This window comes from Magnolia sinica, chromosome 15 (assembly GCF_029962835.1).
Source record: "Magnolia sinica isolate HGM2019 chromosome 15, MsV1, whole genome shotgun sequence".
Classification (NCBI taxonomy): domain Eukaryota; kingdom Viridiplantae; phylum Streptophyta; class Magnoliopsida; order Magnoliales; family Magnoliaceae; genus Magnolia; species Magnolia sinica.
Window position 1 is genome coordinate 75852758 of NC_080587.1, and position 121758 is coordinate 75974515.

At 41.0% G+C, this 121758-nt stretch overlaps 4 long non-coding RNA genes across 5 annotated transcripts; all 4 read left to right on the forward strand.

Moving 5' to 3' along the window:
- The first annotated feature begins 32317 nt into the window (after nucleotides 1-32317).
- Nucleotides 32318-92348, forward strand: LOC131227224 (uncharacterized). Its single transcript, XR_009162118.1, has 2 exons — nucleotides 32318-32356; nucleotides 91369-92348. It is a non-coding gene; the product is annotated as an uncharacterized LOC131227224 (long non-coding RNA).
- Nucleotides 75437-80916, forward strand: LOC131227226 (uncharacterized). The gene is made up of 2 exons (XR_009162120.1): nucleotides 75437-75942; nucleotides 80658-80916. It is a non-coding gene; the product is annotated as an uncharacterized LOC131227226 (long non-coding RNA).
- Nucleotides 77365-79323, forward strand: LOC131227225 (uncharacterized). The gene is made up of 2 exons (XR_009162119.1): nucleotides 77365-77520; nucleotides 78947-79323. It is a non-coding gene; the product is annotated as an uncharacterized LOC131227225 (long non-coding RNA).
- On the forward strand, nucleotides 85797-91357 carry LOC131227223 (uncharacterized). 2 transcript variants are annotated; one of them, XR_009162117.1, is made up of 6 exons: nucleotides 85797-86502; nucleotides 86995-87118; nucleotides 88117-88235; nucleotides 88643-88795; nucleotides 90568-90657; nucleotides 91145-91357. It is a non-coding gene; the product is annotated as an uncharacterized LOC131227223 (long non-coding RNA). The 2 variants fall into 2 exon arrangements; XR_009162116.1 differs by having other exon boundaries at nucleotides 87025-87118.
- Nucleotides 92349-121758: the final 29410 nt, after the last annotated feature.

The following is a 121758-nucleotide window of genomic DNA, read 5'->3' on the forward strand; positions in this document are numbered from 1 at the left end:
ACAATTGTTTCCTATGGTGTAGCCCACACAACCGTTGAATCGTTACGATCTTTGGCTATCAATCCAAATATAAGGTGAGGCATCTAACAGACGGTGTGGATCCTATCACATAAAATTAGAAAGTACAAGTTCTAACAAGTAACGTTACCATCTCTATCAAAGTTACCTTGCCTTTTCGAATATATATTTACTATGCGAGCAGTAAATACAGGCTTTCACAGACGACCACAGAAGTAATAGGCTTTCACGGACTTTCCAAATCTTCTTCTTTAACAGGCAATCGTACACCTGTTTAAGGTAGGTTTGCAGTACTGCCTGAGGTATCACGTGATCTGGTTGCTGCTGGGACAGGAACCCTCTCCAACATCTCTTGTATATGTAACCATACCTCCTGAGATCTGTAGAGCCTACCGTTTTGTGCGTGTAAAATCCACTCCGTCGACGGGATGCACCTTCATGCGTTCACGGTTAGACCTGAAAACAAGCCCTGATCCAGATTCAGGTGGGCCACATTGTTCAAAACAATGTAAAATCTTGGCTAAAACCACTAAATTCATACAGTATGAGCTGTCCTGGTCTTGGATCGGTCTATTTTTAGGAATGTCGGTTCATCCTGGCAAGACACTCCTGATGAACGGGTTGGATACAATATACACACCATGGTGGGATCCACACGCAAACCTATTGTTGGTGTCCCCACCCCATCGTTCCCTATGGTGGGTCTCACCTGAGTTTGGAATCGTGATTACTTTTACTTTTTGTTTTTTCCCTCGTTCCAACCATTGCCTTGAGATCCACCGGTCGGATGGTTAGGATTATCCGGCCCATGTATGTTTTGAACCATTTTCCATCCACGTCAGGAATAACTAGATGGACCACCCCGATTATTGCATCTCCTGCTTTTTCCGATTCTTCCTTTTCCACCGTACGGTCTCCCTTCAATGTAAAAGATAAAATTTGATCTGCTTGTACGGTCTCCTTCCGTACATTGAACATCGGACAGCTGGTCATTTTCTTTAAACCGTCCATTCCTTTCAAAGGCCTATGCCTGTTCAATTACTTAACTGCCCTTATTTATGAGCCAGGACATGTTGGTGGAGAAATGATCTGGTGATTTATAGGTGTATGGAAATTTTTCCATGAACGTAGTTGCTTTTGTTCTTTGTGGAACCTGTATCACCAATAAGAACTGTAAATCTTAACAAATCCTTTCATAAAATGCTTCTTTTAAAATACGATATTGATTGGATGATCCAAACCGTCAAAAGAGTGGCAAGAAAACATGGATTAAAATGATTGTAAATGGAAGATAGGCCTGATAAAAGGTAGTTAGAACCATCTGATTGTTGTGAGTTTTTCACGGTAGTATAATAAGAGTGGAATAAACCTATTGGACAGTTTGGATAGGTGACATGAATGCTAAAAAAATCCAAATCAACAATGTGCATGGAATAATTCGATACACTTGGATGCACCGATCATAACTCTGGTTGATGTGGATAGAGAAATTTGCGACTGTAGACTCACCTTTTATCCAGCAGTTTTTATGAAGCAATATAAACTTAGCTTGCGAACTCACACCTGCTCGTACGGACAGCGAATTTGAGGACGAAAATACCCCTCCTTTTACGGAAACGGATTGGGTACTCCGCCCGCGACCAGCCAATGGCGGATGGTCGGTGGTACGTGGGCCCCACCATGATGTATGATTTTCATCCATGCCGTTCATATATTTTTACACATCATGTTATGGTAAAAGACCAACAAAGAGTATATCCAAATCTCAAGCGTACCACATTACAGGAAACAGTGTTGAATGAGCGTCACCATTAGAAACCTTTAGGGGGCCCATTGTGTTGTTTGTGAGAAATCCTCCCGTCCAAGTTCATTCATAAGGTCACAAAGACCTGGATGAAGAGGAAAAACAAATTTCATAATGATCCAAAACTTCTATAACCCCTAAAAGGGTTTCAATGGTAGACATTCAATTCCCCACTCCCTTTTACAGTGTGGTCCACTTGATCATTAGATATATATTATTTTTCGTCTCAAGACTTATTATGATCTCTATAAATATATGGACGGTTTGGATATAATATAGACCTTATGATGGGACCCACAAAAGCAACACTGTAAAAAAAAAAAAGCAGAGTGCTGCGGCAGGGCCTCTTATGGCAGTCTAGCTACGGTTATAATTCGTAGCCATAGTGGATCGAAAATTACAAGATTGTGAGGACAAACTCACTAGCTTTTTTTTTTCTTTTTCTTTTTCCATTATAATGGAAGCAGATTGCGTACCAAGTAAACTCTAGGAGGTAGACCTTGATTTATGTATTGATCCACTTCATCCATCCATTTTATCGGATAATTTTAAGACTTGAGCCTAAAGATTAAGCATATCCAATACACAAATGGATCACACAACAAAAAACAGTATGAATTGAATATCTACCATTAAAAAATTCTTAGGGCCACATAAGTTTTGGATCAAGCTTATTTTTATGTTTTCCATTCATCTATGTCTGTATGATCTTATTAACTATTTGGATGACAAATAATCATCACCGTGGAGCCTAGAAAGGTTTCAACGGTGGAAATCATTATTCCCACCGTTTCCTGTGGTATGATATGCTTGATCTTTGGATATGCTTCAATATTGGGATCAATCCCTTAAATTATTTGAAAGAACGGATAGACAGTATAGATAGAATACATACATTCAGGCTAGGCCTAACTACATTTACTCAGTACGATAAGAGCGTAGTGCGTTACTTAATACGCAATCTAATATTCTCTATAATTCTAAGGCATTTTGTGGGTCTTAGGATTTTGTTGTTTTTGCTGACCCTAACTCACTAGCTACGGATTATAACCGTTGCTCTAAGTTTTCCACATATCCTCCTAAACGTATATATAAAACAATATTATCAAAAAAATATATAATTGTCGGTAGCCTTGCTACTCAACCTGTCAGTGGCTAATCCGCACCCACTCACAAGAAAACGGATTGGCTGCTACTCCTGCCACAAGCCAGGTGGCTGATGGTCGGTGCTACATCAGCCCACCCTGTCATGTATGTGTTTCATTCATGCTTTTCATCCAGTTTTACAGATAATTTTAGGATTTGATCCCAAAACTGAGAGATATAAATCTTATATGAACTACACCGCAGGAAAACAATATTGATTGGATATCCACAATTAAAATCCTCCAAAGGCCCACTATACTGTTTATTTGAAATCCAATTTGTTGATTAGTCATAGAGACTTAGATGAATGGAAAAAACAAAGATTAGTATGATCCAAAACTTTTATTGCCCCCAAAAAGTTTTTAATGGTCTATGTTCATTGAACATTGTTTCCTTTCATGTGGTGCACTTGAGATTAGGATATACTTAATTTTTGTTCTCATATCATAAAATGATTAAAAAAAACAGATAAATGACACGGATGTAACACATACATCATGATGGGCTCATAAAGCCCTATTTCATGTGGATGCACGTAATCATCCGCGACCACGTGCAACGGGTAATGCCACGGGATTCAAACCCACCCCTGCAAGGAGCAAACCCAAGGTGCTGCTGCTGCTTTCGTCGTAGCTTGTCAATGAATGAAACCATGCATGTGTTCATGCCAAACCATTTTCAATACAAAGGTAATCTAAAGAAAGTGTCCCTACGTGGATTTTGCCCGACTCTGATACCTTTTTGTTATAAAATAATAATTTTATTAAATATATTTATAATATAATAGAATATAATATAATATATTAAAAAGTTTCGTAAAAAGCTTTTTTTACTGCTTGCATCAACATTAAATAGTTCTCTGCAGGCCCATCATGATATATATGTTACATCCATGCTGTTCGTCTATTTTTCTAAATCATTTAATGGTATAAGAACAAAAATTAGGTATATCCTAATCTCAAGGGCACCCCATGACAGGAAGCAATGTTCATTAAACAATGTTCAATGAACGTGGGCCATTAAAAACTTTTTGGGGGCCATAAAAGTTCTGAATCAAGCTGATCTTTGTTTTTTCCATTCATCTAAGTCTCTATGACTTAATTAACAGATTGGATTTCAAATAAACAGTACAGTGGGCCTTTGGAGGATTCTAATTGTGGATATCCAATCAATATTGTTTTCCTATGGTGTGGTCCAATGAGATTTATATCCGTCTCAGTTTTGGGATCAAGCCCTAAAATTATCTGTAAAAGTAGATGAACAGCATGAATGAAACACATATATCATGGTGGGCCCACAGAGCACCGACCATCAACCACCGGGCTTGTGGGAGAGGGAGATCCGTTTCCTCCTGTCAGTGGGCGCGGATTAGCTACTGACCGGTTGAGTAGCGAGACTACTGAACTTACGTCACCAAGTTCCGTGGGCCCACTATAATGTATGTTTTGTATCCACACCGTCCATCCATTTGGAGAGATCATTTTAAGGCAAGATAGAAAGAATGAGTTAAATCCAAAGCGCGAGGGGACCTAGAACAGAAAACAGTGGGGATATTGACGCCCACCATTAAAAACTTCGATTGGCCACAAAAGTTTTAGATCAAAGCTGATATTTGTGTTTTCCCTTCCTTAGTCTTTTTAAACTTTTTAATAGGTTAGATTTCAAATAAACATCACGGTGGGCTTTAGTATAGTTTCAATGATGGGAATTACTCTCCTCACTATTTTCTGTTGTGGGGTCCACTACAAATTTTTATCTGCCTCATTTTTTGGCTCACACCCTAAAATGATATCTCAAAATGGATGAACGCTGTGATACAACAAATACATTATAGTGAGCTTGGTGACATCACTTGCGGGTCTTGCTACTCAACCTGTAAGTAGCTAATTCGCGTTCCCCGTGAGTACGCAGCACGGGTTACCAATCGCGGCTCGCACCGGGAGTAGCGGATTAGGTGTTAGTGTTACCTTGACCCATCGCGCCAACCTTTTATATATATATATATATATTTCATCCATTTTTCAACCCATTTTAGGCTGGAGTGCCAAAAATTAAGCTGATCTAAATCTTAGGTAGACCACATCACAGGAAACGGTCGTAATTGTACTCCAACCATTAAAAACTTTCTAGTGCCTACCATGTATGAAAGGAAAATTCAAGGATGAGCTTTTTTCTAAAACTTATGTCACCACAAAATATGTTTAATTATCGTTCCTTCACCACTGTTTCCAGTGGTGTGGTCTGCCTAAGACTCGAATCTTCTTATATTTTGGTATTACAATCTAGAATAGTCTTTAAAAACGGTTGAACGGCCTAGATATATGATATATTCATTGAGGTTAGCCTCACACGGTGCGGATAACACCTAATCCTCTCCCTACCTACAGCTAAGGCTACCTATACTATCCATACGAAACAATTACCAGAGTTATGAGCATCGAATTGTTCCATACCTACCCATGCTATCCACACCTACCAGAGTTATGTTCCGTGCATCCAAGTGTATCAAATTGTTCCATGCATATTGTTGATTTGGAATTTTTAGCATCCATGTCTCCTATTCAAACTGTCCAATAGGTTTAGTCCACTCTTATTATACTACTTTGAAAAAATCACAACAATCAGATGGTTCTAACTGCCTTTGATCGGGCCTATCTTCTATTTACAATCATTTCCATCCATGTTTTCTTGCCACTTTGTAGACGGTTTGGATCATCCAATCAATATCGTCTTTTAAAAGAAGCATTTTATGAAAGGATTTGTCATGATGTACAGTTCTGATCGGTGACGCAGGTTCCAAAAAGAACAAACGCAACTACGTTCAAAAATTTCAATACACCTATAGACCACCAGATCATTTCTCCCCCTAACATTTTAGACCGAGTCCTCTTCATAAATACGGCCTCCAGTCTTACTTCTGTGGTCTCCTGTGAAAGCCTGCGTTTTCTGCTCCCAGTAGTAAATTTATATTCGTAAAAGGCAGGATAACTTTGGTAAAGATGGAAACGTTACTTTTTGTAACTTTGTACTTTATAATTTTCTGCAGATAAGATCCACACCGTCTGTTAGATGCCCCACCTTATATTGGGATTGATACCCAAAGATCAGAACAATTCAACGGTCAGGTGGGCTGTACCATGGGAAACAATTGAGATTGGAAATCTTACCATTAAAATCTTCTAAATTTTATACAGGTGTGTTACAAATATGCCATCTTCCACGTCATCCATGTATTTTTAACATTACTAAGGGTCTGTTTGGGCGGTGGGATCAGAAGGAATTAGGTGCGATGGGATTCATCTGGTCCTATGCCAATTCCACTCCATGTTTGGGCGGTGGGATCAGAAGGAATTAGGTGGGATGGGATTCATCTGGTCCTGTGCCAATTCCACCCCATGTTGGAAAGAATGGAAAAGCTTGGAATTACATTAAATAGAATTGCATGGGTCCTATGCCAATTTCACTCAATGTTAGCAAGTTGCTGTAGGTCCCACCACAATGTGTGGGCTATATCCACCCCGTCCACCCATTTATCGAGATTATTTTAGAGCATGGGCCAAAAAATCAGATAAATCAAATGCTCAAGTGGACCCCACCATAGAAAGCAACAGGAATTGAATACTTATCGTTGAAAATTTCTTTGGGCCACATAAGTTTTGGATCTACTTCATTTTTAGGCTCATGCCATAAAATGAGGTTACAAAACAAATGAACAGTTTAGATATAGCACATATATGTTATTCTCAATAATTTCAAATGATGGTGGGTATATCCATTCAATGTACCATCGTATTATCAACAAAGTAGGGCATTAATCTTATCCCACTGCGGACAATCCCTGCCATGGGTAATAATTATGTTTTTTGAATCCCATCCTAACCTAATCCCTTCTAAAATGAGGTTACAAAACAAATGAACAGCTTAGATATAACACATGTGTTATTCTCAATAATTTCAAATGATGGTGGGAATATCCATTCAATGTATACCACCGTATTATCAACAAAGTAGGGCATTAATCTTATCCCATGGCGACGGGGAACAATCCCAGCCATGGGTAATAATTATGTTTTTTGAATCCCATCCCACCTAATCCCTTCTAATCCCCAAATAGACCCTAAGGGCGTGTTTGGTTGGGCGCTGGATATGGGATAAAGACATTTTACGAGGGTTATACTGTTTACATCCCATCCCTTTTTCTGTTTGGGACGGCAGGATAAAAACTATTCCACCGCACCCTTGTAAACAGTGCTGGATTCTGCCAATCCCGAGATATTGGTTTTCACCACTGTGTAGGGCCCACCAAGATATCAATGAGATATCTACTCCCTCCATCATTTTCACTTGCCTACATTTAGCCATGAAGTTGTTTTGAGGCATCTATAACGCAGTGAGTGGGGCACACCATGAGAAACAGTGGAGATGCAAACCCATCCATTTGTGACCATCCAAACACCCTACTGGATATCCCATGGGCTATCCCAAACCCATGGGATCAACAAACAAACACTGACACCACCATCATTACCTTAAAAACCATTCCATCCCACCTAATCCCATGGGATCGGTCCGGCCAAACATGCCCTAACAGTTTAGATGGGAAATAAACGTTACGGTGGGCCATGTAACTTTGATCTTATTTGAACCGTTCGTACAACTTGGAGATCGAGGCCTGTACACGCTTGTCTTCACACGAAACGCATCCACAACCGCCTGTCACGTACTTACGTGTAGCTTGCGTGGGATGTGGATTAGCTACTGATAGGTTGAGCAGGTAGACCCTACTAAAGTGACATGACAATAGGACCCGCCATGATATGTGTTGTATCCGCACGGTCCATTCATTTGGACATATCAATTTAGGGTAGGAGCGAAAGAATGAGTCAGATCCAAAGCTCAAATGGACCGCACTATAGAAAACTTTGGAGAGAGTGATGTCCACCATTAAAATTTTCTAAGGCCCACAAAAGTTTTCGATCAAACTTAAATTTGTGTTTTCCCTTCTTTCATGTCTGTCTTAAGTTGTGAACATGTTCGATCTCACATAAACATCATAGTGGACGTTTGGCAGGTTTCAACAGTAGGAGTCACTCTTCTCACTATTTTCTGTGGTGGGGTCCACTCCAAATCTAGATCCTACTCATTCTCTGTCTCATGGCTTAAAATGATCTCTACAAATTGATGAACAGTGTGGATACAACACATACATCATACCGAGTCCCATGGAACCTGTTGACGTCACTTCATTAAGTAGGGTCGCTGGCTACTCAACCTGTCACTTGTCAACCAGTAGCTTGCGTGTGACAAGAGCCATTAATTTGAAGTTTATCCAGCCACAAGCGCCAGCACAGTTGGCGTGTGACAGAGCTTGAATGAACGTGGGCCCACTGTGAATGTATGTGGTTGATCCACACCATCATTTGTTTTTTAAGATCATTTTAGGGGTTGAACCCAAAATTTATGCATATCTAAGGCTCAAGTGGACCATACCATCGAAAAAAGTAGTACTGATGATGTAAACATCCAATGGCTCTATTTTAACCTCAACCCTTTATTTTTCAACAGCTAAAGATGCAAACATCTAATGACTCTATTTTAACTTCATACTATATGATTGGATCAGATCGGATTCGTCTAGATTGGCATTGATCTGAACTCGATACGATGAACGGTAAGAACAAACTGACCCTACTCAGACTGCACTGATCCAGGCCGTCGGTTCGGTTCGAATCGGGTCGGATTGGGCCGGATCCACCGGGTCAAGTCAGACATGCCCAGCTGTAGGCTGACCTGAATCCGATCTGGACCGAGTCCGGGACATCTGACTCGAACCGATCCAATACATGGTTGTCCTTACTCGAAATGAGATATGATGTAACAACCCTAAATTTTGGTACATTATTAAAAAATTAAATTAAATATTTAAAGATTTTATTTTTAAATAAAAAATAAAAACAAGTCAATAGTCGAGTTGGTTGCGAAATTCTTAGTTGAGAGAGAGGTTTAGGGATCGATTCTTGAAGTGGTAATAATAATTTTTTTATTAAATATCATAAAAAAATTCAAATTCAGAATAAGGGAGGATGTGCTCATCCTATTTTATAAGAATTTTCTTTAAAAGGGATACGGAAGGTTTCTGCTATAAAAAAAAAAAAAAAGAGATAGGAAGCCTAAAGTAAAAGGAAGAGGAAATTCTAAGAAGGCTCGATCAGGTAAGTTCTAATCGTTAGATCTTTTTAACTTTTTATTATGTTGTTAATTTCTTCTTGATCTATACAATGGATGACGTGGATCATCCACACCATCATTGTATAGGTGTGTAGAGTCAATTTTAATAAAGTGATGTTTTTATGATTTTGGTCTAATTAGTAATATTTTACGAATAAATTAAATGGATGGAATCTGATTGTGCTAAGATAGATCTATACGGATCATATGATCCTTAAGGCCAAAATATACAAGAGCCATAATTTTTATATCAATCTAACAATCAGATAGGCCACATTAGTCAGATCTAAGAGTGTTTAATAAAGGAATCTTAGATTTTTGAGCAAGTGTTGGTATCACTTGGCGTAGAAGGTCGAGATGGGCTATCGGTGTATGTGTGGTTAGATCCACACCATCCATCTAATGTGTAGAGGCAAAACATGATAATACCTCAAGAATCTGAATAATCTGACCATCCGATGGACCACCCCGATCAAGTAATTATCATTCAATTTTATAATCTTAAAAAGAAGGAAATAATAGAATAGAAATTTTAATTATTTGATTATTTTGGATCTGGCCACCTAGGATGTTAATTAGAGATGGGCCCCATCATATAATAAAAACATATGAATAATAATGTTGTTGATATAACTGATAGGATTTCTGAATTCAAACCAATATAATTACCCTATGGATTCTACACTACCAGACTCAGGTGAATAACCCAACTTGTCTCATAATTCATTAAAATTAAAATAAATCATTGTGATTGTTTGATTGATTTACTAGTTTGAATATTTTGATATGATAATTGTATGATAAATTTATATGTGAATATTTTAATCGAGACAACTATGCCAAATATGAAAAATATGTATTTACATATCATCCCTCATTCATTGCATTGCATAATGCATGGTCGATCCTAGGGGCCCTCCCTAGAAGAAATGTCGATCCTGGTAGAGCGTTACCAGATGCGGGCTATGCCCAAGCCTACCGAAAGGTGGAAGCCTACCCAACAGGTGGATGCGGGTTGACGACTTCCAACCCAAGTAGATGGACGATCACCCCATCTGATGCATTCATACCCCATTTTACATCATTGTACATGTATTTTTGTATTATTTTAATTGATATGATTATGAACCATGCTAGGTTATATCACTAAGCCTGGCCAGGTTATATTTTTTATTGATGGAAAAATCATACAGATGTTAATGAGGGTGGGCCGGTGGCTCAAAAATAGGAATATGTGGTCAAGTCAGAAAAGACTTAAAGGACACGTGACCCTACTTGACAAAAAAAGAAGTTGCAGCCTTAGACTAGTTATGATATTTTTACTTTAATTATATTTAATTTTCTTAGATTGTAAATTAATTCTTTCATGTTGTTGGACACGTTTATTTCATTTTATAAGATCTCAATTGAGAGGGTCCTTAGTTATGTTTATGATTAATTATTGGAATAAATGATCGTTTCTTATTTTTGAGATGTTATTGAGTATGAATGGAATGTGAATCTAGGGTAGAGCTAGTAGGTAAATGAATAATTATATAATTGAATGAAATTAGTACACTCAGTGTACGTGTCATGGGCCGAAACTTGGGTCTGAGGGTGCACACTCTGTACTCGAATTTCGGGGCGTGACATATGATGTGAGTGAAAATCATTATCCTGGTTACTATTTTCAGTGTGGTCTAATTGAGCTTTAGATATGATTTATTTATTTTTCAAATGCTCTAAAATGATCACGAAAAATGGATATGCAAGATGGATATAATAAATACATCACTGTGGCCCATGTAATGTTGATCTCAATAAATACATCATTGTGGCTGTGTAATATTCATCTCATTTGAGTCGTTTGTACAACTCAGATCTCGAGGTGTGTAAAGCTGTGTTTACATGTGTGTTGTGCACGAAAGTGTGACTCAGTATCCAGGGTTTGTCACTGTCTACTGAGATCCACATGGAACCGTCCATGGAATCTTATATTATATGGGCCGCTGTGAGAAGATTATGATGAACGGATGTACTTTTGATGATGCTTAGATTAGAAATTTTTGGATGGTTCTGATTCAATTGTAGAAATCAATGGCTGGTATCATCACTAAAACGTGATTGTGTGAAGATGGGTTGTTTATGTTAGTAAAGAGAATAATATGGACGGCTGAAATCATCAGACCATCGAATCATGTGGGCCTCAAGCCATTGCCCCTGCCTCACCTAACCCGTGCCATCTTATTAATGCTGGATTCCTGCCCGCTTTACTGTTACTAACATGTGAGAAACGCCTTGTTTCATACACATGGTTGTATTTGGAATTTTTTGGTACCAACATCACTTCTCTGGACTGTCCAATAAGTCCCGTCTACTGTTCTTGCACTACTGTGAAAAAAATCATAGAAATCAGGTAGTGATAACTTCCTTTATTAGTCCCACTTCTATTTAAAATATTTTCCATCCATTTTTGCTTGCCACTAAGTTGAACGGATTAACAACCATTGTGGACCCTACTTTTGGAGTCGCGAGTATACAAGGGGGCATGCACCAGCTATGCACTGGATTAAAGAAACTGATCAAATTGAATTTGTCCGAAAATTTCCAAAAGAAGGAAGTTTCTTCTTCCTTTTTCACTCCAGCGCTCAGGGCGTTTTGAACGGGCAAACAACCGTTCATCTATGCAAGTTGTGGCCCACCTTGACTACCCACCGTCATAATCCAAACCGTCCATCGGGATGGGACGACAAATCTGACCAGAACCATGGTGATTTCACATGTGGAAACTCACACACGTGAGCACACTTCTCAGCACAACAGAGGGGTGTGCAGTTGCTTCACTCCGAAAATGAAAATTTCTGCTGTGCCCTCTGTTTGCCAGGTTGGCGATCCGAGTGAGGAGGATTCCTCTGATCTCTGTCGTTGTAACACCCTGAAAATCGGGGGTCACGCATACACTCGACTCCCGAGTTCCCGGGTGTCACTTATAACCGATTTTTCTTAATATGCATTTAATTGGGTTTAAATGCGAAGCCTGGAGTTCCTGGAACATGAAGCACAAATACACTTGTCGGCTGAAATGAAAGAGAACTAGCATATATATATATATATACACACATATACATGACCAAGAAAAAAATAATAAAGGGTCACACATGGTGTCACCCAACAAAATTACAAAAGAATAATATGTTCAAAAAGAATATACCTGAGCCCTCTGCGCAACAATCCAACGTGCTATCTACAGGTCCGATGAGGGCCCGTTCATCAGCTGAAAGTAAGAGAACTTGTCCTCCTCCTCGAGGCTCGCATCACCAGGCTCCACGAAATCTGTATCACCTACATCTATGAACGGGTCTGGTTGGTGTTTTAAAACACCGTCCCAGAGTGGGAGTGGGTGATCAACTCAGTGGGTGCTATTAGCCATGAGTTGTAACAAGCATCAATTATAATCAGAATTTAATGAAAAATAATCAATCATAAACAACTATCTAGTCTTGTTAATGCGCATGCATGCAGGATAATATGATGTATGCCCTCGCCACAATACTCCCTCGAGCGACTCCATCTAACCATCGCTTATGACAACACTCCCTCAGTGCGACCTCGACTGCCGAGTCGCCAACTTAGCTAATGTCATGCAATGATGATGTTAACCAGATTCTTAGTTAAGTCCATTCATCCAACAGATTTGGGAATCTGATACACCCCACGTATCAAATGTCCTGAACTAGTTGCGAGGCCAAGACCCCCCAATGTGTGAGGCCGAGACCCTGCGATCCTTGACCCCATCGGGTTTCCCTCATCCCTGACTTCAAGCATATGGGGGGTGCTGAATGTGGGGTCGCTCACGGTCACTACGGGGAGGCGCGTCACCCCAGCGTAGGCCGACAGCTTAGACATAGTGTTCCATTCCACCATGCCCGGCTCACGTTCCATTCAGTATCGATGGGCTACAACGGTGGTGGGGTGTTTCAGTTTCCATACATATGTGAGCAAACAAGGTTAACAAACTAGGTGGGTCAGCCAATGGACTAAACTGCAGGGGCCCAGGCAAGTATGTGGCGGAACGTCATCGGGTATAAGCGACCCATGTAGCCTAACTACTACCGCCCACACGTACTCGTCCAAACCCATGGGTTTAGCCTCAAGGTGGTCCTACCAACGGAACCACCTTCGCTCTTCTCATGTTCCTGACCAACCCAAAGGTAGGAATAGTGACTCATAGCATGCCAACTACCAATGTAACATTAAACATATTCAACACCATATTCTCATGTTGCTGAACATACAATTCAAATTTCTCTAGCAAACAAACTATTAATATCATGAATAAGGTGTATGTGTGTGGTATGGGTTGGTGAGGAAGTTAAACACTTCCTACACCTCAAGGGATCAAATACATAAGAGCAAATGAATCATACACAATATGAAGCAATACATATGAGAAAAAGAAATCAACCAAACATGAGCATGTAATCATCCATACGCTAGATCATGAGAGAGGCAAGATTAACATCAAAGAGAAATAAACATGCAATTCATACAATTCCAATAATATGTCATCCCTAGGTTCCTCTAGATTCTTCCATACAACATACCAAGCAAACAAAATCATTAAACTCCAGCTATAGTTGGTGCTAGGCCACCTAAGGATAATAGTCTGCACCTTAAGAGGAGATTTCCATTCTTTGAGGTCTTAGAGTTTGGGGATTTGGGTAAAACCACCATTTCCTAAATCAAAATCAAGAAAGACAACATTAATGCCTAAAAATCTACACTAGGTTACTCTATTGAAGGAAAATATACCATTCTTACCTCCGCTTCTTGGCATGGGTGGGTTTGGTGGAGGTTTCCTTGGAGAATGGGTAGAGAGTTGCAAGGTTGAGCTTCCTTGGGCCCTACCTCCTACCACATACTCCTTTCCTTTCTTCTTCCTCTCTCTTTCTCCTCCTTTCTCCTCTTTCTCTTCTCCCTTTTCTCTCTTCTCTCGTTCCTTCTCTCTAGGGCAAATTCGTATGGGGAGAGGGGTGCCCCAAATGAGGCCCTTTTATAATGCCAGATTTGGTGCAAATGGCCCCAAGTGCTAGGTTTTTACTATACTAGACCTATGAGAGAGTCTTTCTAAGCTGTAGGGCCCACTATGGGGCGTAGGAGTCGACACCCATCATTGGATAATTGGTCCTAATGATGATCTACGTATGTATATGATCGGCCTGCCATTTTGACGCGTCGATCGACATATATGATTAAAAGTCTGTTCAACGGTCACCGGTAGTCGATCAGGGCCGCGACTATACGGATATGAGCAGGGAAATATCCTTACTCCACGGGTAAAGTTTGGTCGCAAACCGACGGTCCGAAATTCTCAACTTTGCATAAGAGTGGACGACTCAATTCACTTAAGTTCCAACTCCTTCCTTTAGGGTATTTGCACTTCTCATGCACTCGTCCTTTGACTCAAGTTGACCGGTTCTGGGCAGTACCCAGGTCCGACTCTCGCGATGGACGTCAAGCCCAATGAGATGGACATTATTCTATAGTTTTTGAACTAGAGGCCCACCAACGAGCGGTGTAGAACTTGTTTGGAGAATCGGGGCAGTTCTGATGGCCTTCTGGTCGTGCAACTTATAGGATAGGTGCTCCATGGCCCGATGACGGGCCATGTAAAATTTGGAGACGATCAGATAAGGGGTTTGGTCGCACGAGTCCGATTCACGATCAACGGTCACCGTGCCACGATCGGGACCCAGATTTTGTGGGTAGGCGTAGAAAAATACATTAGACCCTCATCGTAAATTATGAAGAAATCTGACGTCTGAAATGTCTTACATCTCAGTTTTATTTACCCGTGTCAGATTCCAATTCTGGCATTGGTGGGGCGCATCTGGCAAGTGCCAGATTCCACTTTTGGGTGTCCATTGGGTCCATGGTCCGCGATGGTCCCCAAGCCCAGTGAGATCTATGCTCCCCTAAATTTTTATAATTTTCTGACATTCCCGTGTCGCGGTATAGCCTGCACGAGCTGTCGCTAGGTGTTACCGGTCATCTGGCTTAGAGGCCCGCACCAGGTTCTATCAGGACCCGTCTGACCTATTCAATTGGGCTAATTTTTGTCTAATTTATTTATGATACCTCACTACGAGTGACTTAAACGAACGGTCCTGTGGTAAATCCTACGTGGACGCCCAAGACACTGTTCTGGTTGGGCGGGACGTTACACTACACCTGATGTTCAAGTGATCGGGCATATTCATTGGCTTCCTACGGCTAATTAATCGAACTGGTGCGGCTCTTTACTGGTACCACCCCTGTATACACTGACATTGAGTGCTAATGGTTATTAAGTAATATTTAGGTTAATTAAATAAAATAAAATAAAAAAATAAAAATTGATGGATTTTTGAAAATCCAAAACAGCAAAAATCGAGGATGTTACAGTCGTCCATTTAACAGATCTCAGCCATCAAACAACCCTTCACGTGGATTAGGTTTTCCTTAGCAAACCGAAAACGAAAAACAAAAAACCAACCAACCTTCTATAAATATGAATCTTGACAGATAATAATGCACCCCTGCATAATAGGGAGAGGGAAAGAAACCTTGCTGTGAAGGTAGTGTGTTATTTGTGGTGCTTCATCCTTAGCCGTATGTGGGAACAATTTAATGTCTCCTTCACAAGGTATGGATTTCAAGGAGTGGTAACAGATGAGTTGGCCATTTGAATATCATTGGGTCTATCCATGTCGGGCTGGACCAGTAATATAAGACCGTGCTTAGTTCCTGCAAAAATTTCTAAGTGAGAAGAAGCCCGTTTATATTATTTTAATGGGCGGTCTCGTTCTTACAACAAAAAAACCGGTCCAAAATCCAAAACCATGTTGAGCCTTTTACTTATTTGGATCGGCTTCGACAGGTCCAGACCCTGCCCATTACCACCCAAACCATTTAAAAAAATAAAAAAATAAAAAATCTTTCGATAATCCTAATATGCTTATTGGAAAATACTCTAATACTTTGGGAGCACTACTGAAAGTCATAATGCTCTTAGTTGGAACTGATTGTTTGCTTAGATTGTAATATCAATCGAGTTGAACTGTTGATAGAGTCCCGAACACATCGGTGATACCATTCAAAAATCACATTCATCACAGCCATTGCTTATGATGGTCAGTGACAAGTAGATTGGTCAAATTGTTTGTTGGACTTATTTTTATGTTAATGATCATGACCCTCTATATTTTTAGAGGCTAAAGATTTGATTATTATGATTGTCAGAATGGTGGGATGAGTACCTAGTATCATATGATATTTGTGTTGGAACAAATGGACAGTCTAGATTGATAGGCTGGATTATCCAAAGTGTGCCGTTGTAAGTGTTTTATCCACGCAGTTCAAAGATTTTCTCATACCATTTTAAGATATGAGCAAAATAAAAAGAGGCAGGTCCAAACTCCAGTGGACCACACTAAAGGAAGCTGCACTGGTAATATCACCCACCATTGAACCTTTCTAAGGGTCCACGTGATGTTTTTTTACCATCCAACCTATTCATAAGGTCATGTAGACATGGATGAAGTGAAAAAAATAAATACCAGCTTGATCCGGAACGTCTCCAGCTCCCTATAAGTTTTTAATGGTGGACGTTTAATCCCCACTTTATGGTCCACTTAAGTCGTGGACCTGCCTCATTTTTTGGTTTATATTTTAAAATGATATGAGAAATGTGTTGGATGGTGTGGATAAAACGGTTACTGAGTGCTCCGTGGCCCTACATGATATATATGTGTTTGATCAAAACCGTCCATCTATTTTCTTAGATCATTATAGAATTAGAGCCTAAAAATGAGGGATATCCAAGTCTCGAGTGGACCACATCACAAGAAAAAAGTGGTGATTGAATGCCCATCATTAAATACTTTCTAGGGCTCACTGTAATGTTTATTTGTTGATTGGATCATGCACAACTGAATGAATGAAGAGAACAAATATCAGCTTACTCCAAAACTTTTGTAGCCCTTAAGAAGTTTTTAATGGTGAATATTCAATCACCACTCTTTTCTATGGTTTGGTTTATATGAGATTTGGATATGCTTCATTTTTTGGCCCATGCCATAAAATAGTCGGGAATAATGGATGGAAGGTGTTGATAGCATAGATAGATCATATTGGGGCTCACATAGCTCTGTCTCTAGCCACCTCGCTACTGAAGCTCTCAGTACGCAATCCACGTCCATCACCGGTACTCGTGTTCTCCATTCGTGGGTGTTATCCTTAAAGTGGGGCCCACCTTGATGATGTGTTGTATGTCTATGCTGTCCATTTTTATTTTTTTTAAAGCCCATTATGGGTTGTGGTCCAAAAAATTAAGTAGATCCAAATCCTAGGTGGACCACACTTAAGGAAACGTAGTGACTGACGAGCTCATATTTCTACTCTTTACATCCGTTTGAGAGCTCATTTTAAGATACGTCGGGGATACAAAATTCAAGTGGGCCATAGGAGAGTAAAAACCGAGGAAAGAAATGTCCACCGTTGAAACCTTCTTAGGCAGGCTCCACCTTGTTTATATGCTATCCCAACCCTTTATAAGGTCATTCTCACCTAGGATGATATGAGAAAACAAGAAAACTTAGCTTGATAAAAACATTTGTGGCCATTTGAATATTTCAACGGTCATTGCTCATTCCCTGCTGTTTTGAATTGAATGGTCCAGTTGAGTTTAGGATCCACATCATTTCTGGAAGCATGTACTAAAATGGAAGCAGATTGGCTGGTGTACCACACACCAACTATATGGCCGGGTAGATATGTGTCGCGCAAAGACAAATTTGTAGGGCCCGCCGTGACGTTTATTTTCCATCTAATCTGTTCATAAGGTCACAAATACATCACAAATACCTGGATGAAGAGGAAAAACAAATTTCATATTGATCCTAAACTTCTGTGACCCCCAAAAGGGTTTCAATGGTTGATGTTTAATCCCTATTGCTTTTTGTAGTGTGGTCTGCTTTATCTTTAGATCTATCTTATTTTTCGGCTCAAGCCTTAGGACAAGGTCCCAAAATGTATGGACAGTTTGGATATAACACATACCTCATGATGGGCCCCACGGAACTTGCTGACATTAATACACCAGCTAGGTGGTTTGTGGTATACCAGCCAATCCGCTTCCTCCTAAAATGACCTCTAGAATGAATGGACAGGATGAGTTTCTAAAAAGCATAAGAGTACTTGATCAAACCTGTTTGTCAAGTGTCCAATCTACATGCGCTGCAGCATTTTTGCACGCCCGGCAACAGGGGAGTAGATTAGGTGTTACCCTGTTGTAACTTAATAGATATTCATATATCCATGCTATCCATATGTTTTTATAACTCATTTTAATAATGGGTTTCAAAATTTAAGCAGATACAAGTCTCAGATGGACCACACTACAGGAAACAATCGTGTGATTGAACTATTGTTAAAATTTTCCTAGGGCCTATAGTAATGTTTATTTTCCATCTAACCCCTTGATAAGGTCAATCAAACCTGGATAGAGGGGAAATACAAAGATATGCTTGATCTAAATCCTTTTGTAGCCCACAGTAAATATTTAATGGTCATTCATCACCTCGATATGCTAAACTTATGAGATCACTTCCTAAAATGAACTATTAGTAAACAGGCCGGCCTAAGCCTATTAGTAAACAGGCCGCCCAGGCCTCGGTCTTGCAGAACTTTCTGCCTGAAAACAAGCTTATTTATATTATTTTAATGAGCAGCCTCGGACCTACAACTGAAGTTCCGGTCCGGACCCAGCAGGGTGCAGGCCTAGACTTTGGGGTATGTATTTTATATCCATCTCATCCATTTGTTTTGTATGCTCTTTCCGGACAAACAAAAATTTATTCAAATTCAAATCTCAGCTAGACCAAACCATAGGAAACAATGTTGATTGAATGCCGTCCATTAAAATCTTCATAGGGCCCAACATAATATTTATTTGCCATCCAGACTATTTATAAGGACATAGAGACCTGAATGAATGAAGGTAAAATAAGAAAAAAAAGAAAAGAAAAAAAAAAGAAAAAAAAAGAAACGCATGATCCAAAACATTTGGATCTTCCTCACTCATCGACTCACGCACTCAGATCATCTTGCAAATTGGATGGACGGCCCGGATGAAAAAGGCTTTCAGAATTATGTGAAGCCTCACCCAACATGGTGTGGCCAGGGGCCACTTAATTTAGAGCATGAACCCAAACACCGGGTCGATCCATATCTGAGATGGACTATACCAAAAGTATGGGAAACTGTACTCAATGAGGAAATGGATTGGCTACTCCCCTGCAACCGGGTGGTCGGTGCTATGTGGCCCCACTATGATGTATGTGTTTCATCCATTCCGTTCATACATTTTTACGGTTCATTTTAGGTTCGATCCCAAAAAATGAGATGGATATAAATCTCAGGTGGACCACATCAACGGAAAACAATAGTGATTGGATAGCCACCATTAAAATCCTCCTAAGGCCCACTGTACTGTTTATTTGACATTCAATATGTTGATTGGGTCATACAGGCCCATATGATCCAAAACTTTTATAGCCCCCGAAAAGTTTTTAATGGTCTACGCCCATTCAACACTGTTTCCTGTAATGCGGTCCACTCCACTAAGCGAACCCTGACTATTAAAAACATCCTAAGCCGCTAAATAGTGGTCATTGTAATTTTTATTTACCATCCAACCCCTTGATAAGTACACTAAGGTCTTGATGAAGAGAAAAGAAATAAATTACCTTGATCTAAAACTTTTGTTAACCACAAAAAAAGTTTTTAATTGTCAATAACCATTATTTCCTCTTGTATTGTCTACTTGAGATTTGGATCTATTTCATATTAAAACTCATGCTCTAAAATAAACTGAAATTGACGGTTTTGATGTATAATATATACATCAAAGTAGGCCCCACAGGCAGGGCTGCACCGTGTTGGGTGAACCCGAGGGGGCACTTGATCCTGAAGCCTTGACAGACATCGGATTGTTTGTGCTCTGGGGACTCTAATGGTCCACAGAGATTATCGTGACGTCAGTTTTTCAAGGCAACGAAGTGATGGGACTCTAAAGTCATGCTGATAAAAAAAAACATGTGGGCCAAACCACATTAAAATCAGGTTTTGAACGCCCACCATTGAAATCTGTGTGGGGCCGAAGAAGTTTTGCATCATGATGATGCTTGCAGTTTATCTGAATGGTAATAACGCTGGGAACGGTTTGGATAGCCTATAAAAACATCATGATCGGCTTGGAGAAGGTTTCAATGGTCGAGGTTACCTTTCCCACCATTTTTGTGTGGTGTGGCCCACATGAGTTTTGATCTACTTGATATTTCATTGTCCGGCAAAACTGATGCACGAAGTGGATTTGCGATGGGCATCTTTGTGGCCCCAACAGGCTATAGGAACTTCCCCTGCCCTCTGCTCCCTGCAAACACACCAAAGCGTGTGACATACGGTGCACTGTGGGCCCTACCATGATTTGTGTTTAATCCACACCGTTTATGCATTTTTTCAAATCATTTTAATCATACACCTTAAAAATAAGGCAGATCTAATTCTAAGGTGGACCACACTAAAGAGAACAGTGGTGATGAACACCTACCACTGAAAACTTTATGTTGGCTATTTGCTGTTTTCCCTTCATCTAAGACTACCTAACCTAACGGATAGGCTGGATGAAAAATAAACATTATGGTAGGTATTACGGTGGGCCTAGGAAGCTTTTAATAATAGGCATACCATCATCACTCTTCTCTATGGTGTGGTCCACCTCACACTTGGATCTACCTCATTTTTTAAGCTTACGTGGATAAAACACATGCTTTATGGTGGGTCTAAGGATTAGGAACCAGTGGCCACATTGCTACCATGCAATCCCATGTGGAAAACTCCTCGTCTGTGGGCATTTTTATCATTTTAGGAAAAAATAATATCAGGTTTAGAGGAAACCATCGGAAGGTACTTTTGACAATATATTGATTAATCAAGTAGTGCAGTGAAAACTTGATTTAAAAGGTTACTAGAATGTAAATAACATATTAATGAGGTATTATTTTGTATATATTTGTTTCCTTTTTCATCCATCACACCTAGCGTAGACATGGACCTACCCACGCCGGTCTCTAGCCCTAACCACTAGGGGTGCATATCGAACCGGTGGAACCGTGTAACCGAATCAGAACTGTTGGATCGGTCAAATTTGGTCTAGTTCTAAGGTGTTAACGGTCCGGTTCCGGTTCCAAAATTTTCAAAATATTACGGATCGTTTCCGGTTTAAGGTTCTGTAGAATTGAACCGAACCGTTGATCCAAACCGTATATCCGAACCATGACACGAATCCTGGATCCCAACCATCGATCCGAGCTTTAGTTTAAAACATTAAAAAAAAAAAAAAACCAAACTCCTTTAGCGCCCTACCCCTGCCCTCTCGCCGACTGCGGACTGCCGCCCTCCCTCTACCCTCTCTCCCTCTCTGTCTCGCTCTCTTCCAATGGCTTTCCATCTCTAAGAAATAGAAGAGAAAGGAAGGAACGGTGATGGAATCCCAATACCTTAAACCCCGATCGTACGACACCAATGGAAAGATGTCGATTGCTCGGGCCCAGCAATCGGACAACGATCGCAGCAGTAGCGAATTGTGGGCCCTTGATTGCAACCTCACCTCCCTCTGCGAACACATCTAGACTGAGGGCTTCAACTCCGGCTTGTTCTCCGACATTGTCGTTCATGCCATGTGCTCCTCCTATCATCTCCACCGTCTGATCGTCTCCCGCAGATCCTACTTCAGGTCAGATTTCAAAATCCAGACCGTTCTCCCTTTTCTTTTTAAAGCAATTCATTATCGTTTGTTTTCTTTCGTTGATTGTCCTGGGAAATTTCTTTTATGTTCATTCTCCGGCCCAGAACCATGGAACCGATCCTGAACCGAATCGTTTTTCACGGTTCGGTTCCGGTTCCAAAAACCGTAGAACCGTTAGGAACGGTTCGGTTCCGGTTTCACCCCAGAACCGGACCGAACCGACCCATGTGCAGGCCCACTGTTATGTGTCCATTTATCCATGTTGTCCATGCCTTCTCTCGTATCATTTCAAGGTATGTGTATAAAAATGAGGCATATCCACTTGAATGTTGGATCTACCTCACCTTGTTCACATACCTTAAAAAGATCTAAGAGAAGGATCAAACAGCACATGTGCAATGTTACCTTTATCAAAAATAGGACTATCTTCTGAAACTGCCCTTGTCCTGAAATTAGGCGCTAGGATGTTAAGCTTCACTTATGCAATGGCATGTCTAAGAGTGACACATGTTCATTAAGCTGGTCTATGCACAAATACCATAACTCTACCATGCAGTGTTACATGCCATATTGGTATCTTTTCTTTTCTATGTAAAAAAAATAATTAAAAAAAATCCAATTCTATTACTAATTGTAATTATTTTAAATATTTACTATTATTATTAGTTTTATATTTACCATAATTAAGTATGAAGCCTGACCTGTCCCTTGAGTGGACATGACCCAAGGTCATTGTGCTGCGTTTTGACAATTAGATACATTAAAAAGAGGTGTTCAGGCTTAAAGAGGTAGTTCGCAAGAGTTTCAAGGTCATGCGTTCAAGTGACCGTTGGGGTGAACTCCCACAATGGTATAGTGTGAGTGCGTGGGGGTGTGAATGCATCTATTAAAAACGAAAGAAAGCAGTACACATGTGTTTGTCTCGATTTATAGGTTTTGTCCACCTAATTATTGTGTTTGTTTGATTTCATGGATTGTTATTTATTTTTAGATTCTAATCAAATTATATTTAAGAATATGATTTTCTTAAGATTTAATAACTCACGTGTTTATATTATTTTCATTTAAAAGGTTTATAATATATTTACTTTTCTTGTGTAGGAGTTTTCATGGAATGTGAAGTATTTGGAATTGGTGAGGTTGGAAAAAGTGAGTTTATGTTTTTAATTATTTATTGTTATTGTTAATAAAAAAATTATTTTAGAGCTTTTTCCTACTGTACGACTCACTTATGAGCCACACACCTTACTAAGCCCTCCCAATCTTACCTTCCAAGAATACTCCTCTCATGTATGGACAACTTTTCACATGTCCAAAATGCCCCTGCTCCAAGAGACGCACCTTCGAAAGTTGCAGGCCGCATCTCCTTCAAAAATTTCACTGATTCTTCTTTCCTCTTCCTGATCCTTCACCCTAGCAAGAAAGGTGGCACTCACGCAAATAGCGGTTTGGATCTTTCTACAGGGATGGGCGGAGCAGGAGGTGCCTACCTCGGCCTAATCGGGGCGTCTCGTGGTGGAAGGCAGAAGCGAATGGTGCGCTCGAAATCTCTCTCTAGTCGCATCGCCTTGTCACCAGTTTTGAGAAGTCTACGAAATCTTAGGTGCACAATTAAGATTGTATCTCAGGCTTTAGCTCCTAATTGAATTTCTCCAACTTGTACTCCTCGTCTTTAAGGGCTTTGGGTACGAACCGAGATAGCTCGTTGAATTTCGTCTCATACTAGGCAACCGTGAGGTTTCCTTGCTCTAGCTTTATGGAACAGCGTGATCTTTTCACTTTGGTAAGACCGCGAAAAATATTTCACTAGGAATTTCGTCCTGAAGCTAGCCCACGTCCAGGTGTACCCAGTCGGCATGCTTCTCTGTACGCCATTCCACCAATTTTCTGCCTCCCCCTCGAGCAGATATGTGGCCAAGGTGACCATCTGGGGGTCCGTGCACTCTAGCGGCCCCATCATTTTGGCGATCCTTGCCAACTAGTGCTCGGCCTAAGCTGGGTCAAGCGCTCTTCTAAAGGTTGGCGGTCGTAAGTCTCAGGAATCGATCGAAGATGTCTGCGCCCCTGGCTTCCCTGTCTCGGGATGCTGCTCTATGATTTCTATCTCGCAGGGTTTGCATTATCAGGGCGTGCATGTCCTGCTATTGTCTGGCGAACGTATCTTATTGTTGTTGCATGGTGGCGGCCATTTGCGCGAAGGCCGTAAAGGCAGCTGCTCCCAAGGGCATATCTGCATATGTGTTGGCTGAAGGTTCAGCCGAAGGTGTCCGCCGCTCAAAGTATTGTGAGGGTAGTCCTGACGGGATGACTTGAGGGGAAGGAGAATCCCCTACACCGTCCATCTATTTTTTCCTATCATTTTACAATATAAGCTAAAAAATGAGGCAGATCCAAGTCTCAAGTGGACCACACCACAGGAAGCATCGGTGATAATGATTCTCACCGTTGAAACTTTCATAGGCCCACCGTGATGTTTATTTGCCATCCTCTAAGTTTTCAACTGTAAGAATTTAACGCCATTGTGTAGTCCACTTGAACCTTGGATCTGACTCATTTTTGGACTTATGCCATGTAATGATATGAAAAAAATGGATGAATGGTGTGGATAAGACTCATACATCATGGTGTCCGCTTTGATTGAACGACTGCCATTGAAAACTTATCAGGGCCACTGAAGTTGTGGATCAAGCTGATATTTAGGGCGTGTTTGGATTCACGGTTTCGAGTGTATAGTATCGTATTAGTGGGGTTGATGGGACATGTCCCTCGGTTGGAAACGAATGGCGGGCGACGCATTCAACGCGCGCTAATACGCCCGAAAATCACTTTGCATCATTGATGAGATTGTACCGCGCAACCAGCCGGACGTTCAGTCAGACGTAAACAGGAAGAAAGCATTTTCTTCTTTCACTGTATTGTTGGTAATGCCCAGTATGGCCGTATTTTGACAAATCCACACCATCCATCATCTTCCTCTCGAGATTTAAACCATAAATGATCAGCTTTGATCATCCGATGATGTGGCCTACTGAGACAATCAAGCTGAAACAACAGCCGAACGGTCTTCTTTTGATCATTGTAGCAATCATGAGAAAGTACATGGGCATGAAAGGTCAACATGTTTTTTATGGATTTTTCTCCCTCTACCTGATGAATGGTTCAGATCTACCTTTCACTGCATGATGGTGGCCCACAACGAAAAGACGGAACCTCTGTTTCGTAACAGAGTCGACGTACGTCGACTCTGTGAAGTTTGGTGGCCCACTTATTGAAGCTTCTTGAAAAATCCACTCCGTCCATTGGATTTAGGACGAAAAACCATCCGGAAGGAAGTGCTTTTGGAGTGAAATCAGCGTCGCCCATGAGGGTGTTTACTCTGCCGTCCATTTCATGTTTAACGGTTGAGATTCTGTAATAGTTTGCATAGAAACGAAAGGACACCTAGGCAAGGGTAATGCCCACCCTCTGAAGTGAATGAATGACTCGGATCATTCAATGGAACAGTGAGTGGGCCCCACTACACGCACGTATATACATCGTGTGGCCTATATCCGATCGTTTCCAAACATTGATCTGACATGAAATTATATACATGCTAGAATAATACGTCCTATCCAAACATCGATTAGTAGCACGTTTCCGCTGGATGTATTCTGAATATCGTCCAACGTATACGTGAACAGTACCGAATACAATACAATACAACTAAAACGTGAATCCAAACACGCCCTTAGGTTTTCCCTTAGACGAGGTCGTGTGAACTTTTGATGAGTTTTAATCAAATAAACATCCGTAGGTCCTAAGAAGGTTTCAAGGGTAAGCTTCATTGTCATCATTGCTTCCTTGTGGTCCACTCAAAACTTAAACATGTTTAATTTTGTGCTCATGCCTTAAAATGGTTTATGGTTTACCGAAATAAATAGAGATACAGCTTGGAAGAAATTTCAGGATTAAACTACAACTGAATGGCAAATAAATATTATGTTGGGCCCTATGAAGATTTTAATGGTGGGCGTTCAATCAACACTGTTTCCTATGGTAGGGTCTAACTGAGATTTGAATTTGAATAAATTTTTGGTTTGTCCAAAAAGAGCATGAAAAACAAATGGATGAGATGGATATAAAATACATAACCCAGTGTCAAGGCCTGCACCCTGCAGGGTCCGGACCAGGACTTCAGTTGTAGGTCCGAGGCTGCTCATTAAAATAATATAAATAAGCTTGTTATCAGCCAGAAAGTTCTGCAAGACCGAGGCTTGGGCTGGCCTGTTTACTAATAGTCTTCAAGTGCAGCTCATTTTACCAAGTGATCTCATAAGTTTAGCAGATCCAGGTGGTGAATGACCATTAAATATTTATTGTGGGCTACAAAGGGATTTAGATCAAGCATATCTTTGTATTTCCCCTCTATCCAGGTCTGATTGACCTTATCAAGGGGTTGGATGGAAAATAAACATTACTATAGGCCCTAGGAAAATTTTAATAATAGTTCAATCACACGACCGTTTCTTGTAGTGTGGTCCATCTGGGATTTGTATCTACTTAAATTTTGAAACCCATTATTAAAATGAGTTGTAAAAATATATGGATAGCATGGATATATGAATATCTATTAAGTTACCACTGGGTAACACCGAATCTATTTCCCCGTTGCCGTGCTTGCAAAAATCTTGCTGCCCGTGTAGATGGGACACTTGACAAACAGGTTTGATCCGGTACTCTTATGCTTTTCAGAAACTCATCCTGTCCATTCATTCTGGAGGTCATTTTAGGAGGAAGCGGATTGGCTGGTGTACCACAAACCACCTAGTTGGTGTATTAATGTCAGCAAGTTCTGTGGGGCCTATCATGAGGTATGTGTTATATCCAAACCGTCTATACATTTTGGGACCTCGTCCTAAGGCTTGAGCTGAAAAATAAGCCTATCATGAGGTATGTGTTATATCCAAACCGTCTATACATTTTAGGACCTCGTCCTAAGGCTTGAGCTGAAAAATAAGATAGATCTAAAGATAGTAGACCACACTACAAAAAGCAGTAGATTGAACATCTACCATTGAAACCCTTTTGGGGGTCACAGAAGTTTCGGATCAATATGAAATTCGCTTTATCTCTTCATCCAGGTATTTGTGACGTATTTGTGACCTTATGAACAGATTAGATGGAAAATAAACGTTATGGTGGGCCCCACGAATTTATCTTTATGCCACACGTATCTACTCCAGCTATATAGTTAGTGTGTGGTACACCAGCCAATCCGCTTCCATTTTAGGACATGCTTCCTGAGATGATGCGGATCTAAACTCAACTGTGCCACTCGATTCAAAACAGCAGGGAGTGAGCATTGATCAAATGGTCACAAATGTTTTTATCAAGTTAAGTTTTTGGTTTTCTCGGATTATCGTAGGTGAGAATGACCTTATAAAGGGTTTGGATGGCATATAAACAAGGTGGAGCCTACCTACGAAGGTTTCAACGGTAGACATTTCTTTCCTCAGTTTTTACTCTCCAATGGCACACTTGAATTTTGTACCGTAGCGTATCTTAAAATGAGCTCTCAAACGGATGTAAAGAGTAGAAGTATGAGCCCGTCGCTCACTACTGTTTCCTTAGGTGTGGTCCTCTTGGGATTTGGATCTACTTAATACTTTGGACCACAGCCCATGATGGGCTGAAAAAAAGAAATGGACTGCGTAGACGTACAACACATCATCAAGTGGGCCCCACTTTAAGGATAACACCTACTAATGGATAACACCAGTACTGGTGATGGACGCGGATTGCGTACGGCGAGGTTAGCGAGGTGGCTACAAACAGAGCTATGTGGGCCCCATTATGATGTATCTATGCTATCAACACCTTCCATCCATTATTCCAGACTTTTTATGGCATGGACCGAAAAATGAAGCATATCCAAATCTCATATAAACCACACCATAGGAAAGAGTGGCGATTGAATATTCACCATTTAAAACTTCTTTAAGGCTACAAAAGTTTTGGATTAAGCTGATAATTGTTCTCTTCATCCAGTTGTGCGTGATCCAATCAACAAATAAACATTACTGTGAGCCTTAGGAAGTTTTTAATGGTGGGCATTTAATCACCATTGTTTTCTTGTAATGTGGTCCACTCGAGACTTGGATATCCCTCATTTTTAGGCTCTAATTCTATAATGATCTAAGAAAATAGATAGACGGTTTTGATCAAACACATATATATCATGTAGGGCCACAGAGCAGTCAGTAGCCACCAACGCGGTGAGTACGCAATCCGCGTACTTAGAAATTTAAATAATAAATAAATAAAAATGGGCATAGAATCTCAGCAAATCTCTTGGATGCAAGTTAGGGCGTAATCCGTTCCGGCAGGAATCTGTGGAGGCCACCGTGATGTAACTGTTTTATCCACGCCGTCCAACACATTTCTCGGATCATTTTAAAATATAAACCCAAAAGTGAGGCAGGTCAAAGACTTAAGTGGACCATAAAGTAGGGATTAAACGTCCACCATTAAGAACTTATAGAGAACTGAAGATGTTTTAGATCAAGCTGATATTTATTTTTTTCACTTCATCCACGTCTACGTGCCCTTATCAATAGGTTGAATGGTAAAAAAATGTCACGTTGGCCCTTACAAAGGTTTCAATGGTGGGTGATATTATCTTCAGCATCCTTTAGTTTGGTCCACTGGAGCTTTGGACCCGCCTCAATGTTTTGTTCGCATCTTAAAATGGTTAATCCAGCCTATCAATCTAGACTGTACATTTGTTCCAACACAGATATCATATGATACCAGGTACACGTCCCACCATTCTGACGATCATAACAATCCAATCTTTAGACTCTAAAAATATGAAGGGTCATGATCATTAATACAAAAATAAGTCCAACAAACAATTTAACCAATCTACTTGTCACTGACCATCATCAGCAATGGCTGTGGTGAATGTGATTTTTGCATGGTATCACCGATGTGTTTGGGACTCTATCAACAGTTCAACTTGATTGACAATACAGTCTAAGCAAACAATGCAACTGAGGGCATTATGACTTTCATTACTACTCTCAAAGTATTAGACCATTTTCCACTAAGTATATTAGGATTATCAAAAGATTTTATTAAACAAAAAAAATGCTTTGGGTGGCAATGGGCAGGGTCTGGACCTGTCGGAGCCGATCCCAACAGGTAAAAGGCTCAACTTGGTTTTGGATTTTGGACAGGTTCTCTTACAAGACAGCCCATTAAAATATTATACATAGGCTCCTTCCCACTTAGAAATTTTGCAAGAACTTGGCACGGTCTTATATTACTGGTCTCGCCCGACATGGACGGACCCGATGATGTCCAAATGGCCAGCCCGTCCGTTACCACTCCTTGAAATCCATACCATGTGAAGGAGACGTCACATTGTTCCTACGGACGGCTGAGGATGAAGCACCACGAATAATATACTACCTTCACAGCAAGGTCTCTCTCTCCCTCCCTGTCAAGCATCGTATTTATAGAAGGTCGGTTGGTTTTTCGTTTTTCGTTTTTCGTTTTCGATTTGTTAAGGAAAACCTAATTCACCTGAAGGGTTGTTGGATGGCTGAGATCTCGTTAAATGGACAACTGAGATTAGAGGAATCCTCCTCACTCGAATCGCCAGCCTGGCAAACAGAGGGCGCAGCAGAATTTTCCGTTTTCGGAGTAAAGCAATCGCACAACTCTCTGTTATGCTAAGACGTATGCTTACGTGTATAAGTTTTCACATGTGAAATCACCATGGTTCTTGTCAAATTTATCGTTCCATCCTGATGGACGGTTTGGATCATGAAGGTGGGTAGTAGAGGTGGGCCACAACTTAATTAGATGAACGGTTGCTTGCCCGTTCAAAACGCGCCGAGCACGGGTGAAGTGTAAAAGGAAGAAGAAACTTCCTTCTTTTGGAAATTTTCGGTCATTCTTTAGTCCAGTGCACAGCTGGTGTACGTCCCCTAGTATACTCGCGACTCCAAAAGTGGGGTCCACAATGATTTTAAATGGATGGTCTAGAGAGGTGATGTTGGTACCAAGCAAAAATGAATGGAAAATATTTTAAATAAACTTGGGACTAATAAAGGAAGTTATCACTATTTGATTTACATGATTTTTTTTTCACAGTAGTGCAGAAACAGTAGACGCGGGACTTAGTGGACGGTCCAGAGATGATGTTGGTACCAAAATATTTCAAATACAACGGTGTGCATAAAACGAAGTGTTCCTTGGTAAAAGTCAAGCGGGCAGGAATCCAGCATTAATAAGAAGGCGCGGGTTTGGTTGGGTTAACTGAGGCAAGGGTAACGGCTCGGGGACCACATGATTCGATGGTCCGATGATTTCAGCCGTCCATACCATTCTCTTTACTAACATAAGCAACTCATCTTCATGCAATCACGTTTTAGTGATGATACCAGCCATTGATTTCTACGGTTGAATCAGAACCATCCAAAAATTTCTAATATAAGCATCATCAAATGTACATCCGTTCATCATAATCTTTCCGTAGCGGCCCATATAATATAAGATTCCATGGACGGTTCCACGTAGATCTCAGTAGACGGCGACACACCCTGGATACGAGCCGCAACAGAGGCAAAAGAGAGATCGCATCTCTATAATCACACTCCAACCGAAGTGCACTGTACCAACTTTCATAGCTGCACGCCTACACTTCCGTGCACACGTAAACACAACTTTATGCACCTCGATATCCGAGTTGTACGAACGGCTCAAATGATGTTTTTATTGAGATCAATATTACATGTGGCATATTCATTTTTCTTGATCACTTTAGAGCATTTAAAAAATAAATAAATTATATTTAAAATTCAAATTAACCACCCCAAAAGAGTAGCGAAGGTAATGATTTCCACCGTTAAAAAAATCGATCACATTATGCCCCGCTTTGGGTCAGGAAAACCGTGCATTAGATAGGATTCAAATTAGGTTCGGGTGGGTTCGGGTCGGCATGCAGCTAGGCATATCTGAGCCTGCCGGTCGATCCGGACCAATCCAACTCAATTTGAACCGACGGCCTGTATCGTTGCAGTCCAAGTAGGGTCAATCTGTTCCTACCTATTATTATATCGAGATTCGATCAATGCCAGTTCGGACAAATCCAATCCAATCAGATCCAATTCGATCCGGTTATGTTTTGCATCTTTAGCAGTTGAGAAATAAATAGCTGTGGTTAAAATAGAGCCATTAGATGTTTGCATCATTAGTACTATTTTTTTCGATGGTATAGTCCACTTGGGCTTTGGATTTTCATAAATTTTAAGTTTAACCCTTAAAATAATGTGAAAAAACAAATGAATGGTGTGGATCAACCACATACATTCACGGTGGGCCTACGTTCATTCAAGCTCTATCACGCGCTAACTATACTGACGCGTGGCTGGATAAACTTCAAATTGAAGGCAACTGTCACACGCAAGCTGCTCGTTGATAAGTAACAGGTTGAGTACCCAGCGACAGTACTTAATGAAGTGACGTCACTAGGTTTTGTGGGACGCAGTATGATGGTGCATGTGTTCTATCCACACCGTCCATCAATATGTGGTGATCATTTTAAGCCATGAGTCAAAAAATGTGTCGGATAGATTTGGAATGGAGTCATCACAGAAAACAGTGGAAGAGTGACTCTTACCATTCAAACATTCCTAAGGTCCATTATCTTGTTTACGTGAGATCCAACATGTTTAGGAGTTAGGACAGACATGAAAGAAGGAAAAACACAAATTTAAATTTGAACGAAAACTTTCGTGGGCCTTAGAAATTTTTAACGGTGAACGTCACTTTCTCCAAAGTTTTCTGTGGTGCGGTCCAGTTGAGCTTTGGATCTGACTCATTCTTTCGTTGCTACCCTAAATTGATATCTCTAGATGAATGGACGGTGCGGATACAACACATATTGCTACCCTAAATTGATATCTCTAGATGAATGGACGGTGCGGATACAACACATATATCATGGCGGGTCCTACGGAACATGGTAACGTCACTTTAGTAGGAGGTCTGCGATGCGTGTCGTGCGAAGACGAGCGCGTACGGGCCTCGATCTTTAGGTTGTACGAACGGTTCAAATGCGATCAAAGTTACGTGGTCCCACCGTAACGTTTATTTTCCATCTAAACGGTCGGTAATGTTAAAAATACATGGATGACGTGAAAGATGGCATATTTGTACAACACCAACCTGTATAAAATTTAAAAGATTTTAATAGTAAGATTTTCAATCACAATTGTTTCCCCTAGTGTAGCCCACACAACCGTTGAATCGTTACGATCTTTGGCTATCAATCCAAATATAAGGTGGGGCATCTAACAGACGGTGTAGGTCTTATCACATAAAATTATAAAGTACAAGTTCCAACGAGTAACGTTCCCACCTTTGCCAAACTTACCCTGGCTTTTCGAATATAAATTTACTGTGGGAGCAGTACATACAGGCTTTCAAAGACGACCCCAGAAGCAAGAGGCTTTCACAGACTTTCCAAATCTTCTTCTGTAACAGCCAATCGTACATCTGTTTAAGGTAGGTTGGCAGTACTGCCTGAGATATCACGTGATCTGGTTGCTGATGGGACAGGAACCCTCCCCAACATCTCTTGTATATGTAACCATACCTCCTGAGTTCTGTAGAGCCCACCGTTTTGTGCGTGTAAAATCCACTCCGTCGACGGGATGCACCTTCATGCGTTCACAGTTAGACCTGAAAATAAGTCCTGATTCAGATTGATGTGGGCCACATTGTTCGAAACAATGTAAAATCTTGGCTAAAACCACTAAATTCATACCGTATGAACTGTCCTAGTCTTGGATCGGTCTATTTTTAGGAATGTCGGTTCATCCTGGCGAGACACTCCTGATGAACGGGTTGGATACAATATACACACCATGGTGAGATCCGCACACAAACCTATTGTTGGTGTCCCCTCCCCATCGTTCCCTATGGTGGGTCCCACCTGAGTTGGGTATCGTGATTACTTTTGCTTTTTTTCCCTTGTTCCTACCATTGCCTTGAGATCCACCGGTCGGATGGTTAGGATTATCCGGCCCATGTGTGTTTTGAACCATTTTTCATCCACATCAGGAATAACTAGATGGACCACCCCGATTGTTGCATCACCCCGCCGCGTGTTCCATTAAGAGATATCTCCTGCTTTTTCCGATTCTTCCTTATCCACCGTACGGTCTCCCTTCAATGTAAAAGATAAAATTTGATCTGCTTGTACGGTCTCCTTCCATACGTTGGACATCGGACCGCTGGTCATTTTCTTTAAACCGTCCATTTCTCCCCAAGGCATGTGCCCTGTTCAATTACTTAACCGGCCTTATTTATGAGAGAAATGATCTGGTGGTCTATAGGTGTATGGAAAGTTTTCCATGAACGTATTTGCGTTTGTTCTTTTTGGAAGCTGCATCACCGATCAGAACTGTACATCTTGACAAATCCTTTCATAAAATGCTTCTTTTAATAGTTGATATTGATTGGATGATCCAAACCGTCTACAGAGTGGCAAGAAAACATGGATGGAAATTATTGTAAATAGAAGATAGGCCTAATCAAAGGTAGTTAGAACCATCTGATTGTTTTGATTTTTTCACGGTAGTACAATAAGAGTGGACTAAATCTATTGGACAGTTTGGATAGGTGACATGGATGCTAAAAAATTCCAAACCAATAATGTGCATGGAACAATTCGATACACTTGGATGCACGGATCATAACTCTGGTTGGTAAGGATAGAGAAATTTGCGACCGTCGACCTCACCTTTTATCCAGCAGTTTTTATGTAGCAATACAAGCTTAGCTTGGGAACTTATACCTGCTTGTACGGACAGCGAATATGAGGACGAAAATACCCCTCCTTTCACGGAAATGGATTGGGTACTCCGCCTGCCACCAGCCAATGGCGGATGTTCGGTGGTGGTCTGTGGGCCCCACCATGATGTATGATTTTCATCCATGCCGTCCATATATTTTTCCACATCATTTTATGGTGTAAGACAAAAAACGAGTATATCCAAATCTCAAGCGTACAAAATTACAGGAAACAGTGTTGAATAAGCGTCAATCATTAGAAACATTTAGGGGGCCCACTGTGATGTTTCTGAGAAATCCTCCCCGTCCAAGTTCATCATAGGGTCACAAAGACCTGGATGAAGAGGAAAAACAAATTTCGTAATGATCCAAAACTTCTGTAACCCCTAAAAGGTTTTCAATGGTAGACGTTCAATTCCCCACTGTCTTTTACAGTGTGGTCCACTTGATAGTTAGATCTACATTATTTTTCGTCTGAAGCCTTAATATGATATCTTCAAATACATGGACGGTTTGGATATAACACCGGCCTTATGATGGGACCCACAAAAGCAACATAGCAAAAGAAAAGAGGTGGTGCCTGCGGTAGTCTAGCTACGGTTATAATCCGTAGCTATAATGTATCGAAAATTGCCGATTTTCTTGAGCAAACTCGCTAGTTTTGTTTTTTTTTTTTTTTTCCGTTGTAATCCCCCAAGGCATTTTGTGAGTATCACTGACCGTAACTCACTATCTACGGATTATAACCGTAGCTACTACTTTCCCACATCTTCACACTTACCCTCTGAAGGTCTATTATCGAAAAAGTCCAAAACCGCCGGTAGTCTCGCTACTCAACCTGTCAGTAACTAATCCGCACCCACTCAAAAGAAAACGGATTGGCTGCTACTCCTGCCACAAGCCCAATGGCTGATGGTCGGTGCTTCGTCAGCCCACCAATGAATATGTTTCATTCATGCTGTTCATCCATTTTTTACAGATAATTTTAGAGTTTTGATCCCAAAACTGGGAGAAATATAAATCTCATGTGAACTGTACCGCAGGAAAAGAATATTGATTGGATATCTACAATTAAAATCCTCCAAAGGCTCACTCTACTGTTTATTTGAAATCCAATTTGTTGAGTAGGTCATAGAGAATTAGATGAATGGAAAAAATAAAGAACAGCATGATCCAAAACTTTTATTGCCCCAAAAAGTTTTTAATGGTCTGCGTTCATTAAACATTGTTTCCTTTCATGTGGTGCACTTGAGATTAGGATATACCTAATTTTTGTTCTCATACTATAAAATGATTCAGAAAAATAGATAAATAGCATGGATGTAACACATACATCATGATGGGCTTACAGGGCACTATTTCATATGGACGCAGGCAATCGTCCGCGACCAAATGCATCGGGTAATGCTAGGGCAGGGGAGTCAAACCCACCCCTACAAGGAGCAAACCCAAGGTGCTGCTGCTGCTGCTTCCGTCGTAGCTTGTCAATGAATGAAACCATGCATGTGTTCATCCAGGCCTAACCGTTTTCAATATAAAGGTAATCTAAGAATGTGTCCGAACATGAATTTTGCTGATACCTTTTTGTTATAAATTAATGAGTTTATTAAACTTATTTATAATATAATATATTAAAAAGTTTTGTAAAAAGCTTTTTTGACTGTGTGCATCCACGTGAAATAGTTCACTGCAGGCCCATCATGATATATGTGTTACATCCATGATGTTCGTCATTTTTTCTAAATCATTTTATGGCACGAGAACAAAGTTTAGGTATATCCTAATCTCAAGTGCACCACATGACAGGAAACAATGTTCAATGGACGTGGACCATAAAAAACTTTTTGGGGGCCATAAAAGTTCTGAATCAAGCTGATCTTTGTTTTTTCCGTTCATCTAAGTCTCCATGACCTAATCAACGGATTGGATTTCAAATAAACAGTTCAGTGAGCCTTTGGAGGATTTTAATTATGGATATCCAATCAATATTGTTTTCCTTGTAGTGTGGTCCACATAAGATTTATATCCCTCTCTATTTTGGGATCAAGCCCTAAAATTATTCGTAAAAATGGATGAACAACGTGAATGAAACAGATACATCATGGTGGGCCCACAGAGCACCGATTATCAACCACGGGGCTGGTGACAGAGGGAGATCCGTTTCCTCCCGTGAGTGGGCACGGATTAGCTACTTACAGGTTGAGTAGCGAGACTACTGAAGTTACGTCACCAAGTTCCGTGGGCTCACCAAAATGTATGTTTTGTATCCACGCCATCCATCTATTTGGAGAGATCATTTTAAGGCAAGATAAAAAGAATGAGTTACATCCAAAGCTCCAATGACCCAGAATAGAAAACAGGGGGGACATTGACGCCCACCGTTAAAAACTTCGATTGGCCACAAAAGTTTTAGATCAAAGCTGATGTTTGTGTTTTCCCTTCCTTTTCCTTTGTCTTTTTAAACTGTTTAACAGGTTAGATTTCAAATAAACATCACGGTGGGCTTTAGTATAGTTTCAATGATAGGAATCACTCTCCCCACTATTTTTTGTGGAGATTTTTATTTGCCTCAATTTTTGGCTCACGCCATAAAATGATATCTCAAAATGGATGGACGGTGTGGATACAACAAATACATTATAATGGGCCCACAAAACTTGGTGACATCACTTGCGGGTCTCGCTACTTAACCGGTAAGTAGCTAATTCGCGTCCCCTGTGAGTACGCAGCACGGGTTACCAATCGCGGCTCATACCGGAGTAGCAGATTAAGTGTTAGTGTTACCTTGACCCATCGGGCCCACCTTATATATATATATATATATATATATATATATATATATACACACACACACACCGTTCATCCATTTTTCAACCCATTTTAAGCTGGAGTGCCAAAAATTAAGCTGATCTAAACCTTAGGTGGACACATCACAGGAAACGGTCGTAATTGTACTCCAACTATTAAAAACCTTCTAGTGCCTACCATGGATGAAAGGAAAATACAACGATGGGCTTTTTTCCAAAACTTATGTCACCACAAAATATTTTTAATTATCGTTCCTTCACCACTGTTTCCAGTGGTGTGGTTTGCCTAAGACTTGAATCTTCTTATATTTTGGTATCACAATCTAGAATACTCTTTAAAAAGGGATGAACGGCCTAGATATATGATATATTCATTGAGGTTAGCCTCACACGGTGCGGATAACACCTAATCCTCTCCCTACCTACACCTAAGGCTACTTATACTATCCATACGAAACAATTACCAGAGTTATGAGTATCGAATTGTTCCATACCTACCCATACTATCCACACCAACCAGAGTTATGTTCCGTACATCTAAGTGTATCGAATTGTTCCATGCACATTGTTGATTTGGAATTTTTTTAGCGTCCGTGTTACCTACCGAAACTGTCCAATAGGTTTAGTCCACTCTTATTATACTACTTTGAAAAAATCACAACAATCAGATGGTTTTAACTACCTTTGATCGGGCCTATCTTCTATTTACAATCATTTCCATCCATGTTTTCTTGCCACTCTGTAGACAGTTTGGATCATCCAATCAATACCGTCTTTTAAAAGAAGCATTTTATGAAAGGATTTGTAATGATGTACAGTTCTGATAGGTGACACAGTTCCAAAAAGAACAAACGCAACTACGTTCATGAAAAAATTCCCATACACCTATGGACCACCAGATCATTTCTCCCACGAAGTCCTTAGACCGAGTCCTCTATATAAATACATCACTCCACTGTTACTTCTGTGATCTCCTGTGAAAGCCTGCGTTTTCTGCTCCCAGTAGTAAATTTATATTCGAAAAAGGCAGGGTGACTATGGTGAAGATAGGAACGTTACTTTTTGTAACTTTGTACTTTATAATTTTATGTGTATAAGATTCACACCGTCTGTTAGATGCCCCACCTTATATTTGGATTGATATCCAAAGATCAGAACGATTCAACGGTCAGGTGGGGTGCACCATGGGAAACAATTGAGATTGGAAATCTTACCATTAAAATCTTCTAAATTTTGTACAGGTAAGTGTGTTACAAATATGCCATCTTCCATGTCATCCATGCATTTTAAACATTACTAAGGGTCTATTTGGGCGATGGGATTAGAAGGAATTAGGTGGGATGAGATTCATCTGCGCCAATTCCACTCCATGTTTGGAAAGAATGGAAAAGCTTGGAATTACATTAAATAGAATTGCATTGGGTCCTTTGCCAATTTCACTCAATGTTAGCAAGTTGTTGTAGGTCCTACCATAATGTGTGGGCTATATCCACACAGTCCACCCATTTATTGAGATTATTTTAGAGCATGGACCAAAAAATCAGGTAAATCTAATGCTCAAGTGGACCCCACCATAGAAAGCAACAGGATTGAATACTTACCGTTGAAAACTCCTTTGCGGCCACATAAGTTTTGGATCTACTTCATTTTTAGGCCAATGCCATAAAATGAGGTTATAAAACAAATGAACAGTTTAGATACAACACGTGTGTTATTCTCAGTAATTTCAAATGATGGTGGGCATATCCATTCAATGTACCACCGTATTACCAACCAAGCATGACATTAATGTTATCCCATGGCAACGGGGGTTTGGGCGGTGGGATTAGAAGGAATTGGGCGGGATGGGATTCAAAAAACATAATTATTACCCATGGCAGGGAGCCGGTGGGATTAGAAGGGATTGGGTGGGATGGGATTCAAAAAACATAATTATTACCCATGGCAGGGATTGTCCCCCTGTTGCCATGGGATAAGATTAATGCCATGCTTGGTTGGTAAGACGGTGGTACATTGAATGGATATACCCACAATCATTTGAAATTATTGAGAATAACACACGTGTTATATCTAAGCCGTTCATTTGTTTTGTAAGCTCATTTTATGGCATGGGCCTAAAAATGAGGTAGATCCAAAACTTATGTGGCCCCAAAGAAGCTTTCAACGGTAAGTATTTAATCCTCATTGCTTTCTATGGTGGGATCCACTTGAGCTTTAGATTTACCTGATTTTTTGGCCCATGTTCTAAAATAATCTCGAAAAATGGGTGGACAGTGTAGATATAGCCCACACATCAGGGTGGGACCTACACAACTTGCTAACATTGAGTGAAATTAGCATTGGACCTAATGCAATTCCATCTAATCTAATTCCAAGCTTTTCCATTCTTCCCAAACATGGAGTGGAATTGGCATAAGACCAGATGAATCCCATCCCACATAATCCCTTCTAATCCCACTGCCCAAACACGCCCTAACAGTTTAGATGGAAAATAAATGTTACGGTGGGCCATGTAACTTTGATCTTATTTGAACTGTTCGTACAAGTCGAGATCGAGGCCCATACACACTTGTCTTCGCGCGAAACGCATCCACAATCGCCTATCATGTATTTACGTGTAGCTTGCCTGGGATGCGGATTAGCTACTGACAGGTTGAGCAGGTAGACCCTACTAAAGTGACATGACAAGTTTCGTAGGACCTGCCATGATATATGTGCTGTATCCACAGGGTCCATTCATTTGGACATATCAATTTAGGGCAGGAGCAAAAGAATGAGTCAGATCCAAAGCTCAAATGGACTGCACCACAGAAAACTTTGGAGAGAGTGATGTCTACTATTAAAATTTTCCAAGGCCCACAAAAGTTTTCGATCAAACTTAAATTTGTGTTTTCCCTTCTTTCATGTCTATCTTAAGTTGTGAACATGTTTGATCTCACATAAACATCATAGTGGACGTTTGGCAGGTTTCAACAGTAGGAGTCACTCTTCTCACTGTTTTTTTATGGTGGGGTCCACTCCAAATCTAGATCCTACTCATTCTTTGTCTTATGGCTTAAAATTATCCCTACAAATTGATGGACGGTGTGGATACAACACATACATCATACTGAGTCCCATAGAACCTGGTGATGTCACTTCATTAAGTAGGGTCGCTGGCTACTCAACCTGTCACTTGTCAACGAGTAGCTTACGTGTGATAGGAGCCATCAATTTGAAGTTTATCCAGCCACAGGCGCCATTATAGTTGGCGTGTGACAGAGCTTGAATGAACGTGGGCCCACTGTGAATGTAACGCCGTGAAAATTGGGGGTTGTGCATATTCTCGACTCCCAAGTTCCCGGGTATCACTTATAATCAATTTTATTGTTTTATAATTAATCAGGTTTAAATGCGCAGCATGAAATTTCTTGAAGCGTGAAACACAACCACAACCAGTCTACTGAAATGAAATGGGCTAAATATATATACACGTCCAAAAGAATGCAAAAGGGTCGCACAAGGCGTTGCCCAACAAAATCATAAAAATATATCCAAAAGGAATGATGAGCTGAGTCCAACACTCAGCGATCCAAGTCCACTCGCGAACTCTGTGGCAAACCACCCATCAACTGGAAATAGGACAACTTGTCCTCCACATCCAAGCTCGCGCCACAAGGCTCCTCGTACTCAGTGTCACCTGCAACTACTGAAGAGTCTGGTTGGTGTTTTAAAACACCATCCCAGAGTAGGGGTGAGTGATCAACTCAGTGGGTGCTATTAATCTTAAGTTGTAACAAGCATCAATTACATTATAAACTTAATGAAAAGAAAACATTCATAAATACCTAACTAATCTTGTTAATGTATATGCATGATAAATGATATGATGTGCGCCCTCGCCACAACACTCCCTCGAGCGACTCCATCTAATGATCGCGTATGACCAACACTCCCTCAGAGCGACCTCGACTGCCGAGTTGCCAACTTAGATAGTGCGATGCGATGATAATGTTAGCCAAGTTCTTAGTTAATTTCATTCATCCAGCAGGTTGGGGAAACTGATACACCCTACGTATCAATGCCCTCAATTAGTTGCGATGCTAAGGCCCCTTAACTCACGAGGCTTAAGCACCGCGATCCTTGATCCCGTTGGGTTCCCCATCCCTAACTTCAAGCACATGGGGAGTGATGAGAACTGGGATTGCTCGTGGTCACTACGTGGAGGTTCATCACCCTAGCGTTGGCCGACAACTCGGACACAGTATTCTATTCCACCATGCCCAGCTCACGAGTCGGTGGATCAGCTTCAATTTGGTTATCGATGGGCTACAACGGTGGTAGGGTGTTTCGGATTCCATACATAAGTGAGCAATAGGGTTAACAAACAAGGTTAGATAGGAAATGGGCTAGACCGCATGAGTCCAGGCAAGCACGTGACCGACGACATTGAGTACGAGCGACCCATGTAGTCTAACTACTGCCGCCCACGCGCACTCGCCGAAATCTATGGGTTTAGCCTCAGGATAGTCCTACCAACGGGGCCACCTTCACTCTCCTCATTTTCCTGACCAACCCAAGGGTTGAGGGTAATTTCATAACATGCCACAAGCAGGGTTATCATCCAATACAAGTAAAAGCATACGTTCATATCTTCCAACATAGAATCTCAATTTCTCTACCAAGCAAGGCTAATCATGATGTGAACTAAGGGTGCAAGTGCGTTGTGTGGGTTAGTGAGGAAGTTAAGCACTTCTTACACTTCATAGAACTAAATAGCACAAGAATTAAAGAATTATACATGTTATAAAGCAATACCTTATGAGAAAATCACAAAAGACATGAACATGTAATCAACCATTGTAGTAAATCATGTGAGAGGCAAGAACAACATCATGTGAGAACTAAACAAAACGTACCATTTCGTGTAATTCCAAGCAAGACATACAATTCCTACGTTTCTCTAAAATTTTCAAATACATCATTCAAGCAATCAAAATCATTAGGCTCATGGTATAATTGGTGCTAGACCACCTAAGGATAATAGTCCGCACCTATGGATCGTTGAAGACTTGGAAAACGACCTAGGAGCGTGGATTTGGGGTCGATCGGCCGGAATCCCTAAAGCAAACACTTGCATGTTAGAACTTCATGCAAAACCCTTCTCATCATAAGGGTTTCAAGGAAAGGGATGAGGGATCATACCTAGACGATCAACGGAGCGATTCTTGTGGTTGTGGTGTAGGATTTTTCTTTGGAGAAGGGATAGGGAGTTGCAAGATTGGGTTCCCTTGGGCCCACCTCGATCTATGGTTCACCCTTGCTCTCACCTTCACTCTCTTTCTTCACTCTCCCTAGCTCTCTCTTCTCTCTTTACTCTCTCCCTCTTTCTCTCTTTCCCCCCTTTGAAAATGAAAAATCGTATGGGAAGAGGGGTGCCCCAAATGCGGCCCCTTTATAATGCTAGAATTGGTGTCAATGACCTCAAGTGTTGGGTTTTTACTATACTAACCCTATGGAAGGGTTTTTCTAGCCTCTAGGGCCCACTGTAGGGTGTAGGAGTTGATACTCACCGTTGGATTGTTGGCCCGAGTGATGATCTACCTATGGATATGATCGGTCTGTCATTTGGATGCACCGACCAACAGATATGATTATAAGTCTATTCAACGGTCATCGATAGTCGATCGGGGCCGCGGTTATACGGATATGAGTAAGAAAATATCCTTACTCCACGTGTGAATTTTGGTCGCAAATCGATCGTCCGAAATCCTCAACTTTGCATAGGAGTGAACGATCCAATTCACGTAAGTCTCAGTTTCTTCTTTTAGGGTATTTGCACTTCTCATACACTCGTCCTTTAGCTCAAGTTGAGAGGTTCTGGACAGTACCCCGGTTTGACTCCCGCGATGGATGTTGAGCCCAGTAAGACGGACATTACTCTATAATTTTGGAACTAGTAGCCCACTAACGAGCGGTCTAAAACTTGTTTGGAAAATCGGGGCATTTCTGGAATGAATTTGGTAGTAAGATTTCTCGTGGGCAATGATTAGAGTTTGGATTAACTATGTTCATAGTGTGGCCTATTTATATCCAGGAAAGTAGAGATTTGGTCATGATCACTCTAAACCGTCGATTTTAGGCCAAATGAGTAAGGGGGCTGATTTGGTCTATTAGTTAAGATCCGAACCTTATCTGACTCGGCTTCAGTTAGATTTTTAATTTAGTTATACTTGTCTTGATTAGTTAGCGATGGGTTGGTTAGATTTGGGCCCTATGCAAGAAAATCATGAGACTAAACTTGTTGGTCAAATGATCGGCGGATCCGTTAGCTTCCCATGGTTGATTAAACGGACCGGTGCAGTTCTTTACTGGTTCCACCAATGTTTAAACTATCATTGAGTACTAATGGTCATTAAGTGATATTATAAGTTAATTAATAAATAAATAAATAAATAAATTTTAAGGATTTTTAGAAATCTAAAATAGTGAAAATCTATGATGTTACAGTGATTGTATGTGGTTGATCCACACCGTCATTTGTTTTTTCAAATCATTTTAGGGGTTGAACCCAAAATTTATGCATATCCAAGGCTCATGTGGACCATACCATCGAAAAAAGTAGTACTGATGATGCCAACATCCAGTGGCTCTGTTTTAACCTCAGCCCTTTATTTCTCAACAGCTAAAGATGCAAACATCCAATGACTCTATTTTAACTTCACACTATATGATTGGATCGGATCGGATCGGATTCGTCTGGATTGGCATTGATCTGAACTCGATACGATGAACGGTCAGAACGGACTGACCCTACTCAGACTACACTGATCCAGGCCGTCGGTTCGATTCGAATCGGGTTGGATTGGGCCAGATCCATCGGGTCGAGTCAAACATGCCTAGCTATAGGCTGACCCGAATCCAGGACATCTAACTCGAGCCAATCTAATGCACGGTTGTCCTTACTCGAAATGAGATATGATGCGAGTGAAAATCATTATCCACGTTACTATTTTCGATGTGGTCCATTTGAGCTTTAGATATGATTTATTTATTTTTCAAATGCTCTAAAATGATCACAAAAAATGGATATAATAAATACATCACTGTGGCCCATGTAATGTTGATCTCAATAAATACATCATTGTGGCTGTGTAATATTAATCTCATTTGAGCTGTTCGTACAACTCGGATCTTGAGGTGCGTAAAGCTATATTTACGTGTTGTGCACGAAAGTGCCACTCAGTATCCAGGGTGTGTTGCCGTCTATTGAGATCCACATGGAACCGTCCATGGAATCTTATATCATATGGGCCGCTGTGAGAAGATTATGATGAACGGATGTACTTTTGATGATGCATAGATTAGAAATGTAACAGCCCGACCAATCAGTACAGTGTCCTGGGGCATCCACGTAGGATTTTCCGCAGGACCGAACGTTTAAGACATTCGTAGCAAGGGTACCGTAAGCTAATTAACTTAGGATTAGCCTGTTTGAATAAACTAGATGGGCCATGGCAAGACCAAGTGCGGGCTGCCAAACTGGATAACCATTTACACTGAGCAACAGCCCGTACGGGCTGTACCACGACGCCAAAGGGTCAGAAAAATCTAAAAATTTAGGGAACCATAGGGCTCACTGGGCTTATGGACCATCGCGGACCGCGGACCCAGCAGACACTCAGAAGTGGGATCTGGCACTGACTAAATGCACCCCACCCATGCCAGGACCAAATCTGGCACTTGCATATGGAACCGAGATTCCAGGCTATCCGACCATCGGATCTCTTCCATATTTACCGTGGAGGTCTAATGGATTTTCCTACACCCGTCCACCAACTCTGGGACCCGATCGTGGGTCGGTGACCGTCGATCACAAATTGGACCCGTACGATCAAACCCCAGGTCCGATCGTCTCCAAATTTTGCATGACCCTTCATCGGGCCATAAAGCATCCATCCTAAAAATTTTATAGCCAGAAGACCACCAGAATTACTTAAATTACTAGAATGGACCCCACAGGGCCGTTTAAAGATCAAAACCGTTGACTCAAACCCCACTATCGTCCATCCGTTTGTTCCCAAAATTTTCACGGGCCCTAATCGGGCCGTAGGGCACTTACCCACCGAATTTGGTGGCCAAAGGAGTGTCAGGGCCACTCCAACTCAAAAAAGAGACCTTGTAGGCTATTTTGGAAATTTGAGGGAACTTAAGGCCAAAGGACCCAAGCCTAGGGAATAAACCCTATCTCTCATTACTCTCTCTCCCATTTGCTACAACCACCAAGGGAGAAGGAGAGTAAAGGAGAGTAAAGAGGAGAAAGAGAGAAGAAAGAGATCTAAGGTGGACCTTTGAACAAGTGGGTTTCCCAAGAGAGCCAACCCTTCCAACTCCCTACCTCTCTTGCAAGGAGAAAAACTCCTTTCCTTAGCTTTAACGACCGTCCGTGGGTTGCCTAGGTGAGGTTTTCACCCATTCTTCTTGAGATCCATGTAGAAAGGTGGGTTTGTTTGGAATTCTAACATACAATAACTTGGTTTAGGGATTCCGACCATTCGCCCCGGAAGCCCTCTTTCCTAGGGCGTTTTCCCAAATCTCCAACAAGCCATAGGTGCGGACTATTACTCCTAGGTGGCCTAGCACCAATTTCAATATGAGTTTAATGATTATGATTGCTTGGTTGATGCCTTTAGAGAGTATAGAGAAAACCTAGGAATTTATGTCTATTTTAATGGCATGGAATTGTATGTTTTATTTGATTTCCTCACATGATGTCATTCTTGCTTCTTACATGACCTGTTGAAATTTGACGATCGCTTGTTGATGACTTGTTGGATTGCTCATACGGTGATGCCCTATAGTATGCGTGCCTTATTAATCCCTATGTAATTGTTTCTGTGAGTTGTAGGAAGTGAGCAACTTCCTCACCAACACACACAACACACATGTACCATTTTTCATGAATTATGTTAGCTTGCTTATTAGACGAACATGAATTATATGATTGAGGTGTGTGAACATGATTATGATTCTGCTAGTTGATAGCTCTGTCCGTTGACATGTTGTGGACTACCATCCAAACCCTGGGGTTGGTCAAGAAAATGAAGAGAGTTAAGGCAGTCTCGTTGGTAGGACCGCCCTGAGGCTAAGCCCATGGATTTGGGCGAGTGCGTGTGGGCGACTATAGTTAGACTACATGGGTTGCTTGCACCCGATGTCGTTTCGCCATGCCCTTGCCTGAGCTCATGCGGTCTAGCCTACTATCTGACCAACCTTGCTTGTTAACCCTGTTTGCTCACACTTGTATGGAACCTGGGACACCCTACAACCATTGCAGCTCATCTATAACCCACTTGAAATTGGTCCACAGCCTCGTGAGCCGGGCTTGGTGGAATGGGACACTGTGTGCGAGCTGTCGGCCTACGCTGGGGTACCGCGCCTCTCAGTAGTGACCGCGAGCGATCCCTTTCTCTGGGCACTCCTCATGTGCTTGAAGTCGGGGATGAGGAACCCGACGGGATCACTAACCGCGGGGCCTCGGCCTCACGCATTGAGGGGTCTTGGTCTTGCAACCAGTTTAGGGCGTTGATACGTAGGGTGTACCAGAATCCCCAATCTGCTGGATGAATGGACCTAACTAATAACTCGGCTAACACGAATGCATTTCATCGCATTAGTTAGGTTGCGACTCGGCAGTCGAGGTCGCACTGACTGAGTGTTGGCATTGGCGATCGTTAGATGTTGTCGCACGAGGGAGCGTTGTTGTGAGGGCATGCATCATTATCATGCTGCATACATGCGCATTAATAAGATTAGATAGACTTACGTGATTGTCTGCTTTTCATTTAAATCGTATTAAAATTGTTGCCTATGATAACTTGAGATTAATAGCACCCACTGAGTTGATCACTCACTCCCACTCTGGGACGGTGTTTTAAAACACCAACCAGACCCTTTCATAGATGCAGGTGACTCGGGATTGGAGGAGCCTAGCGAGGAGTACCTGGACGAGGAGGTAGATCTGTCATACTTCCAGCTGATGGAGGGCTCGCCGCCTGCTTGAGGGGCGGGATTGGATGGCTGGGCAATGGGCTCAGTCTCATTCTTTTGGACATCATATTCTTTGTTGTTTTGGTTGGGCAACGCCATGCGCGACCCATTTACATTTTTTGGACTTGTATAATTGTATATATGTCAGATCCCTCTCACTTCAGCATTCTTGCGTATTCATGTTTCATGTTCAGAGAATCTCAGGCTACGCAACTTAAACAGATTAAAAACACATTAAGAAAAATCTTTTAACAGTGACTCTCGGGAACTCGGGAGTTGAGCGGATACACGACCCCCGATTTTCAGGGCGTTACAAGTTGGTATCAGAGCATGGTTTAGGATTAGTTGGGCTATGGGTCATGAACTCACAACGCGTCCGCTGAATTGAGAGGGTGCACGTTAGATAGCGCAACAGGGGCGTAGAACGCTAGGAACCACCCTAAGCCTTGAACGAACGATCATAGATGGAACATAGATCCCTCAACGAGTTAAGATCGGGGAGTGAGGGCAAGGGGAAATGCAGGGAGCCGTGTCCAGAGGTCTTGTAGTGCTCTGGCGTGTCGACGGAATGCAAACCAAAGGTCTAAGAATTTAACGGTCGGAGAGCGAATCCAAGACCAAAAGAGCTAGGTCCTGATCAGTTGCCGAAAAAAAAGAGAGAAATGTAGGAAAGGGGAGGATTTTGGCCCCCAACTAGGAGGATTCTCGTGAAACCACTAGGCCCGTTGCATAGATCGGCTCCTCCTACCCCAAAATCATATATGGCACTTGTCGAGGGGGATTTTTTCGACGCCCGGAAATGACAGGAAAGGCGGGACTTGCAAAACGGCGTGGCCCCCGCCGCTCGCCCGCGTGGCCCCCGCCGATTTCACAGTGGGCCGTGTGGCCCCCGTCGCATGCAACCCGTCCGCGTGGCCCCCGCCATTTGCACAGCGGTGCGCGTGGCCCCCGCCGACCGTCTGCGTGGCCCCCGCCGGACCACCTCTTGTTGGCTCACCTTAAAATCCGAAATGGGAATGGGTCCCACGGCTGGCACTTGCAAAAAACTCCATCTCTCTCTCTCTCCCATTCCACTCCAAGCCCCTCTAAGAGAAAGCCCTCCCCTCCAAACCTCAAAAGGAGCCATCCCTATCTCTCAAATCCCTTAACCCCATCCTTTTGCCCCCTTTCTTCAACAAGAACTTCCTTCCCTCAACCCATTTCCTCTTCCTCCCCTCCTATCCTTCTTCCCCAACCCCATTCTCCAAACTCCACTCCACCATTTTCAAGGACCCCTCCATAAGACAAGCTCCAAACCCATCCCACGGTGCATTTCCAACACCCATTCTCAAAACCCTTACCTTCCATCACCCACTTCCACCTTCTTCCACACCCTAAACCTAAACTCTTTTCCAAGCTCCATTCTCAAGCCCTTTTCAACGCCCATCTCAAAATCCATACCCAACCCAAGCTATAACCCCTTTCAAAGGACCCGCTAGCTATCAACCGAGTAGGATGGCGTTCCTTGCCACCATAGCCTCATTCCTTGCTATCCCGGTATTCCTATCCCTCATGGGAAAGAAAAGGGCGGCTCCCGAGAAGGCAGGGCCGAGCCAAGAGCGGCGTAGTAAGAAGAAGGCCGATCGGAAGGAGAAGGCAAATTCGGAAATCTGATCCAAGAAGCGGAACGACTCCCAAAAGGATGAGGCGATCATTGAAGACTTAGCAAATTTTCGCGTGCGCCAAGTCGCCTTCGAGGCCTCCGTAGAGGAGCATCTGCTAGGTAATAACCCCCTACTCAACCGACTTATGGAGAAGGATTGGGGCCCCATGTTTTATGTAAGCGGGCAAGCCGATGTGGGACAGGCTAGGATGTTTTATACAGGAATTAGAAACCCTCAATTCGAGCCCCTTGGATTCGATATCATAGTGCGGGGCAGGGAGGTCCACTTGGGAGTTGAGGATTTTGCTGAAATACTAGGAGTACCATTGGGAGAGGTGCAAGTCAATGAGACGAATCTCGAATCGAGGGAAGCCCGCGACGAATGGACTCGCTTTTTGTGCGGTCGCATTGCTCCCTGGATGCGAGAGGTCGGGTTATACGCGACATCTCTGTCTCCAGAATATCGGGTACTCCACCGCATTGCGACTTTCAACATATACCCGAGATTGAAGAACCGCACCGAGTGCTCCCGCTACATGGTGGAGTTTATGTATCAGGTGGGTCGAGGAGTAAATATGTGCGCCCCTAGCACCGTGCTTTACCAAATTGTGAAGGCCACAAGGGCGGTACGAAAGGATATAGCTCTCCCTTTTGGCCGTTTGGCCTGTCACATAGCCGAACAGTATGGGATAGGCGGGTCGGACGGAAATCCCGTACCCACGGAGATCGTGGGGGATAAGATGCTGAACTCGTGGGGTTAAGACCCAAACAGAAACAGGCCCACATCGACAAGTACAGGGATGCAGACGAAGGGGAGGAAGAGGGCGACGAGAGTAACGAAGAAGAAGACAAGGATGAGGGTGAGGAAGAAGCCGAAGGGGCTGAAGGAGCTGACAAGATCGAGGAGGTTGGTAGGGAGCCACCTATCACTCCCGACATGCTTGCACGTTTAGACGCACTCGACGCTAGGATGGCCAGGATTGAAGAGAACCAGGCGAAGCAAGAGAAATGGAACAAGAAAATGTATCGAGCCATAAAGGCCTTGATCTGTTGCAACAAAGGGGAAGAAGCACCGCCACTCTCGCCCGACTCAGATGAGTAGCGTCACTGCCTTGCCGATAAGTAGTAGATCGTTTCAAGTTACTTAGGACTAAATCCCTTGTACTAAGAGAACTTAGGACCTTTGCTTGAGTAGCTAGTATTTTCTTTTATGTTCAGTATGTATAGGAGTTATTGTAATCCATGCAGTATCCTGTAATTGGCCGTATTAACGGCATTTTGAAATTTGTGTGAATGAATGGATTACATTGCAAAAATTTTCTTGTTTACCATGAGGATCTTTGTGCATTCGTTTGTCTATATTATGATTATGATGCTTGTGGCTTCTGTAAATTTATCCATGGCCTTGTAACACCAATGCTCAAAACATAACCCATCTCAGGGCATTCTTCTAGGAAATGCCTCCACGACCAGAGGGCCGATTCATCCGCCTACCTCACAGCGGTTTGGTCGAGAGGGACTAAATCCCCGACGATCAACAAGGCACGCACGGGGCTAGCGGTTCCCAAAATACGGGTAGTACCACTCAAGAGCCGGCCCCAAATGCACCGCCACCGCAAGCTGAGTCACCAGTACCTCCCCCGCCCCCGGCCATGGATCGAATGGACCAGATGTTGCCCCTTATGCAACAACAACAACAAATGATGGCCACTAATATGCAGCAACAACAGCAAATAATGGCCACTATGATGGGGGCCATGGCCCAAAACTTGGGCATGTCGCAACCCGGAGCGCTCGGCCCAGCCGCGCCCGTGACCAATCCGAATAACCTCTATGAGCGGTTCCAGAGACATAGGCTGCCTACATTTTCCGGCACTCACCACCCAGAGGAAGCGGAATATTGGCTCAACCGAGTCATCAAGTTACTGCGTCCTCTCCACTGTTCTGAGGTAGAAAATGTAGAGCTCGTCTCATATCTCTTTGAGAAGGAGGCGGACCTATGGTGGGAGAGTGTCCTCCGATCCATCCCCGAGAACCATCTATGGACATGGGAAGCATTCGAAGCCCGCTTTAAGGAGAAGTATATCCCTCAGTCGTACCAGCACGAGAGGGAGAATGAATTTCTCCGCCTCCAACAAGGGGGGATGGGCGTGGCCCAATATGAGAACCGCTTTACCGAACTCTCCCGCTATGCTTCTGAAATGATTGCCAATGAAGCGATCAAAATGAGACGGTTCACGGCAGGGCTGCGGAGCAGTATTCGCTCCAAGATATGTTGCGTTAACATCAAGACATATGCCGAGCTTGTCGAGATGTCCATCAGAGCAGAGCAGGATGAGGAGCGGGTCGCCCGAAACCGTTCACAGTTAGGGCCGCGGGTCAGGGTGGAAGGACCGTCCACCTCTTTTACAGGAAAAAGGGCGCGCACTAGCTAGCCACCCCGACTAGCCGCCGCACCGGCTCCTTCTGCATGACCGGCCCAGATTTATACTTATTGTAGGAGGACAGGACACTCTGAGCCCTATTATTTTACGAGGATGAGAGACCTCGGATTCACACTGCCGCAGCGCAACATTAGGCCTCCACAGCTGGCCTTACAGATTCTGCCCCTACGGGCAATGGGGCCAAATCAGCAGTTTCGGCGCCACCACCACCTCAGGTTAGACCGTCACAACGGCCCATTCAGCGGCCGAATTATCCACAGCAGGATCGGGTGCATGCCCTAGCGGTTGAGGGCCAAGATGCGGCAATCCCTACTCCTACGGCCTTTGAGGTGACTGCCCACATTCAAGGTACTCCCATATTCCTCTTAGTGGACACTGGGTCCACTGCTTCTCTCATATCTCATGCAACTGTTAAGCAGTTGGGGCTACGCCCTAGCCCCTTCGTGGGGGTAAAGATCATTGCTGCCGCCGACACTTTTACAGAGGTGAGAAAGATATGTTATGATTGCCCCATCGACTTGGAATGCAAGGTTGCCCACGTGGATTTGATGATGACCAAAATCTTCCACTACGACGTCATCCTGGGCATGGACTGGTTGACAATGATGAAAGTAAAAATTGATTGTGATGCGAAGACAGTGAAGATATATGAGGACGACGGCTCTTCGCTCACGTTTCCGGTCCAGGTCAGCTATGAACGCAAGATTATGTGTTACGCTTCATTGGAGGACGGATACTCTGGACCCTCGATAACGGACACACCCGTGGTCCAGGATTTTTGGGACGTATTCAAAAACATACCTGGACTAACCCCTCGACGTGAGATAGACTTCACGATTGATTTGGTCCCTGGAGCCAAGCCCATCTCCTTGCCTACCCACCGCATGCCCCCATGCGAGATGGAAGAATTGCTAACTCAAATCGACGACTTGTTAGAGTCAGGCTTTATCAGACCCAACGTGTCGCCATGGGGAGCCCCGGTCCTATTCGTAAAGAAGAAGGATGGCTTTTTGCAGCTATGTGTGGATTACAGAAGGCCGAACTAAATGACGGTTCGGAACAAATACCTATTGCCTATAATCGATGATTTGTTCGACCAGTTGAGGGGTGCTCAATATTTCTCCAAGATCGATCTAAAATCAGGGTACCATCAGTTGCGAGTTAGGGATGAGGATATTTAGAAAACGGCCTTCAGAACCTGTTTTAGCCATTACGAGTTTCAAGTTATGCCGTTTGGACTCACCAACGCTCCAGCGGTCTTCATGGACCTCATGAACAAAGTCCTTAGGCCCTTCTTATACAGATTCGTCATCGTGTTTATCGACGACATATTAATCTATTCAAAGAGCCGTGAAGAACATGGAGAGCATTTAAGGGCAGTCTTTGAAACCCTAGAGAAAAATTGATTGTTTGCGCAATTTAGGAAATGCGCCTTCTGGAAGGAGGAGGTCAAGTTTCTGGGACATGTAGTGTCTAAGGAAGGGATATCTGTGGATCTCGCCAAGGTGGCGGCGGTACAGAATTGGAAGCAACCGAAGTCAGTTACGGAAGTACGAAGCTTCCTTGGTCTTGCAGGCTATTATCGCAGATTCATTAGAGACTTCTCGAAGATAGCCCGGCCGCTATCCCAGCTAACTCGGAAGGACCTCAAATTTGCCTGGAATGAAAGGGCGAAGGCGGCTTTCCAAGAGTTGAAGGATAAGTTGACGTCAGCGCCTGTACTTGTGCTACTCGAGCAAGGGGTCAAGTACACCGTATATACTGACGCCTCTCATGTGGGTTTGGGTTGTGTGCTCATGCAAAAAGATAGGGCAATTGCATATGCGTCTCGACAGTTAAGGAAGCATGAGGAGAACTACCCTACTCATGACCTCGAGCTTGCGGCGGTAGTTTTCGCATTGAAAATATTGAGGCACTATCTCTATGGTGAGGAGTTTGAACTCTTCTCTGATCATAAGAACCTCAAATACATTTTCACCCAAAAGGACCTGAATATGAGACAGCGTCGCTGGATGGAGACGTTGAAAGACTTCAAGTTTGATGTCTCATATCATCCTGGCAAGGCCAACTTGGTGGCAGACGCCTTAAGTCGCAAGAAGACGATTGAGTTCGCGGCCCCGCTAATGGTGAGAGAGTGGGACATGGTGGAGTTCGTTCGAGACTTCGACATGAAGCTGACAGTGGAAGAACTTTATGAGTTCATAGCCCACCTTCAAGCTCAGCCGATGGTCGACAGTAAAATCATTGAAGCCCAAGAAGGTGATGAGCTATTAAAGAAAATAAGGGAAGGGGCTAAGAAAGATGTGAATTCCGAATGGAGAGTCGGCACCGATGGGGGATTGAGATACAGAGGCCGCCTTTGTGTTCTCAACCTCCAGGGACTGCGAGAGGAAGTTTTAAATGCCGCCCACAATTCCAAGTTGGCGATGCATCCGGTAGTACAAAGATGTACCGGGATCTAAAGCGAACCTATTGGTGGGACAACATGAAAAAGAAAATAGCGGAATATGTATCCCGATGCCTCACCTATCAACAGGTTAAGGCTGAACACCGCTGACCACCGGGCCTATTGCAGCCCATGCCTATAGCAGAATGGAAGTGGGACTTCATATCTATGGACTTCATTGCCGGATTACCCAAGACTAGAAAGGGGCACGACTCGATATGGGTGATTGTGGACAGGCTAACCAAATCAGCCCACTTCTTACCAATCAAGACTTCTAGCTCCGCCGATGACCTGGCTAAACTGTATATCAAGGAAATAGTGCGGCTCCATGATGTTTCTTTAGAGATGGTGTCGGACAAGGATACTCACTTCACGTCGATCTTCTGGACCCGCATTCAGGAAGCTATGGGAGTGAAACTGAAATTTAGCACCGCCTTTCACCCGCAAACAGATGGGCAAACCGAATGGGTGAATCAGATTTTGGAAGATATGTTGCGTGCTTGTGTTCTGGACTTCCAAGAGAGTTGGGACGATTGCCTCCCATATGCCGAGTTCGCCTACAACAATAGCTTCCAAGCTAGCATCGGCATGGCGCCTTATGAGGCCTTGTATGGGCGTCCCTGCTGAGCCCCACATTGCTGGGAGGAAATTGGCGAGAAGGGTTTGCTAGGACCGGATCTGGTGCGGATCACGACCGAAAAGATTGGAATTATCCGGCGCCGCCTTTTGACGGCTCAAAGCAGACAGAAAAGCTACGCCGACACAAGGCGAAGGGACTTGGAATTTGAAGCTGGGGACCACGTATTTCTCAAAATCTCCCCAATGAAGGGCGTTTTGCGCTTTGGCAAGAAAGAAAAGCTTGCGCCACGGTTCATCAGGCCATTCTAAATTTTGGACCGTGTGGGTGCGGTCGCCTATCGCTTGGCCCTACCCACACCTCTAGCCGGAGTGCATAACGTCTTCCACGTATCAATGTTGAAGAAGTACGTCTCTGATCCTTCGCATATCATCAAGTGGGAACATGTGAAACTTAAGGAAAACGCCACTTATATTCTTCGACCTACTTGAATACTTGATAGGAAAGAGCAAGTCTTACGCAACAAGGTCATCCTGTTGGTCAAGGTATTATGAACCCATCATGATGAAGAAGAGGCCACTTGGGAGACGGAAGCAGAAGTCCGCAAGCATTACCCAACCCTGCTTCAATAATATGATCAGGTACAAATTTCGAGGACGAAATTTAATTGTAAGGGGGGTAGATTGTAACAACCCGACCAATCGGTACAGTGTCCTAGAGCGTCCACGTGGAATTTTCCGCAGGACTGAACATTTAAGACATTCGTAGCAAGGGTACCGTAAGCTAATTAACTTAGGATTAGCCCGTTTGAATAAACCAGACGGGCCATGGCAAGACCAAGTGCGGGCCGCCAAACTGGATGACCATTTACACTGAGCAACAGCTTGTACGGGCTGTACCGCGACGCCGAAGGGTCAGAAAAATCTAAAAATTTAGGGAACCATAGGGCTCACTGAGCTTGTAGACCATTGCGGACCGCGGACCCAGCAGACACTCAGAAGTGGGATCTGGCACTGACTAAATGCACCCCACCCATGCCAGGACCAAATCTGGCACTTGCAAATGGAACCGAGATTCCAGGCTATCCGACCATCGGATCTCTTCCATATTTACCGTGGAGGTCTAATGGATTTTCCTACACCCGTCCACCAACTCTGGGACCCGATCGTGGGTCGGTGACCTTCGATCACAAATTGGACCCGTACGATTAAACTCCAGGTCCGATCGTCTCCAAATTTTGCATGGCCCTTCATCAGGCCATGAAGCATCCATCCTGGAAATTTCATAGCCAGAGGACCACCAGAATTACTCAAATCACCAGAATGGATCCCACAGGGTTTAAAGATCAAAACCATTGACTCAAACCCCACTATCGTCCATCCGTTTGTTCCCAAATTTTTCACAGGCCCTAATTGGGCCGTAGGGCACCTACCCACCGAATTTGGTGGCCAAAGGAGTGTCAGGGCCACTCCAACTCAAAAAAGAGACCTTGTAGGCTATTTTGAAAATTTGAGGGAACTTAAGGCTAAAGGACCCAAGCCTAGGGAATAAACCCTATCTCTCATTACTCTCTCTCCCATTTGCTACAACCACCAAGAGAGAAGGAGAGTAAAGGAGAGTAAAGAGGAGAAAGAGAGAAGAAAAAAATCCAAGGTGGACCTTTGAATAAGTGGGTTTCCCAAGAGAGCCAACCCTTCCAACTCCCTACCTCTCTTGCAAGGAGAAAAACTCATTTCCTTAGCTTCAACGACCGTCCGTGGGTTGCCTAGGTGAGGTTTTCACCCATTCTTCTTGAGATCCATGTAGAAAAGTGGGTTTGTTTGGAATTCTAACATACAATAACTTGGTTTTGGGATTCCGACCGTTCGCCCCGGAAGCCCTCTTTCCTAGGGCGTTTTCTCGAATCTCCAACGAGCAATAGGTGCAGACTATTACTCCTAGGTGGCCTAGCACCAATTTCAATATGAGTTTAATGATTATGATTGCTTAGTTGATGCCTTTAGAGAGTATAGAGAAAACCTAGGAATTTATGTCTATTTTAATGGCATGAAATTGTATGTTTTATTTGATTTCCTCACATGATGTCATTCTTGCTTCTTACATGACTTGTTGAAATTTGACGATCGCTTGTTGATGACTTGTTGGATTGCTCATACGGTAATGCCCTATAGTATGCGTGCCTTATTAATCCCTATGTAATTGTTTCTGTGAGTTGTAGGAAGTGAGCAACTTCCTCACCAACACACACAACACACATGTACCATTGCTCATGAATTATGTTAGCTTGCTTATTAGACGAACCTGAATTATATGATTGAGGTGTGTGAACATGATTATGATTCTGCTAGTTGATAGCTCTGTCCGTTGACATGTTGTGGACTACCATACAAACCCTGGGGTTGGTCAAGAAAACCAGGAGAGTTAAGGCGGTCTCGTTGGTAGGACCGCCCTGAGGCTAAGCCCATGGATTTGGGCGAGTGCGTGTGGACGACTGTAGTTAGACTACATGGGTTGCTTGCACCCGATGTCGTTCCGCTATGCCCTTGCCTGAGCTCATGCGGTCTAGCCTACTATCTGACCAACCTTGCTTGTTAACTCTGTTTGCTCACACTTGTATGGAACCTGGGACACCCTACAACCGTTGTAGCTCATCTATAACCCACTTGAAATTGGTCCACAACCTCATGAGCCGAGCATGGTGGAATGGGACACTATGTGCGAGCTGTGGGCCTACACTGGGGTACCGCGCCTCCTCGTAGTGACCGCGAGCGATCCCTTTCTCTGGGCACTCCTTATGTGCTTGAAGTCGGGGATGAGGAACCCGACGGGATCACGGACCGCGGGGCCTCGGCCTCACTCATTTGGAGGTCTTGGTCTCATAACCAGTTTAGGGCGTTGATACGTAGGGTGTACCAAAATCCCAAATCTGCTAGATGAATGGACCTAACTAATAACTCGGCTAACACGAACGCATTTCATTGCATTAGTTAGGTTGCGACTCGGCAGTTGAGGTTGCACTGAGGGAATGTTGGCATTGGCGATCGTTAGATGTTGTCGCACAAGGGAGCGTTGTGGGGAGGGCATGCATCATTATCATGCTGCATACATGCGCATTAATAAGATTAGATAGACTTACGTGATTGTCTGCTTTTCATTTAAATCGTATTAAAATTGTTGCCTGTGATAACTTAAGATTAATAGCATCCACTGAGTTGATCACTCACTCCCACTCTGGGACGGTGTTTTAAAACACCAACCAGACCCTTTCATAGATGCAGGTGACTCGGGATTGGAGGAGCCTAGCGAGGAGTGCCTGGACGAGGAGGTAGAGCTGTCATACTTCCAGCTGATAGAGGGCTCACCGCCTGCTTGAGGGGCGGGATTGGATGGCTGGGCAATGGGCTCAGTCTCATTCTTTTAGACATCATATTCTTTGTTGTTTTGGTTGGGCAACGCCATGCGCAACCCATTTAGATTTTTTGGACTTGTATAATTATATATATGTCAGATCCCTCTCACTTTAGCATTCTTGCGTATTCATGTTTCATGTTCAGAGAATCTCAGGCTGCGCAACTTAAACAGATTAAAAGCACATTAAGGAAAATCTGTTAACAGTGACTCTCGGGAACTCGGGAGTTGAGCGGATACGTGACCCCCGATTTTCAGGACGTTACAAGAAATTTTTGGATGGTTCTAATTTAATTGTAGAAATCAATGGCTGGTATCATCATTAAAACGTGATTGTGTGAAGATGGGTTGTTTATGCTAGTAAAGAGAATAATATGAATGGCTGAAATCATCAGACCATCAAATCATGTGGGCCCCGAGCCGTTGCCCTTGCCTCACCTAACCCGCGCCATCTTATTAATACTGGATTCCTTCCGCTTTACTGTTACTAACGTGTGAGAAACGCCTTGTTTCATGCACATGGTTGTATTTGAAATTTATTGGTACCAACATCACCTCTTTGGATTGTCCAATAAGTCCCGTCTACTATTCTTGCACTGCTGTGAAAAAAATAATAGAAATCAGATAGTGATAACTTCCTTTATCAGTCCCAAGTCTATTTAAAATATTTTCCATCCATGTTTGCTTGTCACTAAGTTGAACAGATTAACAACCATTGTGGACCCTACTTTTGGAGTCGCGAGTATACAAGGAGGCATGCACCAGCTATGCATTGGATTAAAGAAACTGATCAAAATGAATTTGATCGAAAATTTCCAAAAGAAGGAAGTTTCTTCTTCCTTTTTCACTCCAGCGCTCAAGGCATTTTGAACGGGCAAAAAACCGTTCATCTATGCAAGTTGTGGCCCACCTTCACTACCCACCGTCATAATCTAAACCGTCCATCGGGATGGGACGACAAATATGACCAGAACCATGGTGATTTCACATGTGGAAACTCACACAGGTGAGCACACTTCTCAGCACAACAGAGGGGTGTGCGGTTGCTTCACTTCGAAAATAGAAATTTCTGTTGTGCCCTCTGTTTGCCAGGCTGGTGATCCAACTGAGGAGGATTCCTCTGATCTTAGTCGTCCCTTTGGCGAGATCTCAGCCATCCAACAACCCTTCATGGGGATTAAGTTTTCCTTAGCAAACCGAAAACAAAAAATGAAAAACCAACCAACCTTCTATAAATACGAAGCTTAACAGATGACACTGCACCCCTACATAATAGGGAGAGGGAGAGAAACCTTGCTGTGAAGGTAGCGTGTTATTTGTGGTGCTTCATCCTCAGCCATCTGTGGGAACAATGTGATGTCTCCTTCACAAGGTATGGATTTCAAGGAGTGGTAACGGATCGGTTGGCCAGTTGAATTTCATCGGGTCCGTCCATGTCAGGCTGGACCAGTAATATAAGACCGTGCTTAGTTCTTGCAAAAATTTCTAAGTAAGATGAAGCCCATTTATATTATTTTAATGGACGATCTTGTTCTTACAACAGAAAAACCAGTCTAAAATCCAAAACCGTGTTGAGCCTTTTACCTATTTGGATTGGCTCCGACAGGTCCAGACCCTGCCCATTGCCACCCGAACCTTTAAAAAAAAAAAAAAAAATCTTTCAATAATCCTAATATGCGGAAAATGCTCTAATACTTTGGGAGCAGTACTGAAAGTCATAATGCTCTTAGTTGGATTTGGTTGTTTGCTTAGACTGTAATATCAATCGAGTTGAACTGTTGATAGAGTCCCGAACACATCGATGATACCATGCAAAAATCACATTCATCACAGCCATTGCTTATGATGGTCAGTGACAAGTAGATTGGTCAAATTGTTTGTTGGACTTATTTTTATGTTAATGATCATGACCCTCCATATTTTTAGAGGCTAAAGATTGGATTATTATGATTGTCAGAATGGTGGGACGAGTACCTGGTATCATATGATAATTGTGTTGGAACAAATGGACAGTCTAGATTGATAGGCCGGATTATCCAAAGTGTGCCGTTGTAAGTGTTTTATCCACGCAGTTCAAAGATTTTCTCATACCATTTTAAGATATGAGCAAAATAAAAAGAGGCAGGTCCAAACTCCAGTGGACCACACTAAAAGAAGCTGCACTGGTAATATCACCCACCATTGAAACCTTTCCAAGGGCCAACGTGATGTTTTTTTTACCATCCAACCCATTCATAAGGTCATGTAGACATGGATGAAGTAAAAATAAATAAATATCAGCTTGATCCGAAACGTCTCCAGTTCCATATAAGTTTTTAATGGTGGACGTTTAATCCCCACTTTATGGTCCACTTAAGTCTTGGACCTGCCTCATTTTTTGGTTTATATTTTAAAATGAACTAAGAAATGTGTAGGACAACTTGGATAAAACAGTTATTGACTGCTCTATGGCCCTACGTGATATATATGTGTTTGATCAAAACCGTCTATCTATTTTCTTAGATCATTATAGAATTACAGCCTAAAAATGAGGGATATCCAAGTCACGAGTGGACCACATCACAAGAAAAAAGTGGTGATTGAATGCCCACCATTAAAAACTTCCTAGGGCTCTGTGATGTTTATTTGTTGATTGGATCACGCACAACTGGATGAAGAGAACAAATATCAGCTTAATCCAAAACTTTTGTAGCCCTTAAGAAGTTTTTAATGGTGAATATTCAATCACCACTCTTTTCTATGGTGTGGTTTATATGAGATTTGGATATGCTTCATTTTTTGGCCCATGCCATAAAATAGTTTGGAATAATGGATTGAAGGTGTTGATAACATAAATCATAATGGGGCTCACATAGCTCTGTCTATAGCGACCTTGCTATTGAAGCTCGCAGTACGCAATCCGCGTCCGTCACCGGCACTCGTGTTCTCCATTAGTGGGTGTTATCCTTAAAGTGGGGCCCACCTTGATGATGTGTTGTATGTCTATGCTGTTCATCCTTTTTTTTTTTCCAGCCCATTATGGGCTGTGGTCCAAAAAATTAAGTAGATCCAAACCCCAGGTGGACTACACTTAAGGAAACAGTAGTAATTGACGGGCTCATATTTCTACTCTTTACATTTGTTTGAAAGCTCATTTTAAGATACGCTGCGGATACATAATTCAAGTGGGCCATGGGAGAGTAAAAACCGAGGAAAGAAATGTCTACCATTGAAACCTTCTTAGGCAGGCTCCACCTTGTTTATATGCTATCCCAACCCTTTATAAGGTCATTCTCACCTAGGATGATATGAGAAAACAAAAATACTTAGCTTGATAAAAACATTTGTGGCCATTTGAATATTTCAACTGTCATTGCTCATTCCCAGCTGTTTTGAATCGAATGGTCCAGTTGAGTTTAGGATCTGCATCATTTCTGGAAGCATGTCCTAAAATGGAAGCAGATTGGCTGGTGTACCACACACCAACTATATGGTCGGAGTAGATACGTGTCGTGCAAAGACAAATTCGTAGGGCCTGCCATAACGTTAATTTTCCATCTAATCTGTTCATAAGGTCACAAATACGTCATAAATTCCCTGATGAAGAGGAAAAACAAATTTCATATTGATCCTAAACTTCATTGACCCCCAAAAGGGTTTTAATGGTAGATGTTCAATCCCCACTGCCTTTTGCAGTGTGGTCTGCTTTACCTTTAGATCTATCTTATTTTTCGGCTCAAGCCTTAAGACGAGGTCCCAAAATGTATGGACAGTTTGGATATAACACATACCTCATGATGGGCCCCACAGAACTCGCTGACATTAATACACCAGCTAAGTGGTTTGTGGTACACCAGCCAATTCGCTTCCTCCTAAAATGACCTCCAGAATGAATGGACAGGATGAGTTTCTAAAAAGCATAAGAGTACCTAATCAAACCTGTTTGTCAAGTGTCCGATCTACACACGCTGCAGCATTTTTGCACGCACGGCAATAGGGGAGTAGATTAGGTGTTACCCTGTTGTAACTTAATAGATATTCATATATCCATGCTATCCATATATTTTTACAACTCATTTTAATAATGGGTTTCCAAATTTAAGCAGATACAAGTCTCAGATGGACCATACTACAGGAAACAGTGGTGTGATTGAGCTATTATTAAAATTTTCGTAGGGCCTATAGTAATGTTTATTTTCCATCCAACCCCTTGATAAGGACAATCAGACCTAGATAGAGGGGAAATACAAAGATATGCTTGATCTAAATCCTTTTGTAGCCAACAATAAATATTTAATGGTTATTCACCACCTGGATCTGCTAAACTTATGAGATCACTTTGTAAAATGAACTGCACTTGAAGACTATTAGTAAACAGGCTGGCCCAAGCCCCTCGGTCTAGCAGAACTTTCTACCCAAAAACAAGCTTATTCATATTACTTTAATGAGCAGCCTCGGACCTACAACTGAAGTTCCGGTCCGGACCCAACAAGTGCAGGCCTTGACTGTGGGGTATGTATCTCATCCATTTGTTTTGCATGCTCTTCCCGGACAAACCAAAAATTTATTCAAATTCAAATCTCAGCTGGACAATACCATAGGAAACAGCGTTTGATTGAATGCCGGCCATTAAAATCTTCATAGGGCCCAACATAATATTTAGTTGCCATCCAAACTATTTATAAGGACAAAGAGACCTGAATGAAGGTAAAAAAATAAAAATAAAGAAAAAAAAAGAAATGCATGACCCAAAACATTTGGATCTTCCTCATTCGTCGACTCATGCACTCAGATCATCTTGCAAATTGGATGGATGGCATGGATGAAATGTTGTATTTTAAATTATTTTTAAATGATTTAGTGTTTTAAAAGATCCGTTGGACGGATCATGGCTGTGGCCATAGGTGCGCATGTACCCTACGGATGTGTCTTTTCACTGAAAGGTTATATTCTTTTAATTTTTGTTTTGAAAAGTTGTGTCTTTTGAATCCTAAAGGTCGCACCACTTGGGTTTAAACCCAATAGTCACAACCCTCTGTGAAAGGGTATCTTCACAAAGGCTATAAATAGATTTTCTCTCATCTGTTTTAAAAAAAGTAAGAAAAAAGATTGTTTTATATTAAAACTATGGTTTAAGTATTTTCTAGTTCGGGTTAAGACTACAAAGTGGTTCGAGCCAGTGTACAGTAAGTGCACCACTGGGACCGGGTCATAGTCGTTGTATCCTAGAGGTCGATTGCTCTGGAAACCTATTGCACTTGGGACGTTGTCCAAGGGGAACAAATTCGATTTCAAGCCGAGTGACTCACGTCACGTCTCGACTTATACAAATTGATAAGTTTTTTAACTTTCTTATTTTAATTTTATATAATTTAAATACTTTTCCAAAATCCAATTTCCAACAATCTTGAAATCGAATTTTGTTTGAAAAACTATTTAAAAAATTATGGTTGCATTTATCTTGTTGGAATAGCTTAAATGAAACCACACCAACCCGATTTGTGGGCCATGACTCATATAATCTAGAGTTGTCATATCTCACATAATGGTCAAGATCTTGTAGATACTTATTATGTAAGTTTTTTAGACCACATGTACAAAAGTGAACGTATGCACCGACTAAGGAGGATATACACTGATCTTAACATCCCTGTACAATAAAGATCAACCCATATAATCTGGAACCATCATATACCATCTAATAGTTAGGATCTTATACATATTTTGGTATATATATTTTTTGGACCACTTGTGCAAATCATCTAAAAGGCTTAAAGTTATGCACTAATGCTATAGCCTATTGATTGTTTTTATGTTTATGTCATTGACAATGCCAGTCTATCACACACAACAAGATCAAGTCATAGGTGGTGCCACACTAAGTAGGTATCCACTAATATTCACCATTTGTGTACAATGAGGATTGATCTGCGATGTATATAAAACTAGGATATTAGGGTGGGACACAAGTATTAGGAACTTTTTCAACCACCATGCATGCATAAACAAAGGAGAGCCACTTTCACATAGAATCTTTAAAATATAAATGATGGGAACCATGTGAACCAATGATGGTACTATACACACGAACATTATTATACATGTGCAAACCAGAAGTAAAGAACATCATGATTATTTCATGTTATAAACCTTGCTAGTTATCCTCCCTCAAGTCGTTGCTTGCTTATGCCAGACACACATGATGATCCAAACTGTTCATCTTGGGCTCGTTGTTGTTATTGTTGTTTGTATGTATAAATCTCGACCCGAATTTTGGATTTGTAACGTTGTGAGAATGGATGACAGTTGTGAATGTGGGGGGGATCTAATGGCTTTAAGGCCCTAAGATTTTAAAGAGAAAATAAAAGATTTTCTCATTTCTGTTTTTATCTCCAAGGTTCTGTACGGTTATGATTATTCTAATGTCTATCATCTAGTTGTGTCTATTGTTGAACTTTTACATGCACCAAAATTCTTAATGCTTAATATTCGTTACTTACATCAAGTGTGTCCTTTGGTGTCATGTTATGGGGTTAAAATATCATGTTTGGATCTCTGGTTACTATATAATAAGAAACGGTTCATGTAATAAAATAAAATTTTAAAAAAAAGTTTATCAATCGATGACTGAGATTATTCTCTATTGTCCATCCATAAGAGTCCACTAGATGAACCATCTGGATCATTGGGGTGATGCTCCATCTTTATAATGTAATGCTATCTTGATCAGGAAACGGTGTTGATTCTCGCTGAGACTGTATATTAGGCACAGAGTTTATTAAACTTTTATCCTAAGAATTTTCAAATAGGCGGTCACAATCATCTCTTGGTGGGCAGGAGTTAATCCTTTAAAAGCAATATCTCTAGTATTGTTGTTATAAACTACTACATGAGTAGTGCACATCTTGTTTAATTTTGTATAATTTAAATTATGTTGATGTTAACATGTAGTTGGGTGATGTTACTCTCTAAAAGTTCTCATGTTAGTACGGTGCATGTGTGAGAGATCCCGACCATCTACCTACTAGGGCTATAGATAAACAGGCTTTGTCTAAAAGCCAAACATGAACGCTGATAAGAAAGGCATTCTCTTACAAGTATATATGATAAGTGGATTGGCCAAATGGGATAGGGCATTGTCTATAATCAAATGTATGTATTGCTTAGATCGAATCCCTCACACATGTATTGCAAGTCATGTGAAGTAGGCATGACACTTCTCATTGTTGGAATAGTTTTCTGTCACATGATTTCATGCTTATTTGGAATTATAACTTTAGACCATCTTTATGTCATCTATGGTGCCTACTGTATGCATAGAATCCATGATTCAAAATATCAATTTTAATCATGTTATTTTCATATGATACATGTAAGAGTGAAAATATTATTTAGTGGATTTTGCCTTTAATGGCCTAAATGGAGGGGTATTCATATCGGACACATGACACATGTAGATGATGCATCATACTAGTCATTGATGGAAGTAGCATTATGTGAAGGCAAAATGTCAAAAGGTGAATAGTAAAAATAAAAATAAAAATATTCTTATGGTTTTCGACTAGGGGAATTGATTGGAAAGACCCACTAAATGCATAGTCTGAATTCACCGCTAAATGACAATTAGATTATAGTTACGATTCATTTTAGATGTAGCTCATCATTGATTGTTCTATAGAATGATGGTTCTCACATACCTTGATTGGAATGACTTCAATGGACATGATCAAATCGATAATTGAGTCAATTAAACCATGAGACTAGTTATAACTACATTCTTATATAGATACTCACATTTTCTTCTTGTATAAATAAATTTGCTTGTATTGCAGATACAATAAGGTCGATTGACTTTACCACCAGTTAGTTAAATGATGGGCTAGTGAAGTTGTTTGAATTGTAAGAGTACATTCAAGGCTAAGAAAGTTGGTTGTATTCAGAGCCCATGATACAACAACTATCATAATAAAAGTGATGCTCAGTATCTGTTACTTGATGGAGTCATAATTGTTAACTCTGTGAGGTTGGAAATAAGTTCAGTATGCTTTGACTTAAGATATGAATAATCAAAGAGGCTGCAATTGACTGTCAAAGACTTGATTGAGGAGCAAAAGGATAAATCAACCTACATAGAGGCTCATTCATGAGTAGCTAGTTAGTGAGGCAATAGCTTGCCAATATGATAATCCCTAGCTGATCTTAAAGGATGATTAACTACAATGGGATTAAGACATGGCCAAACTCATATGAGAAAGAAGCCCGATGGAACAATGACGGGTGGAAGTAAGAGGACTACGGGTCATAAATCCTCTAACCAAGTGACTATCTAAAAGATTAGTCAATGATACATCGAAGGGAATGGGGCTGAGCCTAATATATGAGCTACCAGTGTTGGCAACCCAACCTATACGAATAGAGATCCTATTAGATAGGTTCAATGGGTAAACAACAAGACACGAAGTAGACGATTGCACTGATATAAATGAGCTCCTTTTATAGTGTACAGTGCGAGCAGCAACACAGAATGATGAGTTTTTAGAACTCTTAATGAATACATAGCCATATATTTGGTGGTGTATACAGTTGCTGCATACACTTGATGGAATTTACCTATATGAGTGTGGAGGTGAAAGCCGCTTCCTATGAGAATCTAGGCGAATTCTCTAGAGCACTCATGAAATCCAGGTAATGGTGTATGGCCGAAACACACTGAACCGTAAAATCACTTGTAGCGGAAAAGTTGTGTGAGTGGCATGTACTTGCGATTTACATCAAAAGGAATTAGGTTCAAGACTATGGTGTCACCTGATTCCTGTAGACTTGTCATGTTTACTCTAATGTCGGTTCAAGTCTATGATGACACCGGCACCATTGCACAACTTTTCCATCTTAACCTGAAATGTTAAAATTTTGAAACATGTGGGGGATTGTTGTATTTTAAATTATTTAAAAATAATTTAGTGTTTCAAAATATCCGTTGGACGGACCATAGCTGTGGCCATAGGTGCGCATGTACCCTACGGATATGTCTTTTCACTGAAAGATTATATCCTTTCAAATTTTGTTTTGAAAAGTTGTGTCTTTTGAAGCCTAAAGGTCGCACCACTTGGGTTTAAACCCAATAGTCACAACCCTTTGTGAATGGGTATCTTCACAAAGTCTATAAATAGACTTTCGCTCATCTGTTTTAAAAAAAGTAAGAAAAAAGTTTGTTTTATATTAAAACTAAGGTTTAAGTGTTTTCTAGTTCGGGTTAAGACTACAAAGTGGTTCGAGCCTGTGTACAGTGAGTGTACCACTGGGACCGTATCATAATTGTTGTATCCTGGAGGTTGATTGCTCTGGAAACCTGTTGCACTTGGGACGCTGTCCAAGGAGAGCAAATTTGATTTCAAGCCGAGTGACTCACGTCACACCTCGACTTCTATAAATCGATAAGTTTTCTTTTATTTTTAATTTTTAATTTATTTGTTTAAATAGTTTTTCAAACTCTATATTCCAACATGAAAAAGGCTTTCGGAATTATGTGAAGCCTCACCCAACATGGTGTGGCCAGGGGCCACTTAATTTAGAGCATGAACCTAAACACCGGGTAAATCCAAATCTGAGATGGACCATACCAAAAGTATGGGAAACTGCACTTAGTGAGGAAATGGATTGGCTACTCCCCCGCCACCAGGTGGTCGGTGCTATGTGGCCCCACCATGATGTATGTGTTTCATCCATTCTGTTTATACATTTTTACAGTTCATTTTAGGGTTTGACCCCAAAAAATGAGATGGATATAAATCTCAAGTGGACCACATCAACGGAAAACAACAGTGATTGGATAGCCACCATTAAAATCCTCCTAAGGCCCAATGTACTATTTATTTGACATTCAATATGTTGATTGGGTTATACAGGCCCATATGATCCAAAACTTTTATAGCCCTCGAAAAGTTTTTAATGGTCTATGCCCATTCAACACTGTTTCATGTAATGTGGTCCACTCCACTAATTGAACCCTGACTATTAAAAACATCCTAGGCCCCTATATGGTGGTCATTGTAATTTTTATTTACCATCCAACTCCTTGATAAGTACACTAAGGTCTTGATGAAGAGAAAAGAAATAAATTACCTTGATCCAAAATTTTTGTTAACCACAAAAAAAGTTTTTAATTGTCAATAACCATTATTTCCTCTTGTATTGTCTACTTGAATTTCGATCTATTTCATTTTTAAACTCATGCTCTAAAATAAACTGAAATTGACTGTTTTGATATAATATATACATCAAAGTAGGCCCCACAGGCAGGGCCGCACCGTGTTGGGTGAACCCAATGGGGCACTTGATCCTGAAGCCTTGATAGACACGGATTGTTTGTGCCCTTGGGACTCTAATGGGTCCACAAAGATTATCGTGACGTCAGTTTTTCAAGGCAGCGATAAGATGGGACTCTAAAGTCAGGCTGATAAAAAAAAAACATGTGGGCCACACCACATGAAAAGCAGGGTTTGAACGCCCACCATTGAAATCTGTGTGAGGCCAAAGAAGTTTTGTATCATTATGATGCTTGCAGTTTATCTGAATGGTAATAACGCTGGGAACGGTTTGGATAGCCTATAAAAGGATCATGATAAGGTTTCAATGGTCGAGGTTACCTTTCCCACCGTTTTTGTGTGGTGTGGCCCACATGAGTTTTGATTTACGTGATATTTCATTGTCTAGCAAAACTGATGCACGAAGTGGATTTGTGATGGGCATCTTTGTGGCCCCAACAGGCTATAGGAACTTCCACTGCCTTCTGCCTCCTGCAAACACACCAAAGCATGTGACATACGGTGCACTGTGGGCCCTACCATGATCTGTGTTCAATCCACACCGTTTATGCATTTTTTAAAATCATTTTAGGGATACACCTTAAAAATAAGGCAGATCTAATTCTAAGGTGGACCACACTAAAGAGAACAGTGGTGATGAACACCTACCACTGAAAACTTTATGTTGGCTATTTACTATTTTCCCTTCATCCAAGACTACCTCACCTAACGGATAGGTTGGATGGAAAATAAACATTATCGTAGTTATTATGGCGGGGCCCTAGGAAGCTTTAAATAATAGGTACATCATTCTTCTTCATGGTGTGGTCCACTTCACCTTTGGATCTACCTCATTTTTTAAGCTTACGTGGATAAAACACATGCTTTACGGTGGGTCTAAGGATTACGTGCCAGTGGCCACATTCCTACCACGCAATCCCCCGTGGAAAACTCCTCGTCTGTGGGTATTTTTATCATTTTAGGAAAAAATAATATCCGGTTTAGAGAAAACTACCGAAGTTGCTTTTGACAATATATTGATTAATCAGGTAGCGCAATGAAAACTTGATTTAAAAGGTCACTAGAATGTAAATACCATATTAATCGGGTATTATTGTGTATATATTTTTTTCCTTTTTCATCAAACACACCTAGCTTAGACATGGACCTACCCACGCCTGTCTCTAGCCCTAGCCACCAAGGGTGCACGTCCAACCGGTGAAAACTTGTAACTGGACTAGAATCGTTGGATGATCTGACTTGGTTTGGTTTTAGGGTGCTAATGGTCTGGTTCCGGTTTCAAAATTTACAGAGTCGTTGATTATGAATCAGTTCTCTTGTAGGGCCTGTAGTATTGAACCGAACCGTTAATCCGAACTGTATATCCCAACCATGACACGAACCGTGGATCCCAACCGTCGATCCGACCTTAAAAAAAACCAAACTCCTTTAGCGCCCTACCCCTGCCCTCGCTCGTTGAGCGCCTTACCCCTGCCCTATCGCCGACTGCGGACTGCCGCCCTCCCTCTGCCCTTTCTCCCTCTCTGTCTCTCTCTCTTCCAATGGCTTTCCATCTCTGAGAAATAGAAGAGAAAGGAAGGAACGGTGATGGAATCCCAATACCTTAAATACCGATCGTACGGCACAAATGGAAAGATGTCGATTGCTCCGCCCCAGCAATCGGACAACGATCGCAGCAGCAGCGAACTGCGGGCCCTTGATTGCAACCTCACCTCCCTCTGCGACCACATCCAGACTGAGGTCTTGAACTCCGGCTTGTTCTCCGACATTGTCGTTCATGCCATGGGCTCCACCTACCATCTCCACCGTCTGTTCCTCTCCCGCAGCTCCTACTTCAGGTCAGATTTCAAAATCCAGACCGTTCTCCCTTTTCTTTTTGAAGCAATTCATTATCGTTTGTTTTCTTTCGTTGATTGTCCTGGGAAATTTCTTTTCTGTTCATTCTCCGGCCCAGAACCGTGGAACTGATCCCGAACCGAACCGTTTTTCACCGTCCGGTTCCGGTTCCAAAAACTGTAGAACCGTTAGGAACGGTTCGGTTCCGGTTTCACCCCAGAACCGGACCGAACCGACCCGTGTGCACCCCTACTAGCCACGAACAGACAGTTATGTGGCTAGGCCCACTGTTATGTGTCCATTTATCCATGTTGTCCATGCCTTCTCTCATATCATTTCAAGCTATGTGTATAAAAATGAGGCATATCCACTTGAATGTTGGATCTACCTCACCTTTGTTCACATACCTTAAAAAGATCTAAGAGAAGGATCAAACAGCACATGTGCAATGTTACCTTTGTCGGAAATAGGACTGTCTTCTGAAACTGCCCTCGTCCTGAAATTAGGCGCTAGGAGGTTAAGCTTCACTTATGCAATGGCATGTCTGAGAGTGACACATGTTCATTAAGCTGGTCTATGCACAAATACCATAACTCTATCATGCAGTGTTACATGCCATATTGGTATCTTTTCTTTTCTATGTTAAAAAAATAAAATAAAATCCAATTCTATCACTAATTGTAATTATTTTAAATATTTACTATTATTATTAGTTTTATATTTACCATAATTAAGTATGAAGCCTGACCTGTCCCTTGAGTGGACCTGACCCAAGGTCATTGTGCTGCGTTTTGACGATTAGATACGTTAAAAAGAGGTGATCAGGCTTAAAGAGGTAGTTCGCAAGAGTTTCAAGGTCATGCGTTCAAGTGACCGTTGGGGTGAACTCCCACAATGGTATAGTGTGAGTGCGTGGGGGTGTGAATGCATCTATTAAAAACGAAAGAAAGCAGTACACATGTGTTTGTCTCGATTTATAGGTTTTGTCCACCTAATTATTGTGTTTGTTTGATTTCATGGATTGTTATTTATTTTTAGATTCTAATCAAACTATATTTAAGAATATGATTTTCTTAAGATTTAATAACTCATGTGTTTATATTATTTTCATTAAAAAGGTTTATAATATATTTACTTTTCTTGTGCAGGAGTTTTCATGGAATGTGAAGTATTTGGAATGGGTGAGGTTGGAAAAAGTGAGTTTATGTTTTTAATTATTTATTGTTATTGTTAATTAAAAAATTATTTTAGAGCTTTTTCCTACTATACGACTCACTTATGAGCCACGCACCTTACTAAGCCCTCCTAATCTTACCTTCCAAGAATACTTCTCCTATGTACGGATGACTTTTCACATGTCCAAAATGCCCCTGCTCTAAGAGACGCACCTTCGAAAGTTGCAGGCCGCATCTCCTTCAAAAATTTCACTGATTCTTCTTTCCTCTTCTTGATCCTTCACCCTAGCAGGAAAGGTGGCGCTCGCGCAAATAGCGGTTTGGATCTTCCTGCAAGGATAGGCGGAGTAGGAGGTACCTGCCTCGGCCTGACCGGGGTGTCTCGTGCTGGAAGGCGGGAGCGAATGGTGCGCTCGAAATCTCTCTCTACCTGCATCGCCTTGTCCACCAGTTCTGGGAAGTCTACGAAATCCTAGGTGCGCAATCGAGATTGTATCCCAGGCTTTAGCCCCTCATTGAATTTCTCCAACTTGTACTCCTCGTCTTTGAGGGCTTTGGGTACGTACCGAGATAGCTCGTCGAATTTCGTCTCGTACTAGGCAACCGTGAGGTTTCCTTGCTCTAGCTTTAGGAACTGCGCGATCTTTTCACTTCGGCAGGACTGCAAAAAATATTTCACTAGGAATTTCGTCCTGAAGCTAGCCCACGTCCAGGTGTACCCAGTCGGCACGCTTCTCTGTACGCCATTCCACCAATTTTCTGCCTCCCCCTCGAGCAGATATGTGGCTAAGGTGACCATCTGGGGGTCTGTGCACTCTAGTGGCCCCATCATTTTGGCGATCCTTGCCAACTAGTGCTCGGCCTAAGTTGGGTCAAGCGCTCCTCTAAAGGTCGGCGGTCGTAGTCTCAGGAATCGGTCGAAGATGTCTGCGCCCCTGGCGTCCGTCTTGGGATGCTGCTCTATGATCTCTATCTTGCAGGGTCTGCATCATCAGGGCGTGCATGTCCTGCTGCTGGCTGGCCAACGTATCTTATTGTTGTTGCATGGTGGCGGCCATTTGCGCAAAGGCCGTAAAGGCTGTTGCTCCCAAGGGCATATCTGCATATGCGTTGGCTGAAGGTTTAGCCGAAGGCGTCTGCCGCTCAAAGTATTATGAGGGCAGTCCTGATGGGATGACTTGAGGGGAAGGAGAATCCCCTACTGCTTCTGACCCTGTATCCTCGTTCGCCACTCCAGGCGGGAGACCTGGCGTGTAGACAGGGCTACCCTCCTGCTGGCGCTCTGTCGACGGGATGGGATGGATGCCAACCGTATGGGTCTCTGATGAGATCGCGTTACCGGCGGCATGACTTGCCGCAGGATTAGATTTTCGTGGTTTAGGAATTAGAGGGGAGAAGAACGGTTCCAGTCAGTATGAAGCATCACAAGGGTCAGAGATCTTGCCAATTGCAGGGTGAGAGAGTTCATCCTTCAATTAGCATTTTTGGGTTGACCGCCTCGATGTATATGTTGTTGCATCCAACCGTCTGTCAGGTGGACCGCACTGCAGAAAACAGTGGGGGGATGGGACTGCTACCCTTGAAGCCCTTTGGGTGTATCAGGAGTGGGCCCTGATTGTGCCTAGTTTACACTAAAATAGGGGGGCACATGTTTGATGGGCTTGATTGCCCTTGGTTGCAGCCCAAACAACCTTGATTTAGGGCCTTCCAACCCTCCACCAACCCTCATGTATTAAACTTTGTGACTCATTGTCTAATGTGAATGAATTTGTACAGGGAGTTACGTGAGTGGTATAAAGCCACTATCTCCTCAAGAAAACTTGCATCTAGAAGCACTCTACGCTTTGTCTGGTGATGACTTCCTCCCCTTAAGCTTTCCATCCCTAGCTAGACTAGAAATAGTAGCTTTATTGATTTAATGGCTAGTTAGACTAGTGATAAACTGTGTGTGGAAATAGACTACATTCACTTGACCTATCTATTTAATATGCTTACTATCGTTTAGACTCTTGATTAGTCTGAACTGCCCAAGTGAATAATCTAACCGTTCATGTCATATATCTTATGTTGACTCAGATTGTGTGTATTGATAGAAGTATATATTGTTCCTTACCCCCTATTCATGTTAAGATCTATGTTGCTGTTATGATAATATGACACATGTACTGTTGGAATCTAAGCAAAGGAGAGTCCGTGCTTAGGGTGTAATCGGACTAGTTGTGATGTGAGTAGGCCGCTGACATGGATGTTTTGGTTGTTGGTATTTGACCATGGGGTTTACCATCCATGTGTGGTTTCACCTAACTGACTTGGGATGAACTTCACAATCTTTTTAATACCGCTGTTTACACGCCTTTGAACTATTCATGCCGTCATGTTTTAATCGTCACATTTGGTAATTTCAACATTTCATTTCCAGTCGGTATTGGTGGTGACCCTCTTTATATTGAATTGATTGACCACATGTTCGTGGGTACTACACACATCCTAAGATGGTAGCTTCATGGGCCGGAGATGGTAGTCATGAGATACTATGCCCGAGCTGTCGGCCTACGCTGGGCCACGAGCTCCCCATAGTGATCGTGAGCTTAATTAAACTGGCTGAGTGTAAATGGGCTAATAATGGATTGACTAACCATGCATACATGACACAGACCAGCATCTATTGCTATCGTATGTGATGTACGTATTTTGTCCGACTGGATGAGATTTCCCAGGTTGATGATTGCATGGGTGACAAGCCCGCTGTTCGCACGGATGAGCATCTCTGGGGCGATGATTGCATTCCATACATCCATGCACTTAATAAGACCGCATCTATTATGTTTTGGATTATCTGTATGTTTTTATGCTATTTCTTGTTTAGGGCAGCGGTGTGTAATCTTGAGGGGAGATCACACTGAGCTGGCCACTCATTCATCAATGTTCAACCGTAAAGAGGACGCAGGTACAGGAGCCGACGAGTATGCGGCAGACTTGGAGGGTGTGGCTGTCTTTAGTGTTTTGGTTCCTTGGAGAGTCTTACTCCGAGACTTGAGATTAAAATGTTCAATTAATATGTTCCTTTATGAAGTTTGTTTATAACATAAAATGGTAAGCATTTGACAAAAGTTATCGAGTCACATCAATTTATTCTCATACTATATTCTTGTGTTATCCTTTTTTATATTCATTCATGCTTTTCTGATGCTCTTTTGCATAGTTGTCCAATGTCTAGAAGATTTTTGATGACTTTTGATTTGTCCAAGGATACGGTCCTTGATAGAGTGGAATGGCGTAACAAGATTTATGTAGTTGATGACAGTTAGTTGGGATATTGGATGATGATGATGATGGTATACCGACATATACATATAGATGTGAGTACATAAGTAAACGCAAGGCTAGAGCTAGGTAGGGATGCTTTAGAATCTAAAGGTTTTAAAATTACTCAAATTAAGACAAAATATATGGAATGCAATTTTAGTAATAACAAGAATCGACATGAGGAATTAGTTAAGATTGTTGACCAAGAAGCACAAAAAAAATGACCCTTTTAGATACCTTGGATCAACAATTCATGAAGCAGGGAGATTGAGGAGGATGTTGCTCATAGAATTAGCTAGGTTAATGAAGTGGAGATGTGCTTCTGGAGTTTATATGATTGCCACATATCAATCAAACTGAAAGGGGGATTTATAAGATAGTTATAAGACAAGCCATACTTTACAAGGCAAAATGTTGAGCAGTTAAGGAAGATCATGTTCATGGGATGAACATAGTTGAAATAAGGATGTTGAGATGTATGAGTGGCAATATGAGGAAGGATCAAATTAGAAATGAATGCATTCAAGGGAACTTAGGAGAAGCCAAAAAGTAATAAGAGGGAAAGTAGATTGTCCATGTGAGTTAGTTCAAGTTGAAGGCACTAAAAGGACCGGGGGAAGGCCCAAAAGGACATATGTAGAGATATCAGGCCCTTCTTGCCAAGTGGATATGGAGGCTAGGGTCTAAAAAAGGTTCCCTTTGGAACATCTTCATCAAAAGCAAATATGGTTCCTCTACAGGTGGGTGGTGGACAAGAGACTCCTTCTATTATAGAGCTTCTTATGTTTGGAAAGGCATCATTCGTATGAAAAATAAAGTCCTTGCAGGTATTGGTTTCGAGTTAGGAAAGAGCAATGATATCAGATTTTGGGTACATCTATAGGTGGGCGACGATCTTTTAAAAAATCACTTTCCTAATATCTTTCGTATGGTTCCAAACAAGGCTTCTTGAATCACTAAATGCTTCTCTGTGTCATCTGGTAAGGTGGAGTGGTCTGTTAATTGCAGAAGAAATCTTTAGGACTGGGAAATCGACAGTATGTGGACCTTATTCTCTGCATCTATCAGGCAATGCCTAATCAGCAAGTCGAAGACAAACTCATCTGGAGACTAGATAAATCTAGCAGATTTTCAGTCAGATCGTTCTATTTTCATCTTCACAGCAAAACGGCAGTTTCAAACATTACCCCGACCCCCTACATCTGGAAATATTCGGCCCCCCCAAAGATGGTTTGCTTCGGCTGGTTGGTAACAAAGAAAATGATTCTCATGGTGGACAATCTGAAGAAAAGAGGAATGCAGATAGTCAATATCTTCTTATGTTGCATGAAGAATGAAGAATCGGTTGATCATTTACTAATCCACTGCCCCTTCATCATTAAAATCTGGTCAGCCTTTTGCTCTCGATTCAGCATCAGTTGGTGTTTTCATGGTTCTGTAGATTCTCTTCTTCCTGCTTGGCACAAGGTTAGTCTTGGAAAGAAAAGAAAGCGTTTCTGGAGAATGGCGATTCTTCCTATCCGGTGGTCTGTTTGGGAAAACCTATTATGTGCACTTGTTTTTTGTAATGTTTTGATTTATAAGTGTGTTGATGACTTTTTTAACAATCACTGATGTTTCATTGAAAAATTCGACCAATTTCCCAATGTTTCCCCTTGTTTCCAACAACCGCAATACATTACACGATACAACTGATATATCCCTTCCCATGCGATAACCGATACGTATCAGTATCCTAAGGGTGCGATACGTCACGCAATACCGATATTTCAAACACTGGTTTTGACTAGTCTTTAGTGTTTTGGTTCCTTGGAAAGTCTTACTCCGAGACTAAGATTAAAATGTTCAATTAATATGTTCCTTTATGCAGTTTGTTTATAACATAAAATGGTAGGCATTTGACAAAAGTTATCGAGTTACATCAATTTATTCTCATACTATATTCTTGTGTTATCCTTTTTTATATTCATCCATGCTTTTCTGATGCTCTTTTACAGAGTTGTCCAATGTCCAGAGGAGATACTGTCAATACACCCTATCTTACGTCAAAATGGGCCCAACAACTCAGACTTAACTCCAGTCGAAGTCGAGATGCCAAGGTTAGAGTTCTAAATGTTTTATTTTTCTCCTGAGTACTCCACATTCAGTAGTTTTTCGCTTTCAGTTTGGGCTTAAAGCAAAAGAAGGGAACGTAACACTAAAGATATCCCTTACAACTGTCATGTTTCTATTAAATTGAACTTTTGTTTTGTCACTTCAAAGGGGGCCAAGAGTGATTGAAATCACCTAAGGAACAAAATTCCAACAACCCTCCTCCCTAAATGGAGATTTTTGGGTTTTTGGAAAAAAAAAATAAATCAATTTTCATCAAATTTTGCCTATTTATTGATGCTTCCTTGGTATCAAGGATATTATTGCTGGTATCGGGGATATTATCAATGGTATCGCCAATACCAGGGAACTTTTATATGCGATTCTTCCCAAAATATCACTGATATCAATTATATCGCCAGTATTATTGAAAATAATAATGATATTTGGAAAATTTTAAGCTGCCAGCAGTTTCGGTATCGCTGACCTAGTGATACTGATAATATCGCCCATATTTGGATCAATGGTTTTGACTAGTGTTTTAAGAATTGACGATATCAGCTGATATATCCCACGATATATCTTGTATGTAACCTGTGCGATACGAAATGCACATGTTCGATCTGGTGAGCATTTTTGACCTTTGATCCTCTTTTTTTTTTCCCTTCTATAAATCATGTTAAATCAGTGTCAAATTGTTACAAATCCATAATTTTTTACGTTTCACATGAAAAATTATGGATGGGGATTTGGGAGAATTGATTTCAAGATTTGGAGGAGATGGGCCGAGTTGCAGAAATTTTTTTTTTTAAAAAAGAATTCTCAATTTCTCGCAAATTGTTGCAATCTTTGTATCCAAACATAAAATCAAACATGCATGTAACCTGATCTAGTGATTCTTCTTTTGCTTTTGAATGTGTTACTTGTGTTTCCACGAGTCTTTTTGCATTTATAAATTATATGAATGGACTTTAAATATACTTGCATCAATTCAGTTAAACAACGCATAGTTTAGGACCCCATACAAAGAAAACCTATTATGTGCACTTGTTTTTTGTAATGTTTTGATTTATAAGTGTGTTGATGACTTTTTTAACAATCACTGAAGTTTCATTCAAAAATTCGACCAATTTCCCAATGTTTCCCTATGTTTCTAACAACCGCAATACATTACACGATACAACCAGATACAACCGATATATCCCTTCCCATGCGATAACCGATACGTATTAGTGCGATACATTACGCGCTATCGATATTTCAAACACTGGTTTTGACTAGTCTTTAATGTTTTGGTTCCTTGGAGGGTTATACTCCGAGATTGAGTTTAAAATGTTTAATTAATATGTTTCTTTATGCAGTTTGTTTATAACATAAACTGGTAGGCATTTGACAAAAGTTATCGAGTTACATCAATTTAGTATTATATTCTTGTGTTATCCTTTTTTATATTCATCCATGCTTTTCTGATGCTCTTTTATAGAGCTGTCCTATGTCCAGAGGAGATACTATCAAGACACCCTATGTTATGTCGAAATGGGCCCAACAACTTAAGACTTTACTCCAGTCGAAGTCGAGATGCCAAGGTTAGAGTTCTAAATGTTTTATTTTTCTCTTAAGTACACCACATTCAGTAGTTTTTTGCTTTTAGTTTGGGCTTAAAGCTGAAGAACGCTAAAGATATGCTTTTCAACTGTCATGTTTCTATTAAATTGAACTTTTGTTGATGTCACTTCAAAGGGGGCCAAGAGTGATTGAAATCACCTAAGGAACAAAATTCCAACAACCCTCCTCCCTAAATGGAGATTTTTGGTTTTTGGAAAAAAAAAAATCAATTTTCATCAAATTTTGCCTATTTATTGATGCTTCCTTGGTATCAAGGATATTATTGCTGGTATCGGGGATATTATCAATGGTATCGCCAATACCAGGGAACTTTTATATGCGATTCGTCCCAAAATATCACTGATATCAATTATGTCGCCAGTATTATTGAAAATATTAATGATATTTGGAAAGTTTTAAGCCACCAGCAGTTTCGGTATCGCTGACCTAGTGATACTGATAATATCGCCCATATTTGGATCAATGGTTTTGACCAGTGTTTTAAGTATTGACGATATCAGCTGATATATCCCACGATATATCTTGTATGTAACCTGTGCGATACGAAACGCACATGTTCGATCTGGTGAGCATTTTTTGACCTTTGATCGGTTTTTTTCTTTCTTTTTTTTCCTTCTATAAATCATGTCAAATCAGTGTCAAATTGTTACAAATCCATAATTTTCTACGTTTTGCATGAAAAATTATGGGTTGGGATTTGGGAGATTTGATTTCACGATTTGGAGGAGATGGGTCGAGTTGCAATCTTTGTATCCAAACATAAAATCAAACATGCATGTAACCTGATCTAGTGATTCTTCTTTTGCTTTTGAATGTATTACTTGTGTTTCTAGAAGTCTTTTTGCATTTATAAATTATAGGAATGGACTTTAAATATACTTGCATCAATTTAGTTAAACAACGCATAGTTTAGGACCCCATACAAAGAAAACCTATATGTGCCCTTGTTTTTTGTAATGTTTTGATTTATAAGTGTGTTGACGACTTTTTTAACAATCACTGAAGTTTCATTGAAAAATTCGACCAATTTCCCAATGTTTCCCCTTGTTTTCAACAACCGCAATACATTACACGATACAATTGATATATCCCTTCCCATGCGATAACCGATACGTATCAGTATCCTAAGGGTGCGATACGTCACGCGATACCGATATTTCAAACACTGGTTCTGACTAGTCCTTAGTGTTTTGGTTCCTTGGAAAGTCTTACTCCGAGATTGAGATTAAAATGTTCAATTAATATGTTCCTTTATGCAGTTTGTTTATAACATAAAATGGTAGGCGTTTGACAAAAGTTATCGAGTTACATCAATTTATTCTTATATTATATTATTGTGTTATCCTTTTTTATATTCATCCATGCTTTTCTGATGCTCTTTTACAGAGTTGTCCAATGTCCAGAGGAGATACTGTCAATACACCCTATCTTACGTCAAAATGGGCCCAGCAACTTAGACTTAACTCCAGTTGAAGTCGAGATGCCAAGGTTAGAGTTCTAAATGTTTTATTTTTCTCCTAAGTACTCCACATTCAGTAGTTTTTCGCTTTCAGTTTGGGCTTAAAGCAAAAGAAGGGAACGTAACACTAAAGATATCCCTTACAACTGTCATGTTTCTATTAAATTGAACTTTTGTTTTGTCACTTCAAAGGGGGCCAAGAGTGATTGAAATCACCTAAGGAACAAAATTCCAACAACCCTCCTCCCTAAATGGAGATTTTTGGGTTTTTGGAAAAAAAAAAAAAAATCAATTTTCATCAAAATTTGCCTATTTATTGATGCTTCCTTGGTATCAAGGATATTATTGCTGGTATTGGGGATATTATCAATGGTATCACCAATACCAGGGAACTTTTATATGTGATTCTTCCCAAAATATCGCTGATATCAATTATATCGCCAGTATTATTGAATATATTAATGATATTTGGAAAATTTTAAGCTGCTAGCAGTTTCGGTATCGCTGACCTAGTGATACTGATAATATCGCCCATATTTGGATCAATGGTTTTGACTAGTGTTTTAAGTATTGATGATATCAGCTGATATATCCCACGATATATCTTGTATGTAACCTGTGCGATACTCTTACTCCAGTGGCAGACTCTCAGGAGTTTCAACTCCTAGTTGAGGGTTCGAGTACCCATAGGTGGTGAAATCCCACTATGGCGTGAGTGTATGGTGGTGTGTGTGCGTGTGTAAAAAAAAAAAAAAAAAACCTGTGCGATACAAAATGCACATGTTCGATCTGGTGAGCTTTTTTGACCTTTGATCCTTTTTTTTTTTCCCTTCTATCAATCATGTTAAATCAGTGTCAAATTGTTACAAATCCATAATTTTTTACGTTTTGCTTGAAAAATTATGGATTGAGATTTGGGAGATTCGATTTCGAGATTTGGAGGAGATGGGCCGAGTTGCTTAAAAAAAAATAATTCTCAATTTCTCGCAAATTGTTGCAATCTTTGTATCCAAACATAAAATCAAACATGCATGTAACCTGATCCAGTGATTCTTCTTTTGCTTTTGAATGTATTAGTTGTGTTTCCACAAGTCTTTTTGCATTTATAAATTATACGAATGGACTTCAAATATACTTGCATCAATTCAGTTAAACAACGCATAGTTTAAGACCCCATACAAAGAAAACCTATTATGTGCACTTGTTTTTTGTAATGTTATGATTTATAAGTGTGTTGATGACTTTTTTAACAATCACTGAAGTTTCATTGAAAAATTCGACCAATTTCCCAATGTTTCCCCATGTTTCCAACAACTGCAATACATTACACGATACAACCGATATATCCCTTCCCATGCGATAACCGATACGTATCAGTATCCCAAGGGTGCGATACGTAATGTGATACCGATATTTCAAACACTGGTTCTGACTAGTCTTTAGTGTTTTGGTTCCTTGGAGAGTCATACTCCGAGACTGAGTTTAAAATGTTCAATTAATATGTTCCTTTATGCAGTTTGTTTATAACAGAAAATGGTAGGCATTTGACAAAAGTTATCGAGTTACATCAATTTAGTATTACATTCTTGTGTTATCCTTTTTTATATTCATCCATGCTTTTCTGATGCTCTTTTACAGAGTTGTCCAATGTCCAGAGGAGATACTATCAAGACACCCTATCTTACGTCGAAATGGGCCCAACAACTTAAGACTTAACTCCAGTCGAAGTCGAGATGCCAAGGTTAGAGTTCTAAATATTTTATTTCTCTCCTAAGTACGCCACATTTAGTAGTTTTTCGCTTTCAGTTTGGGCTTAAAGCTAAAGAAGGGAACGTAACACTAAAGATATCCCTTACAACTGTCATGTTTCTATTAAATTGAACTTTTGTTGATGTCACTTCAAAGGGGGCCAAGAGTGATTGAAATCACCTAAGGAACAAAATTCCAACAACCCTACACCCTAAATGGAGATTTTTGGGTTTTTGGAAAAAAAAAATCAATTTTCATCAAAATTTGCCTATTTATTAATGCTTCCTTGGTATCAAGGATATTATTGCTTGCATCGGGGATATTATCAATGGTATCCCCAATACCAGGGAACTTTTATATGCGATTCGTCGCAAAATATCACTGATATCAATTATATCGCCAGTATTATTGAAAATAATAATGATATTTGGAAAATTTTAAGCTGCCAGCAGTTTCGGTATCGCTGACCTAGTGATACTGATAATATCGCCCATATTTGGATCAGTGGTTTTGACCAGTGTTTTAAGTATTGACGATATCGGCTGATATATCCCATGATATATCTTGTATATAACCTGTGCAATATGAAACGCACATGTTTGATCTGGTGAGCATTTTTGACCTTTGATCCTTTTATTTTTTCCTTCTATCAATCATGTTAAATCAGTGTCAAATTGTTACAAATCCATAATTTTTTACGTTATGCATGAAAAATTATGGATTGGGATTTGGGAGATTCGATTTCGAGATTTGGAGGAGATGGGCTGAGTTGTGGAAAAAAAAAGTCTCAATTTCTCGCAAATTGTTGCAATCTTTGTATTCAAACATAAAAGCAAACATGCATGTAACTTGATCTAGTGATTCTTCTTTTGCTTTTGAATGTATTAGTTGTGTTTCCACAAGTCTTTTTGCATTTATAAATTATATGAATGGACTTTAAATATACTTGCATCAATTTAGTTAAACAACGCATAGTTTAGGACCCCATACAAAGAAAACCTATTATGTGCACTTGTTTTTTGTAATGTTTTGATTTATAAGTGTGTTGATGACTTTTTTAACAATCACTGAAGTTTCATTGAAAAATTCGACCAATTTCCCAATGTTTCCCTCTGTTTCCAACAACCGCAATACATTACACGATACAACTGATATATCCCTTTCCATGCGATAACTGATACGTGTCAGTATCCCAAGGGTGCGATACGTCACGCGATACCGATATTTCAAACACTGGTTCTGACTAGTCTTTAGTGTTTTGGTTCCTTGGAGAGTCTTACTCCGAGACTGAGATTAAAATGTTCAATTAATATGTTCCTTTATGAAGTTTGTTTATAACATAAAATGGTAGGCATTTGACAAAAGTTATCAAGTCACATCAATTTATTCTCATACTATATTCTTGTGTTATCCTTTTTTATATTCATCCATGCTTTTCTGATGCTCTTCTGTAGAGTTGTCCAATGTCCAGAAGATTTTTGATGACTTATGATTTGTCCAAGGAGACGGTCCTTGATAGGGTGGAATGGCGTAACAAGATTTATGTAGTTGATGGCAGTTAGTTGGGATATTGGATGATGATGATGGTGTACTCACATATACATATAGATGTGAGTACATAAGTAAACGCAAGGCTAGAGCTAGGTAGGGATGCTTTAGAATCTAAAGGTTTTAAAATTACTTAAATTGAGACAAAATGTATGGAATGCAATTTTAGTAATAACAAGAATCGACATGAGGAATTAGTTACGATTGTTGACCAAGAAGCACAAAAAAAATGACCCTTTTAGATACCTTGGATCAACAATTCATGAAGCAGGGAGATTGAGAAGGATGTTGCTCATAGAATTAGCTAGGTTAATGAAGTGGAGATGTGCTTCTGGAGTTTATATGATTGCCACATATCAATCAAACTGAAAGGGGGATTTATAAGATAGTTATAAGACAAGCCATACTTTACAAGGCAAAATGTTGAGCAGTTAAGGAAGATCATGTTCATGGGATGAACATAGTTGAAATAAGGATGTTGAGATGTATGAGTGGCAGTGTGAGGAAGGATCAAATTAGAAATGAATGCATTCAAGGGAACTTAGGAGAAGCCAAAAAGTAATGAGGGAAAGTAGATTGTCCATGTGAGTTAGTTCAAGTTGAAGGCACTAAAAGGACAGGGGGAAGGCCCAAAAGGACATATGTAGAGATATCAGGCCCTTCTTGCCAAGTGGATATGGAGGCTAGGGTCTGAAAAAGGTTCCCTTTGGAACATCTTCATCAAAAGCAAATATGGTTACTCTGTAGGTGGGTGGTGGACAAGAGACTCCTTCTATTACAGAGCTTCTTATGTTTGGAAAGGCATCATTCGTATGAAAAATAAAGTCCTTGCAGGTATTGGTTTCGAGTTAGGAAAGAGCAACGATATTAGATTTTGGGAAGATCTATGGGTGGGCGACGATCTTTTAAAAAATCGCTTTCCTAATATCTTTCGTCTGGTTCCAAAGAAGGCTTCTTCAATCGCTAAATGCTTCTCTATGTCATCTGGTAAGGTGGAATGGTCTGTTAATTGCAGAAGAAATCTTCAGGACTGGGAAATCGACGAGTACGTGGACCTTACTCTCTGCATCTATTAGGCAATGCCTAATCAGCAAGTCGAAGACAAACTCATCTGGAGACTAGATAAATCCAGCAGATTTTTAGTCAAATCGTTCTATTTTCATCTTCACAGCAAAACAACGGTTTCAAACATTACCCTGACCCCCTACATCTGGAAATATTCCCCCCTCCCCCCCCCCCCCCAAAAGATGGTTTGCTTCGACTGGTTGGTAACAAAGAAAAAGATTCTTATGGTGGACAATCTGAAAAAAGAGGAATGCAGATAGTCAATATCTTCTTATGTTGCATGAAGAATGAAGAATCGGTTGATCATTTACTAATCCACTGCCCCTTCATCGTTAAAATCTAGTCAGCCTTTTGCTCTCGATTTAGCATCAGTTGGTGTTTTCATGGTTCTGTAGATTCTCTTCTTCTTGCTTGGCACGAGGTCAGTCTTGGAAAGAAAAGAAAGCGTTTCTGGAGAATGGCGATTCTTCCTATCCGGTGGTCTGTTTGGGAAGAAAGAAATAGTAGATGTTTTAGGAACATCTCAAATGCAGCGGAATCAGTTTCCTCCAAGGCTAAGGGTCTTATTATTAAATAGACTGTTGATGTATCGTTTTTGAAGGACTTTGACCTTCGTTTTTTTGGAGCTTAGCTATGTCTGCTTTCTCAGCAGACTCTCTCCTCTTTTGTTCTTGTTTTCCTTTTATATATCAATCGTTACCTTAGTAAAAAAATTAAAAAAATTGATGACTTATGGTTTATCCAAGGATACGGTCCTTGATAGGGTGGAATGGTGTAACAAGAGTTATGTAGTTGATGGTAGTTAGTTGGGATATTGGATGATGATGATGGTGTACTCACATATACATATAGATACTTATACAACTTTATAGCTCCCACTGGGATTGAAGTATATTAGATGTGCATGCAGCAATGGCTGTATGTGAAGTGTCAACTCCTTTTGTCTTGTTCAGTCTCCGAACTACTTCATGGGTGTGAAGTGCCGAGAATGCTTCAATATTACGACTCGGACAAAGGAATTATCTAACAACCCTAATAATGCGGGGTCATTTTCACACCAGGCTCGAGTGGGGTGGCCTGTGAGATGCATGGGCACACTCAGGGTGGGCGGCCCGCAGAACCTATGGATTTGGGGCCTACGGGGAGGGTTTGGCTGATGACCTAACCCATGGATTTAGGGCTTGGGCTATGAGATAAATGGATTAATTCACCATGCTCTATCAGTTCGAGCTTTTAGAGCAAGTGGTTAATTGTCCTGCATCAAATTGGTATCATAGCAAGAGGTCTTGTGTTCGAAACTCCTCATCAGGGGTGATTAATGCGGGGGCATTTTCACACCAGGCTTGAGTGGGGTGGCCTGTGGGATGCAGGAGCACACTCGAGGTGGGCGGCCCACAGAACCCATGAATTTAGGGCCCATGTGAGGCGGAACCCATGGATTTGGGGCCCACGATGAGGGTTTGGCCAATGACCTAACTGATGAATTTGGGGCCTAGGTCATTTGCATCTATGGATACAATCTTTCTTGTGGAGCTGAATGTGGTGAGCGTTTGCCACCATTTATCAGGCAGTGACAACATATTGACAATATCCACGACATACACACCCGACAATTTAGACAACCCAAATCGTGGACCATGGCTTGAAAACACACTGATTTGACAACCCTAATTGGCAAATTGCTAGCATAAATTGGACAGTTGAGAAGGAAATCAAGGTCAATGCAACTAGTGTTCGAAGCATCAGTATCGCGTTACGTGTCGCATTCTTGGGATACAGATACGTATCAGTTATCGCATGGGATATATTGTTTGTATTGGGTAATTTATCGCACTTTTTGGGAAACATGGGCAAACATTCGGAAAATGGTTTAATTTTTCAATGAAACTTCAGAGATTGTTAAAAAAAGACCTTAATACACACTGCTTGCATGTGAAACTAGGCTAATTCAGATTATATGGAAAGAAATATAACCTATGATAGAATGCATCTGTTTGCATGTGAATGTGTTAGATGTGCCCAGTTAGTCATTTTCCTTGAATGTGCATGAAATGGGCAAAACAGATTGATTACGTGGATACATAATATGTATATTCATACATGAGGCTGATTCTGGTTCACCATGAGCAAGTAGTCTTGGTTGGCACTTACCACTAAGGTATCCCAAAATAGCTACGTGCCTGCCGTAACAGTGATGATGTAGTTGTAAAGGTGGTAACTGTTACACGTTACGGGGTTGTAACGGCCCTATAACAGTCCATTATGGGGCCAAATAGTTAAAAAAAAAAAAACTGTTACTGCCCGTATTGTAACAGCAATGGTGGTGGTCATTATGGCATTTGTTACCATTGTGGAATATCTTGCTTACCACTCTATATGTGACTGTATGGTCAATCAATCTAGATTGTGCAATGGTTTGAAAAGTTTGCCAGGCAGTCATAGCTGGCCAATTTGTAGCTGGAAATGAATGGTGAAACAGAATGTGGTCCCCATTCAAAGGACAAGATCGATCCATTAGAAAGCTTGGATCGTTCAATTTGTGTGGCTTTTCTACCATGGGCCATTCGATGTCGGGCCCAACTCATCAATGGTCAGGAGTCACTAGCCATATTAATGTCTAGAGTGGTGACTTCCAATAATCTAGGACCAGACATGCTTTATTATCTTTTCTTTTTGTTAAAGCGACTGAACATGTTTTTGACAATCAACATGCATGTTCCAAATCATTTCAACATTTGTGGAGCTTAACAGCATGAGACGCTAATTTTTGTCATGTTGATGCATGAATTCAATCGCTTAGATGGGATCCACAGATGAGGCCATGGAGGGATCCACAGACATGGAAATCGATGTCTCGGAGAGGCGCTTGTCATATACTGTGTCGTATGATGATGGTTGGGGTGAAGATGAAACAATTGTATATGATGCGTCCTTCTAAGATATGGAAGATCACTATGTTAAGTACCAAACAGCTCAATGAGTTCTTTATTCTTTACTTTTGATTCCGGCATGGGACATTGGATTTTTCATGTTGCTTTGTCTGCCTGTGAGAAGATACATCTCGCGGAAATAGTTCCAGTCTAGAAAGCTCTATGTCACTCCTAATGCCATAGTTTACAAGGTAACTCCTATAGCTCCTGTCAATTTTCATCAATTGCTAGTGCCACTACTGTAATTTTGCATAGGCCTGAATGCAGCCTAGTTCCTTAGCTCACAGGATCAGGGTAAAAGTTCTCACGATAACTTGGGAAAATGAGTTGAGGACATGAGTCCAAGCCTGCCCATCCTGTGAGCTAAGGAACTAGGCTGCATCCAGGCCTCTAAGCGAGGACTGAGCCCAACGATGTTAAATAGCTTAGGCCAGGCCAACCTATTGGGTCATAAGGTAGAGTCAAGCACAGGCATGATAGATTAGCTATTGGGCCAGACAAATCCGCCCGGGCGTAACCAGTGGGCCTTGGGAAGAGCCCCAATGAAGCCCAAAACGGGCTAACTAGGGGTGGATGCTGGCTAATCTAATCAAATTGCAACCTTATTTGTATAGGTAGTTATAAATTTGATGGATTTGAAATAAGAATGACAGAGCTTTTACTGATACATAAATTCTCTGAAGTTGCATCATGAATGTGTTTTTCTGGTGCAGTATGTAAGACCTGTACCTTTCCCTTGTTTTGGGGTTCTGAAGAAAGAAAGCCATGTTCTATAACCATCAGTGACAGATATTATTGTTGAACAAGGTAAGAAAATAATTTGACGCTAGAAATGCATTCCAAACATATATGATTTGTGCTCTCTAAATGCTTTTTTTTTCCTGATATAATTATTCATTAACTTGTATTTAAAATTCGCTGCTCGTAAAATAGCATTTCAATTAAGAGGCCATTTGGTCATTGGGAAAGAGTGCAGTATTCTATTGCATGTTTACTCCCATGAGATGTAACTGTGGCATCTTCCCAAATGGGGGAAAGAAATTCAGGAGAAAAATGATCAAAATGGTGGAATATTTCACTGATTTATTATTTATGCCATTTTTTGAATGGCTTATTTATGCCATTTTTAACTATCAAAATATATTTTATTATCTGCACCAAACAAAATATATCAGTGGAAGGTGAGATACTGTCACATCCTGCCTTCCCTAAAAGATTAGTCCACCAAAAGAGGTTTTCTATTGGATTCAAGGTTCTTTACTCCTAAATGAAGAATATTTTGGAGATACAGTTGTGCTTGTCTGATGCTTCTGTGACTGTATTGTTTGTTATGTACTCAGTTTTTTATTCTCAAGCTTTGCTAAGCTCACACACCTGTACAAGTCAGCATTAGATTCCCTATCTCAAACATCAGGTCGGTCCACCAGTGCGATGGGCTACAAAACTGAATAGATGTAGAGTTGTGGACAAAATCAGCCGAAGCTTTCTAACCTGTCAACTTAATTCTAATAGCATTGCTCACCTACTGAATCAACAAACTCTATCTTTGAGTAGTAACATCTACTCGATGAGTTCCACCTAATCCGTGGCTTGGATATTTCACCTGTCTGTCATGCTGGGATATGTGATGGTGTGTGCATTAGATGACTTCTCCATGCATGTGGGCTAAGCAATGCTCTTTATTCTCATATAATTTAAATCTAATGCTGCTTGGTTCCAAAACTCGTTGCAATGGTATACCATGTTGTTTCTTGTTTTGTGTTCCTCCTTTGGTACATTTAGAAAACCTTCACCATTGTTATCAGGATATTTTCAGTCCCTTTTCGTCATCAATTCTGTCAGAATCGAGAATGCAGGCGTTCGAAGGCCGGCAAGCGATGACATTCAAATCCAAGGAGTTTCTCATCTGAGTGATTTTAGGAAGGTGGTCTAAATAACAAAAGGTTCGATTATGCAATTCCATTTTTAGAGTATATATAATCACAAGTGATGATCTCCTAGGAACTGGTCCGCGAGAACTCATCCCACACGATGTGTGCATAACAGTCAACCTGTCCATCAGGTGTGTCACTTCATGAAAAACTAGGGCCCATAAATCAGCCCAATCCAAAACTCTGGTGGGCCACAAAAAGGAACAAAGTGGGAGGGGACACCTAACCTCAATTTTCACTGGGCCACCTATGTTGCAAAACAGCTTGATATGTTGCATGACCCTTCATCCAAGCCAAATGAAGGGTCTGTATGGGCCTGAGTTTTTAAAGGGTTCTCGTGAGAACTGGTTCATAGGAGAAAAATTTCCATATAATCACTTTTACAATGCTGTTTGTCTAGGCTGTCCTGGCTCATATTTCAAACTTGAGGAATGAGGGCTTTGCTCAGCAAGTTTCCACCAGTGAAGATCAGTCAAATTATGGAGCTGCTTACTGATCGTCACACGCAGCGTGGGGGCATCACAGTGTTGGAACAGTCTTGACATCCCAGCTGGTATGAATGCTCAGCGTGATAATTTATTACTTTTTTGGTTGCCTTGTGCTGTTTTGCTCCTAAGCTTTTTGCTACAACCAGGAGTATGGCATCAGTTGACTCGCCTGCAAACAATGTGTGAGGAAATGAGAGTTCTCGACACTATCATTATATAAAGGTTTTTTGCTAGTGTCCCTCCTTTTTGGGGATGTTAGCAACATCCTCAAACCTTTTTGAATGACATGTGGTATGTCCAATCATCAATCGGGACGGTTCATTCAATTGTACCATTGGGTGCAAGCCACAGCGCAAGAATCATGCTAATCATGTGATCTTAGCCGTTTGAGTGGGGCCAATTTGTTACAACCATTTGTTGTTTATGAGCAATATATCACGTGATTAGAATAATCAAACCAAAGTGCTACTTTGGAATCATAAGTTGCAAAGTGGGATCTATCAGATAGACGTTTTGGGATAATAATTAAACATATTTTGTTTCTCCGCTCAATCTTGATGGTCCATTTTCCATGCTATCGATTAGATGTTTAGGATCATCCACATTGCACCATGGCTCTCCCAGATGTATGAATGAATGACCTGTTCAAATTAACGATAGGTCAACCCAATTCTCATGTGTCATTTAAAAGCTTGGATGTTGGCAAAACTCTTATATAAATAGTAGATTGCTTAAGAATAAAATATTTGTTAACAAACAAAACTACATTAAACAATACACAAATCTCCAAGTAATTCCAGAGTGTATACAAAAAGATAAATAAGGTTACGTCCAAGTTTCCAAATCTCCATTTCAACATGTCGTCACACATGCGTTCTACATGACAGTTCTAAAAGGTGGAGCATCCTTGTTCACTGGTTATATGGAGGAATGTACACATACACCTCATTGGATGGAAGTTACCAGCAATGTTGTGCCCACATGCCAACATATCATGTCTTTAGGACAACTGAGCCATCCAAAAGGTGGGCCCACAACGAAGAACACCCAGCACAAAAAATGAGACTATTCACTCGTTTGGTGGGTGAAACATGTGGTGCCGAATCAGACTTTTGGCCAGCCTTTCTTCTCAGATGATGTGTTCAACCCGATGAGTGCAGCATCTGCCTGATTTCTGGGCCAGATGATCTTCATGCTCGGGCCACCTATTGGAAATCTCAGATGTCATATACACTTGACACATTGGCATGTGTGTGCAAGGTGGATGGTAGCTTACTATCCGTTGAGGTTCATGTGAGCATTCCTGCAAATACAATTCTAAATTATTGTTGTTGTTGTTGTTGTTTTTTTAAATTTAAATTTAAATTTTATTTTTTTATGATCATATTCAAGAACCCAGGCTTGACTTAGAATTGGTCATTCAATTTCTGAGTCCAACTTGGCTGAGGCAATAAGAAACTCTCTGATTTGATTTCACAATAATTTGATTTGGTTGAGATTTTATAAATAGTATATCAGATTATGTATTTGATCATTGGAAGAGTCTGTATATAAGAGGGCTAAATTGGATGTAATTGGGTGGGTACTGTGTTCCAACTACATAGCCCAAAGTGGGTAGTTTCTTTTGAGCCTTTTGTGCTTTTTACTAAATTTTCATTGCCTTTTCAAGAAAGAGATTATGTATTTGAAACTTGGCCAAACCGAGTCAACTCAGCAGAGTTATGACTCAAGCGGCGAGTTTATGAATGTCTTTGCTATGCATGCTTCTTATTCTAGTAACTACAGCCACAGTTTGTGCCTGCTGAATCCTTCTCTTTATTCCTTTTGTATATTTCAGATGTCTCCGTCCAGATATTTCGGGCAGGATTCTATCAATCCTCCAGAACTATTATTGCAGAAATTGGAGGTGGTTGGAAGATCGGTGAAGGTAAATTGGTGTCGAGGCTTCAATTTTGAGGTATTATACAACGGTTGACCTAGGAATAACTACTGTACCCTCAGCTTTTCAATTTGTACAAGTGGGGTCCATGATTTAGTGATCCGAATGGTTGCTCTGATGGACCTCACTATGCACCAAAAGTCTCCCAGATGGGAAAATCCTAGGCTGTCAATTGGTGGCCAGCAAGAAGATGGTTAACAAATGAAATGCCGCAAAGGCCCATATTCAACTGAAAAACGGCCAAAGATCCAACGGCTGGCATCATCAATCTGGGGAATTTTTTTGGGTGCACAGATCCATGGTGAAGCCCTTCATACCAATGGTTTGGAGCACTAAACCATGCGTTCACTTGCATGCACTGAAAACCCGAGCAATCTCAGGCCGAGTATTGTATAATTCCTTTTCTTTCCTCTCCCTTTTGTTGTGTTTATCTCCTCTAATCATAGGATTTGCATTATTATCCAAAATGCTGCAGAGGGTCGAGAGTTTAATTGAGTGCCACTCTCACGCATCAGAAGCTATAGTTTGAAGCTAGCAAACTAAAATCGATCCAGGTTTGAATCAATGTGGTTTTTTTCCCATTGGTGTTTTTTAGCATGCAATGTAATCTTATTCTTTTAATCCTGTACCAGGGCTGCATCTTGGGTTTGGATCAACCCGAACTAGACTGGCCCAACCTGAATCGTTCTGATCTATAAGGTGGGGCATCTAACAGACGTTGTGGATCTTATCCCCATGAAATTATAAAGTACAAAGTTATGGATGTATGGTATTGAACCTGACATTGCGCATTATGGATGTATGGTTGATCTATTCAGCCGGGCAGGTCTGTTCGATAAGGCAGAGGAGATTATGAGAAAGATGCCAATGGACCCAGATGCTGTTATGTGGAAGGCTTTGTTGGGTGCTTGTAGAATCCATAGGAATTTCGAGCTGGGTGAGTATTCAGGCATTCGGCTGATTGAATTGGCCCCAGATGATCACGCAGGGTATGTTCTGTTATCAAACTTATATGCGATGGCAGATAATTGGGATGGAGTTCATAAGGTGAGGAAGATGATGTTTGAAAGAGGGATAAGGAAGTTACCTTGGATGCAGTTCAATTGAAGTGGATGGCGTCGTTCATGAATTTGTAGTTGGAGATGTAACCCATTTTCGGAAAAAGGAGATTTATGAAATGCTTGGTGAAATGGGTGATAGATTGAGGGTTGATGGGTATGAGCCTTAATACTGAACAGGTATTGCTTGATATTGATGAGGAAGAAGTGAAGCAGACTTCATTGAGTCATCATAGCCTTTGGATTCGTCAGCACGAGCCCTGGTACGACGATATGTGTGGTGAAGAACCTTCGTGTATGCAGTGACTTTCATTCAGCAATTAAGCTTCTATCAAAGATCTACGACCGGGGCATCATTGTCAGGGATTCAAATAGGTTCCACCATTTTAAAGACGGGTCCTGTTCTTGCGGGGATTATTGGTGATGTTCTTGAAATTTTTTTTAGGAGTGCTGCTCACCAGTGTACAATGTCAGGTGGACCTGCCATGCAAATGAACTGGCACAAAAGTCAGGCTAGTCCATTCATCGAGTGGGCCAGACGTGCATGTTAAATATGGCCTGTCATTGGGCAAATGAGATGAAAAAAAATAAAAAAAAACAAATACAAATTTTCTTTATTTACTTCTCCAACATTTCATTACTTTCTCCAACACCCGTTCTGTAATTTCCTTCCTACAAATGAAGAACAAATAACTGCTTCATATAAACATGCAGCTTACCATCAGTACACAGGCTGCGATTTTAGTAGTAACGGAGCCAACCACAATGTAATCATCAAAAAAGATGTTGCCTTGGTGAAATTATTGAGATGTTGAAATACATGATTTGCAAAAGGCCGGGTATAAATTGTGGATTAAACTTTTACCAACGAAATATTTCGTCGGTAATAGTCACTCTTTTATTTTTTCAAAATTCAGAAAAAAAAATTCTTGATATACACCTGTTATGATACATTTTCATCATATTCACATCCACATTCATCCAAACACAAATTACATCCATCCAAACACAAATCACATTCATTCATACGCAAACAATCTTATCCACATCACATTCATCCATGTACAAATACATATGAGTTTAACATTCGTAAATAAAATAAATTATAAACAAAATAAAAAAAATCACGAAGATGAAGGTAGTGGTGATGGGGCATCAGATGAAGGCAGAGGTGGTGGGGCATCGGTGGCTAAGAGTACAGCGAGAGCCTGAAACATTTCTTGCATCTGTCGCTCATGCTCCACTCGCATCTCTTCAATCCTTTTCTCCTGCTCCTCCTAGCGCCTCTCGTCTTCCTCCCTCTGCCTCTCCAGCTGCTCTCTGATCTCATCGACGATGATTCGTAGCTGCTGAAACTCTCTCTCTGCGATATCAGCTTGGCGTAGGGCGCTCTCGCCAGCGACAGATCGGTTGGAGGCAGGTCTAGCGGGTGCCATGAGCTTGGCACCACGGCCAAGCCCACGCACATATACAGAAAGGGTGCTAAGCACCTCGGTCAGGATATCTGGCTCACTCTGTTGACTACCATCGGGAGTGGGCTGATTACGTATGGTGTCCATCACCGCCTGTAATGAAAACATATGAATTTTCATAACGAATGACCTTATTATACTTCAATGCAATTAAAATTTATAATGTAAGGATTTTTATCCAATTCTTGCTGGCTCTAGGATGAACCTAAGATCCCATTGCCTGCTGATAGTGAGTCCCTCTGTAGAGGTCTACTGGTCCAGGCTCCTGGCCGATGACGGAATCTCGCGGCGCAATTGAAAGGATAATAAAGTTAATATAAATGACTTTGAATACATTAACTTAATAATCACCAGAAATTTCTTACCATGTCATATAAATGACTTTGAACCAGCTGCGTGGTTCACTTCTAACTTTTCTCTATTCGCAGAATTTATTTTGCTCCTCTTCTGAACACATTATTCATAATACATTGTTATTAATTGCGAATTTAATTGTTACCTTAGGATATCGTAAATAATAAATATTACCTGAAAAGCCTCAAATGAAAATCTCTCACAAAGTATCCGCTGGTCGTTTGTAGTCACCTGCGGCGGTACGGATAGTACGACCTCCTCGTGGGTCCTACACCGCTTGTACCGCTGGTGCAACCCCCTGCGGTACTTCTTGAACCGCTTCTTGACCATGTCGTCGACAGCATGAGAAATGTAGGAAACACTCAGATCTAAGACAAATTTATCCTGCAGTTTCTTAAATAATAGATTAAGGCAATAAACTTATTAAGAAAATAACTTAACCATAAATGAACTTTCACAAAAGAAAATTTAATTTATTAAAATTTATTTGAAGGCGTTGACGGATGAGATGCCGCACATCATTTATCACGTCTGCCAACGAGGGGTAGTGGTGGGGATCAGAGATTGGCATAGAGCATCGACCTCCGACGTAAACAATCTTACATTGTCCCCAACAGGTCTAAGGTAGTCCTGTGGAAACTCTACTGTCACCCTACCCTCATATGTAAGTCGCTCTAAAACTAACCCACCCGTGGGTCCACGTCTTCGTCGACTGGTTGACGATGCTGTCGCAAAAGAAATATGTAAGTCTAAACATAAACAGAAGTCACTAAAAAAAATATATGTCTACACTTATATGCAGTGCCCGGTGTATACTTAACCGAGGGCTCAGATGCCTGTGATGCAACATGTAACGTCGATGCTGTTTCCGCCGCATCACAGGTGGAAGGGGTAGATCCAGTGCACGAATGACGTGATCTCCCACCTGGTGCCATGACTGAATATATGCGAAGTACGAACTTATAAATTTAAACAATGTCAGTATAAGTGTATGAACATTAATATAATAAGCACATTAAACTTTACAGTGCAAGTAGAATATGCTAAAATATTATACAAGTAGTGTTGATGGTAGAATGAATTTGTGCTTATGCTTAGAAAGATGATTAACATATGATTACACCATTACACTATAATGCAAGCATAATATAATAAAACCGTAAACATTTTAGTAAAATTTGAAAATTCAATTACACATTGTCATTCTATATTAAATACATATATTTCATTGTAATATAAAACAACTTCGGATTAATTATCCGAAGTACTCCCTGCGTAAGTTATCATACGTTGTAGAAGTATATATCAAGCTGTGTGAAACACTCGACATTGTTACAACTAACATGTCAGTCACAATAGGAGAAATCTGGTCTCTCGCAACATCATTCAGATGTGCAAGTGATAAAACTGCATCTTCCATATGAAGTTTTCCGCGGTTATATTCCTCCTTCAGGTTCGAAATTTCTTTGAGATTGTATAATCTTTCATCTGAGTCATCGTTGATATATTCCCCCCTACACTCATCGACCATACCGAGTATCTCTTTAGCCCGACCATAAGAAGATAGGTCGGAAAGTCCATCCACAACAGCTGATGAAGTATGTTGCGTGCTTCCGCTACGCTCCGGTTTGAGGAGGACATGATGAAAAATTGACTCAACTGCAAATGTGGATTATAAACAAGTCAATTAAAGGAATAAATCATTACTTGTAAAATATGTATACATGTAATAATCAAATTATTCGAATTGAAAAATGACATATAAATCACGTGTACATTTAATAATCGTCGTCTATATCACTGTCGCTTAGGACTATTTCTTCTTCACCATTACTATCGCTGCTTAGTATTTCCTCTTCATCGTCTGCAACGTCGTCATCAAAGAAATCGCGATCATCTCTAACAATGTCATGTATTATTGAGGCATCAACATGATTAGGTGGCACATCATCTCTGTCCAATTGCACCACATCAATATCAACATTTGGATCAGTCACTCTATCCCTAGATGACATGTCTTCTTGATATGCTTGTTCAACCCTAGACGTTTCATTTCCATTGTCCTCGCTATCTTCAATGTCTAGTTCGGGAACGTTAAATACGTTCCTGGGCTTTATTTTCTACACCACGTGCCAAGAGCCGCTTAATTTGGTGTCAGCAAGGTAAAATACTTGTTCGGCTTGGCTGACGAGGACAAATGGGTCGTCCTTAAACCACTTCCGAGATAAATTTACGCTCATAAAGTAGCTGTCAGTCTGTATTCCTAACTTCTTATTTCCAATGTCCCAACCAATCACATTTAAATAAGTATACCCGCTTTCTTATACAATAACTAAGCTCAATAATATCCATCAAAACGCCATAAAAGTCAATTTCTACCTCCTCATGCGTTCCCTTTACAACCACCCTACTATTTTGTGTAGTCCTATACTTCTCACGCTCCTCGGTGTGGAACCGAGTCTCGTTTACAATACAACCTATATATGTAGATACACGTCTATCAGGGCCGCATGCCAGTGAGTAGAGTATATCAGACACATCCGCAGAGTTGCTAGCGCGCAACATCTTCATCTATTATCATGTACATAATATAATTGTTTAGGAATTTTCTTAGGTTTAAATATTGTGCAATACAACAAAATTCTAAGTGTGGTAAGATACAAGGTGAAATCTTACATGTTTTATGAACCATTCTGAAAACTAATCCTGATGCATTCGATCATAATTTGTAGGGTATTGGGACTTTATCTCCTCGATGTGTTCGCTACACATAATTGGCACGTCATCAGTAAGAAACATTAAGATCATCGTATGTAAAGATACAGTTATCGAGGGATTTGACTTACTCTAAGTACGACTCTATTTCTTCATAATTGTACGACACATACTACCGCGCCTTTTCTTAATCCCCAAGGTCTATATCCTGAAACGTCGGGGATTCTAAAGGACGGACGTTATATGCGAATATAGATATGAGTCTTTGTTTATACTCCTGCCCTTTGTCGACATTCCAATCTTCTTGGTTGAATCTAGTCTCTATGCTACGAAGATACATGGAGCAAAATGTCAGGCACCCATTATCAATGTACGCCTCAGCAATAGATCCTTGTAGACGTGCCTTATTCCTCACAAATCGTTTTAGTGCGTGAAGGTATCTGTACACAAAACCACTATATTATACGTATGAAAACATGAATATATGTAGTTTATGGAATGAATAAAAATTTTAATAGGTTCTACCTCCTTTCGATCGGATACATCCAACGATATTGTATTGGGCCTGCAAGCTTCGCCTCGTGAGGTAAGTGAATCACTAGGTGTACCATGACATCGAAAAATGCTGGTGGAAATATTCTTTCAAGTTTGCAAAGGATTATGACAATGTCCCTCAATTCAACGATTTTGAACACAAATCCTTAAAAAATATCCCTAACTCAATCAGCGCCACACTGATATCCTTGTTTAGAAATCCACGAATTGCAACCGGTAGTAAACGTTGCAGAAGGACGTGACAATCATGACTTTTCATTCCTGTTACCTTACAATCCAAATGTTTACGCACCGAGATATATTTAACGCATACCCATTGAAAAACTTCACCGATCTCAACCATTCACATAAACGCTTTCTCTCTAGTTTTGTAAATGTGTAGCAGGCTGCTGGTATAATATATGAATTTTCATGTGGTTGCAAGTGCAACTCTTTCCTTAAGCCCATTGCTTGTAGATCCAATCGAGCCTTGAAACTGTCTTTTGTTTTCTTCTCTATGTTCATCAATGTTCCAAAGACATTGTCACATATATTCTTCTCAATATGCATGACATCCAAGTTATGTCGCAATTTCAGATTAATCCAATAGGGTAACTAAAAAAAATGCTCTTCTTCCTCCAGTTATACTCCAATACTGTACGTTTCCTCTTCTTTAAGTGCAGTACCTTACCAAATCTAATTTCTCCAATGTTACTCAGTTGTTGTATCACATCTTCTCCAGATAGCTCTTTCGGTGGTGGCTTATGATCTTATTTGCCATCAAAGATTATCGTCTTCCTCCGCCAACTATGATTGCTCGAAAGGAAGTAACGATGACCCATATAACATGTTTTTTTACCATACTTCAATAATAATGAACAAGTTTCAATACCACATGTAGGACAAACTAACTTTCCCTTCGTGCTCCACCCAGACAAATTCCCATACGCGGGGAAGTCATTTATTATCTACAAGACCACTGCATGCAATCAAAATGTCTGTCCTGCAAATGTGTCATACGTTTGTACACCTTCACTCCACAACTCGTTTAACTCATCTACTAACGGTCGCAAATACACATCAATGTCATTCTTGGGTGACCTGGGTCCAGGAATAAGCAATGAAGTCATGAAAAATGACTCCTTCAAACACAACTAATGAAGTAAATTGCAGGGCATAAGTACCACTGGCCACATACTTTACGAGCTACTCATATTACCAAATGGATTAAAATCATCACTTGCAAGACCTAGTCGAACATTGTGAGAATCTTTTAGAAACCAGTCATATTACTTGTCAAAATTTTGCCAAGCTTCAGAGTCTGTAGGGTGCCTCAGTGTACTATCATCATGAACGTATTTCTCCTTATGCCACCTCATATCTTCAGCCGTCTTGCGACATGTAAACAATCTTTGCAATTTGGGTTTCAATGAGAAGTACCTTAACACCTTTTGCGAAATTTTCTTATGCTTGGCTTCGTCATACTTTCACCTAGACTCTCCACATTCTAGTTTAGGAATTCGTGTTTGGGTTCGGGTTTAGGTTTAGGGATTTAAGAATAGGTTTAGGTTTAGTTTTAGGTTAAGGTTAGGATTATAAGTTTAGGTTTAGGTGTATCCACAGTCGGGCCCGTCTCATTTTGGTGCTGGGCCGGACTCTCAGCCAGCACTGGCCCCGCTGCTGAGCCGACTCCTGTGACACCATCTATGGTTCCTCCAGTCACGCCTTCGGTTCCTGAGCAGAATCGTGCATCTGCGTCGACACCTCATGCATCTCCGTCCGCTCCGCCTCCTGATAGGCTAGAGCAGATGATGCTGTTGATGCAGCAGCAGTAGCAGCAGATCTGGCAGCAGCAGCACCAGCAGCAGCAACAACAGCAGTAGCATCATTTTTTGTCTTCCATGGCTGGTATCTTTAATTAGTTGAAGGGGGCATGGTACTTTTCAAAGATTGACCTGCAGTCAAGGTATCATCAGTTGCGCGTCAAGGATGAGGACGTGCAGAAGACCGCATTCAGAACTAGTTTCAGCCATTATGAGTTCCTTGTGATGTCGTTCGGTCTTACGAACGCACCGGCCGTGTTCATGGATCTGATGAATAGGGTGTTTCGGCCGTTTTTGTTCCGATTTGTCATTGTCTTTATCGATGACATTTTGATATACACTACGAGTTGAGGAGAGCACGGGGAGCACCTAAGAGCGGTCTTGGATGCTCTCAGGAAGAATCAGCTTTTTACGCAGTACAAGAAATGTAATTTCTGGAAGGAGGAAGTCAAGTTCCTAGGACATGTGGTGTCCCAGGAAGGGATAGTTGTCGACCTCGCTAAGGTAGCTGCAGTTTAGGACTGGAAGTAGCCTGGTTTGGTTACTGAGGTGAGAAGCTTTCTGGGCCCAGCAGACTATTATCGACGCTTCATACGAGACTTCTCAAAGATAGTCAGACCGTTGTCTCAGTTGACACGGAAAGACTTGAAGTTTGCTTGGAATGAGAAGGCTGAAATAGCCTTTCAGGAGTTGAAGGACAAGTTGACGTCCGCCCTTGTGCTAGTATTGGCAGAGTAAGGGGTTAAGTATACGATATATACTGATGTCTCTTGCATTGGTCTAGGTTGTGTCCTTATGCAGAAGGACAGGGTGATTGCATATGCCTCGAGACAGTTGAGGAAACACGAAGAGAATTACCCTACACACGACCTAGAGTTGGCAGCTCTCATTTTCGCACTAAAGCTCTAGAGATATTACTTCTACAGAGAGGAGTTCGAGCTCTTTTGCGACCACAAAAGCCTTGAGTATATCTTCACTTAGCGTGACTTGAATATGAGGCAACGCCGATGGATGAAAACATTGAAGGACTTTAAGTTCGATGTCTCTTACCATCCAGGCAAGGCAAACCTTGTAGCAGACGCGTTGAGTCGCAAGAAGACTATAGAGTTTGCGGCTCCGCTAATGATAGCAGAATGGGACATGGTGGAGTTTGTGCGGGACATTGAGCAGAAACTCACGATGGAAGAGCCGTATGAGGTTATCGCACACATTCGAGTACAGTCTCTCATTGACGAAAGGATCATTGCAGCTTAGGCAGATGATGAGCTATTGGCGAAGATGAGAGAGCGGGTTTGTATAGATGAGGACTCCGAGTGGAGTGTTGGTTCAGATGGGGGCCTATGATATCGTGGCCGCCTATGTGTCCCAGACATTCCTGACTTGAGACGGGAGGTTCTCGAGTCAGCCCATAATTCAAAGCTTGCAATGCATCCAGGTAGCACGAAGATGTATCAAGACATGAGGAGATCCTACTAGTGGGACAACATGAAAGTTCACATTGCTGAGTTCATATCCCATTGTCTCACGTGCTAGCAGGTCAAGGCAGAGCATCGCCGACCTCCTAGACTGCTTCAGCCCATGCCCATAACAGAATGGAAGTGGGACTCCATCTCTATGGATTTTATTTCAGGGCTACCGAGAACGAGGAAGGAACATGACTCCATTTGGGTGATCGTCGACCGATTAACGAAGTCGGCTCATTTCTTACCGATCAGAGTTACGAACTCTGCTGATGAGTTGGCTAGGTTGTACATCAAGGAGATTGTACGTCTGCATGGAGTTCCCTTGGAGATCGTATTGGACCAAGACACGCGATTCACATTTATCTTTTGGACTCGTATCCAGGAAGCACTGGGTGTGAAATTAAAGTTCAGCACGGCGTTTCATCCGCAGATAGAACGTGTGAATCAGATTCTGGAGGACATGTTGCGAGCTTGTGTTTTGGATTTTAAGGACAGTTGGGATGATTGTCTCCCTTATGCAGAGTTCGCGTAAAACAACAGCTTCCAGGCGAGTATCGGCATGACTCCCTACGAGGCATTGTATGGTCGCCCGTGTAGAGCACCGCATTGCTGGGCAGAAGTTGGCGAGCGTAGTTTGATTGGCCTAGAGTTGGTTCAGGTGACTTCAGAGAAAATCGACATTATTCGACCGACTTTTGACAGCCTAGAGCAGGCAGAAGAGTTACACTGATATGAGGCGGCGACCGCTCGAGTTCGAGGTTGGAGACCATGTATTTCTTAAGGTCTCCCCTATGAAGGGAGTCCTGCGGTTTGGTAAGAAGGGGAAGCTCACGCCGAGATTTATTGGTTCATTTCAAATACTGGATCGAGTGGGAGCGGTAGTGTACTGTCTTACTTTGCTCACACCACTTGCGGGCGTGTATAACGTATTTCATGTTTTTATGCTGAAGAAATACGTTCCTGATCCTTCGCATATTATCAGTTGGGAGCAGGTGCAGTTGAGCGAGGATGCTACATATGTACTGCGACCGACGCGTATCCTATACAAGAAGGAGCAGGTATTGCGTAGTAAGGTCATTCCACTTGTGAAAGTACTGTGGACGCATCACAGTGAAGAAGAGGCTACTTGGGAGACTGAAGCTGAGGTTAGAAAGAACTACCCTCAGATCCTCGAGGAGTATGAGAAGGTACTAATTTCGAGGATGAAATTTTTCTTTAAGGGGGGTAGATTGTAACATCCCAGAAAATTTCATGCAAAGACCCGAGCACCACCTCAATCAGGATTCTCTTAGGACTCAATCCTTTAGAAGTTAAATGTGAATTAACTAGCGTTAAACTCGATTGCCTGTGAAATTAGCACCAATCACTTTAAATTTGATCTACAAGACCCAAAACTTGTAGAATCGTTAGCGCTATGTTACCCTGAAATCTAGGATTCAACGCTAAATCCAGTTGCTCTCGGGAGTACTTGGAAACTTTGTATTGGACCTGGACCGCGCATCGAAAGTTCGATAGCGATGATCTTAGACTATTATGATCACCTTGTTGGGCTTGACAATCACCTCAAAAATCAAGTCCAGATGATGTCCTGAGACGATTTGCTTGAGTCCGGAGTAAAGAGTGTGAGAAATGTGAAATTATTTAGAAATTAAATATGAATTTAAGAAATCTGAGTCGTGTCGCTTGCGCGCCGATTTTAAGCATTCTGACCGTCAGAATCTGACCCAAATTTACCCTCGGATCAGGGAAGATGGCCCATACATGTCAAAGTGCTTGTGGACCTGATCGAGTTTCGGTGACTGTTGAATTGAAATTGGTCCGCCATGAGCGATCTGGAGACCCGATCGGACTGAAAACTTAACTTGCTTAAGATCCAATATTAGTGAGCTTAAGTCCGACCACACTTAGAAAAAGGACCTCCAGAAACGCTCCATTGGATCGAAATAGACCCGATTTGGTTATAACCTAAGTATACCTTGGCCCTGGGGCTATTTCCATCAATTTTAGGCCTATATAAAGACCTTAAACCCTCACTCTCAAATTTCATACGAATTTTCTAAACCCTAGCTAAGGGAGAGAGAGGAAAAGAGAGAGAAAGTGAGAGAGAAGTTGGTGAATCATCTTGAGATTCTTCCCTATGACTCTGCGTACCTAATCCATCGCATCTGAATCGTTATTCCGGTGATTCTAAGTTCATTCTTGGGTAAGTCAATCAAACCCTAACCTGTTTTGGAGCTTAGAATAGTCTAAGCGTTGATGTAGCTAATTTAATTCATACCTTAGGTTATCTAGTCGCCGTTGACAAAGACTTATCGTATGAATCAGATCTGTTGTGCACTTTCTGGTTTAAAGTGCAGACTATATTCGTATAGGTTATGGTTTTCAAGGCTTCAATGTCGGTTAATGGTTTATTATTGTTGTGGGTGCAATTTCACATGCCAAATGCAATGTTTGTATTGCGTTTCTGATATATATGAACTATATTAAGATTTGTGTATTCCATGTATATGTAGAAAGTATCGTATACGTATGAAATATGAGCATGTAGTTGCCATGATTAATTGTCGCATGTTTGTGCTAGTTGTATGTGTAACAACTCCTTGGCAAGAGGAATTGTCCTAATGCGTGCTATCATCAACATACGTCATGTATGTTGGAATATGTAGCCTAAGTGTTTGTAGAAATGTCTGAATGAATAACTGTGTCATATAATCTTAATGATGTATATGATTTCCTCCATGCAATTTACATCCTTTGTTTATTTAACTTAGATGCTACTTATGTGTAAATTCATGTTAAGTTGAAATCTATCAAATGCTCACATGCTTGTATGATTGAAATTGTTGATCCATTACTGTTCTGAATTGCTGGTATGAATATCTGTTATAATTGAATGTGTTTGGGACTATGAAATAGTTTAGGGAATCGGTAACGAGCTTTGAGTTCGTGGCTGAGGTTGCTTTCGTCACGTAGGACGTGTTTGACGAACCCGAGTCGTATTAGGGTTGTCGGCAGTGGTTTGGCCACACGGAGTGTTTGCGCACTTCATGTCGTTTAACTCAACGTGCGCTCGTGCTAGTCGAGCTCGTCAAGTAACTCGATTTTTCTGGTGGATGTTCACCATGTATGGACGCTATTGTTTGAATCTAGGGTACCAAACTTACCAGTGCAATCTCGTTAACTATGGCACCTCGATCCGCTAAGACTCATGAGCCGGGCATGGTAGTATGGGACACCGTGGTCGAGCTGTCGGCCTACGCTGAGGTGACGAGCCTCCCCGTAGTGACCAGTGAGCATTCAGACTCGTGAGCCGATTATGGTGATATGAGATACTATATTCGTGCTGTCGACCTACATTGATTGGTGACGAGCCCTTTGTAGTGACCTCGAGCATATCTTGATACTGCATTAAGGCGACGAGTCTTAGGGTAATAACTAAGGTATGATAGGCATGCATTGATTGGTGACGAGCCCTTTGCAGCGACCTAGAACCACAATATCGTATGAGATTATCTAGGACTGACGACCTTAAAATGGATCATCGTTTGGGAATTGATATGAGGAAGGTATCTTAGCTTCCCAATCCTGCTGTATGAAAAGGATTAATAACAACTTGGAAATCATGTTCATGCACCGCATTGCATGTGCTTTGGAGTCGTGGAGTTCTGCGGGAGATTGTCATGCGTACCGTAAGATAAAGACGCTGAGGGAGTGCGGGCGAGGGCATGCATCATTTCTACAAACATCCTTGCATTAACAAGAGTAATTAGGACATGTTTGATTGTATTGCCTTATCATTACTGCTTGATTGAATTGATAATATGTTAACTTTTACTGTATAATTCCACTGAGTTGATCACTCACTCCCACGTTCTGGGACGGTGTTTCAGCACCAACCAGACTCTGTCTTAGATGCAGATGATGATGCGACCCATGAGGCAGAGCAGGAGTATGAGGATGACGAGGAGGCGTTTTCCTTTATGCAGTTCTCAGGCGGGTTCATGTGAGCCGTGTCCTGAGCTACGGGGATTCAGGGTTTAGTTTGTAATAGGTGATTTCATTTTGATACTTATATTTTGAAACAAACACTTGTAATTATGACCTGGCAGAGCATACATATCTCAGAGACTTATATAGCTATACATATGTGTTTCTTTAGTCTTCCGCTTACAGATTTCACCTATCCCTGGATTATGTTTGCAGTTTGGCTTAATCTACTCCATGTTTTATGCACTCATACAGACAACATACATCCATCATTGCATATGTTGCATAAGTGATGTTTTGAAACTCGGGAGCTGAGTTATGCTCGACCCTTGAATTTCAGGGCGTTACATGATGTGGTACACTTGAGTTTTGGATCTACATCATTTTTGGTAATACGCCCTAAAATGATATGCCGAATTAGATGGACGACATGGATATAATAGAAATACATCGAAGCTTTTTATATGCCATCTAATCCATTCATAAGATGCATCCAACCTGGATAAACATATCCCTGGATCACCTTTCTTGATTTTTAGGCATCAACGTGAACAGTGGGCCCACATATGAACAAAGCTGTATTTCGTTAAAAAAATCATGGCAAGATGAGCCTATCCTGGAAACGTTTGTATTAGATCAGCCCTGTTGATAGTAGGTCACACCATTTAAGATATATATATATATATATATAGACACACACACGCACACACTTCATTTATTGTTTGAAGACATAAAATTATCTGTTAAAATAGATGAACGGAGTGGATGAAATACATAAATCACGACGGACCATTGTTTACTGTATTATGGTCCACTTAAGATTTGGATCCCACCATGATGTATATGTTGTATCCAATCGGCCATCCATTTGGAGAGATCATTTTAGGGCATGAGCTGAAGAATGAGGTAGATCCAAAGCTCAGGTGGACCTCGAAACTAATTGGGACCACAAAAATTTTCGATCAAGCTGATGTTTGTGTTATCCCTTCTTCCGGTCTAGGTCTCTGTGAACTTAACAACAGGTTGGATCTCAAATAACCATCATGGTGGGTCCCAGGAAGAAATCAATAGTCGGGGGCACTGTCCCCACCATGATGTTTAGTTTTAGGTGTATGTTTAGGTTTAAGGTTATACTAGGGTCTGCTCCATCAATTTTGAGTTAATATATAAACATGGGCCTGTCTAAATGGCTAGGCCACCCATATTGCTGTCCATAGGAAATGAACAGCTTCATCATGGTCATAATGGCGGTTCCCACCTTCCAAGGATTCTAACTCAACATCCGGATAGCTCTGACGCATATCCGAGTCTGCTCCATCAATTCTAAGCTAATACATATACATGGGCCTGTCCAAATGGCCAGGATACCCAAATGACTATCCATAGGACAGTTTCATCATAGTCATAACAGCGGTTCCCATCTTCCAGGGACCCCCGTTCAACATCTGGATAACTCCGACGCACATCCGGGTTTGTTCCATCAATTCTGAGCTAATACATATACACGGGCCTGTCCAAATGGTCAGGCCACCCATATGGGTGTCCATAGGAAATTGACAACTTCATCATGATCATAACAGCGGTTCCCACCTTCCAGGGACTCCCGTTCAACATCCGGATAGCTCCGACACACATCCGGGTTTGCTCCATCAATTCTGAGCTAATACATATACACGGGCTTGTCCAAATGGCCAGGCCACCCATATTGTTATCCATAGGAAATGGACAGCTTCATCATGGTCATAACAGCGGTTCCCACCTTCCAGGAACCCCCGCTCAACATCCGGATATCTTCGACGCACATATGGGTCTGCTCCATCAATTTCAAGCTAATACAATTAAATCCTAAATTAGTTATCTATCCAGGGTTGGATAGATTGTAATACTTTCAGATTTACATTTAAACGTTCACGCCAAAAATCCGGCAGCATCTCCCCATGCCTTTCCAGATAAATTGATCTTGCGTTACATTTTGATGCCAAATATCTAAAGCAATGTAAAAATATTTGGCATTGGATACAAAACAGAAGAAACATATCCAGAGAAAAACGAGGAGATGGACCGCGGATCAGGCATGAACATTTAAATAGATTATATGAAAGCATACTATCCATCTAACCTTGAACTGTTTAAAATGGAACAATTTGAGCGATTTTTATGCCATAAAAAATACACTATATCTATGTATGGCCACATAGAAATTCTCAAACGGGTAACTAATTATCTAACTTACAAATCACAATCCCAAGTCACAACTATAAACTAAAAAATCACAATAATAATTTTTTTTTAAAAATGTAATACATATTAAGCATCACTAAGTGAAAGTATAATAGTTTCTTGAAATAATGAGAAAAGATCAAATACAACTCCCACAATCTGCAAAGTATAATAGTTTCTTAGAATCTCAAAACAAAGTGAAAGCATCACTAAGATGTACCGCTACAGGGATCCATTATGTATTTTATTGAGAATGATAGGAATAAACAGCTCTACATATTTATCCTATACTCTAACACAATACTAGCTCAATCAAACTAATCAATAACAAAGACTAAACTAGAAATTCAGATGTCCAACTATGATTACTAATCAAAAGTGTGGCTCATATGCAGTAATTTCACAAGAAAAGATAATTGATATGATTAGAAGGCTACTAAAGTTTTAAGATTTTTTTTTTCCAAGGTCTTTTCTTAGTTGTGCAATACATTTTCCAAGGTCGACATGAAATGCAAAAACATGGGAAAGTCCTCAAGGAGTTTAAAAAAAATGGTTTGATGAGAAATAGTTTAATGAGAAAAAGATTTTCTTTCAAAAAATGGTTTAATGACAAAAGGCGTCAACAATTCAGTTTTTTAAAATCCGCAATTAGACAATAGGGGTAAAATGCCTTCATCTAATTTTGTTTGTTTGTTTTTTATTTTTTTAAAAAGTGTTGGAGTCTAGCAATATTGGGCTGACATGGTGTGGTAAATGACATCCAAACCATCCAATAGGTGGACCCACCATGATGATCATTCTTTAAAAAAATCAAGCAGTTCCACAGCTGGGCTGCACTCAAATTTGGAGGCTTGCAGGTGTGTTGTATTCCATGGTACTCAGGTTGGATGTCATACATACAATACATGACACCATAATGTTGGATTTAGCCTGATCTTGTGGATAGGTCGGATGTCATACACACACTACATGACACCATTATGTTGGATTAGCCCTCATAAGTTATTTAGCAGTCCTGGCCCGCCTCAGGTCAAGCTTGATATATGTATGTTGTATATTGTTGAGGGTCAAATATTGCTTATCAGACCCCAGTTATTGCCTACTTTTACGACCATGATACTGTTTAACGCCCTGCTTTAATCGTGTTTTTGATGCAAGGTGTATTTAGGAGCCTAGACTATAAAAGGGTACTAAAAGCATGGATTTAGCACTCCAGAATCACCAAGGCAAGGGACGGACCCCAGGGGACTGAGATCGACGGATTTACATGCCAGAGATCCGAGAAAATCGAGAAACTGAAGCTCAAGTGGCCTGAAAGTCAGCCAGAATGCAAGATCATAGGGTTTCCACCATCTGTTCAGTTCAAAACATTGTACATGGCCTAAGGACCATAAATGAACCGTACACGTCAAATTTCAGCCATTGGATCCTTGTGAAAGTGGCTAACGAATAGATCATCCGATGAATGTGTGATTTGGGGCTCACCTGAGATCTGGATACGCTTCAAAGTTGGTCTCGCCCCATTTTATGAGGTGACACAATAGATGGTCGGAGTAGATTTCTCGGAATCATCACCGTGGACCCCACCTGTGTTGAGTGTACATCATGCACTATTGCACTAGTCGTGCACGGTAACAGAGCTTCGGTCAAACCAACTCTTGACCGAAGCTTTCTAAAGAAGGAAATTTCATTCTTCAAGATGGTTACACAGGCCGTCCGCTAGGAGGTGGTGGCCCACTTGCATTCATCGTATGGGGGATCTGGACCGTCCATCAGAGACCTACAGGTCCACTGACCGAGACCTAGGTGGAAAATTTTCAAGAAGCAGCGGGATCTAATTTCACCTATCCAAACGCAAGACGGACGGCAGAGCAGAAAATCAGGTGGACCGCATCAAAAGCAATCCAAAAGCATCCATTTCTAACCGAAATTTCGAGATGAATCTGGTGGACGGAGTGGATTTCTCAAAACAAAAGCGAAGTGGTCCCCACCATCAGAACAACGTAAGAGACGTTCGCAGGCCCCTGTTTTCGCACGTCCGCGAGTTCCGGATGTTCCGAAATCCTATGGGCCACTATCTTTGATCAGATGGATGATCCAAACCGTCCATCGTGTAGCTCGTCCAAAAATTCTCCAAGGGACGTTATTTCTTTGGAAAGAAAGGAAGGGAAGTGGGAGTGTCGGTGCTGTTTTTGTGGCTGCATAAACAGTTTCTGCGCACGCGGTTTGTATTTGCTGGCTGTGTAATTTTTCCCATTGACTCCAGCAACGTCGGTTCTCGAAACCGACCTCTCCACCACCCTTAGAAGGCTATAAAGAGAGAAGAAAGGAGAGAGAAAAGGATCACCTTAGCTTGGGCTGGACGTGGAGCAGAGAGTGAGAGAGAGAGAGAGTAGAGTTGTTTGTTTTTTTTTTCTTTTTGTTTATTTTGGATTTAGCCTAATTATGTTGCTAGGCTAAACCTCTTAGCTAGGGCTAAGAGGTGAAGCTTGTAGTGTGATTAGGATGGTTGCTTTGTTCTAATTCATGTTTTGTTCAACTCTTATGGATTTTAGTTATTTATGAAGGTATATTCTTAGTTTTTAATGGTTTGTTGTGACTCAAATTACAATAGATCTGCGATAGCTTGATATGTGTTCTTTTCCTGAATTGAGATTGTGAAATTAGTAAGATCTGTTATTCACCATCCTCCCATGGGCATGACAGGGTGACGGAATCCTTCCTAACCTTCACAATTCTCTTATGGTTGGTTGTGAGATTGGTAAATTGCTGTTGTTTGCTATCGTCTCCTAGGCATGGTTAGGTGATGGGATCACTTCCAAATCTTCACCGATCTTATCTATTGATGATTAGATCCATGAGAAGTTAAGAGATCTGACAAATCTCTTCTTACCAACTGGATAAGGTAGGACTCTGATTCCAGTTTTGTCCTTAAATTATGTAAGGTAGCTTCCCAATTGCTACAAGTGGATCCTTGGCACCTTAGTTCCCACATTTATTTTATTAGTTTTTAATTAACCTACTCACAATTATTCCCTTCCTTTTACCTGATTTAGATTTCATCTCATTCTAGTTTTAGTTCTAATTAGTTTCAGATTACGTATAGATTTCAGTCCCTGTGGATTTGACCTCGGTCTCACCGAGTTTATTACTACATCACAACCCTATACATGGGGAGTGAACATATCTTGATGCCGTCCATCCATTTTTATATTTCATTTTAGGACATGGTCTAAAAATAAGGCAGATTTAATCTCAGGTGGATCGACAACTGTTAAAAACTTCCTAAGGCCCACTATAATATTTAGTGCCATCTTATAACTTGTTGATAAGGTTGTACAAACCTAGATGAAGGGAAAACACAAATAGAAGCTTTGGTTCAAATTTTTCATGGCCCCTGAGAAAGTTTTTAATGGTGGGAATTTAATCCCACATTGTCTTCAAAAAATGGGAAAAAGGAAAAAGAAAGAAAGTTGAGGGACATGGGTGAGAGATAAACAAAGATTTATTTTCCAATAATCCAAACCATTCATATAACAAGTCCCACTTTTACGGTGGAAAGGTAACAAATAGAAGCTCTTGATCGGATTATTTCAACACTTATGATTATTTTAACAAAAAATGCTTTATATATGCTGACCCAATCCAGCTCAATGTTAGAGTTGGGAGTGCATGCCCATCACACAAATGGATCTAAGCCATCCATGCTGGCATAGCTACACAGTAATTTTGACTGTTCCAAAATACACTTACAGGATCTATCAACGACATTTAAAAGCAAATATTTAAAGGATAAAAACGTTTATGGCATCTACAGTGGCGCCCGTTATATAAACAGGTTGGATCGTTGAATGGGATCCAAGATCCAACTGTATGGCTCATCATACAAATGGGTTGGATCATTGAAACATGGTCCAGGATCCAACGACTATACAATCCTCCCAACACAGCCTATACCAAGACGGATCCTAACAGAAATTGTGTAATGATCCTACAAAATAGCCATATTAGATTCAAATTACATATCCTAATGATCCTACAACATGGCCATATTAGATCCTACAAAATAGCCCTATTGTCTATAGGTTTGCAAAGCCCTCTGCATATACAAGGCATACCATCAACAAGGCATTGCACATGTGAAAATTTTGATCAGTCCATCAGGTGGGCTACACTTAGATTTCTAAGCTAGAAAATATGGTAATCTACTGATCACATGGGCCAGAATGTGTAAAACAAGTGGATGGGCAGGATTTGTGGGCAAACAAATGTCCACAAATCAGGGGTTGAGATTGATTAACCATTCTGATTTTGGGACTGTTACTTAGTCAAAGTGTATTCCGCAATTTAGTCGCTTTACTTTGGAGTAAATTTTGTCCCGCGTGTGCTATTACAGGATGCCTACATATCAAGCATCATAGGCTGTGGGGAATCAAATAACTCCCAGCCTTTTGGCTGGTTGAATTGGAGGAGTGCTTTACCATTAACAATACACATGATGGCATTTTTCTGTCGGGTGGAACATGTGCCTAAAATTGGGTGGACGGCACATGTGTCAGATATCTAGGCCATTCATCAAGCACAGCACACCATGAAATGCCGTAGACAAAAAAGAAAAGAAAAGTTGGCCTGCTGATCAAGCTGATCAAACTTCTGTAAGAATAATAGGCTGTAAAATAGTCTAGCAATCCAAATTCAAAGGACATGTGTGGCTCACTTGATGAATGTGCTACCGTGATTTTTGGCACATGGCATGTCCAAAGTACCCCCTATTGAGAATCCCTGTAGATCCTCCTCCATTGACTCACGGGATCCTCCTTGATTGTATGAGATGTCACACAAATCTCTTTTGATTATTTCCCTTCATTGTAGATACCATAGCTGTGTAATCAGATTGTACAATTGTACAATATTATAAATAGACATACTCACCCACGTAAAGTGGTGCGGTGATTTGCAAATCCTCTCATGGTATCAGAGTCACTCACGGGTTCAACCTCCCACTGATCTCCATGGCTGCCGATTCCTCCAACTCTTTCCTTTCCTGCAACACTATGATTCATATGGTGACCATTAAACTCTCTTCCTCAAACTATCTTCTCTGGCGCAATCAGCTTATTCCGCTTTTTGACTGTCAGGGACTTCTTGGCTATGTCGATGGGTCCATCGTTGCTCCACCCACAAACTCCACTTCTGCTACTGAGTCTTCTACAGAATTCCAGATTTCAAGATCAGCGCATCCTCAGCTTGCTTCTTTCCTCTCTCACCGAAGAAGCTATGGCAGAAGTCCTCGGTCTCACCACTGGCAGAGACATCTGGCTTGCCTTGGAAAAATCTTTCAGCCATCGTTCCAAAATACGTGAACTCCATCTCAAAGATGAGTTGCAACTGATCAAACGAGGAAATCGTAGCGTCTCCGAATACTCTCGCTCATTCAAGGCGTTATGTAATCAGCTTTCGGCGATGGGTCGTTCGATTGATTATATAGACAAATCTCATTGGTTTCTTCAGGGGTTAGTACTGATTTCACACAGCTTCCCGGACTTGACTACACTGACACCTTTAGTCCCGTGGTCAAAGCTTCCACCGTCAGGGTTGTTCTCTCTCTAGCCGTGTCTAATCGCTGGCCCTTACGTCAACTTGACGTCAAGAATGCCTTTCTTAATGGTGTTCTTTGTGAAGATGTTTATATGGAACAACTTCCTAGCTATGTTGATCCTCGACACCCTCTTCATGTGTGCAAATTAAAAAAAATCTCTCTATGGCTTGAAACAAGCTTCGCGGGCCTGGTTTCATCGTTTCAGTACATTTCTCTCACAACTTGGATTCTCTTGCAGCCGTGTTGATACGTCCCTCTTTGTCTTCAGTAGGAAAGTTGATCTTATGTACTTGTTGCTCTATGTTGATGACATCATTGTTACAGGGAATAATCCAGTACTTTTCAACCGATTCATTCAACAGTTGCACGCGGAATTTGCCCTCACGGACTTAGGCTCCTTGAGCTATTTTCTTGGCCTTGAGGTTTCCTCTCTTCCGGATGGACTCTTTCTAAGTCAAACCAAGTATGCTCATGATATTCTTGCTCGTGCTCAATTACTTGACAGTAAGTCTATTGTTACACCAATGGTTGTGTCTCAGCGCCTCTCCACTGACGGTACACCCTTCTTGGATCCCACTTTTTATCGCTCTTTAGTTGGTGCCTTACAATATTTGACCATCATGTGCCTTGATCTTGCTCAGCCTGTCAACTCCGTTAGTCAATTTCATCATGCTCCAACTGAAGAACATTTTCAGGCTGTCAAACGTATCCTGCGCTATGTCAAGGGCACTCTTCATTTTGGCTTAACCTTTTCTGCATCGCCATCTACTGGTCTCTTGGCCCATTCTGACACCGACTGGGCAGGGTGTCCTGACACTTGGCGTTCCACCTCTGGTTATTCCATTTATCTTGGGGACAATCTTGTCTCTTGGAGTGCCAAAAAGCAATCTACAGTTTCTCGCTCTAATTGTGAATCCGAGTACCGTGCTCTCGCTTTTACCGCTGCTGAGGTTCTATGGCTTACTCATCTCCTACGTGATCTTAAGGTCAACCTCACACATCGGCCTTTGTTACTCTGTGACAACAAGAGCACGATTTTCTTAAGCTCGAATCCTGTTTCTCACAAGCGTGCTAAACACATCGACCTTGACTACCATTTCTTACGAGAACTTGTTGTTGCCGGCACCCTTTGCACTCAATATGTTTCGTCAAATTTGCAGGTCGCTAATATATTCACCAAAAGTGTTTCACGGCCGCTATTTATTTTTTTTCGATCCAAGCTTTGCGTCGGCTGTAATCCCACGCTCAGCTTGCGGGAGGGTATTGAGAATCCCTGTAGATCCTCCTCCATTGACTCACGGGATCCTCCTTAGTTGTATGAGATGTCACACAAATCTCTTTTGATTATTTCCCTTTATTGTAGATACCATAGCTATGTAATCAGATTGTACAATTGTACAATATTATAAATAGACATACTCACCCATGTAAAGTGGTGTGGTGATTTGCAAATCCTCTCACCCCCTACCTGATAATGGCCCTGATCTCTGACATGTGCCACACACTCATAGATCTAACATGTGTTTCACCCATCTCAAATGAGGTCTGCCTAACTCAAAAGCTTTCTTGGATACATCTCCAAGTCATTTCCATAAAAGTGCTAGTTTCATAATTAATTCTTAATAAACAATTAATTTATTAAGCTAAATAAACACTTCTAAAGCTTTTAGTAATGATTTTGGGAATCAAATTAGTAATCACCCAAAAAATCCCCAAATTTCGATTTTGGACAATCCACCCTAAAATCTCCAAATCCCTAAATTGTCATTGAGATTGAGAGAGATTGATAGAGAAAGAGAAATACCTCAACCGAGCTTCAGAGAGAGAGATAGAAGGCGTGCGTGGGTAGGGCTTCGGCAACGAGAGAGAGAGAGAGAGAGAGAGAGAGAGAGAGAGAGAGAGAGAGAGAGATGGATGGGCGCTGGAGTCGTTTCGTCTTAAAACATAACCTTATTGCTGACGAAAATTTTCGTCGGTAATACTTGTCACCATTCGTTGGTAAAAGGCGCTGGAGTCGTTTCGTCTTAAAACATAACCTTATTGCTGACGAAAATTTTCGTCGGTAATACTTGTCACCATTCGTTGGTAAAAGGTTGTAAAAATATTTGTGCCCACCCGTGCTCTATCAGCCCCATCCACTCCGTACATATGTTTTTAAATATACTTATTAGCTACACCAAAAACAGAAATTACAAATCAACATCTATGACCAACCATACAAAGTGAAATAATATGTCCACCGTTCATTTTGTCCGCCTTTACCGACGATTGTTTTCATCGGTAAAAATCTCATTTATCGATGATATTGTATAACGTCGGTAAAAATAGCCTCTTAGCGGGAATATATTTGGCATGGGCGGGAATCTTTTGCCGACGAAATATGATTTTGTCGGTAAAAGTAATATTTTTCGACGAAATCAATTTCGTCGGAAATAAGTTCGGGCAGGGCTCTTTGGGGCCCACCGTGATGTAACTGTTTTATCCACTCCGTTCATCACTTTTCTCAAATCATTTTAAGGTATGCTCCTAAAAATGAAGCAGGTTCACAACTCGCTTGGACCACACCAAAGGAAGCTGCAGTGATAATTACACCCACCATTGAAACCTTTTCCAAGGGACACCGTGATGTTTTTTTACCATCCAACCTATTCATAATGTCATGTAGATGTGGATGAAGTGAAAACACAAATATTAGCTTGATCTGAAACTTCCCCAAGAAGTTTTTTTATGGTGGATGTTCAATCACCACTTTGTGCTCCAGTACTTAACCCTTAGACCTGTCTCATTCATAATCATATATTGGGCCTACCTAGATGTGATTCACATATCTAGCCCATTCATTATGTCTGTCCCACTTGGATGAGGGGTCAGACCAAGTTTCAGCCGCATCTAAAACTTATGTGGGCCCCACCAAGTGCTTTTATATATTTTAGTATGTCTTCATATAGTTTTAGATGGTATGCCTCACCTGAGTTTCGTATACGGATGATTTTTGAGATATCTTATTACCTAAAGGGGACACATCAAATGCATGGTATTGATGTTCGACACACATCATGATGGGCCCCACAAAAGTTACTAACATTAATACTTACGGTCTCAGGGGGTCAATAAGTTGGGTCACAATTTTGACCAGAATATTTGGCCCATTTTACATGTCTGGTCCATTCACTCTATTTTACTGATCATTATCCTCAATTTGACTAGTTACTCGCCCCGATCATGCTACATATGAGAAAGATATTGGGTATACAAGATTGATCAACAATTTGAGTGAATTTTGATTTAAACATCTGAAGTTATTTATTCTTCAATCTGGACTGATCAAATTGTCCAAAAATGGTTAAAGGTTGTTCATAATATCAGAAATATGTGAATGAAGAGAAAACACAAACACTAGCTTGATCCAAAACTTCTATGGCCTCTAAGAAATTTTCAATGGTAGAGGTTCAATCACACTATTTCCTGTGGTGTGGTCCACTTGAGCTTTGGATATGCTTCCTTTTTGTTTTTTAGACCTCAAATTATTTGTTAACATGGATGAACGAAGTGGATAAAATAAATAAATAATGGTGGACCCCACAGAATTTACTCAGTATGCTAAGGGTAAAAATCACGTTTTTTTTTTCAAAATGTATATTTTTTTACTCTTAATTTTTCTTTTAAAATTTTTAACAAAATATCATATTTATTATCAAATATTTCAAAAAAAAATATACAAATTCTAAAATTTTATTGTCAAAATCTTAAAGATTTTATCAAATTTTAATTTATTTTTATCAAAAAATTCAAAATGCCGATTTTTACTGACGATGTACGTATTTCATCAGTAAAAACTCCTTTACCAATGATTTTTTTCGTCAGTAAAAAGTTCCTTTACCGACGATATTGTATAACATCGGAAAAATAACCTATTCGATCTTTTGCCAACGAACTATTTGGTTCGTCGGGAAAAATTACATTTACCGACGAAATGATCATCAGGAAAAGAGTTTTCACCGATGATAAATAATTTCGTGGTAAAAGTTTCCAGGATATCGTTATAAATGGTGGCGGGAACTTATTTGGCCGTGGCGGAAATCTTTTGCCGACGAAACCATATTTCGTTGGGGAAAGTCATGTTTATTGATGAAATTGATTTCGTCGGAAATAAGTTCGTCGGTAAATGACCAATTTCTTGAAGTGTTTGGTGATTGTTGGTGTGAATGGTGATACCTCTTGGTAAATGGAGCATTTTTTAAATTCGAAATGGAGGGATGCCATTGTTGGGAAGACACCACCATTGATGAAAAGACACCATGGAAGAAGATGCCTTTTCATGAAAAGGGTCTTAAGCATCTCTTGTCATTTTATATAAACCCATCTTTGGGTAAATCCAAAATCAACAATTCAAACAATCTCCTCTTCATCTTCTTCTTCTTCTTCTTCTCCATTTTCGTTTTTGGAAAGTTTTTAGAAAGAAACAGTTTTCAAGCGCTAAACTGTAAATAATTTTCGGGCAGTAAATTGCAAACAATTTTCAGGGGGTAAATTGTAACAGTACAGAAGTCAGGGTTGTACATTGTAGAAGTGTGTTCGGGGTACGATTTTTCGGTTTTACAGGCCGAAACCCACATTTCTTCGGTTTTAGAGAAGAGAGTTATTGTATCCTGGAGGCAGATTTGTTGTAACCCTCTTGCAAATTAGTTTAATCACTAGTAGGGTGCGAATATGGCCTTAAAGATAGTGACATCGTAACGCACCTTCAGCCTATCTTTAAGTGATTCATTTTCTATTTTCTGCTTTCAACCATAACAGCGTGTTCTGATACATATGGGCCCACTGGTAAAGGATCAAATAGTTGATCTGGTGGGCCCATCATGGATAGGTGATGCTCTCCAAATCTTGTAGATTGGGAGATCCCAGCCCTTTGAAGATAGAATATCGAAGGCCTAGCTCTTCCTATCTAGAAATTTTCTCAGGTATCCTTCTTACCAATGGTGTGGTCCATCTAATCAACGGTTTGGATCACTGAGCTATGGGCCAACATGCAATTCTGTGAGTGAGACTAAGAGATGATTAGTATCAGCCGTTCATTTGAGGAGCTTCCAAGAACCCACGTTCAAAACTCAGCAATTTACACATGCAAGATCTGGGCCATTCATCAGGCAGGCCCCATCTGGGCCATGTTTACATGCAAGATTAAGTGCTCGAGTGCTAAACATGGTTGTAGTTTAGTAATACGTGGCAGCAAACTTGGAGAATGGACCAGCCTGAAGAGTGGTCGAATGATTGAGTCCAACTTGGAAGTAACTCGATAGAAGGCTTTGAGATTTTTAGTATTATTATTATTATTTTAAAAGATTTGAATCTAATTACAGTTGTTAGATCAACACCTAACCCAAAATGATATCTAACTTGCTAACGCACTTAATGAAATGAATTGAGCTAGCACCTGTAAGGAGTTGATCAATATGTTAGACTCGACTTGATTTGTATAAACCCAGTTGCACACCGAATAACTGAAGATGTTACTGTTTAAATAATGACAAGACGATTTGGAAAATCTCACCAGCTAGCACATCAATGAATGATAATCCGACTAAACTCAAGGACATGAACTAAGCCGACCCTGTAGTGAAATGGAGCAAATGGAACTAACTTGATTTCGATCTCAAACTCATAGTGTCAACTCAGAACAATCCTCTAGGGAAAACTTGAACTCATTTACTCCCCAAAATCTTCACGTGTTGTTGAATAGGAAAAGGATCTAGGCTTGATTAGAATCAAACCTACATCAGGTGAAACTCACTGAATTAATGCAACAACTCAGAAAAATAAAGAAAATGATTTGGTTCAACCAAAGAACCCCCTGGCTCACTAGATCTCATGTTAATCTAACTTGTTCTTCTCAAGTGGTTGAACAAGATTCAGACTAACACGATTGAACTCACCTCCGAAATCGCCCATAAGACTTAACAGAACCGGCACTAAGCGACACTAACTTAGTCGATTCGCTTATAGACCCGACTACAACACAATAAATGATTCTACCTTCGATTCTTCTACTTTCTCTTTCTTTTTCATTTCGGCATGTTTGGAAAAACTATCGAACTCATCAGAACAACTTGATAGGTTGTTTTGTTGACTCAATTAGACACAACAACACTCGATCAAACGCATAATGATTTTCACCATTATCTTTCGATGCCGATCTAAACCGTGATTTGGAATTTGTCCACACAAACAAATCCGGTCTAGTCTCTGTTAAATGATTCTATATTCTAAGGCCCACTGAACGACTAACTTGGATCTTAAATATGAGTTTTATTAAAACCAAATGATAATTAGGATCGGAGAAGATGAATTGACCTTTAATGGTGGATCTTAGATATGTGCTTGCCTATGGATGGCATAGCTCCACATGTTTGGAATTAGGAATCTTCTGGCTTTTAATTCCTTCTTTTTAATAGAAAATTATTTTTTATTTTTCTAAAAGGAGAGTTGGCACATATAGTTAATGTGATGAGGAAAAGAGTACAGATACATGCACAAAGATAAAGAGATTATCTTCAGTAGCATATGATCCATCCGCATGTTTTGTGGCCAGCAACCCAATAGATGCATTGATTGGCATTACACAGTCATCGTAGAATTCCAACGTGGCTGTTTTTCGATTGACTCGTGTATGTTAGGGCTACGTAAAAAGAAAAGAGACAAAAGTGAATTGGACGAACATAGAAAATTAATAATAATAATAAAAAGATTCTGAGACATAGCTAAAATCAAAGCCATTCATATTTATAAACATGTAAAATTTAAAAATTTCTGAGAAATCATTAATCTATATTGAAATTTTCATTTAATATTCCATGAAATCTAAACAACCATGATTCTCCTTAAACTAATTGCATTGGAAAATACGTCCTTGTTCTACACTTATGTATAACTGAGATTATTATATTTCAAATAATATAAAATAAAGGCAGGGAACTTCCCTATTCTGCATTAGGTTATATATGTGGGGACCATGTTTGTTTTATTGACGACATTGATTAGATGGTACTGATTGTACTTTAAAAAATTCCCAAAATTGGTAGATCCTAACCGTTGAATACAAACAATGGAAAGGTTAGAGTTGAAATTTTTGGTATATTTTTTGGGGGTGTTCCATTCATGATCGGAGCCATCAGATCAATGGCTTGGATTAGCCAACAGTGGACCCCACATGCACAATCTAGGTGTACAACAGGGAGCTTCCCTGTGTGCTCCGGGACTAGTGTAAGTTATACTACTCCGAGCTGCATTAGGACACTTAGATGGTCCAATGCATTGATCTAGACTGTTCATTAAGTCGAAAGAGAATTTCATGAGCTAGTTTACAAACATCACACGGATCAGATAAGTATTAGCAATTTGATCAATGGAATTTAATGTGGACGGTGAAGATCATTTACCCAAAGTTAGGTTCATCAAAATTTTGATCCATCTATTTTTTATGACTCATCATAGATTGGTTATGATTCCAAAGAAACACTTTGGTTAGGTAATTGTAACTATTCCATCCATGGCTTGGAAAAATAATAACTACGGAAAAAGAAGGCAAAATTTCAATGGATTGGATAATCCGATTGGTTTTATTTTTGTGTGGTCCCCCAAAAATTGTGTTGTGAACTCAATGGACGGTTCAGATTGACGATTGGACTGTCAAAGTAAACCGATCCAACTAGGAGCACTATATACTATAGTGCACTCAAGGTATATCCTAAAAATAATAATAATATTTTTATTTTTTATTTTTATGTTGTGACGTGAGATGATGTTTTCTGGTAAAGCGCACACACCTTTAAACGCCCGGCAGGTTGGCGAGCGTGCGGAAGATGCCATCACAGGGACTGCCCCTATAAAGCAATAAAATAAAATTAAAAAAACAGATGGTTTAAAATATCTTTCCAACGGCCCAGATTCAACAAACACCTGTCCGCCACCTGATGAGAAGGGTGGCGGTTTAATTTTTGTATTTTGTCATCTTCGTGATGGGGGCCATCTTATTCACTACTCTGATGTCCACACGTTTTTGCCATCTTGGCACGTGTGGTGCGTGTGGGGCTAGTACATACCCATGCAAGTGACAACAAACCACCACCAGGTATTTAGATCCATTGATGATTATATAACCAACCAATGGATATCACTCAACTCTAAAAATCAACGGTTACGATCATCGATTTAACATGATCATCACATAATAAAAAATATTAATGATAGTATGGACGGTTCAAATCATCCGACCATTTCATCACGTGGGCCGCACTGGTGGCGATACACACCGGATTAGGGATCGCGACAGACACAGAACGATATTTTCAGGTATATGGTGGCAGGTGTACGGACGCTCTTCTTACGTGTTCTGATACATATGGGCCCACTGGTAAAGGATCAAATAGTTGATCTGATGCGCCCATCATGGATAGGTGATGCTCTCCAAATCTTCTAGATCGGGAGATCCCAGCCCTTCGAAGATAGAATATTGAGGGCCTAGCTCTTCCTATCTGGGAATTTTCTCAGTTATCCTTCTTATCCATGGCGTGGTCCATCTAATCAACGGTTTGGATCACTGAACTATGGGCCAACATGCAATTCTGTGAGTGAGACTAAGAGATGATTAGTATCAACCGTTCATTTGAGGAGCTTCCAAGAATCCACGTTCAAAACGTAGCAGTTTACACATGCAAGATCTGGGCCATTCATCAGGCAGGCCCCATCTGGGCCATGTTTACAGAGATTAAGTGCTCGAGTGCTAAAAATGGCTGTAGTTTAGTAATACGTGGCAGCAAACTTAAAGAACGGACCAGCCTGAAGAGACACAGACCGTTCATTTGGGATCCATAACATGGATGGATGGACCACATTAATCGGTGAATCCTAGCCACTGCTTGTCAAAACTTTCAAAGATTACAATTGAGTTTTTAGGCGAAAATCGAGCCAACGGCCAGATTCAAGGGGAAAGTTCTATCAACGGCTGTCTAGGATTATTTGACCAATGTGATAGCCTATTCCAGTAGACCCCAGCAGATGAACGCTCCAGATTTATACATGCACACCACCTGTAACTGGATTGAGTGCTTTAAGTAGCTTATATATATAGGCCGCGGATTCAGTGGATCTGGGACCACTGAGGTTGGTGGATCCCTGTGAGGGCCCACCGTGATGTATATGTGTAAATCCACGCCGTCCATCCGTTTTGCCAGCTTATTTTAGGCCATCACAGGAAAAAGAGTGGGCATTGAATGCCCACCATTAAAAACATCTCGGGGCCACAAAAGCTATGGATCAAGCTGGTATAATGGTGGGCGTTTGAGCACCACTGTTTCCTGTGGTGGGGTCCACCTGAGATTTGGTTCTCCTTTGTTTTTGGGCTCATGCCCTAAAATGAACTGGAAAAATGGATGGACGGTCTGGATATAAAACAAAAATATCACGATGGGCCTACAGTCACGGATCCACCGAATTGCGTCCGCTTATATAGTAGTGTTTTTTTTTTTTTTTTTGGGCTTGTTGGTACCCCCTTTGTTCACACTTCACTGTTAGCCACCCCATTAGGAGGGATCGATACCAAGACCTCAGTGTTGAAACCACGTATCTTTCACTCCGCTTATATAATAGTGTTTAACATTGTATCATTTCATCAGCCCGTGAAGTGGGCCCAGGTTAGGTGATATAATATAAGCCGTTGAACTGATGGTACCCGCCTCCCCAAGTTGGAATACTAACCATTCGATGATTGTCTCCACCATTTGGCGATAGTGATCACCTGATCAGTACCTCCAACTGTACTAACAACCAAAAGAATGCATCAGTAGACTAATGACGTTGCATCGCAAC